General features: G+C 43.2%; 1 protein-coding gene across 5 annotated transcripts; it reads left to right on the forward strand.

Moving 5' to 3' along the window:
- Positions 1-12,252: 12,252 nt before the first annotated feature.
- KIT (KIT proto-oncogene, receptor tyrosine kinase) lies at positions 12,253-92,823 on the forward strand. Of its 5 annotated transcripts, none has more exons than XM_045881130.3 (21): positions 12,253-12,403; positions 46,891-47,160; positions 49,754-50,035; positions 51,357-51,493; positions 55,765-55,936; positions 60,004-60,193; positions 62,823-62,938; positions 76,861-76,975; positions 78,606-78,799; positions 79,996-80,102; positions 80,199-80,325; positions 80,615-80,719; positions 80,806-80,916; positions 82,131-82,281; positions 84,173-84,264; positions 84,733-84,860; positions 85,938-86,060; positions 89,757-89,868; positions 89,975-90,074; positions 90,438-90,543; positions 91,676-92,823. In XM_045881130.3, exons 1-21 carry the CDS (start codon positions 12,337-12,339, stop codon positions 91,802-91,804), a joined length of 2,934 nt encoding a protein of 977 aa, XP_045737086.1. In that variant the 5' UTR covers positions 12,253-12,336; the 3' UTR covers positions 91,805-92,823. The 5 variants fall into 5 exon arrangements, with proteins under 5 accessions (XP_045737086.1, XP_064440566.1, XP_045737088.1 ...); XM_064584496.1 differs by having other exon boundaries at positions 91,902-92,823; XM_045881132.3 differs by having other exon boundaries at positions 78,606-78,787.
- Positions 92,824-144,179: the final 51,356 nt, after the last annotated feature.

Below are 144,179 nucleotides of genomic sequence, written 5' to 3' on the forward strand. Positions count from 1 at the left end.
AGTGATTTTCTTTTTTTTCTGCCACTAAGGAGGAGGTGACCAAACCCTTGGATCCTCCCTGATATTTTCCAGATTTTACTGGATGCCTGAATAAAGAGAATGCTGTCACTTTCCCAAGGCCTGCCATATGAGACAAGGGAAAAAGATAATCCGGGTAAGTCACTTGCATGCTATTACAAGAGTTGGGCTCTGCTGTCCCCGAATGTAATTTCCATGTATTTCTTCACCTCTCGCCTTCCAGCATCGCTATTACTTAACCCACTGACCCAGCGAGCTGCTTATTAACATTTAATACGTGTTGAAGTGTTAGCGGGCTTCAAACAAAACATGAAGAAGTTTCTGACTTGCTTTTAGCTCTTTGCCCTTGTACCATTACAGGAGCAATTCTTTACAGCCCTGCTCTGTCATCGCTATAACCGTGGCGTGAATTTTCTTGGAGATGAAAATGCACAATTAATGAAAAGAGTGTATCCCCCTGATGCATGCAAGCTTTCATCCATTGAACAAATGTTTGTTTTTATTCTTAAGATTTTATTTATTTATTTGAAAGAGAGAGAGAGAGAGCACAAGCAGGTGGGAGGGGCAGAGGGAGAAGGAGAAGCAGACTCTCCGCTGAGCAGACACAGGGGTTTGATCCCAGGACCCTGGGATCACGACCTGAGCCAAAAGCAGATGCTTAACCGACTGAGCCACCCAGGCGCCCCTCATTGAAGGAATACTGATGAGCCCCTGTTGTGTGGGACGCTGTGCTAGGGAGGCTCAGGAGCAGATGTGGTGTTTGGGTCCTAGTTGCTGGCAGGTGGGGAAGGGAGGGAGGGGCACAGAGGGAGACACAGGCAGGTAAAGGGGGGAACACAATGGAGAATGAACTAGAAATGCAGAGACACAGATGTGCCACCAATTAAAGCACATGATGGACTGACTCAGTCTTCAGGGGTTAGAAATGTTGCCTCCATTTCGAAACAAAAGAAAAGAAAACTATCCCTACTACCCTCTCCTCCTCAATAAAGTCACACCGATGAGAAAAATCCAAAACTCAGTCAAGCGGGGGGCACTGGAAGTTTGTGCCATCGGACGTGTGTGGCCCTGGTCTATGCAAAAGGCAAAAATATTTGAAAATAAGAATGTTTAATTTGACATAAATATTTATTAATTCCTAAGTTCACTGCAGAAAATATTTGACGTAGCTAAATTTGGCCAAAGAAAGCCCAACTTATTCTTTCATTTTTAAATTATAAAAGTAATACATGAACAACCTTGAAGAAAAGTTCCAACAGCACAGAAAGAAAAGGGGGAAGGAGTGAACTCCCCTACTTAACCCTCCCTCTTTCCCAAATCTGCCTTCCTCGCCAAAGGCGGCCACTCGATGGTTTGGAGCATATCCTTGCAGAGATATGGTTAGATATTAGGTGGAACCATGGAAAATGGCTGGTTTTGTGTGTCAAAAATGGCCAAATCTCTTTCCACCTAATATTTAATGCATTTTGAGTCAAACTCCACATATTATTCTGCGACTTCCTCTTCTTCTCTAACAATAAATCCTTCAACTCAATGTGAACAAATAGAAATCGCTTTTATTTTTTTGGCGCATAACATTTCTAAAAGGGCTATTAAGAAAATAATCTTGAGAAGATAAATTAGGGCTACAGAGAGGCGGAGAGGCTGAGGAAGGCAGAACTGCTGAAAAAAGGACTCATAACATGCTACCATGTGGAAAATAAACTGGTCACCTCGGGTCAGCCTGCCCAGAAGGCCCAGTTCCTTCCAAGGGGTCCCTGGCCAATGGTGACGGTGAAGAGGGTTTTCAGGATGCAAACCAAAGCCTGCCCCCAGAGCCTTCGCTGTGCACCCCTGCTGCCTTGAGTAATTTACCTCCCAGCCACCCAGCTTCCCCTGCTCTGGGCCGGGCTCCAGGCTGTCTGGGAGAGAGGCTGGCTGGTTCCAAGACACAGAGGCCGTAGTCTGCAACTCAGACGAAGTTTTTGTGTTAACAATAACTGTTAACTTAGTTTCTGATGACTGCTGGAGTCAGAGGATAGTACCTGATAGTATCCTCCCAGATTGTTGTTTAGTGTAATTTTTCATAATTGCTATCTTTCATCATCATGCCCTTGGAGGGCAGTTTGGGAAGAAGCTGCATTGGATTTATAGTCAGAAAGCTTGCCTTTAAATGTCTGCTCTATTATTTATTAAAACTGATAGACTTTGACTGAATCACTTCTCCTCAGCGGACCACAATTCATTTTAATGGCTATACAATTAAAATAGTAAAAAAATATCTTGTCAGTTATTGGGTGGTTTCTCTATGCCGGGCACTGCTTTTTAGCACTTGACGTATGTTAACTCATGTCATTGTCATGGCAGCCCTATGAGGTGACCCTCTTCTTACCCCCTTTTACAGGTAAGGAAGCGGAGGTGCAGAGGTTAAATGAATTGCCCAAGGTCACACAGCTAGGGAGTAAGAGGAATGGAAGCAAGAGGTTCAATGTTCAAAGGTTAAAGAAGAATGAGTGCTTTGGGCATCTCTGCTTGGCACCAGGACAAGAATTTGGTGATTTTTTTTTCCCCTTGGACTATTGCCCCCAAATCAGAAAATCATGAAGATTTTGGAGCTGGATAGGATCTCAGAAACTGTCAAGGGCACACCTTTCCTTTCAAAAGAGGAAGACACAGGCCCAGGGCATTTAAGGGAGTCGGGCAAAGTTCGAGCTGATGAACGTGGGGGGCGGGCATAGATTTTGCCTACTGCCCTCAGTCATTCATGTGGTTTTCCGATTGGGTTAAATACTGCAGGCAATTTTTTAAAAAACTGTCCATTGTAGAGAAAGTTAAACTTCAACAATATTATAGGGGAACCCCATGTCCCACCACCCAGCTTCAACAGCCATCACCCCCTCGGCCAATCTAGCTTTATCTATATTCGTGCCCACTCCCCACCCTCCAACCCCCACTGGAGAATTGTGAAGGGAATCTCAGGCATCATACATTTCAGTATGAACCTAAACAATAAGGACTCTCTTTTTAATATCAGCACAATACTATTACCACACCTCAAAAATAACAATATTGCTTCATATCATCAAATAGTTTGGTAGTGGTCAAATTGCCCCCTTTACCATATGCTTTTTTTTTTTTTTTTTTTTTTACCTCATGCTTTTTTTTAATAGTTGGTTTGCAGCAAGCAAGTTTTGAACTTTGAGCAAATGCAAGACACTGTGGAGGACACAGGGTGGTTAAGAAAATCCCTACTCTTTGGTTCTGAATGGTCAAGAATGAATCTGAAACTCCACTATTAACGTAGATCAAACGTGCACTGTGGTGCAGGGGGAAGCAGTATGGGGTGGATGCTTGCTCACCGGCTCCCTGGGCCTAAGCCAACCTCCACCACCAACTCCCCAGGTGACCTTAAGTAGGACACATGGCCTCTCAGTGTCCTTCCTTCACTCCTTCCCTCTAAGATGGGGCTGATAATAGACCGACCTCAAAGCGTTGTAAATTCAATAATGCAGGTAAACCTTACATCAGCACATGAAACATCATAATTATGCACTAAGGGCTAGATATTATTATAATATCCCTACATAGTTATGACCCATTAATAAGTCTTAAAGGTACTTTGTAGTGGATGGTGAAACGTGGATAGCTCTGGTTATTATGCCACAAATAATAATACATAATAATAATTACTGTGGATGATGATGATGATGATTTTGGCCAGGATTTATTTTTTTAATGTGCAAGTCAATTAAAATTAATTGACTTTAGAGGGGCGCCTAGATGGCTCAGTCGTTAAGCATCTGCCTTCGGCTCAGGTCATGATCCCAGGGTCCTGGGATCGAGCCCCGCATCCGGCTCTCTGCTCAGCGGGAAGCCTGCTTCTCCCTTTCCCACTCCCCCGCTTGTGTTCCCTCTCTTGCTGTGTCTCTCTCTGTCAAATAAATAAAATCTTAAAAAAAAAATTAATTGACTTTAATTGTCAATTACAAGTAATGTAGGAGTGTTTTGGCACTCATACTCTGTCTCTTTCTCTCTTTTTCTCTCTCGGCTCACACCCTTCTCCAAGCTGAGGTCATAAGGACTTGATCCTTATGAAGCCACATCTCCAAGGCATTTCTTCCCTAAAGGGCCTAAGGGATACAAGAAATCTCATTCCTAACTGAAATGGGATAGCAGCAAAGAGGTTGCTACAATCCCTGTGCTCAGGATAACCATCCATCGTGGATTGCTTGATCTGTGCCTGTTGTCGTGTTCATTCCCCAAACCGTCCCATTTTGGATGATAAGTATATGGTCACCCTACCTATATACCTAAATCAGAACATCAGGCATGTTTTAAAAACCATATGGTTTGGAGTCAACCTTCCCCTATTTGCCTTGCTGCTTACCCCTCCCCCAGTGCACCTGCCACTCCCACCCTGCCCTGTGTATCCCTGGTTTCCACCGTCACCTTACTGACTGGGACCTATGGGAAAGCTATAACCAGAGCTGTCACTAGCAATGGTTTATGGATGATGTAACAAGGGCCATGCTCCTATTGCTATCCTTTCAATTATCAATCAAGCATGAGGGGTGGGTCCCTAATCTGAGATCATTTAGTTGCAAATTTTAGGAATTGCAAATAGATTTAAAAATTCTGTTTCCTCCCTCCCTTACCAATCAAGAGACCTGATTTATATGTACTGTGTGTCAAATACATTTCTTACTCCTTGTATGTACTAAACCATTTAATACTTTTCATCTTAAAGCAAGTTTTTCTTACTCCTGCAACATGACTTCTTTATCAGATAATTAGGAAAATGTAAAAAAGGTGGAAAGGTCATGGTGCTTAGTATGGGATTAAGACAGATTTGGATTATACAAATTTATGACAACAATAATAAGGTTTTTTTTTTAAGCTGGATTTCTTGGAGCCAAAACAAATCCTGATAAAATAAAAAATCATAGAAAAAGCACCCAGATGCATAATTTGTCAGTAATTCCATTTTGTAGACAGACAGTGCCTACTGTGTGCATCATGGCTTTGTACTGGACAAGCCCTTCAATAAGATCCACCATGGAATTATAGCACAGTTTCCTCAAAGAATGTATTATTTAGTGGAGAGGGCATGACAAGGTTACAAATAATCCTATTATAAAGCAATGAAAGATATATGACTTAAGGGCTGTCTGAACCATGTGCTGTGGGGATTTATAGAACACAAAAGTGACTGAAGTTTAGAAATACTCCTAATTGGGGGAAGTAGCATGGATTTAGATAAGAAGCCCTATCATGTTGTTTTTTATTTATTTATGTTTGTATAGTGGCCCAGACATATGAAGTTTTCAGCAATGGCTGTTGATAATTACAATAAAGCAATCTTGTGGTGTCATATTTTAAGTACTATATATATGTATATATATACATGTATATTATACACATACATGTAATACATGTACATATAATATATTATACATTTATGCATATATATACATATATACTTACACATATATAATATGTATATTATACATATATAATAAATATATAGTACTTAATATCTTATAGAGTATATATACCTAATATATATAGAGAGAGAGAGAGAAAGAGTGTGTCATATATGACTCTAGGGTTTTCCAATTGACTCCCACATTTTTCCCATTTCTCACTGGGCTTGTCCCTTCTGTTTTCTTATGTTCATTCCTCTGTCTTGGCTTTGTATTCTGTTTCCGCCTCCCTTTTCTGACCATTCTTCCCCAGCAACTGGATCTTCCAATTCTCTCCCTTCTGGTGCTTTCACCTCAGCCTACAAACTGTTCAAGGCCCTCCAGTCTCCCGTCAATCTCTCACTCCATCCCCTCCTTTCTTATACCATTACATTTCTTTCTTCCTTTCTTCCTTTCTTCCTTTCTTCCTTCTTTTCTTTCTTTCTTTCTTTCTTTCTTTCTTTCTTTCTTTCTTTCTTTCTTTCTTTCTTTCTTTCTTTCTCTTTCTTTCTTTCTTTCTTTCTTTCTTTCTTTCTTTCTTTCTTTCTTTCTTTCTTTCTTTCTTTTCCTTCCTTCCTTCCTTCCTTCCTTCCTTCCTTCCTTCCTTCCTTCCTTCCTTCCTTCCTTTCTTTCAGAGAGAGAAAGAAAGAGTGTGTGAGCAAGCAGGGGAAAGGGCAGAGGGAGAGAGAAGATCTCAAGCAGACACCCTGCTCTGCGCGGAGCTGAATGTGGGGCTCAATCCCAGGACCCTGAGATCATGACTTGAGCCAAAACCAAGAGTTGGCTGCTTAACCGACTGAGCCACCCAGGTGCCCTGATACCATTACATTTCTTGAAAACTTACCAAGCAATAAATCCTTGGGTCTACCTCTTCACTTCAAATGCATTGCTCAATCCACTGCAGCCTGGATTCTGGCCCCACAAACTCTTAAGTGTGTGTGTGTGTGTGTGTGTGTGTGTGTCTGAGTGTGAGAGTACATGTTTAATCACCAAAGACCTGTAGGTTAACTAGGAAAGTGAGTTATCACCGTAATTAAACACAGGCGCTATGGACTCAGCCTGCCACAGGTTCAAATCCTGATGCCAGTTATTTAACTTCCCTGTGCCTCAGTTTCCTGAACTGTAAAGTGGGAAGACAGAAAGAAATTACCTGGCAAAGTTATTGTGAAGATTAAATGATTTAGCATGTATAAAGAATTTGGAACTGGCTAGGAGTTGTCAGTTCCTATTATGATTACAAGCTGCATGGGAAGCTTTTCTGTCCTTATCTTATTTGACTTCCCTAAGAGATAGAATACAACTGAATGCTCCTAATTCCTTGAAAATCTCCTTTGCCACTGCCCTCTCTGTTTTTGCCTTTCTGGCCCTAGCTTCTCAGGTTCCTTTGTGAATCCCCTTTTTCTGTTTGTCCCTTCAATGTGGGTGGTTCCCTAGGTGCAGCCTCAGCCCTCTGCTTTCCGGCTGGTGTGCGCTGTCTGGGGTGACCTCACCTAATCCTTGGTGGCAGTGGTGTCCTACGGGCTAGCCCTATCTGAGCTCCAGGCCTGCATCTCGAGCTTTCGAGAAGTCCACGAGCACCTTGAGCTCAACATGCTCAACTACAAGTCCTTCACTGGCCACTTCAAACCCATTTCCATGGCTCACCCAAGGGAAGCGCATTGTAGCTTACCCCTGAAGCCCTGCACATCCTAGAGCTCCTCCTTGCACTCATTTTCCACAGTACTGTTGGTGATCAAGGCCTATTCAGAGTACTTAACCTTTTCTCTTCCCCGCCTCTCACATTCTCACCCGCACAAACTTGGTTCAGCTCATCATTTCTCCCAGGGATCACTGCATCAATCTCCCTGCCATTTTCTTCAGGCCTCAAGATTGGTCCCCTTTAAACTCATCCTCCACTGAGCTTCCCCACTAGCTTTCCAAAATGCAAATCTTATCACATCTGGCCCCAGCCTAAAGTCCTTTATTGACTCTTAGTAGTTCAGAGGACGAAGTTCATGTTTCTTGGCATGTATGGGTCTTGTTTATCTCTGTACTCTCAACTTCCCCTCCCTGAAGGCCCCATTTCCCTCGCTGTGCTGTGCCGCACGGACTTAGGGTTCTTGATCCACATCCCACACCCACCCCTGTGCTGTTTCATGCCTCTGGCCCTTCACACCTGTGATTTCTACCACTAAACATCCTCTCCTCTCTGCTGTGTCTTCCCCTCATCCTGATCCCTCAGAATCTAAGCTCCACCTCTTTGGGAGAGCCTCACTATACAACATGATTTAAGTGCTCATCTGTGTTCAAACATCACTCTGTGCACACCTCCATTAGAGGATATATAACAGTTCAATCTTTGATCCCTTATGTGTCCCTTCTTTCTCTCCAAGTCCCATGAGGGCAGCCCCTGTGTCTTACCTAAGTTTGCATTCCTACACCTAGCGTAATACATCTGGCACATGGAGGCTGTTCAATAAATACTGAATGAAAGCTTGAACCAAGAGCATACATTATTTTCTACCAACTTCATAAACTATGAGGTGGTTATTATTAGAATAGAGTCTACCAATCAGGACCATACATTCATTTCTTCCACTTTATGGACAAAAGACTTTCAAAGAGTTACTGGGAAAGCAAGGACCATGAAGGAGCAAACTGGAAAAGGATTATTATACCTTTTGGGTAGTAATCCCACCTCTAGGAATGCCTCCTAAATAATCAGAGGCAGAAAAGCTTTATTCACCAAGATGCTCATCACCGAGTAATTTGTGATAGAAAAAAAAAACAACTGGAAAAAATAGAGAAATAATTAAACACCCAGAATTATGGTACATAATACAACTAAACATTATACTGCCATTATCTGCTGCCTCAAAAGAATTTTTAATCATCCGGGACAATGCTTATGTTACACATAGTAAAAAAGATGGATAGAAAACGAACAAATATTATAAAATCTTAAATGACACAAAGGAAAAAAAAAAAAACAACCCTTACAATAAGCAGAGAAACAGGATTTAACAGAAACATACAAAAATAAACACTTTAGTAATTATATCTTGGGTGATTTTTGTTTTTTTATAATCTTTGGTATTTCCTAAATCTTCTACAATAGGCCCCTTGACTTTTACCACCAGAAACATAAAAATTTTCACATTAGAGGTTTTGACTGTGTGGCTATTATGAACATCTTCTGTTCTATTTGTGCGGCATCCTTCCTCCTTCCTCCAGTAAGAGTGCCTCAGTTTTTCCTTGGGGACACATCCTCCCTCATTCTTAGACCTCACAGTGTGGATGAAATGGACCCTCAACCCCCAGCTCCCAGGGTGGGCGTGGGATCCAGACCCAGTCAGTCATCATATCCTCCCCATCTGGCTTCAGTGACTGGTCCCAGATGGGCGTGTGACTTAAGCTGGGTCAGTATTTTTATAGGAGATGTTCACGGGGGCAGAAAAGCTCTGCTCACATTGGTACTAATAAGCTGTGAGCTTAGAGCTGCGTGAGTGCACATGAAGACCGGGGAGTCATACAGGAGCGCGCTGCTGAAGGATGGACATGGAGAGAGATGCATGTACACACACACGCACACACACACACACTCCACACCACACCACACCACACACACCACCTTCAAGTCCTGATGACTTTGAATTCTTGAATCTAGCAAAGTGTCGAATGCTAGCCTCACTGGACTTTCCAGTTCTAAGAACCATTACATTTTAGGTTTCTTTGTCTTTTTTTTTTTTTTTTTTTTTGAGTCTGTTTGAGCTGGGTTCTACAAGTTGCAGTAATACAGTTATGGAAACAATAAACTATGTAAAGTATAATTTATAAAAGGCTCCAGCGCTGTCATAAAAAAAGAGTACAGAATTGGCCCTGTACATCCTACCTGACAACGTAAAACATTTCCATCGTTGTGTTTCTATCGGACATATTCTAAAATGTAGTTCACTCCCATAGCAGGTCACTTAGAGTACTTTCTTATGCCTTCCTTTGCTGGCATGAGGTGTTACTAAAAATAGCTAGTTGGGCGCCTGGGTGGCTCAGTTGGTTAAGCGACTGCCTTCGGCTCGGGTCATGATCCTGGAGTCCCGGAATCGAGTCCCGCATCGGGCTCCCTGCTCGGCAGGGAGTCTGCTTCTCCCTCTGACCTTCCCCCCTCTCATGTGCTCTCTCTCTCTCATTCTCTCTCTGTCAAATAAATAAATAAAATCTTTAAAAAAAAATAGCTAGTAACCCTAAAGGCACAGGGGCTGGGGACTTTCTGCTATGCCTGGCATTAAACCTTTAATGGCTGCATCTGAGGAGATTTGGGGTATCTTAAGAAAGGGATTGGAGTGAAGGGGCACTTCAGTGTTTAGGGCAGTGACTTTTTTCCCAGTCAATACAGAAGGACTTCAGTATTCTACCAACCTATGTGACCAACTTGGTGTGTATTGGCTGAACAGAAACCCTGTTAGCCGATATTAGAGTTTCTTTTTGGGTATCTGCTTACCTTCCCAGACTGTGAATCCCCCTAGGCAAGGACTTTGTCTTACTGATTTTTGGAGGTCTTGTGCCTACCAAGGTGCTCAGTAGATATTTGTTGGATGGTAAACATGACTGACAATCCAGCATTGTATAATTCCCTATTCTGTTTTTTTTTTTTTTTCTGATAGAAGTTTCCTGCCTAGAATTAAATTGCAATATGGTCTCTTTTCACCCGCTCTTTTGAAGACTTGTTATCCTCTCCAATATCAGTTGATTGAAGAAGAAAATTGTAAATTTTCTCTCAGGCATAATGTTGATATTTTAACTCACAGTGATTTTTTTCTTACTACAAAATGGATTTTAGAAATAAATCAAGATCCCAGAAACTTATGATTGCTTTGAGTGGTAGCTTTTATCTCTGTCATCCTAAGAAAAAGATGTGGTCTGATGGCCCAGAGCACAAACAGAAAGACCTTTGAATTTCAGTTTTCCCACAGCTGTATGACTTGACACATTTGCTAAGACATTGGAGTGGGGGTTCCCAGTCTTGACTATAAGGATTGTGGCAGGGCCCACCTCTGTCCATTAACAATGGTACTCCCAGTACCTAGCTCTTCCTTGTTCAGAGTACACACTTACACGCTCGTTTCAATGAATACACGAGTTTAGGGAGAGGCAATCATGCATATTGATTGACCTAGAAATGATAATTTTTTAAAAATATTTTTTATTTACTTGAGAGAGGAGGAGGGGAGCATGAGTGCAGGGAGGGGCAGAGGGTGAGAGGACTGAGCGTGGAGCCCAGTGAGGAGGGGCTTAATCCCAGGACCCTGAGATCATGACCTGAGCCGAAGGCAGGCGCTTAACCAAGTGAGCCACCCAGACACCCCTAGAAGTGATAATTTTTAAGTGATTAGCTTTAAAAATCCTCTCTTAAAAAAACTAACTTAGGTCCTATCAATATCAAAGAAGAGAGCTTTCAATATTAAATAAAGTGCAGTGGGGGAGCTGGTTAACTATATCTTTTGGATGCTATTTTAGAGAAGAGTCTAGGTGTATCTCTATGATTCCCCCACTTTTTCTGATAGGCACCTCCTATTTATTTTCCATTTTGAAGCTCTCTGGTAAGGTGTTTTCCTGGTTTATTCGAACGCAATGGGAAAGGTCATCATATCCGGAGTCAGTCTTAAAATGACTAGCTCTCTACTCTATTTGCTGTGCGGTCTTGGGCCACTTTTAAAACTCAAATAATAAACATTCTGCTCTACCTATCTCACAAAGCTGCTGTTGTGAGCGTGGAATATTAGAGTAAGGAGAAACTATAAAACCCTGTACAGATACTGTTGTTACCTTGGATAAAGCAATTCCCAGGCAGTGGAACCTGGTTTAAGATAATTATTTTACTATTATTTTGCTCCTGGTACTGGCTAGGGCAGCTAAGAGGACCGCCGGGACCCCTGCCCCCAGTAACCGTCCTCTGGTACAGAGGCAGAGAAACCATAGCGTAGAGGGGGGTTGGTGAAGGAGGAGGCTCCCAAAGAGCTTAGCACAGCGACTCTGGCGCAAATGGGTTTAAAAACTCGGGCTCCCAGAGCAAACTTCGCAAGGCCCTCTTCCCCACTCGGAAAGCCAAGCTGGGTTCTTCAGGAAAGTCTCTGCAGGGGCTTCTTGGGCGGAGGCCACCCTGACCAATAGAAACCAATTGTGTTTTTACGGTTAAGAGCAGGTGGAGGAACTGAGCATGATTACCTACGCCCCGGCTCAGCATTTTACCACGGTGTCAGGCGCCTCTCTTGGTCCCCCTCCATTAACCGACATGGAACAGAATGTGGGGGCCTAATTCCTAATCCCCTGCGCTCCAATTCCTGTCGCTTCCCGCACCACCTCCGCCACCAGCGGCGTCTCTTCTCTTCCCACCGGAGCGTGCTCCAGGCCCGGGCGGCGGACCTTTATTGTCTGGGGAGCACCTGCCAGGTGGCGGGCCCGGGCCCTAATGTGCGCTGGGTGCCGGGCTTCACAAAGCGCGCGGGCAGCACCCCCCTCGTCTGGCAGCCGCCTCGGCCCCCCGACCACATCACAAGGGAGGAGGAGAGGTAGAGAGATGAAGGGGCTCCAGGGTCAGGAGCGGGCGGCGAGGGCCAGCACGCCCTCCTCCTCCCCGCCGTCTCAGCCCCCGGGGATTAGCACGTCGAAGGAGCGGAGGCCAGATGCCGCCGGGAGGGAGCGAGACCCGGGAGCGAGGGAGGGAGGGGACGCGAGGAGGGGCGCGGAGAAGGGGCGTGGCCGGCGCGCAGGGGGAGGGCGCTGGGAGGAGCGGCCGCTGCTCGGCGCTCGCGGCTCTGGGGGCCCGGCTTTGCCGCGCTCGGTGCACTTGGGCGAGAGCCGGAACGTGGAACGGAGCTCCGATCCCAGCGCAGCCACCGCGATGAGAGGCGCTCGCGGCGCCTGGGATTTTCTCTGCGTCCTGCTCATCCTGTTCCGCGTCCAGACAGGTGGGAGAGCGCCGCGGGCCCCCGGGCCGCGCCCCCCGCCCCGGTGCAGCCTGTGTCCCCCGAGGGCTCGAACCCGCTGGGGGGGTTCGTCGGCGGAGGTGGCTGACTGCCCTCCACTGCCCGTGCTTTTCAGGCTCCGGGAAGGTTCGAGGCGTTCCCGGGACTCTCCTGCACCCCGCCTCGCTCACCTGCGCGAGGAGCCGCTGCCGCTGGTGGCGAGGGCGCTGAGCTGGGGGTCTTGCGGGGAGGGCAGCGGGGGGGCTCAAGAGTGGGCGAGGTGCGGCTGCGGGCTGCAGGCTGCGTGCGAGTTCGGGGTTGCTTTTGTGCGGAGGGGACGCGGGGGCCGAGGCGGGCGGGTCCGGGGTCCGCACCCAGCGCGTTAGGTCTGCGGTGCGAGGCGCGGCCGCTGCTGCCTTTTGTTAAAAGTTGCGTGCGTGTGATCGGCGCACTGGACGAGCAGCCCGCAGGTTCTTAGCTGCGCCGAGGGCAAAGTTGGAGAGCCTTTTCTTTGCTCTGCGGCTGCCGCTTTCCAAACCGCGGGCGCTCTTTGTGGCCCCGAACTGGGGACAGACCCGCTGCCGCCTCTCCTCGCGGCATTCCCGCGCCCCCTGGTTAGGCATTTTGCCTGGGGAGCGCGCGGCGTGCGGCTCTGGGGCCGGACCCCGCGAACCTAGAGGTGGCGGCTACGGGGACAACTTGGCAGGGCGTGTGGAAAGCAGCCGCTAGGTTGCAGACTTTTTGCTGTTGTAAATCGCATGCCAGAGGCTCGCCCCTTTCCGCCGCGGTGCCGTTTCTTTCCTGCCACGCGCCTCCGAGCGGCTGGTGGCTGCGTTAGCCGCCTGCTCCGGGAGGAGGCAGGGACCGGGCGCTGGGACGCTCAGGTCCTCCACCCGGCCGCCTCCCGGGCCCCGCTAGTATGCCCGGACAGGCTGGCCGGGCTCTGCAAACCGCTCGAATCGGTATCTGCGACCTGTAATTCCGGGTCCCCGTTTTCTTTGGGAATTTGGAGATTTGCAACACCCTTTCGCACGTGATAGCCACACTACTTAAGGGCCGCCTGGGGCGGGGGTGGGAGATGGAGTGGAAGTTTCGGCAAATCTTACTTGGATCTTAAAGCTGTAGTGAAAATCCGGTTCTGTCTGCGCGGGAACTTGAGTCTGAAGGTGGAGGAGGAGGATTTGTAGGCTCCTGGAAGCCCTAGGTCAGATTCCTGCCCCTTCTTCCCTTTTTTTCTGGGTGTCGCTGGTGCGCGAGCGAGTGCAGGTTGCCCGGCGAATCCTTGAAACCCTGCTCTCTCCCAGGTCATTTTTAAAAAATCTTTAAGGCTACCACAGTGATGCAAGGAAAGAAAGAGAGTCTGAACTGGAATTTGAGGGCTAAAAAAGGAAGATCGCTATGAACTATCATGGTACTCAGTTGACCACTGGTCCGTTTTCCATAAAGTCTCAAGGTGCAGCCTCCCCACTCCAGGGGCTTGAAAGGCATTGTTGTGAGGGCTTTCCTGTGGAGGAAGGGAGGCCTTGCATCTGGACCCTGAGAGGTGGTGGGGGGGGGAGGGTAGGGATCGTGAGTGAGTGCCCGGATTCCGTGGCAGATTCGACCGCTTAAGCTTCAAATGACACGTTTGTTCTTACGTCTTTGTGCCTTGCATTTTTAATTTCAGTTAAGGTATGTGGACGGACCCGAATAGGGCACTAGAAAGACCACACAGAATAGTTCCCTTTTTAAAAATTAAATGAATCAGTTGCTTCCTTCTTCCTCATAATTATTCCTGCTCCATCCAATAGATTTTTGGCAGAGGGAATTTTAAGGTCTGGCTCCTGGGGGGCAGTATCGTATAGTGACAGAGCCTTGAGCTGCCCTTCAGGTTCTCCTTTTCCAGCATTTATTAGCTGTTTGCCCTTGGAAGGTCGTTTAAATTCTGGAGATCCCGATTTCCTCAAAAGGACAGTGAGGCATCTGCATCATGAAGGATCCTTTGGGTCCCAGATTCTCCTCTTCCAGTGTTCCGAGTGTAGACTACAATTTTTTGAATTTTTTTCCTGATTCCTTTCTGTGTCCCTGAAATTCCTCTGCCTCTCCGGGTCCCAGGGACCACAAGCTAAAGCAGGGAGGTGTGGTTTATCCTGTTCCCTCCTCCATCCACACACATTTGCCTAGCTTCTCTTTGAATTCAATCAAGGAGGTGCCAACTCCGTAGGACCCTCCATCACCACCCCCTTCAGTATTTATGACTCCTGTGCCCGGCAAGATGAGCCTGCAGGGAATAGTGAATCACACTTGCCCCTTGTTCCTGCAGGTGTGAGGCCACAGTCATACCCAGCAGCTGGCCCTGGAACATTTTGGATCTTTTCCTGTCGGGAATAATATGATGGTCTTGTAAAGTCCAGAAAAGTCATTTATCCCCATTCTGGTCTTTCCCACTCATCCACAGATTTTTTTCTTATGACTTGATAAATTATGTATGCTGTGTTATTGCAACACATTTTCTGATGTGCCTTAAATTTCACTTTGTGTGTTGTACATAGTTGTTCTTTATTCAAAACTGGGCCAGGCCCATGCTGGGGGGGGGGGGCTTTACATGGTATTTCTAGTCCTTCCAACAAGCCCTGGAGGTAGTAGTACTCTTGCCATCCCTATCATTTATAGCAAGAGAAACTGGCTGAGGGTAAGTCAGTTACCAAAATAATCAGTGGTGAAGCCTGACATTAGCCCAACATATATGCCCAACTGTATATCCATTCACATGCCTTAACAGAATCAGTTATGTGATTCATTGGAAACTATGCCATGAGCCCATATTATATGCCAGGGTATTGTTGGAGGTTTGGGGAATACAGGATGGTCAAGGTCATTACCTTCCAAATTTTGGTAAAAAAGACCTAGAATTGCCTGTCTTAGGATGTCTGAGTTCGTGTTCTCAGTGTGAAGCGAAGTATTCACTGGGGAGTCATTAAATATCGATTCCCTGGGGAGTATGTAGGCAATTGATCCTGGGCAAGAGGGCTGTAGGTGTTAGCTGTCCCATTCCAAAGGCCCTCAGAAATGAAGATAAGCTGTCTCTAAAATGATAGTGGAAGTCAGCTGAGAGTTTTTTTCCATCCCCCTCTCCAGAAAATAAAAACGCTTTCGGCATTATATACTTGTGGCATACTTGTGAAAGAGCAGACTCCCAGGAATGAGTTAATACCGCTGATCATTTGCCCTGAATGGGCACAGTGAGATACAGAAGGGCAGTTTCCCACTCCTAGCCCAAGATAAATTCTTAGAAACGTGCCAGGTGCTTTGTGGGCTTCCCTGGTAGCGTGTTTAGGGACAGATGTGGTGATGGATTTTGCTGCTTTGGGCGCTGCTGGAAGTTGCCCTTAGGATTTTGACTCATTTCCTCAAGTTTCCCCCCAGCTGATTAAAGAAGGACACCAGGAAATGAGCTGCAGTGTCCAAGTGGAATTCTTAAAGCTGGCCTTGCAGGACGGGAACCCCTGAAAGGCAGTGGTCAGGGCTGCAGCAGCCTTTGCTCCAGAATGGATTTAGTTTGAGGGTCGGTGGACAGGCTGGGATGGGGGGAAGTGCTTTATTTTGCTGCATTCATGTGTGGTTAACTTTCATAATAAGGGATTGAAAGACATGGGAAGGGATCTTAAATATGCAACATTTCATGGCGGTTTCTGTAACTTGAGTGGGTAGCTGCATGACTGCAAAATCCAGATCGAGGAGTGCCTACCAGGGAGTAAGCAGAGGTACGAGTGTGAATCTAGGGCAAAGCCAGTGTGAATCTTGGTTGAAAGGGAGGAGACTTTGAGGAAGCCTGGCCTAGTACCTCTGATTTGGGATGTTTGGGACCTGAGACAACCCATCTTTTGACTTCAGACTCTAAATAGGTAGAGAGAGGTTACGGCTGATAGCCCATCGACGTGTTTGTTGCCCCCCCCCCGCCCCCCCCAATGATTTTAAGAAAACATCAAGGCAATACTTACAAATCTGGAGAATTTATGTCAAGATCTCGATTTGTCTGTTCTTTTGAAGAACTGAAAACTCTGCCCCTTTTGATGGGACCTGTGCTCTTTAGGAGGCTCTAGGAAATACCGCTGTCTACAGCCAGCCTTACACATGTAGGCATTTAGCCTTAGGACCCGGTGAGCACGGATGGTGGGACTATGCAGGTACCTGGTGGACTGAGCACAGGCCTAAGGAGTGAAGCCAGCCTGGTATTGGCCTGCTGGTTTTATGGCTGACACCTTTGGCGCCTTGGAGCAAGTCGTTTACCCTGCTGAATTTACTTTTTCTTCTTAGTTTCAGCTGTGTGACTTTGGCAAATTACTTAACCATTCTGTGCCAGTAAACGTGTTTCTCCAGAGAGTTTTTAGAACGGTGCTGCCTGACGTGCTTTCTAGTACAAGCTCAGTACATGTCAGTCATAATTATTATCTGTAAAATAGGAATTCTTGTTATTCCTAACATGGAAATCATGCCTACTCTAATATGGTTGTCCTAAAAATCAGGAAGCGATTCTGGTACAGATGTCTGGCACAGGGTCTGGGATGGGTCAGGCACCTAATCAATGAGTGAGCTCTGTGAGTATGTAGAATCTGACTGTTTCTCTTTGTCATCTTCGCATGCAGGTATCAATAAGTACTAACATGATGGCTTTTAAAGTGAAATAAACTTTAATTTTTGTTTTGCATTTTATAGAGCTTTTGACCTAACAGTTGGGAATCACTACTCAAGAGACTGAACAGATCTTGGACTCCCCCCTCCCCCCCCAAGACAAATAAGCCAGAAGATTTCTCCAGTGAAAACATTCACATCTGCTGATTTTTCCATTCAACTTATGCTTTAGCTTTCATGCTTAACATTTTGGTTTTGACACACTTAGGTATCTTCCAGTGCGTCCTTTTCTGACAGCTAGGTTTTCAGCACTTGCAAACTTTAAGCTAAATTGTTATCCAGAGTTAAGACCTTGGGCTCTGAAATGGACAACCTGGGTTTTTATCCAGTTTGGCCCCTTGCGGGCTGTGTGCTCTGGGAAAAGACTCTTCCTCTTTGGAAGCTTCAGTTCTTCATGTGTGACCCAGGGATGGTGGCCTGGGCTTCCAAAAGGAGTGAGTGAGATCATCCACGTAACGTGCCTAGCATGGTGTCCCTCATGGGGACAGCACGGGGACTCCATATCAGGCTGACTTTATGTTCCTCTTTCAGCTTTGTCTCTTAGAAAAAAAATTGGAAATGGAATAAAACCAGATTATGTAGAATGGTGATTTTTTTTTTTAGTAGTAAGATGAAATGTACACATTTAATGTCTAGTTTTTGTGTGTGTGTGTTTTTTTTTTTTAATTCACCTGTTAGTGGCAATGCATGGTTCTCTCCCTGGTTCTTTGTTTCACCTTATTTTTAGCCCATTTTGGTGGATACAGATTTGTGGATGAAAGTTTAGGAGGGGAAAATGGCCATTTTCTCAAGGTGACTAAGTAAGGGTAGTTCACATAGGGTCCAGGAACCATATTACCTTGTAAGGTGACATTGAAAGCACCATAAGAGTGAGGGGCTTTTCTGTGACTGCCTTCCCTAGGAGTGAGGGACCAGGCTGAACTTGGCCATTGCCCCAGGCTAGACACAGCGGGGGCTCGGTAAATACGAGTTTAACATCTGTTCTCTAGCACACGTACAGCGCTTTGAATATAGTAAATGCTCAGTAAACATTTCAGAAAGAGTTTAAGGAAGATCTGTCAATCCCTAGGCCTTGGTCCTTGTAGGCCCTACAGGTGTGGGCTAGAGGTGGGGGAGGGATGGACTAAGAACACAGCCTCTGATTTAAAGTGAATTTGGTGTCAAAAGGAGCGCAAAGTGCTCAGGCAGGATTTCAAAGGAGAGGAGTTCATGTCCTGGTGGGCAGATGAGAGAGATCAGAGATCAGTAGAAGTGTCCATGTGGGAGATAATATTTGAGATTAACTTTTGTGTGTTAGAGGGTAGAGTGTCTGTAGTTGAGGCTTCAGTTGGAAGAAAGCTGTGGGAACCGGGGACAAGACTTAAGATCTAATTTGAGGATTGTCCAGTCTTTCAGGTGGTGTGATGGTTTGGGTGGCTAGGGAATTGGAGGGGAAGAGGCTGGAAAGGTGGGCTCTTTGATTAACCTCAAGGACCATTGGAAGGAGGGCATATCTAGTGTTGAGTTTGCTCCAGATTCTGAAAAGAGCTTTGAGGTCAGGGCTAAGGTGGACCTGACCCGGGAGTGGCTCTCTGGGATTTGCTGACTAAGCCAAGGCTGCTCGCTGCACCATTCCATCCAGTCCCCATCCTGCTCCGAAAACTTAGACACCCCCTTGCTGTGAGTAACCAAGGCTAAGGGAGGGGCACATGCACGCATGTGTGTGTTTACATTTTAGTAAAATATATATAACATTTACTATCTTAATCATCTTGAGGTGTACAGTTCGGTAGTGTTAAGAACATTCACATTGTTGTGCAACCCATCTCCAGAACATTATCCATCTTGCAAAACAAGCTCTGCGCCCATTAAACACTCACTCCCTTTACCCCTCCCCCAGGCCCTGGCAACCATCATTCTGTTTTCTGTATTTATGAACTTGACTACTCTAGGGACCTCATATAAGTGGAATCATTCAGTATTTGCCTTTGCGACTGGCTCATTTCACTTAGCATAATGTCTTCAGGGTGGTTCATCCATGTTGTAACATATGTTAGAATTTCCTTCCTTTTTAAGGAAGGAAATGTATGGATATATGTATGTGTGTATGCATATGCATATGCACATGTGTTAAGTTTATACCATATTTTGTTTATCTGTTCATCCATCAGTGGACAGTGACTGGGTTGCTTCCCCCTTTTGGCTGTTCTGAATAATGCTGCTATGAACATTTGTACACCAATATCTAAGGGAGAGTTTCTCAGGGGCTTCGTTTAGGATGGTCAGTCTCATGGCTGAGCTGTGTGTTGATGGGGACCTGGGTATAGAGACAGTCAGACTCTTTAGATGGCCTCTGGGTGAAGGGGTGAGGGCCTGGATGTGAGGGGTGTGTGCTCTGGAAAGAAGGGAAAACACTTAGGAGAGACATGAGGAAGCTATAGGTGGCCGACTTAGTTCACTTGGCAAATTCACAGGCGTCTTGGATGTGTCAGGGTGGATGGCATTGAGAGGAAGGGTGGAGCAGGAGTTCCCGGAGGCATGGGTTCCTGGGAGGACTGATGGTACTCTGGAATAAATGGAAAATAAAGCCAGAAGAGGAGCAGCCTGTTTGAGGGGAGGAATATGATGTTGGTCTCTGTTGTGTTTGCTTATTGTCTGTTTCCAGGCTGCGTGTATTTGAAACTCAATTTCACAGACATGATGGTAGATACAAATGAGATTCTTCTTAGGGTCAGGTCCATGTAAGGGCAAAACTACACCCCAGAAGTCACCAGAACATGGCTATGTAATATTAATGGTAGGATTTGGGGATTTTAAAGAGTTGTGTGTTGTGTATCAGTCATACAATGAAAAGTACATTTTCATGAACAGAAATAAAGAGCAGGAAGATAATTCTGCATTTATTCTCCGCATTAAGCCATTTTTAAAGGATGTTTATTGGCTTCCTCAGAGAACAGAATGGACATTGTGGGTGTGAGGGAGGATAGAGTTGATTAAAGCTTTGGCAAACAGGCCCTTTGAAGGCAACTGAAAGAAATTGGATTTATTAAGCTAGAGAAGATAAGGTGAAGTTTTAGGGAATGACAGTCTTCAAATATTTGTAATATGTGATTGAAGAATGGGGCAAAATGAGAATAGTTTAAATTGCCCCAGAAGGAAATTGAGTTTTTTTTTTTTAAGGGAAAATTCTTATCAGAGCTAGTTATAGGGTCTTTGCTGCAAGTATGAGGAAAGCATATAATTGTCATTTTGAAGTGGTTAGGTCCTGCTTACCTCAGCTGGTCTGATGACCCTTTAAGGGCCTGTCTGAAACCTTTTCTAAATAAAATAACCAGCTGTTTTCCCTTTTTTCCCTCCCTGGGCTTTGGGCAAAGTGTTTCTCTAAATTCTGGTTCAACTCTTAACATGATCCACCACTCTTCATGGTTTTTGGCTATACTGAAAATAGCCAATAAAGAACCCACAGCTTAAACATGGGTTATTGATCCGTTGGGGCCTGTGGGTTTCCAAGCTCAGAATGTATCGTGCAGTGTGATCACTTAAGCCTAGTGCCAAGGTAAGAGAAACAAAAGGAAATTCGACGTCTAGAGACATCTGTCATTGATCATAATTAACCCTAACCTAAGACGATCGTGCTCTGTGATCCCCCAACTGATTGATAATTTTGAGAGAAAGCCAGTCATGCTGTATGTGGGCCGAAGAGATCTGTAAGGATGAAGGAAGTCCTTTTCCCTTGATTGCTCAGGGATGGATTGTTCACTGTGGTTTACCCACCTTCCCTTCCCACCTGCCCTTTCCCTTTGGTCACTTCATGGTCATGGCTCAGTGGCAAATAACAGATCAGCCAGCCATCCAGTGGGGAAGGTGGTGGAATGAAATTGCAGTTCAACAGCTTCTAGTTGATTACGCCACTTGACTTGTCATGTTGAAATGTGTGATGATGTGATCCCTGCCTTTAAGGAGGCTGGGAGCTACGGGAAGATAAGGGCTGGGGTCCGTGCTAACGTAATAGGATTTGTAATAAGATTTAAATAACAGTCCTGGTCCAGAAGCCAAGATGCATATTCATTACCATTGGATTAGAGGAATAGGCATCATTTCTGGAGGAGAGGGGCTGATTGAGAGGAAGATCTGGGGCCTGAGTTAAATCTCGGTTCAGGAATTGGGTAAGGTGTGAATCTGAAAGGAAAGGGTTTCAGTCAGCCAGAAGACTCCCATGGAAAGAATCTCCTGGAAGATGAGATAGGGTAATTTCTTAGGATTTTTTTTTTTTTTTTAATTCGTCAGTAATTGCAGTATTTCCTGCGATGCCATATGTGAGGAGATTTTTGTTACGTGTAATCTGGTCAAGTAGTTACTTATTCAGAGAAATTAACTTTAAAAAATGGAAAAGTACAGATCTCACTTTTTTTGCATGTATTACACATAATGTATGTACAGTGCAAATCCAGAGTAGGTCCACGGATATGTACTTTGAGTTGCTTTTAAGTCCAGGGCTAATTACCCTCCCTCACCTTCCTACCTCCTCACCGCCAGCCAAGATTACAGATTTCGTAGGCTCAACATCCGATAGTGGCAATAGATGGTTTTTGGTTATTAGCAAATTTTAAATATTTAGTAAAATGATAATCCAGGCATGTAGCAGTCTGCATAAATCCATTCGCTAAAAAACAACAACAACCCCCCTCCCCCGCCAAAAAAAACCCCATACACACACTGAAAAAAACAGTAACAAGCCAAACCTCCCAACCTTGATAATAAGGGTCCTGTGTATGGCTTAGGACATTTTGAGATTCTGCCCTGGGTTCTCCAGCCCTGCATTAGAGGGTAATTGGAAGGGAATTAGGGGCCCTGGTTATGGCCCTCCCCAAAGCTGTGAGCGTTGGGTGGGGAGGTGGCTGTTTGTGGGAGGAAAACTCAGTGGCTCAAAGAAAAGGTGTGTGGTGGCCCTCGCCAGGGCCTTGTTCCTGACCAAGTGGAAAAAAATAATAGGGAAAATGAAAAGAGGAGAAATGCTTACTTACTCCTTTTCTTGTGTCTTTAAGTTCCTGAGGGAGGCAAAATACCTAGCTTCCTTTGGATTTACCCCAGGTGACTCAGGTTATTTCAAAGGGTGTTTATAAAATTCTTAAAACAATCCAGTAATTTACAAAGAATGACCTATGTAGGCAGTGGGATTGCTTAGCAGAGTTAGAACAAAGGAGGTATTATCACGAAGAACTTTGGAAATTATTTGGTGTGTCTTTGTATTGGAAGGAGGTATTTATAGACAGGAATCTAATATAGATTTGGCTTCTGGGGAAAACACTGGCGATTTTACAAGTGTGGTGGGGGGGGTGGGGACATTGGCTCTCTGTTACTCTACTTTGCTAGTGCATGTTTGAGAGAAAACAAGAGCGTGTTTAAAGAAAATGGAGAATTATTCTACTTGGAAAGATGATGGGTACTTTTAAAGTGACTCGGTTTGGGGGTTTGTAAAATGTCTTAAATGCACTTCCATTCTAATTTTCACAGATTTCTTTTTTAATGGGCGACGTTGAGCCCGTGTACCTTGGGAAGATCTTCATTTTAAGAAATGGCCTGGTAAAACCACAGGGATGGGTTATTAGGCTTTTTGTCATTGTTAAATTAAACCCAGATCGTTCATTCAAAATACATCATTCGAATAGCCACTTGAAAATGGTTAATTAGGATGTGGAAATGTTTTTTCCTATTTATCATAGGATCGTTGGGATATTTACTGCAGGCAAATAGTAGACACGTTTCTAGCTGAACCAAAATGCAGCACTTTCGTAAAAAAAGAACCCCCCCTTTTGCTTTTTAAAATAAACTAGCATATGTAGAAGGGTTTATGAATTTTTTAGTAGATCTGAATGTGTAGCCTAATTTACATTTCTGCATTTCCAAGGGATATTATTTAAAACGATCACCTTAGCTTCAGAATGACTGCCTTCTGAAGAGAGGCTGGCCAAGGGAGTGGATGCTGGCGGGCTCAGGGAGTGGCCTGCCGGCAGGTGAGGACCATCCATCACAGGGTGTAGCCGGCTTCTCCCTCCCTATGGGCAATCGGGCCATAAAACCCGAGTGCGTAAGCCTCACGGCTTCATTCTCTTGATTCCTCCTAGTAGCTTTTAAACTGACCTTACATAGCAGGAATTCACAGATTTGTTCATAAATAATTATTAAATCATTGGGGGAGGGACTATAGCAGTGAACACACCAAGCAAAAATCCTCGTCATCTTGGGGCTTCTGTTCCAGTGAATTTTTTTTTGTCTCATGACCCCAGGCCCACAAAGAGCCCAGAAAGAAAAAGAAGAAAGCCTAGGGTCTCTCATAGAAAGCAGCTTAATTTAGATTTATTTCAGTTCCGCATTATGGTCAATTAAGGAAGGAAGCTGAGAAAGGTAAGGTTTCTCAGAGGGTCAGCGGGGACTAGGTTCACCGGGAAGGAGGGGCCGGAGAAGGCAAACCAGAACAGGGCGAGAAGAGAAGCAGGGAAGGGGGAAGAGGGGCCGGGGCCGACTCAGTGGGAGCTTTTGAAGATGTTGGTCACTTGAGTGCTGTCTGCTGCAGGTCCTCACTGCCTTTCACCTTCCCAGTCTCTGTCACTCCAGAGTGGTGGGCCACTTGAGCAGGTGTTCCTGGAAGGACCCACCAAGGGGGTTGAATCAAGTGTGTGTAACATGGGGGAGCACAGACAGGTGTCCTCGCTTTCCGGACTTCATGGAGCCTTTCCTATGCCACAGTGCGTTGTCATTCTGGAGGCTTGGCATCCTTTTTCTCAGAACATACCAGAATGCTTTTTCACAGCTGAGAGAGATGCTTCAGGGGTCCAGACTGAGTGCTCTCCAGCATGTCTCCAAGGACTAGAGGCTCTTCACCTCCTTTTAAAATTCATCCTTTTCTTGTTAAAATCAGACCATCTTTGGGCCTAATAATAACTACGTTCCACTGATGGCCCTTTGTGTCTGACTCTGGGCCGTTCAGCTGCTGACAGTTATTCTGAGCGTCATGTCCCACTCTCCTGTTACTGTAGGTGGCCTGGGTGAGGGGACAGCAGCTTGGCTTCATCTGACTTGCTGCATTTTGGCCCGAGAGTGTCCCTTCAGCGGTCCATGAAATGATAAGCTCTCTGGTTTCAAATCATGGTCACCCCTAAATGAGAATTGACCCTGTTGAACTCCTGAGGACTGGAAAGTTCCTTCTCTGTCAGTTCTTGGGCATCGAGTAGGAATGTTGTTGCCTTTGGTATTGTTAGTGTTGATCCTCAGGAAGGAATCCAAGATACAGACTCTCTAGCGATGGAGGGTGGTACCTAGCCTTTGAGTTGTGGGCAAGAAGGTATGGCCCCAGTGACCGCAGCTTTGGTGGAAGGCCTTAAAGATTCCTCAAGTGCTTGGTAGAATGTCAGCTAACAATTTTGATGAAATGACCAGTTTTAGATATACAAGTATGGGGACCGAAGTAATTATGGGATCAGTTGCTGTAATATACTTGGTCCAGGTTTGACAAAAGACTACTGTTTATAAGTCAGGTCTTCTTGTCCATTGTGGTCATCATTGGTTAGTATGACTGTTTTGCGTGGGAATTTCAGGGCCTAGTTTAAATAGACCCTGTTTAAAACAGTTTGCTATCAGTTAACTAGAGAAGGGCTAAAAAAAAAAAAAAGTAGGGGGCCTAGATCTTTGAGACTATTCCTTGGGTTCTTTGAAAACCTAGTTGTAGCCATTTTATTTTAAGATGGAGCAGTTGAGGGGCGCCTGGGTGGCTCAGTTGGTTTAGCATCCAACTCTTGGTTTTGGCTCGGGTCACAATCTCAGAGCGTTGAGATCGAGCCCTGTGTCAGGTGCCATGCTCATCCGGTCATCAGGGAGTCTGCTTGAGAATTCTCTCTGTCTCTGCCCAAACCCCCTCCTTGCCCCCTGCTCGCGCATGCACGTTCTCTCCCTCTCTCTCCAAAATAAATAAATCTTAAAAAAAAATGGAGCGATTGAACCTCACATTAACTTTAAAATAAATCAATTATAGAGGTGCCTGGGTGGTTCAGTTGGTTAAGTGCCCAGCCCTTGATTTGGGCTCAGGTCGTGATCTCGGTAGTGAGATCGAGCCTCACTTTAGAGCCTGCTTAAGAGTCTCTCTCTCTCTCTCTCTCTCCCCCTCAAACCCCCTCCCATGCACTCGCTCATTCTCTCTCTCTCTCAAAAAAATAAACTATATATCTATCTAAATATATAAATAATGGGGCATTTCAGACATAGGGTAATAGTGTAATGAATCTTCCTGCACCTATCATCCAGTTTCAACAGTTGGATCAACCACCAGCCTTTCTGCTTTATCTCTGTCCACTTCATCCTCCCATTATTTTGAAGCGTATCTCATGCATCGTGGAATTTCATCTATGGATGTTTTCAGTATGTAGCTCTAAAATACAAAGATTCCTTTCCAAACAGAGTGATAATGCCAGTGTCACAAGCCTTCCAAATCAATATAATTCCACAATGTTGTTGATTTTCCAGTGTTCACATTTCCCCTACCAAAATACAATAAAAATATTTAAATATATGTATACAAACATGTACACATTTGTTAGAATCCAAACGAGATTCTCATATTGCAGTTGCTTGATGTGGTCTTCAAGTCATTTCTTATTTATTACAGGTCCTATTCCCCCATTTTTGTTGAAGAAACGGAGTACTTGTCCTGTGCCATTTTTCACAGTCTGGAGTCTGCTGATTGCATTCCTGTGGTGGTAGCCAGCATGCTCTCTGGTCCCTGTATTTCCTGTAAATTTGTGATTTAGAGGTTTGGTCATATTCAGGTTTGGGTTTTGTTTTTTTTTTCCTAAGAAGACTACTTAATAATTGGCATAATCTTCTGTTATTGTACTTTTTTGGTGTACTTTTGGGTGCAAAGATTTGTATTTTTTTTACATTTTTGCTTTTATGCTGATACCTTTTGATAATACCCTGGCTTTGCTCTTTGTCAGGGGGGGGGAGGAGGTGCTATTTTCTTTTGGTTTCCTACTGTGAGTAACATTTAAATTAGCTAGGAGCCTGTTCTTTCTTCTCCCTTTTTCCTCCCGTAGCTTGGCATTTGAAGCAATATCCTTTCACCCCAGTTACTGTCTATACAATCAGTGAGCAAAACGCCTTTTCAGATACTCCTCCCTCCCCTAATTTCACGGATAGCTATACTAAAATTGCTTTATCAGAATATATCGTCATCATATATTTTGCTGTCTCCTTTGTTACCACTCGTTGTCCTACCAGTAAATTCGTATTTGATGCTGGCTACTGGTCCTTAGGTCCTGTCTTTCCTGGCAGGTTGGTTTTTTGAAGCGCATCCTCTGCTCGATGCCTCAGGAAGCACTCACGGGAAGTATTCCCTGAATTATTGTTCATAACAGCTCGTCTGTCGCCTTTATACTTCAAAGTCAGGTTGGCTGATATAAAATCCTTGCTTATCTTTTCTTTGCTCAAGTATCTTTAATATTTTACGGTACTGTCTTTTTTTTTTTTTTTTTTAAAGATTTTATTTATTTGACAGAGAGGCACAGCGAGAGAGAGGGAACACAAGCAGGGGGAGTGGGAGAGGGAGAAGCAGGCTCCCCGCGGAGCAGGGAGCCCGATGCGGGGCTCGATCCCAGGACCCTGGTTGGGATCATGACCTGAGCCGAAGGCAGACGCTTAACGACTGAGCCACCCAGGCGCCTCTACGGTACTGTCTTTTGCCATAAAGTGTTGTCAACTGCTGACAATCTGATTTTCCTTTCCTCATGTTTAACTCGGTGTGTTTGCCTAGCTACCCAAAGGAATGTGTTTTACTTTTATCCTTTGAAGTCCAGGAGTATTTTACAGTGCTGGCTGCCCTGCGTTGATTTTTCTAGGGACATGATACACCACTTAAATATGTAATTACCCAGGAAAGTTTTCTTGGGGCATAGCTTTTGCTTTGTGTCCTATTCTATGTCTTCGGCTTCAGGAACTCCCATTATGTGTGTGTTAGATCCTCTTTGCCTGTCTTTGCCTGTCTTCTGTGTTGGTCCCTTTCTCCCAAGTCCTTTCAGTATCTTCATAATTTATGTGAATGAAAAAATTTCAATCTTCTCCATCTTCCAGTTCTTTTAAGGCACTGTTCATTTTATTTGCTCTTTAAGTTACCCTTCATTTCTGAAATGATTTTTTTCCTTTTATGTCTAATTCTTTTCTTAGTTCTTTACCTGAAATCTTCCATTTTCTCCAATCAACTGATTTCTGGGTTTAAAAAACTCTGGTTTATGTGGTTCTTTATAGCTTCTTTGATTTAATTTCTTTTAGCTTGTTTTGAAATGCTGGGTTGTAGTTTACATCTGTTTTCTTTCTTTCTGGCATGATTTTATTGTCTGTACTGGGGGTGTCATTCTGCTCCTTGTTTTTTCTTTAAATAACTTTGGAATTCAGCTGCAGTTCTTCTCTGTTGCTCACTATGAGTTTTCCTGTACTTTTTCGTAGGGCCTGTATAGCTTTTCTAGTTTCACAATTCTAGAGCACCACTTAGTTGTTTTCATGGAGTGGTGTGTAGACTCTACTTTTCGGCAGTCTAAGATCTTCCATTTTTGGTCCCCATTCCCACCTGCCTACCCTAACCTTTGCCCCTGTTTTGCTCATCTTAGATGCGTCCCCAGCAATTTCCCCTCCCTATGGGGCTTTCTCCTTTCTTGTTCGTTCATAAGAATCAGACCTCCCCCCGACCCAGAACATTCCAGCACTTAGACAGACATGGGTCACAATTCCCTCCGCACTTACTAGTGAAATTGGAACCTGCAAAGCCATCTGCCAGTTTGCATGGGTGTTCTCAGAATGGCTCTCTGAACTTTCCAGTGAGTATCTAATGGCAATTCTTGAAGCTGTTGTTTGTTCTCATCTTCTCATATATAGGGTTCATGGGAATAGCTTATCACCTGGTTCTGTTGTAGGTATTGCTCCTGGGTTTTTGCTTCTGCTCTATTTGTCTGTTTTTATGGTTGGGGTGGGTGCAGGTAGGGAAGATCCAATAATTAGGCTGCTACCACTGTCAGAATCTGCATAGACTTTTTTTTTAAGATTTTATTTATTTATTTGAGAGAGAGCATGAGTGGGGGGTGGAGGGAGGAGCAGACTCCCCGCTGAGCAGGGAGCCTGATATGGGGGGCTGGATCCCAGGACCCCGGGGTCATGACCTGAGCTAGCTGAAGGCAGACACTTAGCCAATTGAGCCACCCAGGCGCCCCTACATAGACTTTTTAGCATGAGATTTGGTAACCTTTCCATCTACCAAATTGGGGCCAAAGCAGCAGAGTCTTGAAACATCACTGGTAGCTGACTTAAAAAATAATTTTCTTCCAAGATAAGTTATTAAAAATGTGTTGTAGAGAGAAAAGTTAGTGGTTGTAACCATCTGAAAACTGGAATTAAACACTTTATGGTCTAAGCTTATTTATGACAAAATGTAATGGTTGAAATCATCAGAGCACCAGGAAGCTCCTATCTGACCTGTTGTTTCTGAGGAAAATGTATAAAAAGTGACACACTTTTGCCATTGTTTGGTGTAATATTCCTTTAGTTCTGAAGGAGAGAGTGCTATTTTATGGTTTTAAAAGCATTAACCACATTAATACTTTTAATACCATCTAATAAAGATAAAATCATTACGTGCATTTTTCACCTTCAGCTTTTTTTCTTCTATGAAAAACTTGCATATCTTTAATTATGGTCATTTGAAAAAAATGCTGCCAGGGCTTGACATAATATTAATTTAGATTTCCAAAAATGCTAAATTTCTTTCCTCCAACTTGAGTTTCCTTCAACTGGCCATTGATTTAAATTATCTACTAGAAGGTTACAATTTTAGAATTGGCCTCTTTATACCCCCTGCTTTTTAGGATAGCCATTATTGTGAAGTCATATAAGGAAGGAGTAAAACTTTCTCAATGGACATATTGGAAACTTGAAAAAGAATTCTGGAAAACAGAGTAAGATCATTTCAGACATTTCCTCTTATTTTCTATGAAGAGATGAGAAGAAATCATTTTGAAAACAGAGCTGGTCATTAAGAATTCTTTGCAAAAGGGTAGCAGGCTTAATGTGTTGCTCTAAGTGAATGTCACCCAAGAAAAATTAAGGGAAAAGTGAGCACTCATTAAGCAAATTGACCAGCAAGTGTACTGATGAATGTCGCAACAAATTTGAATAAACTAATTTTGTCCATTAGTGTGCTTTTAGACCAGTGTGATTGTTTTGGTCAAATTATCTTTTATTTTGTTTATTCAGATGTAGAATAACTAGAATTAACTATTGCAGCAATTTTCTGATGAGTAATTTAGAAAATTGGTGGATGGTATCTGACTCCTCACCAAGACACGCCTGTTATTTGATCGGGCCGTGTGCAAGAACACGGACCAACTTGGGAGAGTTGCTATTTGCTCTGATTCTGACCCACTGCAAATGGAAGCTCAGAGGCCTGCGCTGGATCAGCATGGGCTGTGGGCTTGGGCTCTGGGCCCTCAGACGGAGTACACCAGATTGAGGTCTGATGTGCTGCAGAAGTTGTATTTGCCACCCAGTGTCACTATTCTGGAGTCCTTTAGCTGTGACTGGTGAATTCTGCAACATTTCCCACTTCTAAAGCTTGGGGATTCGAGAAATCTGTGCCCGAGTGGCTGCCAAAGCTTGTCAGGGGGACCCAGTGCGAGGCCGATTTCTAGGTGTAAAAGCCAGGCAGATTTGCTCACTCAAGAAAATCTGTTTTTTGTAGGTTTGCTTTGACTTCCAAGATACAGATACTGATACAATTTCTCTTTTTTCTCTCTCTCTCTTTTTTTTTTGGTTTGTTTTTGTTGCACTAGTGCTATGATTTTCTTTTGGTAGCTGTTGGTGGTGTGGGGTTGGGGAGTAACTGCTTTTCCATGTGTGGTCCTGGACCGCAGCAGGGGCATCACCTGGGACTTCTCAGAAACGCAGACTCTAAATGGGAAGCTCGGAGCAGGGCCCAGCGGGCCATTTTAACAGCTATCCAGCTGAAGTTTGTGCACCAGTCGTCTGCAGTAACTGGGTGTTGTCACAGCATCAGGGCAGGGATCATTGAGAATTCAAAGCTCATGGGGCCTCTTGACTGGCCGACCAGGGTGCAATTCTCAGTTCTCTTTCTGTTGCACTAAAAAGATAGATATGACTTTCGGTTAGTCCAGACAGGAAGACAGACAATCGCAGTGTATGGGGACGGTGCCTCGGTAGGCTGCAAGGGGCCTTCAGAACACGTGCCTGTGGGGGAGGGGGGAGGACGGGAAGGCCCCTCTATAGAGGTGTATTGTATTGTCTTTCTTTTCTTTTTTGAAGATTTTCTTTTTTTAATTTTTTTTAAAAGAGTTTATGTATTTATTTGACAGAGACAGCGAGAGAGGGAACACAAGCAGGGGGAGGGGGAGAGGGAGAAGCAGGCTTCCCGTGGAGCAGGGAGCCTGATGTGGGGCTTGATCCCAGGACCCCAGGATCATGCCCTGAGCCGAAGGCAGACGCTTAACGACTGAGCCACCCAGGGGCCCTTATTTATTTATTTTAGAGAGAGAGAGAGAGAGTGCAAGCAGGGGAGGGGCAAAGGGGGAGGGCTGGGGAGAGGGAGAAAGAATCTGGAGCAGATGCCCCACTGAGCAGGGAGCCCCCACTTGGGCTCCACCCCAGGACTCTGAGGTCATGACCTGAGCCGAAACAGAGAGTCGGACGTGTAACCCACTGAGCCACCCAGGCTCCCTGAGGTGGTATTTTGAAAGGACAGGTATGATCGTGTCTTTCTGTGATTCAGTTGAGGTGGATCCCACTTCAGGCATCCAGGGTCCTTCGCATCCCTGTTTTGCACACAGTACCTGCAGATTCCTTGGCTGTCAGTGCTTTTGTCACTCCTTACAGGTGTCCTGCCCCTGTGCCCAGTGGCTTCTGCAGGAGCTGCCCCTCTGCCTGAGTCCTGTCCCGGGGACCATGGTGCTCCCTGGTCTGGTGCACTTGAGACCCCAACTGGCATGTTGCCTTTGCGATTCTTTTTGAACCCCCAGGGTGGGTCATGTCAGTTCTCACCGTACAGTGCACTTCATCGTCCTCATCGCATTGTAATTATGTAATTGTATCGTTATTAGTTTACTGCTCATCCCTGGAGCTAAATAGAAATTCCATGAGGGGGATAGACCGTGCTTATTCCCTTGTTGCCCAAGGGCCCAGCAAGGAGCGGGCATTTAGTAAATATTTTTAGATGAATGAATGGATGGATTGGGGGGGCAGTCCCCTTTTGATCCCTGGGTCAAAGGGCTGCTTAATGTATGCATTACATTAAGGAGAAGGGTGTCACCTAATAAGTTAATTATTTATAGGATCAGTTGCCACCACCATTGAATCCTACCACTAGAAGGGCCAGCCCCTTGCCCAGTGGCAGCGGAGTCTGAAACCTGATTCTAATTTGGGGTCTGGTTTTTGGGACACCCAAGAGAAGAAGTTCTTGAGTATTACTACCCCAGGATATGGAAAAGGAGAGAAATCCTCTGATCTTGGAGACGTTCATAATACCTGTGCCAGAAGCCAGAGCTGGAGTGGTAAACGTGGCACCTGAGCAATTTTCAGGGAAATGACCCTTGTCCCTCCCCTCTGCCCTCAGAGCTTCCAGGAAGGGCTGCCTGCTTTGCTCACAGAGTTTGATGCTGGGGCACTGTGTGTCTCCCCACCCACTTCCAGGTCCATCTACTAGAAGATCAGAGATGGCCTCCTTTGCCTTATTTTAGTCGGTTTGTCTTGACCTGGGTAGAGTCGGGTTTTTCATTTCTGTTCCAGAAGGAGAAAGCATGGCGTTTGCTTCCCCAAGGCAGCCGGTTCAAGGTGGGGGCGTTTGTCTCAGATAAGACACTAAGTAAGCTGTGCTGATATGTAATAGGATTGCCAATAGCCTGCATGTATGTAATTTATAAAAATACATATATTGAGAACAAGGGCTCAATTTTTTTTTTTTCTTTTAAAGGTAGGGTTTTCAAGACCCAGCAGGTAAAGATGCTGACATGCTTATGGGAATCTTTTCATAGAACTGATCTGTTGCCTCTTTGTAAGGTTGTTGATTGTTGTGTTTAGTTGTGTTTTTTTACATTCAAGGCACAACATACTCTCTCATACCTATTGTAAACTCCTTTTAGATTAAGCGAATGTAATAAATGCCATAGGTTTTGGAACAAAAGTCATAAACACAATTTCTCACTCCAGTAGCTATGATCAGAACAGCTCTCATTTGCTGAGCTGGCCAGGAGTGTGGAAAGCGCACATGGCTATCATTCTGTGTTTTGGTGTGTGTGTCCTTTGTCGAGCAGATGCCATTTCCCCTCCTAAGGGTGGTCATTCCACATCCCCCCCGCCTTCTGCTCTCCTGCCCATTCTGGGTCCCAGATCCCAGTGTTGCTCTAATGCTTTCCCCGCTACTCCCTTGTCCTCCTCTGTTGCTGTCAAGTCATCATAGCGAATAGTAGTAACAGGGCCGTTTACTGCTGCAAGGTACATGGCGGATTTGGAGAGGAAGTAGGAATCCTGGAATATTTGACCCCCAGTTAGAGAGGTGGAGACTGAGGCTTGGAAAGGCCAAAGAATTTCCCCCAAAGTCTCACGTAGCTTGGGCTGGAATCCATGCTTGTCTGGCTCCAAAGCCAACACCTCCTTTACATTCCATTCCTGTTGCTTCCCTTGCTCCCAGAAGGTCAGAGAAGCACCATGATCTCCAGGCTCTGAGCTGGCTTCTAGATTTTAAAATATTGCTGAATAAGTTCTAGAAATTGCAAGATTAGTACAAAGAACTCCAGGATACCCTTCACCTACACTCTCTGTTAACATTTTGACACATTTCCTTTGTGTATGTACATACTATTTTTTTCTGAACTATCTGAGAGTAAATTGCTAATAGGCTTCCCCAAAGAGCCATCCCAAGGAGACTCTGCCTTGTAATTTATGAGAGCATCGAGGCCACCCGGAATGAATGCCGCCTTCTGCCCCCCGATCCAAGTGTGGTTCTGCCCCCCCTTTTCTCTACCCTGGGACCTCCCTCCAAGGAGGGACACCTCTGAGCTTACTGCTTTCGCCCTCAACCTTAATCTGAGTTTTTCAAATTCAATGCAGACCCTAAAACTCAACTGCCTTCTTGGAAATTGGCTCTCTCTAGCACCTAAAAAAACCGGAACCTCTTCTTGGCCAGGTAACACAAAGGCAAATCAAAAGGGGCTTTCTGTAGGTTTCTACTTGTTCTGTGAAGAGGGGGACAGAGGGGATTCCCCCTCCCCGCCCCGTTACCCAGACCTGCTGCTAAACTGTTGTCCCCGCGAAGTCCAGTCTGTTTGCAAGACAGTTACCAATGCTGGTAACCTTTTCTCTGGCCACTGCCTCGGATAAAATTCCCTTTTTAAACAGTTAACACTTTTGTTCTTACTTCCTTTGGTATAAACCAGCTCTGTGGCTATAAAACGACATTTTGAAAGTGGAAACCAGAAGGAAAAAATGTACTGTCTGGTCTGTGTGGGATGAAGGGGAAGGTGCAATTTCCCTTATCTGACAGGTCCATTAAAAGCAGGATTTAGAATTTATTCACCAGTAAAATTTGTTGATTTACCCATTATGTGAAAATGAGCTTAAATATCTATTTGAGCCATGCATAATTCCTAGCCTTTTTTTTTTTTTTTTTAGAACTAGAAAATCAGGGAGGCCTTTCAAAAATGTAGATCGCATTTGAAGACAAGATACCTTGGGAAAACAACCCAAATGTCAGGATGAATGGATAAAGATGAATGTGGGATGTACATACAGTGGAATATTACTCAGCTTTAAAAAGGAGATTTTGACACCTGCTATGACACGAAAGAACCTTGGAGACCTTATGCTGATTTAAATAAGCAGGACACTAAAGGACAAATATTTTATGGATCCACTTATATGAGGTTTCTAGACCAGTAAATTCATAGAGACAGAAAGTAGAATGGTGGTTGCCAGGGGCTGGGGGCACGTGGTGGTGAATTGGGGAGTTTCTATTCCGTGGGTACAAAGTTTCAATTATAAAAACGTTCTGGATATGGATAGCCTAGGCTGTTAGTTGTACAACATTGTAAATGTATTTAGTGCCACTCAATTGCGTAATTAAAAATGGTTAAAATGGTAGATTTTGTGTTCTATTTTGCCACAACAAAAACAAAATTTAAATGCCCCACGGGCATATATTTGTGTGTGTAAATATGGACAAGTTGGCCCCTTACTTAGTATTGGCATTTTTTTGACATCGTTAGGATTAGATGCTATGGAATTAGAACTAGAGCTTCTGGTTGGCATGTATTATTATTTCTTCAAATTTTCATTTGCTGAAGCACAACCTCATTTCCCCACCTGACCCGGGGAGCTGAGCATTTTGAGGAATTCTTAGTTCCCGGTGGGAGGAAAGGGTATGGCTGTGAGTTAGTGTTGGAGCGCTCTGCCCACATACTGGCCCACACTGGCCCAGGTGCCCAGGACAATGCTAATGTGAAGGCAGTTTACGCCCAGTAGGTCCTTCCGCAAAATCTTGCAAGGATCAGCTGCAGCCTCTGTCTCTGAAGCATGCAGCCTTGAAGGGTCGGCTTGAGATGAGACACACACGGGGCTAGCTCTTCCTTGGTGCTTGGTAGGTCTTGGGTTTGTAAAGCTGACCTCTGACTAGTATGGTCGACCTTCCCCGTGCTCTTTTTGCCCTGTTCCTTTTCACTTTGTTGCCCCAGTCCTTCTTTTAAGTTAAGGAAGTTAAAGTGGAAAGAAGTCCAGAGCTTCCCCCCACCCCCACCCCAAACTACACAGGTGGCGAGGGTCTTGCGGTGTTTATTGTATTCAAATCCCTAATGCTTCTTATCTGGTTCTGATTTCAGTAAGTGCTTTCCAGAACTCAGAAACACGGAAATCTGCCTATTTACAGTAGGAGCTGTGCTGGGCTATTGGGAAAAACCCCCTGGAAATGAGAAAGTTCCTCTTTTCTGTTCAGGGATGGATCCTAATATATTGTGCTTGTCAAATCCAGACCTTATCTGATTCCCCAAAGACCGACTTCATAATGGCGGAGAAGGGTTTCCTCCCCCTGTGTGTCTTTGAGATCGAAAGAGGAAGTCCTGCTTCCTCCAGCATTGGCTTGTATTTTTCTTAGGATGAGTAGGAAGTGTAGTAAGTAGTCCTCTAAAAGCCTCCACTGCCGGCTCGCTACGCATAGCTAGCAGAACCGTGCAAAATAATCAGCTGAGAAGGGCGCTTCTCTCGGTGTTGAATGATACGTACGTCTCCACACTTCCTGTTCACTTTATAAGATGGAAGAGCCGGGGATCAGAGTCCACGTATAGGCCCGTATTCTAATTCTGTGTTCACCCAGTAGTTTTACAACAAAGTACGTGATTCGTTATGTTTATAAGAGAATCACTGCTCCTCATTCTTGCCACAGTTAGCTGAGTCCAGCCACTGGATCTTGACCCTCATGTAGCCTAGGTATTTGATTACAGATCCTAGAGTCCTGGAGCTTTTGATGGCCTCTTCATAATTTTTCAGAAGAGGAGACTGAGTCCTAGAGAACCTCGGCAACTTGCCCACAACTTGTGTATTTCCCCACCATTACATTTTTTCCCCCTTCACACCCTTCACTAACTGCTGAAGAGCAAAAGGAGGCTGTTACACATTTTATCTAAAGCATACAGATATTGCATATCTTAGCAGAAACCAAACAATTAATAATTTTGCTAGCCTCCTCCAACCTGAGAAAAGCTTTGACAGATGTCGTATCTTTAAAAGGCATTTACTGGAAGTTTGAATCTTGGCTGCCAGGTCCTCTTAGTAAGTTTCCTTAGAAGCAAGCAGAGTATTTAACGTCTCCTTGATCTTGGGGTGTGCTTTTCAAACAGCAAAAACAGGGGTGGGGGGGTTCTTATCTTGCCACCAGATGGCATCCTTGTGAATCAGGAACCGGTGGAAGGAAGGCATGGAGGGTCCAACTACAGGGAAGCTCCCGGTGGTCCAGTGCTGAGGGACCTGAGTAGGGAAGCGCCTTACAGCAGAGGACCAGGTGTGCATGCTTTAACCAGGGATCCCAATAACAGCCGGAAAAGCAGGAAACGCCAATATTCCAGGAAAGGGTGAGCAACACAGGTGACTTAGCAGTTCTGGGTTTCTCCAAGCACGCACCTTACTGATTCTGTGGTTAAGGCAGAAAATAGAGGAGCTGACTCGGCCCCCAGGAGGAAACCGCTCTCAGTAGCAGAGGCAGGAAGGGCCCAAACCACAGGTGAATCCACCCAGGCTGCAGAGCCCACAGAAAGGTGAGTGGGTGAGAAGGTAGGATGGGGGCGATGCGGCCTGACCCTGCCTGCCCAGAGGAGAGCACCCCTGTTTATGGCGGGCCATCTCTTTCCAGCGCTGGGGAGCCTGGTGAAGCACTATTCCTTGGCCATCCGTGGGGATGCAGGACCCACAGGTTATACCAATGGCCCCTTTGTGCCACAGATATTTTTCTGAAAAGAGGACCCTGGAACATACTGTTTCACCTTGGCTTTGGTGCCTTTAAACCCCAAATGGGCTCATGCAGGTACTTTATGGTCGCCTGTATCAGCTCCCAAGGTCAGGTATCAGCTGCACAGGAGCCTGCAGCGGGTTCTGCTTTCCGGCCTTCCCTGCTCATCACTCCTCTCGCTGTCCCTGCCTCCCATCCCTCTTTGTTGTTCCCCCGCCTCTGTGGCTACTCATGCCCCCATTCTAACTCGGAGCCCTCTGGGAGCCATGGCCGCCCATGCTCTCCAGCTCCGAGAGTCTTCTCCTCTCCCTCCTCCCCCTGCCCCCGGCTGGCCCCGAAGTTGCTCTCCCCTAACAGCCTGTGCAGTCAAAGCTCCTGTTCTCCCACATCCCGGGACTGCAGGACCACTGGGAGATCCTGGTGCCGTGGGCGTGGGGGTGGGGCTGGGATGTTGGTGATTCCCACGTAAGGCCAGGATTATAATGAGTGATGCAGGGTATGGCCTTGCTCTCTATCCCCCTTCATGTCTGTCAGTGACCAGTCCTGTGTCCTAAGGGTTGTGAGGCTGGTTCTCTGTCCACTTCTGCTCCCCTCCCTGCTGCCATGTCCTTGGATATTCTGGCGTTCATCTAGAAGGCCCTCTGCACCACCTTGTCTGGAATTCCTGGTTCTCCTTTACCAGAGGCATTGCCATCTCTGCCCTACTGCAGCCGCCTTGCACCTGTCATTTCCTTCTGGGCTCTCTATTTGTCCTCCCCACTCCCTCCCTGGATGATTTTATGAACACCACTGGTTATCCCCTCCCCCATATCACCTGCTGTGTGCTGGTGAGTATGTGGCCCTAACCCAGCCCCCCACTCCAGCCCAGTTTCCAGGATGTCCCAGTGCCACCCACTCATCCAAATATGCTTCTAAATCTGTTCTTCCTCCTCCATTCTGTTGGCACCCCAAGTTCCCATCACCTAAGCCAAAATCAGGTGTCCTTTCTTCCCCTTGCTTCTTCACTGCCCCAGGACCCTTACCCATCAGCGCTATTTTTCACTGCTCCCTGAGGGGTCCCCCCAAGCACGCATCAGTAGCTCCCTAGCAGGGTGGGCTCACCCCCTTACTATGACAAAGGGGACCCTCCAGTGATCCTGCCCCCCAGGACCTCTGGCCTCACACCTTGATGCTGTAGCGATTCTGAATGATACTGTGATACAAAGCACACACCTTAACTAGGTCTGTGATATTTGCTCTTGTGGTTCCCCTCACCTAACAGACCTTTCTCCTCCTCTACCCTTAGGCTTGAACAGGTCACACATACTCTCTGAGCTCTGAGAATCCGTTCCTGACCCTCTTCTCCCCCCTCCCATTTCCCCATTTGCTGTGCTGGCTTCATTCTAGGGCAGTTCTCTGTGTGAGTCCATCTTCCCCCATGCTCTGTATTCCTGGTCCCCAGCCCCACCCAGGACAAATAGTAGGAGCTCAGTTACCATTTCATCAATGAAGACAGTTTCAGAAGTGCTTGCTTTGTTACTGATCTGTCTCTGCCAGTAATGACTAATGCTCCAGCATTTATTTCCCTGTCCTTTGGTTCCCTTCTGTCAATTAGTTCAGAATCATTAGACCGACATTGACATATACTTAAGAAGCTGCTTTTTTAAAAAACTGCTTCAGTGACGTCTTCGCTGTTTTGTGATTTTAAACTGACTTTCAAACGCTGCTCATTTTACAATGGTATATTGCTACAGCTTGAGACCGTCCCTGTCTCATACTGTAATTTTGTATAATTACTACAAATCCTGTACCTAACATGATACCAAGCCCTGGCATGCAAAAAGAAAATTTATTTAGAACTAGGTACAAATTTGCACCGTGCCAAGGAAGTGGTTTCTGAGTCTGCAGACATAGGAATATTGCAGTGAAAGACTTAAGACAGTGAGGACATCATGTCAATTACTTACTATATACCTCTTGTCAAACCTGAGTAGATTTTAACAACGAGCTCTTTCCAGGTACATGCTTTAATCTCTGTATTACAAGGTTAAAGATCTATCTGAACTCTCTCTTACCCAGAAAATCCTTTGGAAATAGCAGAGTTGTGAATCGGGAATCCCGTGATGCAGTAGGACTGTTCTCAAACTTGTCCATGGAGGTGCTCTTAAAGGTTGGGGGTAGTAGGGATTTGGGTGGTATGTTTGGGAGTATATAGCTGTAAGGTAGTTTCTTTGAAAGCTCATGCTTTTCCACCTGAATTTATTTTACTTTCTATTTGATGATCTGTAATACAAAAGAGTGTTTAAAAATCAGTCACTGACAGAAATCAGCCTTCAAGAAGACTGGTTAAAAAGCATCCAAGATCAGAGAAATACTGCTCTGTAGGGTGATGTCCCAAATTACCTTCCCCTGTCCTGTACCTGTACAGCTAATAAATGTAGTAATTCCTTCATGTATTTATTGTCATCTTCTGTATTCCTGGCGCTCTGTGAGGCTTGGAGGATGGAGATAGAAAACAGACTTTGCTTTGGATTCTGAGAGCTTACCGTTTCGGGGGTGAGGTAGGAGTGGGGGGTTCCTCATAAGATGAGCTTTTCCTGACCGCCACACACCTTCATACTCAAAGCTTTGCCTTTGCCTTTCCCCTCCTTGAATACACATCTGAATGTGGACGCATGCAAATGGGCAAAGTCTTGCTGGCTCAGCTCACATGGCCCTTCCCTCTGGACCTTTTCATGGTGCTTCTGGGCAGAATAGTAGCTGCTCCCTTTGAGACCTGGGATGTGTTTATCAACTTTCAGTATTTTTATTTCATTTGTATTGGCTTTGTCTTTGAGACTTCAGTGGTTATGGTAGCATGAACTCAGTGTAGTAGAGTGGGCACCATTCTGGGATCCTCTATCCCATGGTTTCCTTCACTTTGTGTGGGTGATCCAGAGTGGATTTACAGGTTCCCCCCCCCGCCCCCCCCCGCTGCACCAAGAGCATTTCTTCAGATTTGTTTGGTTTTCACTGAGCTCACACTCCCCCCACCCCCACCCTAGCTTTATTCTCTTTCCAGTATCATCTACTTGTTTTTAACGCCTCATGGGTGTTGGGGGCAATTACTAGGATCCTTCCATCTTGGTTTTTATCCAGTTTTTTCCTGTGGGGATATAAAAGTATGTCAGAAACAGTAGGATATACAAATCATTAGCTTTTTTTTAAATCACGAATTGTGTTTAAATAGTACGTGAACTAAAGAGTCGCCCCACTACAGTGGAGCTTTGAGCTTTGTCTTACTTGCCACTCCTGCGGTACTTCCTCAAAACCAGAACAGGCCTCTCCACGTGGCTTTGCCTCCCCGCTGTTATTTTACCTGGTTCCTTATATTCATGTCCAAAGGAGAAAAGGTTTTGAAATGACTTCCTTACTTTTAGCCCCAACTATAAATCCAGTCTTGGCAGCTTAGACGTTTGCAAAGTGAACAAAGCCCTGAGGAGGATCTTTGAGAAAAGATTTGCAATAACGGTCGACGTGGTCCAGTCACTACTGAGGGGACTGGGGAGCACCTCCAAGCTCAAGCAGGTGTCTCTCACTTGTACTGGTCATTGAGAACCTTCTACAGGACAAGCCCAGCTTGGACTCTTCAATGAGTCTCTTGACTGACAGAGCACAGAGACTACTGGTGTATCTTAAATAGTTTATTCTCACTTAAGAAAGATGGACAGCTGCTTTCCTTTTGATGGAGAAGCAGAACCTTGTCTTTGAGCTTTGGTTGACCTTGAGTTTGGGATGACTGGTGGGCGTTCTCAGCCTACACCACACCCAGAATGCAAGCAAGGTCTGCAGTTTCTAACTGCAGTTTCCTTCAGTGTCCTGCTTGTGAAACAGCACTGGGGATGCAGAGCCCCCCACCCCTGGTGCGTGAGCCCCCCTCCCCCAGTCTTCTCATGTTTCACCCACATTTAATTGGACACTCGTTTTAGTTGAGCCACGATTAGAGTGTTTCTTTGTTATCGGAGAGTCAGCAGCTCTTTCTTAACACACACGCACTCCTATTTCATCAATTTTCATAACATGCACTTAATTTGTATATAAAATAGGCCACAAGTCTAACTTCAAGAAACAGGTTTGAGAATAAGACCACGTGACTCTGACGATGCGAGCAGGAGAGCAGAGGTGCCGGAGAGAAGAACCTAACAGTCACGAGCCCTCAGAGTCCCCTGGGCAGGAGTCCGTGTGGCTTGAAACTGAGGGCTTATTTAGCCCAGAAAGTTAAAAGTGCTTTTATGAATGTCTGCTCTGTGTACGGGAGCAGAGGGATGGGAACCAAGATGCCATTCGTGTCCTCAAGCACAACGGTGTGGAACAAATAAAAATAATGACAACAATTAATTTTTTTAAATGATGTGATTTAAAACAAAGTTAGGGGGCTCACAAAGGCTAATACCAGGGGTCAGAGTGGTCAGCTAAGAAAGAGCCAAGGTAGCTGAGAAGGGTTGAGGCTTCACTGGCCAGGGCCTTGAAGAATTGTTGTTTTGGGGGCGCCTGGGTGGCTCAGTCGTTAAGCGTCTGCCTTCGGCTCAGGTCATGATCCCAGGGTCCTGGGATCGAGTCCCACATCAGGCTCCCTGCTCAGCGGGAAGCCTGCTTCTCCCTCTCCCACTCCCCCTGCTTGTGTTCCCTCTCTTGCTGTGTCTCTCTCTGTCAAATAAATAAATAAAAATCTTTAAAAAAAATAAAATAAAAAAGAATTGTTGTTTTGTTTAGTATTAGAGTTTTTTTTTTTATTGTGGTAGGATGCACATAATATAAAATGTACCATTTCTCAGTGTCCAATTCAATGCTGTTAGGTACATTCACAGTGTTGTGCAACCATCACCACTGTCCATTTTCAGAACTTCTTATTTTTTTACTATCCCACATGGAAATTCTGTACCCATTAACCTCATTAACTCCCCATTCCCCCCTCCGCCTAGCTCTTGGTAATCTTATTCTACTCTCTGTCTCTATGGCTTGGCCTACTCTAGGTGCCCCATGTAAGTAGAACCAGACCACATTTGTCCTTTTGTTTCTGGCTTATTTCAGGTAGTATCATGTTTTTGAAGTTCATGGATGTGGTAGCCTAGGTCAGAATTTCCTTCCTTGTCATGGCTCAGTGATACTCCATTGCATGCACCTGCCTCATTTTGTCTGTTGATCTGTCGACCTGTCGACGGGCACTTGGGTTGTTTCCACTTCTGGCTATTGTAGACAGTGCTGCTATGAACATGGGTGTGCAAATATCTGCTTTTAGTTCTTTTGGGTATGGTTGAATTTTACACGAGCAGAAGAGGTTGTAGAGGGTATGTTGGCTTTTATCTTGATATTGTTAAAATCTTGAACCATTATGGACTGTTCATAAGTGCTCCTTTTCTCCCTTATTTATGTTCTTTGAGAGTAAGGACTGCCTTCTAGGTTTGGCACTTAGCCAGGTGCCTGGGATAAATATATAAAATATTTTTTTTTGTTTCTGGAGTTCCTAGTCCAGAGCCATCATACACTATGGTAGTTGGTCCCCAGAATGGTAGGTTTTGCCATCTTTTTTTCCTGGCTCATTAATTGACATGTGTTCAGAGAATAGAAAACAACTTTTAAATTAGCCTTAGCCAAACATAATTAGGGAAGTACATTTTCTAATGCAGAGTCCCAACGTAGATAAAACCCAATTCAGCAAACATTTGTTGAGAATTTGCTATGTACCAGATGCATTTTAAAATGGTAATTTCAAAAAATAAACAAATAAACAAAATGTGTAATTTCAGAGCAGTTTCAAAGCTCAGTTGGAATACCTTATTGGTATTGAATTTTAAATATAATAAAGGTAGGTACATACCTTTTAATATGAATCTCTAGTCTTTTTCATTGTGAGAGCATCGTAACAACATTCAAGATAGTTTAGAAAAAAGAATAATACCCAGAGTCCCGCTCTAATATAAGCTCTATTTTCATTTTATAGGGTGAGTTTGAGGGTTGAACTTACACATAATTTATTTTGAAAATAAAACCCTTAACGTTTCTGGTGGCAATTATTTTAAAATTTTATTTTTTAAAACCCTAGAAGTAAAGCAGAAACCAGTGATCTCAAATTTGGAGGCTGCTTTTGGGAGGTATCCATAGCAGCTTAATGGATGAATGGAACCACTCCCTTGGTGGTGCAGCAGAAATGACTTCTGTCCTCTTTTGTGGATAGCCCAGTGGACTGTTGAGACCCGTTAGAGGGCCTGGGTGTTGAGGAACCTAACCTGTCCCTCCTCCGATCTTCTCTGTGTTCAGGGATCGAAGGGAATGTTTTTATGACTTTGCCAGGGGAAAAGTACAATTTAAGATCCTGGGAGTAGATGGAGGAGGTAAGCCCTAGATTTAGACCACACGTATCAGTACAGAAGGATGGGTGATGGGGCTGGACGTGTTGGACGGAGTTAGTGAGGACAGGTGATCGTGGTTAGGGACCAATACCCATGAGAGGCAGGGCTTTCCACATGGCAAGAAGGTGAATTGGTGGGGTAGGTGTGTTCTGGGGACACGGGCAGAACGATGGGCCTAGGAAGGAATGGAGCTGCTTACAGGCTCCTTAGCCAGCCAGCCTAAGAATCTGTCTTACTGGCGAGGCAGGTAAGGGTCCAGAGGAAGCCGCTAGAAATTAGTCCCGTCCCAGTGCTTTGTAAGCTGTACACGATGTCAATGTTAGCTGCTGCCACCTCTGGTAGGGTTTTTGAGGCTGGGAGTGGGGTTGTTGAAAGATGGTTGTTTTTTAGGCTGGCGGATCTCAGGGCTATGAGGTCTGATGAGTTGGGAGTGGGGTGCCTGGAAGCACGGAGATCTTTTAGGAGAGGATGTTATCTGTAAGTGGCTAGTCTGGGGTGGGGCAGCAGGAGTGGAAAGGCAGACAAGGATGAGAGGCAGAGACTCCAAAGGAAAGACTGCTAGGATTTGCTGCCAAGGAGGCAGAAGTCAGGCGGGAACCCGTTTGGGAAATGAGGGAACCGTGTATATTCATAGGAAGTGAGTAAGTCAGGACTGACTGGAGGGGTGATAAGAGGTTCTGTTTTTAGAATAATTGTGTCTAACATTTATTATGTATTTTCTGTGTGCCCCCAGACAGTTCTGAGTGCTTTGTATAGTAGCCTTATGAAATAAGTTCTGCTACTGCCCCGACTTTGCAAATGAGGAGACCAAGGCACAGTTGATTGGTAACTTGCCTGAGGATCACACGCTTACTCCTTGGCAGAGCCAGGATGCAAATCTAGAGTCTTAACTCAAGAGCCAAGCTCTTCCCGAGTATGCTTCACTGCCTCATTGTAATAGCCAACATCTATTCAAAGTGCCCTGTCCTGTGTTAAGCTCCTTGTGTGTATTTGTCACATCTGATTCCCATAAGAACTCAGGAGATGAGGGTATTTTTATCATTTTCCGGATCTGGAAACTTGGGCACAGAAGTTGAGTGGCCTGCCTTCGTCACACTTCCATTGGCATGGTAGGTCTCCGGAAGTCAGCAATATTTATTCAGCTGGATTGTCCTGTCTACATATGCACTCCTGAGAAAGCCAGATTGATTGAAGTATATTGCGATATAAATTCTTGAAGAATTTTTGGATTAAATTTTCTGTCAACGTCCCTATTCGCTAGAACTACTCCTTTTTTAAAAAGGGGATTAATAATTGAAATAATAGTGTCTCCAGTTATTGCTGTGCCCGTTTCCATTATTTGACTTTAAAAACAATCCCAGGCACTTTGTTTCCATATTCTGGCCCCACCATTTAGATGCTGAGCCTCAGTGGGGACGGATGGTCTTGTCTATAGTACTTCTTACGTTGTTGGTGCTTAATAACATTTGATGATTGTCATCAACCTTGTTGTTACCCTCTGTGACTTGAGGTTTGGTGAGGGTCTTCAGTCTGGGTTGTACTTGGCATGACCTCGTGGAGCTGCGATTGAAGCCTTGGTCAGAAGGTGCCCAGATGCAGTATCTGTCTGGGTGACAAATTGAAATTGAGACCAGTCATCTCTGCACCTGCAGGGGAGAGTTTCTGTGCCTCTTTAGAGCATCTTTGGTCTGTCCCTCTCCACAGATTCTCCTCCCCCTATCTTCACATGTCAACAGGTCTCTTTTGTAACTTTTAACCTCGTTTGACTGCAGGTCTTTTTCTCTGCCCTCTGGTGTCATCGCTCCTCAGAGAGAGGTCTCTACATAGAGCCTTTAACCTCGGAGCATACAGAAATTCCCACTCACCTGAAATTGTACTCTTGGGTTTCCTGCCGTCTCTTTCTCACCAGATGTAGTCGGTTCATTCCCTTCACTTTTGTTGTTCATTCCCTTGATCTTGCTCAGCATCTGCCCTCGGACCCACCACCTTTTCTTTGAAACCTTCTTCCCTCTTGAGCTCCCCCCTCCCTCCCTTCCTTCGTGGTGGTGGTTTTTTGTTGCTGTTGGTGCTTGTTCATTTTTGTTTGATTTTTAAGTCTCAAATCTATACCCTCTGAGCTGGAAGAGCTCTCCAAGATTGGTACTCTGTGCATTCCTCTTTTTTCCACAAGCCCTCACCCTTGACTGTCTGATCCTTTCTTTTCACTTCACACATTTTTGCTCTTCCTCCACCATCTGCAATGCAGGCCATGAGGTGAGGAGAAGGGCGTCCACTGGCCAGGTATGCCCTGGGAGCAGGGCACTTGCCCCTCCTGTCCCCATCTGTTTCTGCTCATGTCTCCGCATCCCCAGTCCTGCCAGACTTGTGGAGAGCTTCCTGGCGTGGCTCACTTGCTGCTTTTGCCTTTTACTCCTCCTTCAGAACTCAGGTCACTTCTTGTCTCCGACCTTGTATAAGTGTGGAGGGGATGGATACCCATTTCGCCTGTGACCCTGCGGAAGTGGTAGAAAGCTACCTCCCACCCCCCACCCCCAGAGGGGGAGTTCTGTGACCCTGTTGCTCTAGCCCACCTTACCCAGGGACCCTTTCTTCCCACTCGCTCACCCAGGTCATATGGGAGTCAGGCTTTGTAGTTTTAATTACACTATAGCCTTTAATGTGTTTTTCCTCTGGTAGTTAGAATGCATCTTTCATCTCAGATCCTTTACTATAGATCTCATTGCTTCTGCTTACCTGAGGACCAGACCTCTTCACAGATTTCCTCAAATCTAGAAGATCTCTGGTATCTTACTGCACATGTTACTTTTTTACCGAAAAACATATAGTGTCTCTGCATGGTCTTTATTTTCCTATGGTGTATATATGTCCGTGGCACGTGTCTGTCTTCTCTTTCACCTTTTCTGATATGGTCAAGGTCCAGCCCACTTCTTCTTCTTCTTCTTCAACTTAAAGCTAAAACTTGTACCTATATTTCACTTAATTCTGACACATGAGCAGTGTGTTCTTTAAACTCTGGAGTGTGTAACAACCCAGAGCTGCAAAGCTCGAAGCTTTTGCAGATCATCATTAATGAACAGATACTTGCGTTCATGCAACAGATGGATGAACGAATGAATGAATTGGCTGCCGTGAATTTTCTGAGGTTCACGTTTCATGTTCAGAGTCTAAAGTTTGCATCTTAAACTAGGAAACCTGTCTAGGCATTAGTTTGATTAGGCAGCAACCCCACCTATGTCATGAAATATCTCATGGTCTGATCTTTAAAATGGGATTTTTGTGTTCTGCCTTATTGTTTGAAACTCTTAAATCGGTCTCCTTTTGATGAACATCACCATATTAAGGAGAATTGCATACACATAACTGAATTCACAGCCAAGCTATGTCACGGTCATGTACATTTTGCCAGAAGAGTAACTGGCCAGGGGGTGGTGGTGGTTGTTGTTGTTGTGTTTTGTTTTTTATAGCATGGGGTTTTGTTTTTGTTGTTTTACGCTGGGTGTCAGCATGTCACTACCATTGCCATGGCCCATATTCAGAGTAGAAACTTGACCCAGCTGTGTGTTTAACCCAGGGAAGGCCATGGCATCCCACAAGTATGGCTCGCATACCAAGTGTGACCCTCAGGATTAATTGAGAGTTGCAGAAGATGATTTTCTGGATGAACTTAAGAAACTTTATTTTATTTATTTATTTATTTTTTTGGGGGGGGGGTGCAAAATGGTGGTTTTATTAAAGCACAGGGACAGGACCCGTGGGCAGAAAGAGCTGCTGCCGAACTTAAGAAACTTTAAACAGAACTCTTTCTAACTATAAATAGCAGGGCAGCTTTGTCCTATTTTTATTGTAGAGCACACAGAAGATGGAAATCAATATTGGAAGAAATGCTTTATTTCGCCAAGGAAAAAGATCATACTCAACACGATTCTTATTTTTCTTGGCAGGCTCTTCTCAACCATCTGTGAGTCCAGGGGAACTGTCTCTACCATCCATCCACCCAGCAAAATCAGAGTTAATAGTCAGTGTTGGCGACGAGATTAGGCTGTTATGCACCGATCCAGGATTTGTCAAATGGACTTTTGAGACCCCGGGTCAATTGAGTGAGAACACACGCAATGAATGGATCACAGAGAAAGCCGAGGCCGCCAACACAGGCAATTACACGTGTACCAACAGAGATGGTTTAAGCAGGTCCATTTATGTGTTTGTTAGAGGTAAATGTGTGGCTTTCTTTCATGCTATGCTTTAGAGAACTTAATATCCTGTTCTTAATTATGGATGACATATAGATGGCTGAGCCAGAGAGAAAATATTACTGGCTGGGTCTCAGATGCCTAAAACAAATTTTTCTTTGTTAGTTTCCCCCCATCTTTTGATACATTGTGGCCATGGGTATGACTCCAGCTGAAGGTCTGCAAGGCTGCAATACTCTTCCTAATGAGATTACAATATGGTTAGCCCATTTGTCCTGGCACTGTGAGTAAACCCTGAGAATAAATTAGGCCCTTTGGGAAAGCTGCATTTTAATGCCTTGAGATCCTAGATACTCCCACTTAGTAAAAACACTTCAGGAAACTAAAGGCCTCTGAAGTCCTAAACAGACCAACACTTCAAAAGAACTGACCCACTTTTAGGGAGCAAATTCCAGAAAAATAACGCAGTCAGCTAATCACCCCATGTCCCCTCTTAGGTTCTTAATAGTTGTCAGTTGTTTCATTAAAAAAAAAAAAAGAAAACCAAAAAACAAAACTGTGACCTCTTAGAAACAGAAGAAAAATATGATCGTTGGATTTCCGTACCCCATTTCCTATGATAAACTCAGTGATTCATCTGTGTTTGTGCTTTTAACATCCTTGTCAAGAGGAGGTTTGCTGACAGTGGGAGGCAGGAAGAATCTTTCTGTTGATGTAAAAACAAGTACTTAAAGCTTTAAGAGACTGACCCAGGTTATAGGAGGAGAACTAGTGTTATTGGTCCTGAGTTTGTGCCTGGACTGGAGCTATCATTGAAACAGGCCAGCGTAGGAGTCCTCACCCATGATACTGTGGAAGAATAGTGAATAAATTTGTCCTAGATGGCAGATCTGAGCAAGCTCTAGAGTTTCATTTTCTCACTGAAACATTCGGATAAGATCATCAGCTCTGTTGTCCTCATGTAATTGTTGTTCAGGAGACAGAATTGTGCAAATTTGAGTTCTATCAAGGGTTAATAAAGTTGACTCCATAGTGTTCACTATAAAGAAGGTTGCTGGGAAATTGACTCTGCCTCCCCTTAGTTTATCTGTTATTCTTTCCTAGGTGGGTAGCTGAAAAATACACACGGATAAGGCACAGCTTAGCCTCGGGGTATGGTTCCATAATGGTTGGGATAACCTGGGTGCTGTTCTTTGATGTTCAAGAAGGTACTCTGGAATTTCCAGGTGGTCATGAAGTATCATTCTGCATATTAACACAGTGGGTAGACCACTGCTAAATGGGGAAAACGGCTCAATTAGCCAAGTCAGTCTCGCAGAGTTCATGGATTTTCTTTAGAAGGGAAGTCTTGCTCAGTAACTTAGCACTCCACTGAATTATTACTGATTTAAGATGTTTGGATACTTAAGTAAGTTATGTTACAGCCGTGAAGGAAATCGGGGCATTGTAGGAGCTAGCGTTAAGCAACTGAAAGAGTAGATGGGAAAATAACCAGCGATGGCCTTGGATCTTAGTTCTGCCATCATGAGGGACTTTACTCATAGAACAAATTAAGCTGGGAGGTGCATAATTCACTCTGGGAAAAAAAAATTTTTTTTTTTCCAAAATTAAATGGTAAGTATATTTCAATGATGTCAAATTGATTTTTGTGAGACACCTGAATTCCAGGTGGAAAGGACAATTAAAAAACATTTTAAACATGATCTGTTGGCCCAGCCATCTATCTGTATTATCTTTACACAGCAGAGTTGGCTGTATATTGTGTATATAGAATGAGGTTTGTCTTTGCTTATAGGAGGTCCCAGTCTGCCTGAGGCCTTTCCAGTCCACACCTGGTATCCTGGCATAATTCTTAATAGCACTCCCTTTCACTCACAGGTGTCCTGGTTTGGATGATACTTACTACAGTATTCCTGAAACTCATAAGCTCCCCTTGGGAATATGGCTTCATTTGATGTCCAGAAGTTTATATTTATACATATCTTTCAAGAAGTATGAAGGGTGAGGCCCACATGACGTTTGTACAGGGTGGCCCGCTAATAGTTTTGCAGATTTTATGCAGAAGCTGCAAGATCCTGGAGACTGGGGGCTCTGAAAAGGGGCCCCCACAGAGAGGGGTAGAGGAAGAACCCTAATAGGTATCATCACACTGGCTTAGTCTTGGCCCATCCTCCCTAGAGTATTCCCTGTTGTAGAAGAAGAGTAACTATTGTAATAAAATATCCTCAGAGTTTTAAGAGCTCAAGTTGCAGTATCCGTTGGACTGTGTCTGTATCCCCTGGACTGTGGTATGCTCAGCCTTTTCTGGGCCGTATCACTTTTTAGGAGAGTCACTTTTTTCAGACTTCGGTTTCTTCATCTCTGAAATGGTAACAATAGTGCCCATCACATGGGAGTGTTTTGAGGATTAAATGAGATAAAGCATAATGGTCTGAGCTTAGTGTCTGACACGTGAAAGGGGTTAACAAATGTTCACTGTTGCTTAATTAGTACTACTTGGATGAATTCAACTTTAGCTTGCAAAGAAAAGATCAGAGTCCTCTGAGATCTTTTAAAAATGTTTTCAGTACCTGTGAGCAGCCATTCGAACTACTGATTTTTTGATGTGCTTTAGATCCAGCGCAGCTTTTCCTCATTGACCTTCGCTTGTATGGGAAAGAAGACAATGATACGCTGGTCCGCTGTCCTCTGACAGACCCCGAGGTGACCAATTACTCCCTCAGGGGGTGTGAGGGGAAACCTCTTCCCAAGGACTTGACGTTTGTCACTGATCCCAAGGCTGGCATCACGATCAGACACGTGAAGCGCGAGTATCACCGACTCTGCTTGCACTGCTCTGCAGACCAGAAGGGCAAGTCCGTGCTGTCAACGAAATTCACCCTGAAAGTGAGGGCAGGTAGGGGCCCTTTCTCTCCTTCCGCTGGGAGGTGGCGCCTCCGTCGAGGGAGAGGCACCTTCTCTCTTCTCCCGGGTCCATTTTAGTATCGGCAGTCAGGCAGCTGGCCCTTCATCACTTGCCCCAGCTCCCAGCTCCCAGCTCCCAGCTCCCAGCTCCCATCAGCTGCTTGTGAATTCTTCGTTTCGTAGCCCCCAACCCCCACCACCAGTCCACCCCCACCACCAGTCCACGGCCACGTCTAGCGGAGACTGGCGTTCAGACCACACCAGGGACAGCTGTGAAAACCGACCTCAGGACACGCAGAGTCATAACTGCATGAGGTGTTCCTTCCAGGAGAACCTCACTGGGAGGCTTCCCTTCGGCTGTTTGAAAAGATTAGCATATACGTGGTTCACTCCTCGATTGACTATTGATAGAGGGATTGACTTTCTCCTCCATGATTTGATTTTAATGCATTCCCAAGCTATTCCCAATCTGAAGAGGAAAGTACCAGCTGAGTATGGACCTTGTTATTATGGGGGCATTATGTAGATTATTTTCATAGCTGGAAGATGTCTAGATTTTGTATCTCCGAGATCATCAGATTCAACACCAGTTGGCATACAGCTACCGAGTAGTTTTTTTTGAAGGCTTTTGAAAAAGTATGCTCATTGGGATTAAGGAAAGTTTGATTATTTAAAAAATGGAGATTATCAGGGGCGCCTGGGTGGCTCAGTTGGTTAAGCGACTGCCTTCGGCTCAGGTCATGATCCTGGAGTCCCAGGATCGAGTCCCGCATTGGGCTCCCTGCTCAGCGGGGAGTCTCCTTCTCCCTCTGGCCCTCCCCCCTCTCATGCGCTCTCTCTTTCTCAAATAAATAAATAAATAAATCTTTAAAAATAAAACAAAATGGAGATTTTTAGAAATGAGCAAGAGGTTATTATTATGGCACATGGGAAAGATGTCTGGTGAAAAGAATATGATTAGTCGTAGGTCACGTCCTCATGAGACCATCAAGGTTGTGTGAGGTAAAGATTAAAGCCGTTTCTCTATGCCAGGGTTTCTCCCTATTTCAAAATAGCATTGTCCAGCAGCATTATCAGATAATGCAGACATTCCTGTCATTTTCACTCGATGCTGACGAATTTGTTTGAAGGATGCCAGATTTAATTGCTGACGTCTTCAGATCTGCAAGTAATGCAGACCGGTTAGTGCCACACTTGATACCTTATTTGAAAGACCACCAGTAAGGTGTGTGCATTTGCGGAAATGTGGTAAGTGAAAATGGCCCAGGATCGTAGAGCACGTGATTTGAGGGCCCCGTTTCTGTTTCTTCCAGCCATCAGAGCTGTCCCGGTTGTGTCGGTGTCCAAAGCAAGCTCTCTTCTTAGGGAAGGGGAAGAATTCTCTGTGATGTGCTTGGTAAAGGATGTGTCTAGTTCTGTGGACTCCATGTGGATCAAGGAAAACAGCCAGGTGAGTTGAGTGGCTTGTTGCCTTTGTTCTTCTCGATACATCGTTCTTGCCACGTGGGGAGATTGGAAGGTTTTCCCTTAAACCAGTCTATTCATTGTCCTGGGGAGGCTCAGCTGGAGCGTCTGTGTAAGGTGGGGCTGTGTCTGGGCGTGTGTCGAGATGCACCCTTTCGTAACACCATATGTGGGTGTGTACATTCATTATTCGTGACAAACGCGTGTCATTTTGTCAGTTTATTTTGAGAAAATCGAAGAGAGAACTTGAGACTCCTGTTATTACCACGTGCTGTTTCTTTGACTTTCATAGGGAAATTTTTAAGAAAACTTCTGATTAACCGCGTTAAGTCCTTTGACTTTTAAGACTGTTAAAACTATCCAGGCCAGATTATTTAAAATAGTGGGAAAAGTTGTCGATTTTTTTTTCTCTTCCATATATAAAAGAGTAAACGGTCTCAGATAACCAACCAGGGAGCTCTTTCCTTTCCCACAAAGTGGCCTATTCATTTGAGAGATGGGTTTCTTTTTGTATTGATCTGACTTCCCCCCCGCCCCGAGGCTGGTTACCTGAGATCAAGTTGCTAATGGTTTTCTATTTGTTTTAGTCACTATTAATAAAATGGTTATCTTTAATCTGAAACATTTGGACATGTTTAAGTTCTCATTCATTTAACAAATGCATATTGAATGTCTACTATATTTTAACTGCTGTGTTAGGCATATCTTAAGTAAATTTTAGCCGGTTATATGACGTTTCTTTTTTTTTCTTTCTCTAAATACACATTAGTAGCAAGGTCTTTCAAATGTCTAATTTCCCAAATATTTCACTTTAAAATTTCCATCGACTGAATATTCAATAATCTTTATTTGCATAATCTTGGCCATCTAGTTAATTAGCTGTCACGGTGGTTTTTCTTCAGTACACAAATATTCATTACATTGGAGAAAAGAAATAATATATTTTCCTCCTCCTCCTCTTCCTCCTCTTCCTCCTCCTGCTCTGTATTTAACATTGGCAATTTCATGCCTGTTTAAAGAATTCTTTGCTAGATAAGTAACCATGGTGATTAGCGTAATGCAAAGTACTGCGATAGTATTCACGTAGACTTGTGATGGATGATACCTTGCTAATGAAACCTGCCGTTGACTAGGAGAATGGATTGTACTAGAGACTTGTTCTTTCAAACCAGTGGCTCAGAGAAACAAGTTTTAGTTTCCGTATCATATAATTTAATAAAAACAGTAGCTTATGTACGAATTTTTGACTAACCTTACAGAACACAGTCTTGTATTAATTGGCTTTCTATAATCCTTGATTTCAGATGAGAGAACAGTTTAGACCATGTGCGTATTTGAGCCTCTGCATAACTTGAAAATTAGCCTTTTTTTGATAAGAAATTAAATTGCCCCAGGCAGTTTTGTTCTGAACCATTTTTCCCAGGAGTCCCGCATGCCATTCCCAATTAATCCACTGGCGCTGGAAGATAAGCCTTCAGTGTTGGGAGCTCTTTGGGGAAATCCCAGTGTGCACCTCAAGGGTTAAGGAAAACCAAATCACATGCAAACAATATGTAATGTGTGACTTGCAGATGGGGCTCATGGCTCTATGCCAAGGTTCATCCATAAATCTTTTGTTGATACCCTTTGGCTTCATTTGGAATACTTAGCACTATCAAAATTATCTTAAAAATCCATGGTATTTTATACTGACCATTTAGAATAAGTTTAACTCACAGTGAAATTTAGGATAACTGTTCTAGAGTTTTTGCAGTCATTTGTTTTAAAATGTTAAGAGAGTCTTAGAGTCGATTCAACACTTGCGAATCTTGGTTAGCTTTTCTAATGCCTGCTACACCCTTGCATTTTTACTTTTTATTATGATATTTGACAGTATCCTGAATTATGGTCTTCAGGGTTAGGTGTTGGTATTGAGTCACTTAGGACCAAGCTAATCCTTCCCGCACTGATGTGTTCATTGTTCCTATTTAGCTCCCTATTGTAGACCCTTGGGCTCTTGCAAGAACTAGAAGGAAGACATACCAAAAATCTAGAATGTGTTTATGTTACCTGTCCATTGTCACTCTGCGTTTGCAGAGATGTCTGTGACCTGATGGACTAGGAGAGGACAAAACAGTGTCACCTCACCCTGCTATTGCATCTTCCTCATTGCTCTTGTGCAGTAAAATGGCAGATTTCTGCCAATTATTAGAAGAATCTCTTGGAAGAGAGTATCTTCATCTCTGCATTGTGCGTCAAACTGGAAAGGCCTTTAAAGACCTTTCTCATTCCCTTTTATTTATTTATGTAAAGATTTTATTTATTTATTTATTTGAGAGAGAGAGAGAGCAAGGGGGAGAGGCAGAGGGAGAAACAGACTCCCCGCTGAGCAGGGAGTCTGACATAGGGGTTCGATCCTAGGACCCCCACCCAGTTCATGACCTGAGCCAAAGGCAAACTCTTAACCAACCCAGCCACCCAGGCGCCCCTCTCATTCCCTTTTAGAAACAAAAGCTGAGATTAGTGGTGTCCTTGACTTGCTCAAAATCTCCGTTACTTAACAAAGCAGGTTTCTCTTCTTTTTATTTCAAAACATTCAGTTCTGGCAGTCTGCTCTTATGTATGCTCATTTTAATGTAAAAAAAAAAAAATTTCCAAAAATATAATAGCATGAGGGAAAAAAAAGAGAAACAGATATAATTCCACCATTGCATGTAGCAGTGCTGTGCAATGGAAATAAAATGTGAGCCTATGTAACTTAACATTTTCTAGTAGGCACATGACAGAGTAAAAGTAAAATTGATTGTAATACATTTTATTTAACCTAATATAGCTAAAATATTATCATGTAATAATATAAAAAGTATCAATGGGTTATTTTACATTACTTTTTTCATACTATGTTTTCAAAATCTGGGACATATTTTATATTTACAACACAGTTTGGACCTCAAGCATTCCAGGAGCTCAGTAGTCTTCATGTGACTGGTCTTTATAAATGCTATATTGCCCACTTTTTTTTTTCATATTTCTTTTCTCTCTGCCCCCATGCATATGTATTATCACATGTTTGCAGTTTTAAGGTACATTCAATTTATGCCTTTTAAGTAATATAAACATTTTTCTTATTTTCACATTTATAATTTTGATACTTGGTATACCTTTAGGTCATCCCTGAGATTTCTCTGCAATAAATATTTTGGAGCTTTTTTTAAAAAAAGGAGTTATTTCCTTGAGATAAATTTGCTGGAATTGATCAGGGGTATGAACAAACTGCTAAGTTGCTTTCCATAAGGATTGTTCTGATTTACAATAATGTCAGAGTGATCCTAGTGCTGATAGTTCACCAAAGCCTGGCCAGCAAATTACCCTTGATCTATTCCATGTCAATATCAGGTCCTGTTTACTTTTTTTAGTTGTTATTTTTTTCAATAGGAATGTGTTCATATTACAGAAAATTTGGAAGATGCAGAAAGCTATGTGGTACTCCCTTTAATATTTTCAGAGTGGCTATAGTTTGTTTTATTCCCATGATGTTTTCCATACAAAAAAATCTCTCCATGTCTTGTCTGCAGACAAATCATACGAGTAGAATGTAGAATGGTGGTATCACAAGAGCAAATTTGCAACTTTTTCTCTTTCACTCATGCTTAAATAATTTGGGGCTTGATCTTAACATGGCTCACATACTTTGGAACCCCTCTTAATAGTTGCCAAAATTCCGCTGGGTGAGAGCTGTAGGATGAATTTCCAAGTGAGTTTTAGACATTGTGACTCAATTTTTCTTCATGAAAATAATATAAATGTTAATAAAATAGAGTATTATTATTAGTGAGGTGTTTTCTTTCGATTGTGGGGATATAGAATTAAAAAAAAGTGTAACAGGAGATACCGACATGACCTCACTATGCTGACTCAATGTAAAATATCAGTATTCTGTAATATTTCTTATATAGTAACTTTTAAAAATTTGGCACTGCTAAAAAAAAAAATAGTGCCGCAGAGAATTTGGAATTATGCATGCTGCGGTTATTATGAAATGAATTTTCATGTTTTTTCCAATCATTAATAATGATTATCTTTCAATATAATCCCGTACTATGAAGTGTTCCAATGACAGGCTTGTCATGATGCTTTATTATTCTTACTTAAGGAGCGTATAATGAATGTTAATATGGAGAAGTTAATTGCTGCTATTTTTAATTTAGGAAAGATCCTGAATCTAAATTTTATGGTAATCTTTGATTTTTTTTTTTTTTTCCTCTCTCCTGAAACCAGCAGACTAATGCACAGACTCAGAGTAATAGTTGGCATCAGGGTGACTTCAATTTTGTACGTCAGGAAAGATTGACTATCAGCTCAGCAAGAGTTAATGATTCTGGAGTGTTCATGTGTTACGCCAATAATACTTTCGGATCAGCGAATGTCACAACCACCTTGGAAGTTGTCGGTAAATCTCTCTATGGGAATGTATAAATTACTGACAGTAGTGAAAGAAGAAATTGCTAGATAGTTGCCTTTTTATGTTAATAGAATGTTGAAGCGATGACTAGAAATTTGTCACCACACGAATGAATGAATGAATGAAAATGATCATTGTCGCCTTTTCCAACTAGAGCCCAACAGCAAATTCTACCAGTTTTAATAAAGGGGAAGTGGTAGGCTGTAACCGAAGTTGTTTAAATGGGTCATTTTCTGCTGTCCACCCCGCCCTCCCTACCAAACAAAATGTTAAGTGGAACTTTTTCAAAAATTCTAGGCCTTGCTGAATGACTTGAGCTTGGAAATGGATCGTAGCTTGCTGCATGGAGGAGTGCAGATGCTGAGAGCCTAAAGTATTTCTCTGAATCTTTTAGGGAGGCCCCTGAGCCTTTGGTTTATCTTTTTACCATTCATGGGGCTAGTTCATTTGTTGCAGGAAGGGCTGAATTGGGCTGCTTCTTCCTAGTACAGCCCCCACTTTACCCCATCCTCCAACTTTATAGGCCGTAGCATAAACCTTCAGGAAGATCCACTGGGACCTGACTCATTGGTTCTACACAGCATAAACCGGATCATGGTTCCCTAGAATCCTAACCCCATCATACCTGGTATGCACAATCCATTTAGCCTTTTCTTCCCTACTCTGGAAATCTCACTAAATACTTACTTTCCAAGGTCTACTTAATGAGAGCAGAACCTAGTGAATGTACTGGATGTTTTTGATTTACTGGAAATAATAATAATTTTTAAATTACGCATTTTTTGTCTTTTGAGTATTGTTTGAATTTCATCTGTTTTCTTGCCTTTCAAATGCAATTATAGTCTTAGTGCTTGACTTTGATTCTGTACTTGTAGGGTGGCAAATTTCTTCATCATGAGCAATAATAAAATGATGTGTGATACTTGTTTTCATTTCTCCTCTTTCCCCCATGTTTCTTCAATAATTTATGAAGCAATGTTAGAGGTCTGTGATTTATCCCGCAATAATCTCATAGAATTTTGGCATTTCTGCCCATGTTGTAATGGAAAGCATCTCACCAGGCTAAACGTGGAAAACACCCTTTCCTTGCAATTACAGAGTCAGCATGCAGAAAGAGTCTTACTTCTTTCCTAAATGTGATTGTGAACCATTTATTAATTTGAATAGAAAGCTATGCTTTTAAAATATTAAACTCCATAAGTGCTAATTTGCTAAGTTGATTAGGGAGCATGTTGATATATCAGCTTCAGCTCCAGAAAGCAATTAGTAAGGATGTTTTGAGCATATTATTGTATGTAATCAGATTTTTAAAACCCATTCATCAATTTCCAAGAATATAACTGTGTAACTGGAAGGACTTGTGGCTGGGAAACCTGAATCTGGTTTTGTATTGTTTCGGGATGGGTTGGGGTAGGACAAGAATAGGAGGAGACAAAGAGAAAAGTAATTTCTTTGGGGGCTGGGGGTGGGAGGCTTGGGGATGGTCCCCACCTGGTTTTCAGTCGGGGTTGTGCCACCTACCTTTCGAAGGCACTCTCCTTTACCTCTGCCTGCATTTCCTCTTCTGAGAAACAGCCTCTAACTCCAGAGGCTGCAGAGAGGAGAAAAGGCAATAGATTTTCTAGAAGTGCCTGGCATAGTGTTTGTACTTGATTAAATGTTAATGCATCACCAATTTCTTAATGCAGAAGAACCTGAAAAAGATCATACCTTATGTTAAAACAACTCTGATGGGGTTCTTTGATCCTAATAATTCTTACACTTCATGAATTTGAAGCTCTATTCCACTAGAGGACATAAAAATATATTGAGCCAAAGGACTCTAGAAAACTCAGGAGGAACCTAAGTATTTTATATATGGTGATGATGAGAGAATTCATTTCAATGCAAATATTGTTGTCTATAATATTAGAGTATTTTGCATTGTGTGGTATCTTGGAATTTAGGACCTTAAGAACCTGAAAGTGTAATGTAGCATTCAGATGAAACATTTATTCCCTCAAAATTAACCTAAATTTGCTTAAAAATGGCAGGAGGAGTTTCATTTATGATGCAGGTATTAGAACCAGGGTGGTGGTTTCCATCTCTAACTTTTATCTGGATGATTTTTTATTCTCACCTGTCTCAGATCCTTTTCCATTGGTGTAGTTGGACTCCTTTTATTCTGAATCTATAGGAAACTAAAGGGCATTAAATACTAGAATGACAACTCATGTGGGACCTTAATATACTCAACCAAGTGGTGCCAAAAATATAACAATTTTAAATTTTATAATTCTTTAATTTTGAAAAAGAAATGGAAGAATAAAATGAAAAGTCTTCCATAATCTCACTAATGTGATACAACTTTTTAAGATTTGGTATATTGCTTATATTTTTGTACGCAGCAGGCTTTCAGTTATACATAGGATTTTTTTTTTTTTAAGATTCTACTTATTTGAGAGAGAGACAGAGCATGAGCAGAGGGGAGGGGCAGAAGCAGGATCCCCTCTGAGCAAGGAACCGGATGCGGGACTCGATCCCAGGACCCTGGGAACATGACCTGAGCCGAAGACAGATGCTTAACCCACTGAGCCACCCGGGCACCCCTATACAGATGATTTTATTCTTTCTCTCTTACTGAAAGTATATAGAGAATCTAGGGTATATGAAGAGGCCAGCCTTGCTTCTCACAAACCTGTGTTCAGATCTGGGCTCTGCCTTTGGGTAGCTAGCTATTTAGCTTTTCAGGACTGGAAATTTTTCATCTATAAATTAGTTACAAGCTTTCTCTTTCAGTATTGTTAATAAAATTAAATATCTGTCATTATTACTAATTTAAGTGTATGCTAAAGTACTTAGGGCAGTTCTTGGCCCCTAGTAAACATTCCATAAATGGTGGCTATAAAAATTATATTGGCAGTTATTTTATTACTTTTTTTTTTTCAGGCTCTTCCTTATATTATTATTATATAACCATTTCTGAGGGCTGCTTTATTAAGCAGTTCTCTGATTTAAAAAATTAGTATGTGGAGGGTAGATAGCCATTCTTTTTGTATGTAGCTATCCACTGAGAAGAGTTCTCAAAGGGGAATTACAGGGTTAAATGGGAGAATAGATAATTATAGAAAATCTATATTGCTAAATGCTTTCTGAAAGAGTTGTGCCAATTTACAGTGTGTAATTCAGCATTCCACTTTTACCACACTTGCAAAATTATTGAGTTTCTTTCAAATTAGTTTTGCTGTTTTTCCATAGGATGGATATACTTTATTTTTTAGCAGCTTTATTGAAGTTTTGCTATTTTTAATAAGTGAAAAGTGAAGCCTTATTTTAATTACTAGTTTAAATACTTTTCCATCTATATTTTCATGTTCTTTTTCCTACTAAATTTTAGTGTATAGACATTTAAAAATGCTTATGTATTCAGATTCTTAGGATTTTTATGATTTTCTGATTTTTTTTTCTCTTCTGTTGTTCCTAAAAAGCCTAGAAAACTGCTGCCCCCTCTATAGAAGTTTGCTAGGAATTAAATGTGTTGTTTAGTTAAAAATATGGTGTGGTTATTAAAGTGCTGTCCTTGATTTCATCTGTGATATGTGATGAGAAGATGTAAGTTTATTTTTCTTTAAATACTAAATGGTGTTCTTTCAGCATCTTTATTGACCATTAGGGCTCTCTCCCCTTCTTGATTTATGACACCTTCCTATCACATATACATTTATATTGGGTCTGAGTAGGGGCTAACTATTTAGTCCAAATGCTTTTTAACCTAGGAAACATCAGGACTAATCATTCTAGAAGATTTAGGACATGGTGCTAGACTTTAAGAGAGTTGCTTGACAGACAAAGATGGGAGAATAAACATTTCAAGTGTGCCCTTTCTCACTTTATGACCGTGATTCTACAAGAGCAAAAAGAAAAAAATAGGTACAGTGGCAACTGAAAATATTCTTACTTGTTATTGCCAGTTAATACCTGAAACCAGTAATCTTTGTAATCCAAAGATGCAGTTGTGTTTTCTGTTGCGTAGTTGTAGGTAATAGTTTCTTCCTGTTTTGTCCTGTTATAATTAGATAGAGGATTCATTAATATCTTCCCCATGATGAATACTACAATATTTGTAAATGATGGAGAGAATGTGGATTTGATTGTTGAGTATGAGGCATATCCCAAACCCGAGCACCAGCAGTGGATCTATATGAACAGAACCTTCACTGATAAATGGGAAGATTATCCCAAGTCTGACAATGAAAGTAATATCAGGTAAGAAAAGAAAGAGCCTTGACCTGGGGATTAGACATCTTCCCCCTCTTCCCTGGGCTTACCAGATCCTGTTTCCGGGACCCATAAATGTGGGAGAGGACACCTGATAGAAGGAAGTTTGGGGCTCTTTCTTGAGTCTTCAGACCAGTATTTCCTTTTGCTTTGTGTTTAAAGCACACACAGAAGTCTGTGCATCAGTTTTTGCGTTTCTGACATAGGGGATATTTCAAAGCAGGGACTGGCATATACTAGGGACACATTAAATAATTTTTCAGAGAAAGAGGAAAGTTAGTGCTTTGAATCCTTTTTTAAAAACTAAGAAAAATAGGGGCACCTGGGTGGCTCAGTCAGTTAAGCATCCGACTCTTGATTTCAGTTCAGGTCATGATCTCGGGGTCCTGGGATCGAGCCCCGTGTTGGGCTCCCCACTCAGCAGGGGGTCTGCTTCTCTCCTTCTGTCTCTGCCTCTGCCCCTCCTCCCCTCCCCCAAATTTTGCATGTTCTTACTCTCAAATAAATAAATAAATCTTAAATTAAAAAAAAAAACAAAGAAACCTAAAAGAAAACTAAGTCTCATTCAGTAGCTTTGGGCCAGGCAGTGGGCCCAAGTTCTGTCACAGCACACCTGTCTTTTTTTTTTTTTTAAGATTTATTTATTTTTGAGAGAGCGCGCGTGCGCACACAGGGAGGGGCAGAGAGAACCTTTAGCAGACTCCCCAATGAGCTCAGAGCCAATGCGGAGCTGGATCTCAAGACCCTGAGATCATGACCTGAGTGGAAATCAAGAGTCGGAAGCCTAACTGACTGTGCCTCCCAGGGGCCCCAACACCTCTCATTTGATCCTCAAGACATTTATAATGAAAATAGTAGTAATCTTAAAATAGTAAAAAGTAAAATAAAAATAGTAAATAAAAATAATAAAAAAATAGAAAAATAAAATCGTAAAGGTAGCTTACTCTGTGTGGGCTATAGGTGCTGTTGCCTGGGTGGCCCTGTTCTAAGGACCTTCCATATATTAAGTCAGTAATTTTAGTCCTCACAAACCCCATGGACAGGCACTCTTTTTCTGTCATTTCTATGGAAGAGGAAACTGAGACACAGATGAGTTAGGTAACTTGACCCAGATCAAATGGCTAACAGAGGTAGATGCCCAGATAGACTTCGTATTTTTTTCCAGTCAGGAGCTATGGGCTGTTGTAGGGATGTGGGTGAGAGAAGACACTGGAGGGAGGAGGATGGATTTGGGAGGCGTCCAGGCTACCTCTTGAGTAAGACTCAGTGATTGGGGGGGTGGGAGAAAGAGGTAGGAGCTGAAGATGCCCCTTCGGATTCTGTGTCTGTCAGCCACGTTGGATGGTGAGAGGTGAGGCCATTCAAGGAGGAGGGAAGGTCGTTGAGGGCAAAGACAGTGAGTTCGGCTGGGGTTTGTTAAATTGGAGGTTGACCATGGGCTCTCGAGTGGAGACGTTCAGGTAAGAAGTATCCTAGGTCAGGTTCCCTAGAAGCAGAGCAGAGGGATTCTGGGTCAAGGGCTTCATTAAGGGAGAGAGAGACCTGCCAGGGAGTAGGAGAGCAGAGCAGGGTAAAGGGGAAAAGAAAGGATGGGTGGGTGAGCAGCAGGCTGACCGCAGGGGCCCTCTGGAGCTGGGCTTTTGTCCCTCCCCATGGGCAGTCACTCTTTGGCTGTAGACCTGGATAGGCAGTCAACTTCCAAATGGGGTCAGGTGTCCCAGGGCAAGACTTGGGAGGAGGACGTTGCAGGTGTGAGTCATTATTAGCTGTACCCACAAGGCAGGGAGATGGGGCATGAAAATAACTCTGTAGATGAGGCGTAGGTCCAAGAAGTCTGAACTAGAGGTAAAGATTTGAAAGTTGTGAGCAAACAGCAAGTAGTCCAGTGGGAGAGAGAGTAGGTTGCTCAGGGGTGGGTGCAGTATGAGAGGAGAGGCTGAATAGGCCGCTATGTATGTCAAGACAGTGGTACAGCTCAGGCGGGTCAAGGGCTGTCCAGGGCGCTCCATTCCCACCAGCGCCCATGTCAGAACTCCCCTGGCAGGCCTACGTGCTCAGTCCACACGGCCATATCTGCTGTCCTTGCAGTAAAAGAGAAGCCCGAAGAGCAAATACTGCAAAGGATGCTAGGAAGAAGTAGTGGGGGGTGAAGGGAGAACCAGGAGACTGTGGTCCTTGCAAGAAGGAAGCTGAGGGCCACAGTGTTGGCCTGGCCGCGAGGGTCCTACACCTCCATGTGGACACCTGCCAGTGTGGCTAGGTGCTTGGTGTTAAAGCGCAGCAGGGTACGTGAGTTTGGGACCCTGGTGAAGGACCTTGGGCAGAAAGGGACATGGGCATGAGGACAGCTGGGGAGGGGGAAGAGGCTGAAGTCTCCACGAGGTTGCCTTTATGCTGAGAGAGCCTCTCCCCACTCAGCCATTTGTCCCAAATTAAATACATGTGTGTATGTTTGGATTCGTTAACATGGGTCTTGTTAATAATACTGAGTAAAGTGAGTCTTGTTCTTCCTCGAACAGGCATGTATTTCCAGAGAGAAACTGTGGAAAAGACTCTCTCGAGGCACACCGTTCCCGGGTGATTGATTCCTTTCTTTTCTTTCTTTCTCTTTTTGTAGATATGTGAGTGAGCTTCATCTAACCAGATTAAAAGGGAACGAAGGAGGCACTTACACATTTCAGGTGTCCAATTCCGATGTCAATTCTTCCGTGACATTTAATGTTTATGTGAACAGTGAGTAAAGCGAATGATTCCTTATTTTTTTAGTTTTAATAATTTTAAGTTGTGGCTCGTGTTTGTAACAGCTGCACAACTGAGCTCATTGTGTACTATGTAAATAATGTCTCGGGATAATTTTGACCTTAACAAAGACCCCGCGGTTTGGTGGTTGGAAGAACGTGTACGGAAACCAGTTCCTTGGCCTATATTTCATTGACCACACGACCTTGTAGAGGTCACTCAGATTCTGGGTGCTACCTTTGAAGTAGAGGAGCCATAGAAGTGAAAAATAACAGTTGTTTGAGGGAAAATGTATTATTATTGATTGTTGAAATGGGGAGCCAGAGGTTGAATAGAACCTGGAGTGTTGTGTTAGTTGGGAAAGAGAGGCTATCAAGCTCTGACATGATTTCTTTGTCACAGTGCTTTCTCTTTCGGGGTTGTGATATTATTTGTGTTTAGATTGTTCTCCCACTAAGACAAGTGCAATATCGATCCAGCTCGACGGGACCCTACTGCATGGCATGTGGGTGCTGTGGGAGAGGAGGCAGGTGCTTTAGGGGGGAGGAGAGCTTGGGGCCTGGGAACTTGAACACCTGAGTCCTGCCCTGCGGTGGCCCCCACAACATCTTAGAGAAATGTTTTTGCACAGAGATTGAGGCCAAGGGAGCACCTTCACTAGCTGGGGCTTCTGCCCTGTGCAAAGCTCCTTCCTGGCTCTACTCTAGGGCCTATCTGCATGTCCAGGAAAGGACAACAGGTGTCTGCCACACCATACCAGTCGGGGCCGGGGGACAGGAGGCCTCCAAAGACACAGAATTCCAGGGGAGTGGTCGACAAGATGACCATTGGAATTAGCTATCCTGGGTGTGTGTTGAGGGGTGGGAGATGAGGAGACAGCCTTGCTGAGTGCTTTGTGTGTGTTGGGCTGCAGGAGGGCTGTGGGAACAAAGGATGGGTGCCAATTTCTTGTCCTCAAGGAGCTTATTTGCTGTGAAGTTGTTGTACAAGTTACTTAATGCTGCAGCTCGGTGGTGTGATCCAACTAAAATGAAGACAGGAAGGTAATACTCAAGGCAGGTTTTTGATTGCTAATCTGGAGTCTTTTAACTACACCCTCATTTCCAAGAACAGGGTGTTCTTAAGTGTTGAGATAAAGAGGGTCACATCTATGGAGCTAAACAAGTTTCTTCACTCCAGGCCTTGTCAGGATCCTTAATGTGCTGGTGTGTATTATGCCTCCCCAGGAAGGGGGTGTGGGATGAGGTATAGAGCTCAAACTGCTTTGACCACAGAACTTACCTTTTTTGAGGAAACCGTGTTAATTAACATCGCAGTTCCTCAGAGCAGTGTTGATTATATGGTATCTCATTGGCCTGCATTTCAAATAGCTCTAGATTAATTCAGATGTTAATCAGAGATGCTTAGCATATTATACATGGGCAAAATTATCTGCTTCTGAAAAATCTCAATATTCAAGTAACTTAAGAGACAATTACAGGGTAAATCAATACCCTTACAAGCATCATATGCATACTGGCCACACAAAACTGGATTTTTGGGTGCTCTAGTGCAGTGCTTCTCAAACTATCTATGGTAAAGGACCTTTTTTTTTTTTAATTTCCAATTTATTCTAGATCAATACTTGCTACAAAATATAGTAAGAACCAATCCCTAGGAAGGTGAAATGAGTAAAAACAGACACATGCAAAAATCTAAGTTTAAATTTTTTTTATCATGAGATTCAATAGCTAGAAAAATAACTCTGTCAAATTGCTCCTTGTAAATGCTTATTGTCAATTGGTTGCACTTACCTCTCGCGGACCAGTAACAGCAGATCATGGCCCTTGCCGACTCCACAGACCTCACTTCGAGAAGCTCAGTAGTTGGGAATTTTATAAAATTCAGTGCCATTTGCATCTCTCTTTCCTTGGCTTCAAGGTCAAGGAGGCATGAAGATCTGTCTCTTTTCCCCCTTCTCCTGCTTCCATTTGCTATGTGGTCTGCCGGTTGGCTGTGAGTCACTGACCTTAGAAAGATGTCTCTAAAGTCCCTGTTCCTTTTCTCTGGTGACAGAATTTGCTGCCATTTTCCTTAGCAGGCCAATTTGCCATCCAGCAGGATCAGCATTAGTCACCTGCTGGTGAACTCATGCCTATTTGAAACTAGATAGGAAACAGCATTAAGCTTCCCAAATGATGTTCTTGTTTTTGTTTTTCCTTCGGATTCCCTGTTGGGGCGGGGCAGAAGGCCTTTTGTTTATTCTGGGGCTTGGGTCTCAGACACCCACCCAGCATTTACTGAGGTCCTGCTTCATGGCACCAGGCACACAGATAAGGGTGGTGTAGTGTCTCCCCACTTAGGTTTTTTTTTTTTTAAGATTTTATTTATTTACTTGAGAGAGAGAGCATGAGCGAGAGAGCACAGCAGGGGGAGCAGCAGAGGGTGAAGGAGAAGCAGGTTCCCCACTGAGCAGGGAGCCCGATGTGGGGCTCAATCTCATGACCCTTAGATCATGACCTGAGCCCAAGGCAGAAGCTTAACTGAGCTACCCAGGCGCCCCTCTCCCCACTTAGGTTATAAGTCTTTCAGGAAGTCTTTCGTTGATGTCAGTTTGTTACAAACACTTAAACGACAAAAGGCATTTCTTTCACTTACCTAACACGTTGGATTTCTCGAGCTCCAAATGCTTTGACAGAGGTGGTATTTTTGTGCGAAACTTAAAAACATCTACCTCTTGTGAAGTGTGTCCAATCACTCTTTACAGATAAAGGTAGCTAATTACTTTGTTGATTTTTTTTTAATTGAAGATTTTATAATGTTAAATTTTAAAATCAAAAGCTGAAAATAGTCTTGAAATTTAAAATTGGAGCAGTTGTGTCTGTCCATTTTGACATAACGTTTTAGCTGAGCCAAATAGGTACGTAGATCTACTGTGTGATTTATTCTGTAAATAAGCTTAGCCCCAAGGATGAAAGGAATTTGGCTGTGCAAAAATTAGAATTGAAAAAAATCAGAATAATAAATGCATAATATTAGTGCAGAAATTCAGTGACTTTTACTCAGTGACATTGATGCATAATTGCTTAATAGATTCAGCGCTGAGAAATGCTTAATGAAAATCCACGATTTTGAATGGTTAAATGTTTGATGGCTGAAAAATTCATTTGTTTAAAGAACTCCACATGTAGATTAGAGTACATTGGGTGTGTGCCTGTTGTGTGTGTGTGTGTGTGTTTTAATTGCTTATGTGGGAGGCTTTAAAAAATACCGTATTCTGTCAGTTTGTGTTAGTGAAAAATATGTAGCATATTAAACTTGAAAATGTTTTAAGTCTGTTTTTAACTTCTCTAACCAAACCATGATTTCCATGGGTCTGTTCAGTTGGCTCCATGGCATTAAAGGTGATTTATAAAGGCCATCAGCTATATAACATGTTTGCTGTTTTTGAGCAGAACTTCCAGTGGAAGTTTTTTGGGGTTTTTTGGTTTTGTTTAGAGAGAATGAGAGAGAGAATGGGGTGGGAGTGGGGAGGGGCAGAGTGAGAGGGAGATGAAGACAATCTAAAGCAGACTCCACATCCAGCATGGGGCCTGATGCGGGGTTCGATCTCACGACCCTGAGATCATGACCTGAGCTCAAATCGAGAGTCGGACGCTTAACCCACTGAGCCACCCAGATGCCCTTTTTTTTTTTGGAAGGGGACGTCCCGGGGAGAGTTTTCATTAAAAAACAAACAACAAAGCCAATGATTCTTCACACTGAATTTGCATTACTGTAATCACCCTTGCCAGGCTTATTGAAGATGTATACAGAAATCAGATTCTTAGTTCTAAAAAGAAGTTTGAGGTCTTTGGTGAAAAGGTCCATTTCTTTCCTTTGCAGATCAAAATTTGGAGGAAAGTAGAGTTCTAAAAGCTACACAACCACCCAGAAGTGCTTTCCTTTTTCTTTTTCTTAAATATATTTAGCTACAATGACATAATACAATAAAAGTGCTTTCCTGATAGGACCTACTCTTTTCAAGATTCTTGGAGGTATTAGAAAAAGCGACACCACCGAGATTCTATTATAGGGAGCCTGTGATACTCGGTTAGAAATCTATGGACTCCTTGCTTACAATAACTGTCCTACAATAAAGGTGTTGTTGTTTTTTTTTTTTACCAGATCCAGGACAAATAAAAGGCCAAGTGTACATTTAACTCCAAATGATACACTTGCTCTTTTCCCTCTCCACCCAATATTTCTTGAATACATTTTAAACGTTAGAGCGGATTTAAGTGTTAATCAGTAATGTACATATTTTACAAGTTTATTTTGGCATATAATTTCAAATAATCCCATGTGAATCCTGAAGTAATATACATAATTGTGGAAAGAAAGTATGATTAATATGATAAAAGCAGTTGTTTTTCAAATATGGGGAATGATTGTAAGATCCAATAAGCTTTTTTTTTTCAGCTTTATTGGGGTACACTTGACAAAATTGTAAGATATTTGAAGTGTATACATGATGACTTTGATATATGTAAACATTTTGAAAGGACTCCCCTGCCCCCCCCATTGAATTAATTAACACATTTGTCACCTTACATGTTTACCCTTTTTGGTTTTCTGGATTTTTGGGGGTGAACAGGGTGTTTGGGTTTTTTTTGGTGGGAACACTTAAGTTCTACTTTCTTAGCAAATTTTGGTTATATCATACAGTGTTATCAGCTATAGTCACCATGTAATTCATTAGATCCTCAGACCTTACCCATCTTACACCTGTTTGTATTCCTTTAATGCCTCTCCCTATTTCCCCCATCCCTTAGGCCCTGAAAACCACTTTTCTGCTCTTTTTTTTTTGATGAACTTGATTTTTTTTTTCCCCCAATACTCCATTTGGTGATACCATGTGGTATTTGTCTTTCTGTCTGGCTTATTTCATGTCACATATTGCCTTCGAGGTTTATTCATGTTGTCACAAATGGCAGGATTTCCTTCTTTTTAAAGCTGAATAATATTCCTGTGTGTGTGTGTGTGTGTGTGTGTGTGTCACATTTTCTTTCTCTGTTCATCCATCGAAGGAAATTTAGGTTGTTTCCATACCTTGGTTATTGTAAATAATACCGCAGTGAACATAGGAGTGCAGATCTCTCTTCAAGGTAATAGTTTTGTTTCCTTAGGATATATATCAAGAAGTGGGACTGCTGGATCATAGGGTAGTTCTATTTTTAATTTCTTGGGGAACCACCATGCTCTTTTCCACAGCAGCTGTACCATTTTGCATTCCCACCAACGATGTAGGAGGGTTCCTCCTCCTCCATACCCTTGTCAACATTTGTTCTTTCTTTTTGGTAATAGACACACACACAGTGTGAGTGATAGCTCATTTTGGTTTTGATTTGCCATGAACCTTAAAATGCCTTTTTAAAATGTTATCTGATAACATTTCCTGATCAGCATTATAAATCTAAAATTTGTGGTAAATGGTCTCTAGGGGCTAGAAATAGGCCTCTCTCCAGTCTTAAAGGTCTACCCTTTAATGGCAAACCTAGCCAGTTGAGTCAGAGGACTGTGGTACTCAGGAAGGCAGGCAGCACAAGCAAGATATAGAGAATCCGGGGGCTTGCCTTCACCATTGGGCTTACATGGAACGCAGGTAATGTTAAGCTAGATTGGCTATCCAAAATGACCGCTGAACTGCACCAAATTAACTCTCAAAGTCACCGACTCTACTTCATTTACAGCAGAGTGTTAAAAGGGGGTTGAAACGATTTGAGGAAATGCTAAATAATGCATTATTTCTAAATCACCATATCATGTAATTAACATCCTGTCTGGTATGAGCAATTATTTATAGATCATACAGTGTACCTGTATCAGTCAAAGTAATAAATCATCCAGAATGAGGCCTCCTGATGAGAAAGTTTCTCTTTGACCACATTTGCAATATCTGGGCTGCCTTTTATGCATTTTTGGTCATAGTTAAATCTAGTTATGGGTGGCTAAACTCTCCTTCTAGGGAGAAGCCACTCTGAAGGGTAACATCCTGCAAACAAAGCAGCACATTTGCTGAAGGTGAGGGCAGACCTCAAGTCGGCCACGTCTATAAATAGCTTAGACTGCCTATTAGCCAGCCCTGTAGGTCACCCACCTGGCTGGAGTTCTCAGGGACCTTCACCCAGGTTTAAATGGTAATGTGGGGTGGTCATCAAGGATTGCTTAGCTTGGGGGCTTCAGGTCTGTGCCTTTCACGATCCCTATTACGTGAGAGCAGAGTTACTAGAACTTTGGAAAGTAGAAATGTTTTCTACCTTCTGTCTCCCTTTTTTCAGGGCTGAAGGACCTTCCAAATATTTGGGTGTCCAAGCCGTACTTGCATTAGAGGCTAAACATTTTAAGGTTTACGACTAACACACTTGACTGTTGAGTTTTGCTTGAGAGGCTTTGCTTTTTAGTGGGTTTTTTTTCCTACTAGATGGATTCTATTAGATCTACTCTAAAATTACTAGAATTTTTTTTTTTTTTTTAGAGAGAGCGCGCGCGCAAGCAGTGGAGAGCACAAGCAGTGGGCAGAGGGAGAGAGAGAGCCCAGTCTCCGTGCTCGATCCCTCGACCCCAAGATCATGACCAGAGCTGAAATCAAGAGTCGGATGCTCAACTGACTGAGCCACCCAGGCGCCCCCAAATTACTGGAATTCTTAAACATTAAATAAAATCAGTGCTGAATAGAACTCCTTTCTGATTTATTTACTTGCTTTTGAGAATTTGCTCTAAGGCTATCACAGTAACCAGAAATGTAGCTTGGTGGGGTGCCTGGGTGGCTCAGTCATTAAGCTTATTGTATATGTTCTTTCTGAGCCTTAAACTTTTTTTTTTTCCCCAAAAATGAGGTCCTATCGCTTCATAAGCTCGTGTTTTGGTGCTGAACAATGAATGCATTGTGCACACCTTTCCGTGACTCTTCTGCAACCTCATTTGGGTATCTCATTGCATGAATAGTGCATCATTTTTTTCACCCATGTCTGGTGCAGTTTTGAAACACTGGAGTACGGATTAGGTCGCAAGTGATGTGACTGGGGTTTTAAAGAAACCCATCAGATGCTTATTTAAGGTTTATAATTATCTTGTTTAATCTCAACTGAGCGACCTTGCCTAAGTGCCTGGCAGTAAATAAGGTTATCATCTGTCATTATCTTCCATGCTCCTGTGTCTTAAACATATGTCACAGAAGATACACTGTGCTGGCTTTTGGGACAGTTCTAAATTAAGGAATAATTTTCAGATCTTCTTACTGGGGTTGCTAATCTGTGTAAAAATAGGCACTTGTCTTTTTACATTAATCTTTTTATAGGTAGCGTGTGTTCATTTGTGATACCTGACAGTGTCTGAGCTCTGTTTTTATTCTCTATTACTGAATTTGAAATGAGTTTTTGTTGTTCAGTTGTTTGGGAGTTATGAGTGTTGTTTTGATGTGACACTTTAATATCTCCTTCTCCTAATAAAGATCTCTGGCTGCAAGAATTGCCGGAGACATGTGAGTTGAAAGAAAAAAGGGATATCATGGCAACCTACTTTTAAAGTAGGATTGGATTCTCTTAATTCTGAAAAAACATTAAGGAAATGTGTCGGTATTCTTTCCCCCGCACGTCTCATGAGAAAAGTTGGTTTGGTGTTGCTAATTTGGGGGATCTAGTAAAACGCTGAACCTTTTTGAGAACAGGTAACCTGTCTAGGTCATGAGCCCTTTTTGTTGATGTGGTCTGGTCAACGTTTCATGTTTATGGTAGCAAAGCAGGAGAAATAGGTTTAAGTTCTATAACCATGTCAACTTCTGCCAGAAATTGACCCTGAACTGGGGGGCATCATTTTCTAAAAACAGTACGAGTACTCTCTATTAGTGGAATTTGGACTCTATGGAAATTTCCTTTCCAGTGGAGCCAGATCTGTTTTTACATCAAATTAGCCCCTTCATGGATACATGAACACAGGTTCGCCTATCATTTAGTGTAAATTTAAATTAACCCAAGAATAGATGCATAATTTTTCCGTGGGTATTATGTCAATAACTCTTATCCTCCACTTTTGAATTATGTAACAAAATGAATTCACTGCTTTTCCTGAGTAGAAAACTAGCATTGGACCCATGGCTGCACTCCACTTGTGGGTCCATACCCGCCCTCTGCGTGTCTGGGTCACATGCATGCATTCCGTGGTGCCCCTGGACATTGAGCATGGTGATTCTGACTGAGGAAGGCTTTCTGCAGGTAGTTGTATCCCTAATCTCAGGACTGGGAGATCTTTAACGGCTCTAGAGACAGAGGAGCCCTAGGGCCAGATTGTGCCTGCAGCCGATTCTTGCAGGGCACATAAACAAAGACCTTTTTTTGAATGGTTGAAAAAAAGAAATCAGAAGATTTTGTGAAACATGAAAATAAAATTCAAATGTCAGTGTCCATAAGTAAAGTTTATCGGAACACAGCTGTGCACGTTGGTTTGCATGTCTGGCTACATTTGTGGTTCACAGTGACACAAACAAGTATCTGCAAGACAGACCCTAAGGCCCACAAAGCCTAAATTATTTACTGCCTCACCCTTTACAATAAAAGTTAGCTTACCCCTAGTTTAGAATATCACTTCACTAGGAGGCTGTTTTTTTTGTTTTTAATGGTAAACACTCCTGTTAAAGACACCTGGATACAGGCGACTATAGTTGAAGTTTTGTTTCGTTTGTTAAACAAACTTCTATCAAAGTGCCCATATGCCAATTTCTGTCGACTTTTATTTATTTATTTATTTATTTTTAGGGAGGGAGAGGGGGGGTCGGGGAGAGGGAGAAGGAGAGAATCTTAGGTAGGCTCCACGCCCAGCATGGAGCCTGACGTGGGGCTGAATTTTACGACCCTGAGCTCATGACCTGAGCCGAAACCAAGAGTCGGATGCTTAACCGACTGAGCCACCCAGGCACTCCTCTGGCTATCTTTAAGAATGTGTAAAAACAAAATATATTTTCAAAATATCTATTCCAGGGATTTTTTTGGAAGTATACTTTTATATAAGTAAAAGTTAACCTGAACAATGAATCATGGAACACTACATCAAAAACTAATGACGTACTGTATAGTGACTACCATAATATAATTATAAATAAATAAATAGTTTAAAAAAATGAAAAAAAAAGAACAGAATTAATGCTGAACTCTGCATCATTATGGTAATAAGTGATTTCCTCCTTTTGAACTGCCTTTTTAAAAAGCCCTATTCATCTTATTAAGAGATGCAGTCCAATAAAATGTTACTTTTTATGCTCAATAATAAAACGTTAACCTGAATATTTTTATACTCCTGTTTTAGCTGATTTAAGTTCCTTTATCACAGCAGTGTTGTGGCAGGAATGTAGATTTGACCCAGGCCCAAATAGTGCCAAATTGCTACAGAGTATTGCTGTGTGGCCATTAAATACCAGCAGACCTACAGTCATAAAAACAAAATGTATCCTTATGATCCTCTTCATTTAGCCTTTTGTTGTTTGGAGACTTCAGTCTGTGTTCTTTGCTGATTATAGCTGTGGGAAAATGTGCGTTTATAGCAGGAGCTGGTCGAGGTGGTCAGGGACGAGAGGAGCTCAACTCAAAAATGCTTCCCCATCCATTACTTGTGCATCTCCTCCCACCCCCACACCAGCTCTTATTATCTGTGCTGTGTTCTTAAAAATTTGTTTTGTTCTTGCCTTCCGTATGGACCTGATGGTGGCAAAAAGGAATATTTTTCAAGATCACATACCTTTGGGGTAAATCTGCAAATGGTTAGGATTTTTAATTGCATGAGCCATAAATTCTCAATAGAGTCATAAGCACTCTGAAATCAGCCTACGAGTTGATCATTGTTGTTGGGAGACACTGGAATGACTCAGGTCCACAATGCTTTGAAAGGAGAAAAGGCTATTTTCTTAATCTCCACAGGAAATACGTAACTCATGCACCTCTTAGGCTTATCTAAACCTCCAACTTGGGAGGAATTAGGGAATGTGTCATTTGGTATAGTGCTGATTGCAGAATATCTCTGAAACTACAGCTCAGATTTAACCTGGAGAATTGCAGAGTTATGTATCTTTAAAAGCAAAATGCATATTTAATGCCTTACACAGTGCATTGAGGCACTTACAAAATGCAGATGAGCCCAGATTTTCATTTTTAGGAATCAGATTTATACCTAGCTCATTCTTTATGCATTAAACATTTTCGTAGTGCAACTTGCCATGTAGAGCTGAAACTGTACTCGTGTAATTTAGCCTTTTCAAAATGAGGTCTGTCATCACCAATGTTAGGGACACGTCTGGGATTAGGGTGAGGCGCCTGGAGTGTAAAATTTAAGGAGGTGCTCACTCATGGTGCCAGCCCTGTATTGTGAGACCTTGAGGAAGGTGGTTGCCTTCTTAAATTCCACACCCTACGTGCTTCTCTTGCCTCACCCTTGTCCCGGCCCTGATCAGGGTTTTTTGTAGGTACGTTAAAAAGGCACATTGCTGGGCGCCTGGGTGGCTCAGTTGGTTAAGCGACTGCTTTCGGCTCAGGTCATGATCCTGGAGTCCCGGGATCGAGTCCCGCATCGGGCTCCCTGCTTGGCAGGGAGTCTGCTTCTCCCTCTGACCCTCCTCCCTCTGTCTCTCATTCTCTCTCTCGCAAATAAATACAATCTTAAAAAAACAAAAAAACAAAAAGGCACATTGCTGGGGCAGATCCTCAGCATACGGCGGACAGGAATGTCCGTTCTAATTTTTTTCTTAGTGCTTTGAATGCACATTAAAGTTTAGAGACCTTCTGAGCTTGGTTGGCCAGGCTAAGGACCAACAGGACAAAAGCTGCTATGCTAGCCTCGGGTTACAACCAGCCTGAGACAGTAGCTTAAAAATCTGCCCAATTAACAAGCACATAGGAACAAGTAGGCCAGCCGGACTGCGCCACTTGCCAGCCCTGGCCGTTGTGTAACTGCCACCAGGTGTCACGCTGGAAGGCTTGGATCTTGAGAACTTGTATAGCCAGAGCAAAATGTAACTGATTATGTAATTTTGAGCTGTTCCAACTTTTTTAATTAAAAAATTTTTATTGGTTCATTATTAGCTAGGTACATATTCATTGTAAAAACAAAAAAATTAGAAAATAAGGCAAAAGAATAAAATAGAAACTATCCATAACCCGACTACCCAGAGATAACCATTGTTAACCTCTTAAGGTACCCTTTCAGCTTTTTTTTTTTTTTTTCTATTGAGTTAGTTAATTCCACTCTGAAAAATCTGTCCTGTGGCATTAGGAAGGAATGTCGATATGAGAGAATGTGTCTTAGGACCTTGATTCCCGTCTAAGTCCTGTCCAATTATCTTTGCCATCTCTGTGTGGACCCTCTCCCCTTTAATCTCGGTGTTAAAGCAAAAGTTGTAAGACCAGGTAGACATGTGGCTATCTGATTGGCCCACTATGATAAAAGAGTGAAAATCGTGTTCCTACCCAGCAAAATCAACCAGCAGGTCCCTTCTTGTGATTCTAATCAAATTCCTTTGACTCTGAGGAACTTGGTTCTTTGGAGGGGACTTCATCGTTCAGACAGCTCTTACAGTGTGTCTGCCACAGGTCAGACTCTGCTCCGAGTCAGTGGGACCACTGGTAAAATGTGATTCTGCCCTTGAGAACATAGAGTCTGATGGAGGAGGCAGACCAGGATGTTGTATAAGAGGGTCAGGTGCTCTAACATGCTGCGGGAATAGGGAGGAGAGACCGACCAACTTGGCTTTGGAGAGTTGAGGATGGCTTGGAAAAGGAGATGACACTTGAAAAGAGTCCAGAGAGACCTGCCTTATGGCGCCTGCCGTCTTCAGCAAATAGCATTCTCCTAAAGTTCTACTGTTTTTTTGTGTTCTGTCCTACTTTTCCTCCCAATCACACAGTTGCCCATGATAATTAAATGAGACTTGCCAGATGGATGCTTTCACAAGACGATGGCTCGTCTTCTTGCTCTATTTGTGAAAGCTGGCATTGGACCCAAACTCTCAAGGATGCTCCTACCTTGAGATTGCTTTGGAGTGCCGCTCTTTTGTGTGTATGAGCCAAATGGCCTGCCCATCCGCGGGACCAGGCTGACTGACAGGTGGGTGTGCCATGCATGTGGGCTCTGCTCCCTGCCAAGCCATTTTGCCTGCAAGGAGGTGAGGTGCTGAGAAGTTGTTCTACAGTGTTCCCTTGCTTTGAAGAAATAAGCTCCTAAGCTTCTGATCTGTTGGTCCTGCCGCCTTCTCACCACGTACGTTTTTCTTATCAGTTGCAAAATAATCGAGGTCAGATTCCCAATGCATTGGGTTAAAACACAGGCACATTAGTTATCACACTATCTTAAGCAATTTCTCGATCACTGAAGAGGCTGTTCAGAGTGGCAAATACAGTTAATTTAATCGGTAGCAGACTTGATTAACTAAGGGTAGGTACTCTGAATTGAAAATAATAGCTGAAGCATTAATAAATTAATAATTAATCTGTTTCCTATCTGAATCCTTTTTCCTTCTTTGTGTACTCCATCTCATTTAATTGTCATAGCATCGTTATGGGATGGGTACTGTTGTTATTCCCACGTGACACCCGAGGAGACTTGGTGGAGGGCAGAGGATTGATGAGCGTGGGAGCCGGTGTGCAGGTCCGCCCACCCTGCGTGTGGCTCCCAGAGTTCTGTCCTGATGCCATACTGAGGTTTCGGGGTGAGCGCATCCCCCACCCATGCCATCAGATCCTTACGGCTTAGCTTACTCATTCTCAAAGGGTTAGAATCCTTCAAATATATTTCCAATAGAACAACTGAACGTAATAGGGACACCTGGGTGACTCAGTCAGTTAAGCATCTGCCTTCGGCTCAGGTCATGATGCCAGGGTCCTGGGATCAAGCCCCTCATCGGGCTCCTTGCTCAGCAGGGAGTCTGCTTCTCCCTCTGCCTCTGCCCCTGCCCCTGTTTGTGCTTTCTCTATCAAATAAATAAATAAATAAAATCTTAAAAAAAAGAACAACTGAACATATCAAGTTCATTTTCCTTTCACATTAGAAAATAATCTCAAGAATTTGCAGTGCTTTAGGGCACTCTTGATTGAATAGCAGTTGATTATTGTCGTTACCCAGAAATGTCAAATTAGAGCATTCCTGCTGATACAACTTACTTTTTCAGTTGATTGTACGCAGGTTTAGATATACGTATGAATAAAACTCTTGGGCTGGTTTCCTGTTATAATTTTTCTGTCCATATTTTGCATTTGAAATACAAATTTGGAGTTAAAAGCCCATATTGTATTTTACTCTTATGTTTTGGCTTCTCTGTAAATAGGGTGATTCACTTCTTTTATTTCCACCCACTCCCTTCTGCCCCCCCCCAAAAAAAGACATTCCTGTGGGGGGGGGGTGCAGGGAGAGCTTCTCTTTTCCTGTAAGTGCTCTTAATTTTATCCCCTCAAGTCTGCGCCATAACTTGAAATTCCTATGGCAGATTCAGTAATTTGAAATTCTGATGGCAGGAATCTTAAATAGGATTTCCACCTTCACAACAGTTTGGAATCGTAAAGTTTGGATTAGAAGCAGTCTTTCACATTCCCCCTCACTGGAAACAGAAACCTGGCCAGTGGTCCTGTGAACCCTGCTTCAGTCGTCCCTGAACAGGAAGTTCTCAGGGACCCCCACATCTGCAGTGTGGACAGTCTACACTGGGGCCAGGCAGCTCTAACTGTGAAAGTCTTTCCTGGTCTGACCCTCACCTCTGTCTCCCTGTGCCTGCCACTCACTGCTTCCAGTTCTCCCCTTTGAACGTGTTCCTTCAGGGTCCTCTTCAACCTCAAGGAAAGTTCTAAGGATTCGAAAACAGTGGAGGCGGGGAGTCTTGAGGTTTTCCAGCAGTCTGACGTATGGCCGTTTCTCTTTTCCTTCAGCAAAACCAGAAATCCTGACTCATGAAAGTCTCGTGAATGGCATGCTCCAGTGTGTGGTAGCAGGATTCCCAGAGCCCACAGTAGATTGGTATTTTTGTCCAGGAACCGAGCAGAGGTGAGAGGATTATTTGGGGTACTACCTGACACGAATGAGGGAAGGACTGCAATGTAGTTGCATGTCAGATAGGCTGTCAGATTTTTTTTTTAAAGCTTTGTTTAATTATATATTTTTTCTGTGTAGCTTTTTATGGGGGCATAATTGCTGTATTTTTCGTGGTAGACATTAATTTTGTTTGCTGAAAAATGATTATTGAGTGACTTCTCTATTTTGGTGGTTATCTTTTGGATTTATCATGCAATTTCTAGCCTGCAGGTAGATAAAGCAATTTTCCAGGACAGGGTAATTAGATTTCCATCCTATATACAGGAGGCAATGTGTGTGGGAAATGTGGCTGTAGTTATCATGAAAAAAAAAATTACCTCAGAAGTTAATTGCCAAGTTACCAAAAAGTAATGATCGTGCAGTTACAACATACATACGGCATTTGTAAGCTCCGTGTTTTTAAAAGGTTTTCTCCTTGATTAGGCGCCCGGCCCCTGAGCAGAACGCATCTGGCATTGTGCTTCTTCTCCCTCCCAATTTGCACTTAAGCCTTAAATTGTCCTTTCACATTACCTGAAGATGAAAATGGGGTCACCATGGCTGTTTTTATCCATCAGATGCTATTTTGTGCTCAGGCTTTAAAAGCCCAGTGTAACATCACAATTGAATAGGATAATAATAGAAATCTTATTTTTCACAGAATAGTCCTTTTTATCACAACAAGTTGGAAGAGGTTATGTAGGATTGTTGTTTTCAGCGGGGTTTTATTGGAATGTTTTCTTTGGGGAACGGTAAGAAGGACTCGAGACCCCTGGAAAAGCCCCTACCGTGGAAGCAGCCCTAGCAGTTACCGTTGTTCATACAGCAAATACTTACGGAGCACCAGCTGTATACCAGACGCTGGTCTAGTGAGCAAAATGCACCTGAGTCCCTGCTTTGTGAGTTTATATCTCATGGGTAGAGGTGAACTAAAGATGAAATGAACAGTTAAGTGCTAATGAGGAAAATAAAGCGAGGTAAGGGAATAGGAAAGTATTAGGTATATGGGGGACGTAATTTAAAATGGGATCCTCTGGGTTCAGCCCGTGATGGGCTCTGCCATCAGGAGTACAAGCCAGTGGTCCAGCCTGTCTCCATCGGTAAAACCTGGAGCTGCTGGGGTGTTGGGGGCCGCCCTGTCTTCATCCTTGTAGACCTGATCTCTTTCCTCCTCCAGGCTCTTTTCTTCAGCCCTCATGTACCCTTTCACAGTTACTTTTATCAAGGGCTACTGTGTGCCAGCCATCCTTTCTTTCATTCATTTCCAGCCCTTTCAGTTACCCTCTAACGTGGGTCTTACCATCCCCATTCTCTAGCTGCAGGAACTGAGTTCCGGAGAGTTTTAAGTATCTGGTCCACAGAAAAGGTGTTTGAATCAGGAGTCAAACTCCTATCTCACTCCCTCTTTCTTCTTTGCCACCATGCCCTTCTTGCTTGCGGAACACCAGGGAAGTGCCCATCCGTCCTCACGCTCTTGGTTGTAAAAGGAAATTGCTGATAATGACCCGCTAGCTTTGTTGTAGAAGTATGCCAAATCCAATGTGTTTGATTGAGTGATTGGTTTTCTTAGAGTAAATCTGGGTTGTTCTTTTCTTCCCTCTAGATGTTCCATTCCTGTTGGGCCAATGGATGTGCAGATGCAAAACTCATCTGTCTCACCGTCTGGAAAACTCGTGGTTCAGAGCTCCATTGATTACAGTGCGTTCAAGCACAACGGCACGGTCGAGTGTAGGGCTTACAACAATGTGGGCAGGAGTTCTGCCTTTTTTAACTTTGCATTTAAAGGTAACAGCAAAGGTATATTTCTTTTTAATCCAATTTTAAGGGGATGTTTAGGCTCTGCCTGCCATATCAGTCATGATTTTAAGTCCATTCCATCAATGGCCATGTCATTTCTGGTAATTTCTTCATTGTCCCATGCTGTCATCGAACTCACTACGTTTCATTCTGTACTGGTTCGTTAATAACATGTATGCAGTGATTTTAACCACATACGTATGTATTTACGTGTGTGTGCACGTATGTATGTATGCATGCACGTGTATGTGTATGTGTATATAGTGAATTGTGTATTTCCAGTCGTTCTCATTAAAAAGGGGGTAGAAAGAGAAAATAGGGAAGTGTATTTGCCTCGTAGCCAAATATAACCAGAGTTAGGGCAATTTAAAAACTTAAATTCAATTTAAAATTTTAGTTATTGAAAATCATGTATTTTAACACATTGCCAGACACTGTATCAGAAAGTTAACGCTGCTTTTTACGAAGTTATGTCAGTGAGCTATTTCTTTAATATCTGTAAAATTTGATTCATGAGGGACTACCTCTCCTAACATAAGTTAAATGATCCTTGTGGATAAATTGATGAATTGGTATGAAGTTAGAAGACAAAGAAACTGGGCACCTACCTGCGTAGGGCTTAGTTTTTGTTTTCTCGAGTTGGCAAAGACGTGTGCCAATAAGTGGTATACTTTCAGTTTTTGAGTAATGAGGGGAAGAATCCTACACTGTTCTTTGTCACAGTTTTTTTTTCTCAGACAGGCAATGAAAAGAACACTTTAAAAATGTTTTCTTGGTTGTAGAAGAAATTCTTGCTCAGTGTAGAAAATTTGGAAAATATAGGAAAACATAAAGAAGAAACTATAAACCATCCATAAATTTAGGAAACTTCTTAAAGTTGTCCAAGGCAGGAATTTAGTTGAAGTAGGAAGTTCATTCATATGTCGCTTTTTATGGACAAAACAGCATAAAATTATTCTTGTGCTACAGAAGTCTCTGCTTCCTCAGTAGTCTAGTTTAAAGTTGTAATTCAAAGGATTCCTTTGAATAACCAGAGTAAGGTAATATTAGCAAGGCAAGGAGCTGATGAGATGCCCTTGGCTTTGAATCCTGCTTGGGCTGTAAGATGGGGGATGGGTGAGTTTGGGGTTAGGTGGTTGTGGTGAAGATCCATCCCTGCTGATAGCTTATGATTCCACATTCTCCTTTCATTTTAGAACAAATCCATCCCCACACCCTGTTCACACCTTTGCTGATTGGTTTTGTGATCGCGGCTGGTATGATGTGCATTATTGTGATGATTCTTACCTACAAATATTTACAGGTAATCATTCATTCGTTCTCAACCCTAAGGGCTGTAATGATTGAAACATTAATCATTAAAAGATGATGTATATCTCTCCCTCTCTCCCCTGACCAGAAACCCATGTATGAAGTACAGTGGAAGGTTGTTGAGGAGATAAATGGAAACAATTATGTTTACATAGACCCAACACAACTTCCTTATGATCATAAATGGGAGTTTCCCAGAAACAGGCTGAGTTTTGGTCAGTATGAAAACGGGCTTTCCATGTAACCTTTTTGTGTACACGTATTAACAGTGACTTTAGGGAACCCCATTAGCTTCCTTTGTTCTGTTCCACCTGAGACAGTAAGTATTTTCTGTGACATTTCACCACCTTTGGTAGATTTCGCATGAAGCACATTATAGAGAGACGTCTCTAGACAGACTTGGCCTTAATTCTTTAACAATTCCTTAATTGTTGACTTTGAAATTACCCAGGTGGTTCGTCGGTCCCACCGCCATCACTGACTGTCTCCTCCTCCTTTCTGCAGGGAAAACTCTGGGGGCCGGTGCCTTCGGGAAAGTCGTTGAGGCCACTGCATATGGCCTCATTAAGTCAGATGCGGCCATGACTGTGGCCGTTAAGATGCTCAAACGTAAGTTTCTGCAGGCTCCTGCATGCCCTCAACATTGACTTGCCAAATTGGCTCTTCGCTAAGATGAAACATTTTTCTAATTTTAGCAAGTGCCCATTTAACCGAACGAGAGGCCCTGATGTCTGAGCTCAAAGTCTTGAGTTACCTCGGTAATCACATGAATATTGTGAATCTTCTTGGAGCATGCACCGTTGGAGGTAAAGCCATGACCCAATTAACTTTTATTATCTTTCAAATCTATCAGAAGCGGGGAGATTTTAATACATTTTCGACAATGCTTGATTATATCCTCTTGCCAGATTTTTACGGGTTGTTAACCTCTTGCTAGATTTCACACCCCTGCCCCAAAAAGCTGTTGTTCTTAAGAATGTATATTTCAGTTTTATCATCATGGGGTGGGACAGCCCAGGACATACCCTAGTTACTGTCATGGACGTTGAATTGACACTGACCTCTTGAGTATCTTGAGAACGTCCCCTCTCATCCAGAAAGCTTTTCTTTTATCTTGCAAGCTTGATGTTTTGCCGGATTATAGTCAGTCACTAAAGGGTTACTATTCATTTGCATACCGTAATTAAAGATAGACTTTGAAGCCTACCAGTTCTCAAATACACACCATATGAGGCAAACACTTCACTTCTGTAAAAAAACTAAATAACCAGTTTAAAGCAGTTCTGAAGTAGAGCCTTCCATCAAAGATGTCTGTGATGTTTCCAGAAAGCATTTGGTCTAAAGGAACAAAGATGTGTAACACGAGCTCTTCCTCAAGATGTACAGGGATTCACGGTCAAGTTGACAGCTTAGAGAATTTCTTAAAACAGCCTCCCTACACGTGGCTTCCACATCATGACTTGTTCATGAAAGTTTCTGCCCAAGTCAGTTCGTTGCCTGTGAACTTCAGAGCGGTGGCATGAGGCGTATTCACCGTACGGAGAAACCCTGGCGACCAGTAGCACTCAGGAGGCAGGTGATGCCCTGCCACTCAGGTGTTCACCCGCTCTCCGGGCTCATCTCAGCTGGCCGTTCCGTGCCATTGGTTTTCCTATTATGCCCGCACTTTGTGCCCTTCGTCATTTCCATAATAACATTGAGAGGGCGTGAAGCCCCGCTACAAACAGAAGTGACTCAAAGGATTCATGCAGGAAATTTGATATGAGTATAACGTCGAAAGCAGTAACTCTTGTGTGTGAGACGGGCAGTCGTGCGGGGCCCCGGGCTCAGACGTCACTTAGAATGAACGTCAGGTGCAAGGGGGCTTACTTGGGGACTTGTACTCTACAAAATGCTGGCTTTTAGTTGGCTTAGCAATGAACCAGAATGAAAATGGTCATGATCACCCCTGACAGGTGTATTTATGGCAGTATTGTTTATATAGCTCACCTCTTTTTAACCTTCTCTTATATGCCTGTAGGGCCCACCCTGGTCATTACTGAATACTGCTGTTATGGTGATCTTTTGAATTTTTTGCGAAGAAAACGTGATTCATTTATTTGCTCAAAGCAGGAAGATCACGCCGAAGTGGCACTTTATAAGAACCTTCTGCATTCAAAGGAGTCTTCCTGGTAAGACTGATTTACATAAATAGCTGTTGACAGGCAGTTTGTGGGGTCATAAGGGTTTGCAATCAAGGCTGATTCTTTAAACAAATGAACAGAGGTACTTTGAGGCGCCAAATCAGAATTATTAAATCATTTAGATGTCATCAACAATTTAGAAAGTTTGAATAGTGTTTGTAAAGATTTGAGTAGTGTTAAACTTAGATTTTTATTGATTTTTTTTTTAATGCATCTTTAGTTTTTTTTCAAAGCATTAGTTCTGTTCAGTGGAATGAATTCTATACCTGTTTCTCTTATCATGGTTCTATTCTTGTGTGTCATTTCATTTATTCTGTTGGGCTTGGTACTATATGCATCTCTACAGCAAGACGCTGCTTATAGAGAAAATGCTAAAGCCTGTCAAGTTGTAAATTTCTTGAAAACCTTTAACAGAATGACAAAAGAGCTCTGAACTTTATCTCTGCACGTAGGTTTCTCACCATCTACCTCTGAATTATTCCTGTATACCTTGCCCCCCTTTTTATTTTGTTTTAAACTCATCACGCTATTAAAAGGCACAACGACTCTAGCACATTTTTAAAAATTCTGTACCTTATTTTCATCGCTTTCGTCTTTAATACCATTCTGAATTTGAATGGTGTACAAAGAGCTTCAGATTCCTTTAAGAACAGTTAGTGTGGCTTATAGCCAGAAGCATTCTTCTCTGCCATGCCTGGCCTGTTCTTTCCAAAGGTTGAGATCTACCATTGATGAAGATTTCCTAGATTCACCCAGCCCAACAGAAATCATATTCATCATGCCCAGTCCCTTATCCTTTATATTTCTGAAGTTGTGTGCTGGATTTCTTCTCTCCTTCTTATTCATTCTGTCCCCTGCATTTTGAGATGGCAGGACTTTGTTTCTTAAACTCAGCTCCAGGCCCTCAGGAAGACCTCAGCAACTATTACTGATGGGCAGTTACCTCTTAAAGCCCTTTTTTGTACCCCTGGCTAAAGTTTTCAACCCCAGGTGAAGCCTTTTTATCTTACCTTTTTCTAGTCCTGTAGACGTGGGTGGTGTCAAGTGGTAGTAAAATACAGAACAAACCACCTTTTGTTAGTTTCTCCAGAGCATATGCTCTTTGTATGAGTAAATGAGCCACTTTGCCTTATTTCTAAAACCTTGGCCCCATATCTCTTTCTCAACTTTCTGAAATAATGTCCCAAATTGTTCAATCCGATGTGGTGTTCTTTGTGCTTTGGGATCCCATATGGGACTGGAACCACCAGCATACTCCGAAGGAGATTGTTGTCATAGTGTTTCTATGCTAATCAGAAGCAGGAAGTACTAGAAATCTTGAAGACTTTCCAGCCAAATGTTGCAGATTCAAGAGGTCCAGATGGTTCAGAAAATCATCCAAATTATTGGTGTTTATCTGAACTAAACTTGGTTTTTTCAAACCTTCTTCCATCAGTCGCTATATGTTAACGATCCCTGCCTTCCCCCCATCACACATCTCAGAAGCTCTTGTTCTTTGTGTCTTTCTTGTGTCTTTCATCTTGTCTCTTGGGGCTAATTTAGAGAGTTTGAGGGAATGGGGGATAATGTTTTTGGCTCTCTGTTTCTCATTAAATCCCTGGTGTCAAGAAATGGGAAATTTCTAACCTGAGTCCCATCTATGATTGAACACAAAAAAGATGGTCTCATTCCTGGGCATTGGACCCTAATGTTGAATATTAAAAACGCCTATCTTATGAACAAGATTGTCTTCATTCAAACTTGGCAATACTTTCTTTGAACAAAATCAGCCTCTTGTGTAAAAAAGGCAGTGGGGAGATAGAGCCTGCCCCATGGGTACTCCCCTGTTTCCCATTTTATTCAGTCCTGATTTGATGGATGGATATTTCATCTCTCACAGCAATGATAGTACTGATGAATACATGGACATGAAACCCGGAGTTTCTTATGTTGTGCCAACCAAGGCAGACAAAAGGAGATCTGCGAGAATAGGTGGGTACCTATGAAACTATAAAAACAACTTCATTTACAGAGGATTTCTCATACCGCTGTGAAATATACTAGTGTTCCCCAGAGTGACTGTTACTTCTTTCCAGTAGGGACCAATGGCAATGCCCACTGGTCAATGGCAGTTAAGGGTTCCAAGTGGGTATCAGAGCATTTGTTTATTGTATAGGAGCATCTCACTGCATAGATGAAAAATGTATGTGTATCAGATACATATTTTGCATATTAAAAAATAGGAGATTTTCTTATTTATCCACCATCCTTCTCCCCAGAAGCCCCAGATGGTGAATATTAGCTTTGTGCTGGGGCATTTACCTTTCCTCAGTGCTGGGCAGGTGACTTGCCTGCATAGTCACATCAGTTCCTTCCCTACCAACCTTTGGTATCCTTGTCACTGTCTTCTCTTTTCCGCGCTTTGAGGTTTAATTGCTAAGAAAGTCCTTCTCCTAACAGGCTCATACATAGAAAGAGATGTGACTCCCGCCATCATGGAAGATGACGAGTTGGCTCTGGACCTGGAGGACTTGCTGAGCTTTTCTTACCAGGTGGCCAAGGGCATGGCATTCCTCGCCTCAAAGAATGTGAGTGGGTGTGGTTCTCAGAGCAGAATGCCCCAACCCCCAACCCCAACCCCAATGGAGCATTTTAAAGCCCTAGTTAGAATACACAGTCTCATTTGGAAGTGTGGTAACCCAAAACAGAGGAAATTGAGTTTCTTCATGTTCCAACTGCTGTCTCTTTGGAATTCCTATTCTCATTTATAAGCTTTAAAGTGCAAGCCTGTCTAAATGAGCTTTCTATGAATATTTTTTTTTTATGCAGTGAATTCATTTAAAAATTTTGGCTTTCAGGGTACAGGAGCTGCTCTTAGAAAATAGAGAATGATTTCATCAGCAAAAGGAGGGGGTGCCTCATGCAGTTGCAGTGCTTGGCGAAGCACGTATTTGGGTTTTGTTGGAAGTTAGACCTCAAGTTATTGTACGGGTTCATGAAGTATGGAGGAATAAGGAATCAGAGAAAATAATAAGCATTTGGGAAAAAAGATAGGGATGGGAAGAGAATGATGGAACCAAAGCAAGGAACATAGTCTCTGGAAGGGTGAGAGGAAGTCCCTAGCATACGGGACTAGCAGACTAGCAGGAGATAACAGACCCTACCCTTAAGTGTCATTGGTGACATTTCCAAACAATTACCAAACCGAGAGAGTATGGTATGGGATGGCTGAAATAAAGAGCCTCTTCCCTGTGTCCTTGGGAGACATCAAATTGGAGTTGCACAGACATTCTAAAAACTCTATAAAAGGACATTCAAAGAGAAGCATGCAAAATGGGTGTTCGGTTTAAAAGATACGATATGACTATTTATAATGTATTTTCCTATGAATGAAAGCAGTCCTGAGGAGGGAAAAAAATTTATTCGAGTTGGTTTGGAAAATGCTTATCGTAATTAAGGTCCTAACGATGTGAAACACAAATTTTGAACATCATTCAAAGCATAATTTAGATCTTTATTTTTGGCGCACCAAATAGTTACAAAGCAAAGCCAAGGTACTGGATTTGTGTGACAGAGAGGCACTCTAGTGTGGAACGTAGTTTTCATTCTTGAAGAGTTTAAAATAAATGTAAATGGTTTTCTTTTCTCTCCCACTCTCCTAATAGTGTATTCACAGAGACTTGGCTGCTAGAAATATCCTCCTCACTCATGGTCGAATCACAAAGATTTGTGATTTTGGTCTAGCCAGAGACATCAAGAATGATTCTAATTATGTGGTCAAAGGAAATGTGAGTACCCACTCTCTGCTTGACAGTCCAGTGAAGGATTTTAGTTTCAAGTTTTCCTAACAATTGCTTCTTATGAGTTTCCTAATGCAAATCCTACCTTTGAGATAGCATGCATTTTAGCAGTCAAATTAAGGGTACTTCAGCAAAATTTGCATGGTATGCTGAACATTACTACAACTAACATTCCGATAATAGAATTCCTAATTCTAATTGTGTAATTATGGGGCATGTGAAAGAAACAGAAATAGCCTTAATTTTCATTATAGCCTGAGAATAGCAATGAACTCTATTTTGTTCAAGTGAAACAAATGTGGGCCTGAAGGTCACAGCAGGGGAATTTTATTTGGAGATTGACATGCCATGTGAAAAAGATTAAAATCTAAGCTAATGTTCAGAATTCGGTATGTAGAATGTTGGATCTTACAATCAATGGAGAGCATATGAAATAGGTTCATAAGTAATAATTGGGTTAGAGAACATAGTGATTTTATTTCAGAGTGCTTTATTTCCTTGCCAGTTCTCACTGTATCATCAGAACAACCCCCTGCCATGTCTTCACATTTTCAGAGTTGGAGAAACTAAAGCTTAGTATATTTTATGTATTTTAGTAATAAACATCACTCATTCAGAGATGACGCAGGTCAGTAAAGGCTGAAACCAGAGCCCATGATCTCCAAAGCAGAATCCCATTATTATGGGAAGCCATATAGTCCTGTGTATATCCTCTTGCCCAGGCCCATTTCCCCAGGCTGGATTTATTCCTGGAGGTGGCTATTTATGTGCCTTATGATAATGTAATATTTTCTCTTTCACCATGGCATCTCTATGGGAAGGCTGTACTTGACTTGGTTTTGTAGAAATGTTGCTGGCTTTCCTTCCTGATCAAACCATGTATTTTTTTTTTTTTTTGAAGATTATTTGTTCATTTATTTATTTGAGAGAGAGAGCAGGGGCAATGGGGAGGGACAGAGGGAGAGGGAGAAGCAGACTCCCCGCTGAGCAGGGAGCCCGATGCGGGGGCTTGATCCCAGGACCCTGGGATCATGACCTGAGCAGAAGGCAGACACTTAATGGGCTGAGCCACCCAGGCGTCCCCTCAAAGCATGTATTTCTAATAAATCTCTTCTAAGACTAGATTTCATCATTATGAGGGTTAATAGAACCAAGTTCTTTCTATCCCGGTGCATGCACTATTGGAAGAAAGAACGAGGGGTGATTCCTTATCGAGGCCTTTGAATATTGACAGAAGGGCATGAGGAGGAAGACAGCAGGTTCTGCACCCAGTCTTGCCGAGTTCGAATCTGGTCCCATCATTTGGTGGAGGTACAATATTTGGCAAGAATTACCCAATGCCTCTCAACCTTGCTTTCTTTCCTCCTCTTGGGAATGATCCTATCACCTGCCTCATAAAGTTGTGTGGATTAAATGAGTTCATCTATGTGACGTGCTTAGGACAGTGCCAGCCACATTGCGGCTAATACAGCACTTGTTCCTACTGTTACAGATGTCTTGATTTGGACTATAAATAATCATGACAGCGGTTATGCTGCAGCTTCTTAACAGCTTGTTACTGGTTAGGGACCTTAGTTGGAATGAACAAGGATGGGTTAGGTCCCACCAGGCTTCTAGACTGGGGGCTCCAGCTCAGGCCCATTGAGCTAACCAATGACAGATCTCTCTTCACCAGGCTCACACAACATGTTACCGCCCCAAATTTACTCGTCATGTGCCATCTCCCTGTGTCAGCTTCTCAGAAAGTTCTTCCACTCCACATGGGTTCTTAGTCATTTTTCTGCCGTGGCCCCTTCCAATGTCTGGTGAGGCCATTGGAGCCCTTGTCAGAATGTTGTCTTAAATGCATAAAATAAAATCTATAGGATTACCAAGAAATGCAGTTCAATTGGAATATAGTTCTCACATTATTAAAAAGTCAATATTTGACGTTGATACCCCTGCTTTTTTGTTACACACAGTAACCTATTCTAGCCGTGGGTCTAAAAACTGCTGTAATTTCGAAGTGATGGTGATGTAAACACTAATAATGGTGAAGGTGTCTGTCACAAAGTCACAGGAACTGCTAAGATTGCTGGGCTTTATTGCCTTTATTCACAATTTAAGGAAATGCTAAACTTTACTTAGAAGTTGGTGAAAACAAGAATGTCATGTTTTTCCCTTCCAAGTTCACAGGCCCCTGAATCCAGGACACATGTAGTAGAGCTCAGGTTAGGAGCCCCTGTTGGAGCTTTAGCATAAATTCTGGGAGGAGATACTAGAAGGCTGGCTTGCTTGCTTGCCTTTTTTCTGCTGGCTAAAGTAACTTTAACACTAGAAAAAAAATTGTCTTCCCAGTTTTCAATCCTAAATGGATTAAGAGAAGGATTGATCTAGTTTTTTATGGTAGACTAAGATCCAGGAATCCAGAATGTCTGTAAAAGGAATAGTCACAGCAAGTTTAACTTGATTTTAGCAGAAAGGGTTCAGGATGTGAAGTTCAGCTGTTGAATTTAAAGCCCGGTCTGCTGCTCGCCACCTTGGAATCATCATGGTCACCATAAGCCGCTACTGTCCATTGGGTGCTTGCTTAGGCAAGGCAGCTGTTCAGAGATTAGTGAGTCAGCAGTACTGTGCTAAGTACTTCTGCCCACATGATCTCATTTAACCCACAAAACAGCTCATGAAATTTGAAACATTATTTTTGCTTTACGGAAGAACATATTGAGGCTTAATTACAGATACTTAAGTGACATTTCCAGTGTATTTGTGAAAGGTAGTTTGGGTGTGATTATGACAGAAAACCCCAAAGAAAAGTAAAGGAAGTATAGTAACAGTAGGCCAGGGCTGGTGTAGAGCACCAGGATCAGATCCTTCTACTCTTCCATTTGCTCAACTGCTGCTGGTGTAGCCCTCGTTCTTGGCTCGAGATGGCCTCTAGATAGCCAGGCACCACAGTCAGAAGGCAGGATGGAGGAGGGACGAGAAGGAAAAGATCAAAGGGCGCCTGCCAGCCATGTTTTTAACAAGGCTTTCCTACAGCTACAATGTTATACTTATTACTTAGTGGCCAAACCTGAGTCACATGGCGACGCTAAGCTACAAAGGAGCTGGGAAATGTAGTTTTTACTGTGGGAGGCCGTGTTTCTCTTGTTGGGGAAAACGTATTCGGTGGTAACTAACAAATCTCTGTGTTACTCAAGGCCAGTGATGGAGCTAGATTAGACCCCATGTGTCTGTCCCTGACATCTGTGCTCTTAACCACCACGCTGTATTGACTCAATGTCGCCATCTTTTTTTTTTTTTTTAAAGATTTTATTTATTTATGTGAGAGAGAAATAGAGAACATGGGGGGCAGCAGACGGAGAAGCAGACTCCCTACCAAGCAGGGAGCCCCATGCAGGGCTCGATCCCAGGACCCCGAGATCATGACCTAAGCCGAAGGCAGACGCTTAACCGCCTGAGCCACCTAGGCGCCCCTCAGTGTCCCCATCTTGAAAATGGGGATAGTACCGTGTGAGCCACCTATTTCAGAGGTAGGGAGAGTCACCTGAGTCATAGGGTAAAAGGCCTTTGTGAGATGGCAGTCACCTTCTCACCCTCACCCCCACAGCGGGAGCGATACCTGTAGGAATATTTTCTATTCAAATTTTTTTTTTGAGCTTCTTAATTAACATCACCGAATATGTTGTGCTTGTGTTACAGGCTCGGCTGCCTGTGAAGTGGATGGCACCTGAAAGCATTTTCAACTGTGTGTACACATTTGAAAGTGATGTCTGGTCCTATGGGATTTTTCTGTGGGAGCTGTTCTCTTTAGGTAAAACGCCTTGCAAAGGCACCTTGGTTAGACTCTGAGCATCTTCTTTAAGGTTTTATCAGTGTCCTGCTTATTAACACTGATTTGCGAACTATTTGTGCCTCAGGAAGCAGCCCCTACCCCGGGATGCCAGTTGATTCTAAGTTCTACAAGATGATCAAGGAAGGGTTCCGAATGCTCAGCCCTGAGCATGCACCTGCCGAAATGTAAGGGCCGAGATGTTTTCCTTCAGATCATGCTTCCCCTTTTATTTTCCTTTTCAAAGACAGAAACCCAGGTGTGGGGGGGTTTCACTAGTACAGTCTGAAATATCAACGTCTCCTGTTCCTTTTTATGACATCCCGGTCAGATGCCATTTTTGTAGCTTATTTTCATAATCTTTTGTCACCAAATGCGCAGAAAGTTTCAGCAGCCTTTCATAGGCACAGTGTTTTATTTCATGCCCGTGCCTTTCCGTATGCCCAGTTGCACGGCCCTGGAATGATTTTTGAGATGGTCACATGAAGTACACTCTGAGAAGCCAGGACAAGGGCGTTGAGGGGTGATTGGAAATGGCCCTTGCTTTGCAGGTATGACATCATGAAGACTTGCTGGGATGCTGATCCCCTAAAAAGGCCAACGTTCAAGCAGATCGTGCAGCTCATTGAGAAGCAGATTTCAGATAGCACCAATCATGTGAGTACACTCCAGCCCCCTCTCTCGGACCAGGTGCTTCCTTCTCAGGCTCTGGGGGCCCTGGGACCCTCCCTTCTGTCCTTGCCTTAGGCAGCTTGGTCTTTGGGTAGGCAGGAAAAGCAATGGAAACAGGTTCTTTCTGCCCGACCCCGGTTCTGCTGTAAAGACGTCAGATGAGGAGGAAAAAGAGTGGAGGGCTTTGCAGGCAAAGTGTGGAGGCAGAAGCTTCCATACGGATTTGCTGTGTTTCCTCCCCCACCCCAGATGCTGGTCATGGGATCGGCGTGTTCTCTGTCTCATGTGTCTGGCCCATTCAGCCTCTGGATGGCTGGGGTAATGTGAACTAGAATAAAAGCATAGAAGAGACAACTTGTTACGGCAGGGAAATAAGCCTTCTGCTCAAACAGGCATAACCAGAAAATGGCATCTAGCTGTCATGCCCACAAGCCATATAGAATGAAGAGCTTTTTGAGGTTGGGAGATCCCTGCCAGTGATTCGAGGAGGTGGGGGGTGCTGGGGATTCAAAACTCAAATCCATTATTTCTTCTGCTCTTAAGGAAGAATTGGTGATCCTTTAACTCAGATTTTTTTTTTTTTTTTAAAGCTGCTTTTTTGATGGATTGTGTGCTTGGAACTATCGTTTCTAAGAGTATATCACTGATATTTTTGAGTTAAAGCTTGCTCTTCTGGGTGTCAGACCATGTTTCAGATTAAATAGCACTTCCCACCCATGTGTTTAATTCTCAATGGAAGACCCCTGGAAGGGCCACCAATTTCCCAGCAAATGACATCAGCCATTGGGTTATAGTTGTCCATAGCAGTTGATAAACGCTTTTAATAGTTTATTTAGATAGTACTTGATCCCAGATATATCTCAGCAGAAAAGCACTCCCCCCCCCCCCCAATCACTTCTTATGTATCAGAGTTTGGGGGAAATGAGGGATAAAACAAAGCTTATGTTTTCTTTTGTCCATATGATTGGGGTTTTGGCCGTGAAAGTCTTGCCAATCTCCTCTTTCAAAGAGGCTTTGTAAGTTACTTGTGATCCCGAAGCTGCAAACACGCGCCCGTGCTCTGTCTCTGTGTTCATTGCGGGGACCGGCGTATTAACCGCGGACTTGTTTTCCTCAGATTTATTCCAACCTAGCGAACTGCAGCCCCCACCAGGAGCGTCCTGTGGTGGACCATTCTGTGCGGATCAACTCTGTGGGCAGCAGTGCGTCTTCTACCCAGCCTCTGCTGGTTCACGAAGATGTCTGAAGCAGGAGGCGTGCCGGGGGGGAGGGGGGGTTTCTCCCCCAACAGGAACGATCCCTGTTCTTTTGGTTTCTATACTGGTTGTTTTGTTCTCCTTCAGCTTGCATCCTATTCCAGAGTAGTGGACACGCCGCTGTAATCCTATCTTGATGCGCACACTTTAGTGACCAGTGATTTTTGTCACCAGCCACCATCCTGTTGTAAGAGTTCAAACTGCATCTTCTACTCCCCAGAGCCAGGCAGCCCTCATTAATGAAAAAAAAATAATAATACAGACTTGGGAGCAAGGGAGGGTGGGATGGCCTGGACACCCTGAGTCCTTTCCAAGGCTTCTCCGATTTCTGTTTGAAAAGCATCGCTGATAGTTTATTTGAATAAATGGCAGTAGTCGCCTTCGGGCCTCCTGACCATCCGTAATGATACGATGATGCCGCAAGATTAGAAGCTGAAACCTAATCTCTTGATGTGGAACATGGAATGTTACTAGAACAAAGGGCAGAAGTCTGTGAATATCTGGGCTTAAGAAACCTACTATTTCATGCTGGGAATGAGACACAGGCCATGGAAAAATGCTCCCCGAGCATGAATAAAGACACGCTGCTGTGCATGAGCCTTTGTGCTACTGACCGGGTTTGTAAATAGCGTTTGCTGTTAGGACGCTGAATTGGAGAGAAGGCCTCCCCAGCCAGCATTTGTATATACTCATCTATACATCATACATGTTCATACATTTGAGGGGGGAAAACCCACACGGTGTCGTTTCTGGATATGACCCTGGCTCAAGTCTGCTGTGTGTAGAAATAGATGAAGAGCCAGACAAGTTTGAAGGAAACAGTGTTTTTTGTTTTGTTTTTAAAGAAGAAAACCGTAATTGCCAAGCACAATCTTAACAAAAATCTCCTTTTGTAGCCTATGAACTTGCTCCCCAGATTCTCCAGAACAAGCCTACCAGCTTCAGAATGGCATTGTGCTCAATGGATTTGAGGCCATTGGAAAAAGTGACTGATTCACTTCATGACTCCCGCGGGAGGGACAAAACAGTGCTGTTTTAGTTTGGATTCTTTGGTAGCCAGAAATTAAATTTAGATTCAGCCTCCTCTGCAGGCATGTCCTGGACGCCGGGCCAGTACCTATATGAGTGTGTGTGCGTGTGTGTGTGCGTGCGTGTGCTTATAGACAAATATTTGGGGGGTATTCTTGCCTTGATCCCAAGAGGGCCCTTCAGTGCTCAAGAAGTAGTTTGGCCTTCATCATCAGTACTGCTCTTGTTTCTCTTCACCTAGCTGTCTAGAGGAACTTGCCAGAAGCTTGCATAGCATCCCCATAGGAAGCAGAGTACTTAAATATTTATTTGCAATCCACCTACACCTCAAGCACTCTGTTGTTTATACTCAACATACTACACCCACTCCTTAGACCTAAGGCTACTCTCCTGCTAAAGCATATTTAAATTTTACCCTTTAGGCTGTAGCCTGGATATTATTCTTAAGAGTTCACTTTTTTTTTTTCCCCCAACTCACTGCCTAACTGTCAAGAGGTCCATGTGTGTGCCACAAGGTTCGTGTGTTTGGCGAGATTCAGGTATGCTGCCTTCATGGTTCCCCCTCCTGGGTCCCTTAGACTACATTTAGAGAACTGTGGTCATTTATCTGGAAGTAACCATTTGCACTGGAGTTCTATACTCTTGCACCTTTCCAAAGGTAACAGGTTTTGGGGTTTTGTTGTCACGTGAGAGATCGTCGCTGTTTGCCATCCTTTGTCGGAATATTTCCTTTGTGTTTCTATTGCCTTTGATTATAGTCAGAAAAGTGGTTGTTAATTATAGTTGTCTAGGTACTTCAGGGGCACTTCACTGAGAGTTTGTCTTTGATATTCTTGAAAGTTTATATTTTTATAATTTTTTTTTTTTACATCGGATGTTTCTTTTCAGTGGCTTAATGTTTGAAATTATTTTATGGCTTTTTTTGTAAATATTGAAATGTAGCAATAATGTCTTTTGAATATTCCCAGGCCCATGAGTCCTTGAAAATATTTTTTATATATACAGTAACTTTATGTGTAAATATGTAAGCGGTGCAAGTTTAAAGGATGTTGGTGTTCCATGTGTTTTTTCCTGTAATGTTGTCCAACTGTTGACAGTTCTGAAGAATTCTAATAAAAATGTATATATAAATCAAGTGGAATTTTTTGATTATTTCTTCAAGCTTTAGTGAAACTCAACTTCGAAGTGTTAAAGTGCATTCACTCTGACATTAGAAAGTTTGCTCCTGGTATGCCTAAGATAGAAACAAGACCATCAGATCATTAGGATTTATATACTTGAAGATTCAACAGATATTCATTAAGAATTTAATGTGTGCTGTATTTCCTCGTTTTATTTTTACAACCCAAGGTCTCCATTTAAACTGAAAAAGAAATATAGGAAACATTTTGAGAAGACTACACATTGCTGTCATTATTACTAGGTTGATTTGTGTGAAATGACCGTTTTTGTGGGCAAAATGATAGCTAAATAGCCATTTCATGTGGTTTAGTCTAATATAACTGGCATGTTTCCTCCTAAAAGAGATTGTCTAAAAATGAACATGAACTGTAAAGTAATCCACGGGGTTGACATGAGGACTCCCAGGAAAGTGGTTTGTGTTCTTGTTCGCTTGGATTTCGAAGAGCTACAGATTAGTCCATCGTGAGATGTTCATGCTCTACCCTTCAACCGTTATTCTCGCTTGCTTCTGGAACAGTTGAGCTCTATCACTTGCTTGGAGGAAGGTGATTTGTGCCCATTAGTTGGGTCCTTTCTTGTGGCTGGAGCATCATTCATGATTTGGAATAATTTTGGTTCCAGACCAGCGGAACCTGCCCAGGGCCTGAGAGACCTCCCAGCTTGAAAGAGCAACCCTGAACCACGGAATCCTATTACAAATGAGTTAGGTGCATAAAACGCCGTCAGTTTTGATTGTCTTTATTGATGTGGCATCTACACCTGCTGAAGTAGTATCTCCAGAAAGGAAAGGGGAAGGAGGGGTGAAAGGTGTGACCTACAAGGACGAGGAATCCTTTTGCAATCAGGAGGGAATCTTGTGGCCAGGAACACTTCAAGAGTCAGTGAAAAACAGCCATATTTTGGCCAAGCGTTTTCCATTATTATATTACAGGAATGAATGCCAATTGACCACAAAACAAAGAAGTCCTTTCTTGCTGAAGGGTTTCAATGCCACTGAGACTTTTTTCATGTGGTGAAATCTTGAGTTAAAAGCAGTCAATGGCCCCTGTATTATTAGCCTGTAGTTAGTTCCCTTGCTGGCCCAGCTTTTAGTCACAAAGTAGCATCAGGTGCTTGGTGTCCTGGCTCAAACGGGATTCAAATCCTAGTTCCAGCCTTGTCTCGAGACCACTTACTGCTTTGTGATACTGGGCAACTGGCTCTTGAAATCTTAGTTTCCATAATAGCATAATCTGCCTCAACGTACTAATATGAAGCTGTCAAGACCACATTCTTATGCCTAATACCTAAGTAGTGCTCACAAACAGTAACTTTTACGTGGCTATTAGGCTTACTAGGAACAAAGAAGATGCTCCCGTACCAGCATAACCCAGTTGGTATCCCATGTGGAACTGTACAGTCAAAATTTGCTTCTAGTTGTTTCTCTCCTGAATGCAAATAATATCGCACTAGTTTGCTGTGAAACTTGACTTTGCTATGGAGATTTCTGTCGTTTTATTAAAATCCCAACTTTTTAGCCAGGAATTCAGGGCTCCCTGTTGACCAAGCCCTCCTTCCTGGCTTCTCTTACATTACCATAGACACATGAATATGCCCCCACTCTTTCTGCTCCCTCCTTTCAAGACCAGGGAAATGATCTCAATTGGAAGTTTCCTTTCAATTCCCATGGCATTCTGTACCCATACTTCTTACTGGTCTTAAAACCTCTTCTGCCTTGTACTTTAATAATTTTGGTTCTTGTATCTCCTCCCCACCCCCACTCTGTCCTATCTTAAAATCAGGTAACCTAAAATACCTATATGTGCTAGGATTGCTAGTTTTATTGGTTATCATATACTTGTTAAAATATTTATCCAAACGCTTAGAGGTTAAATTGCTCAAGAGGCTGTGAGAGGTTAAGACTTGCCTAAGTTCACTTAGTAGACATGGAGCCAGAAGTTGGATGCAGATCAGAGTCTATACTTCGTTGGTGGCAAGTATCATGGGTTTTCCCATGCTGGCATCCCCCACTGCATGTCCGTGTAGACATCACTCATCTATCACTCTTTCTTATGGAGCCAAGATGATGCCTTAGAAATCCCAGTTTTCTCCAGGAAGTCCATACAAATCTATTGGACTTAGCCTAAGGAGAGACTTACCTGTCCCCCTTAGATGATTACCACATTTTGGCTTTCTTGAGACACAGGTGGTCTCTGTCTCAGACATTCCTGAAGCTTCTAGCATAGTGCTTCATGAGTGATTAGTTAATGCTTTTGAATGAATAATTAAACATCGCATCAGCATAGGTAAGGGAGAGCCATCTGGGAGGACAGGTCCAGGAAAAACAGGAAATCGCAGAAAACACAACTTTTACCCAGAGTGGGACCTGGGAGGGTGGCTTCATTTTACACACACTAGGGGTGAGGCTTTGGGGAGAAGGGGAAAGGGGAACTAGCAAAGTTCTTTAGTGCAGGCTTGTCGAGGCGTGCACAGCTGGTTTGTGGGAACGAGATGAGAAGTAGACGGGGGACTTGGGTGGATGGGGAAGGGTGGGGAGGAAGGGAAAGTGGCAGAAGTTCTCTTTCCTTCGGTGGAATGGGGAAAGGCACTGAAGCTGCCAACAAGTCCCTGGACTGGAAGGACAGAGACTGCAGGTGGGAGACCTCCCCCATTCCAGGCTTGCTCTTGGGAGAGGGTCAGTGGGGGCAGCGGGGCTGTAGCAGGAAGTACCAGCTGGTCTGCATTCGAGAGAGTTTTTGTGAAGGGAAGTATTAGTCTTCAGGGCTGCTGTAACAAAGCACTGCATGCTGGGGGGTGTAAACAACAGAGATGTACTGTTTCAGTTCTGGAGGCCAATGTCCAAGAACAAGGTGTTGGCAGAGATGGTTCCTTCTGAGCGCTGTGAGAGAATCTGTCCCATGCCTCTCTCCTAGCTTCTGGTGATTTGCTGGCCATCTTAGGCATTCCTTGGCTTGTAGACTCTGCCTTCTTCATATGGTGTTCTCCCTCCATGTGTATGTCTGTGTCCAAATTTCCTCTTTTTATAAGGATAGCAGCCATGTTGGATTAAAGGCCCACCCTACTCCGTAAGACCTCATCTTAACTAATTGCATCTGCAATGACTTGATTTCCAAGCAAGGTCACATTCTGAGGTACTGGGCTTAGTTACCATTGTGACTTCAACATAAGAATTTGGTGAGACATAATTCAAGCCATAACAGAAGGGCCTCAGAACCCCTCCATGTTGTAGCAGGTGACCTGGTCCTCACTAGAGTAGTAAAATTGGCTCTCTCAAAACTTTTTTTTTATTATGTTACGTTAATCACCATCATTAGTTTTTGATGTAGTGTTCCATAATTCATTGTTTGCATATAACACCCAGTGCTCCATGCAGAACGTGCCCTCTTTAATACCCATCACCAGGCTAACCCATCCTCCCACCCCCCTCCCCTCTAGAACCCTCAGTTTGTTTTTCAGAGTCCATCGTCTCTCATGGTTCGTCTCCCCCTCCAATTTCCCCCCACTTCATTCTTCCCCTCCTGCTATCTTCTTTTTTTTTCTTTTAACATATAATGTATTATTTGTTTCAGAGGTACAGATCTGTGATTCAGCAGTCTTGCACAATTCACAGTGCTCACCATAGCACATACCTTCCCAATGTCTATCACCCAGCCACCCCATCCCTCCGACCCCCCACCACTCCAGCAACCCTCAGTTTGTTTCCTGAGATTAAGACTTCCTCATATCAGTGAGATCACATGATACATGTCTTTCTCTGATTGACTTATTTCACTCAGCATAATACCCTCTAGTTCCATCCACGTCGTTGCAAATGGCAAGATTTCATTCTTTTTGATGGCTGCATAATATTCCATTGTATATATATATATATATATATATATATATATATATATGTATATATGTATATATGTATGTATGTATATGTATATATACACACCACATCTTTATCCATTCATCTGTCGATGGACATCTTGGCTCTTTCCACAGTTTGGCTATTGTGGACATCGCTGCTATAAACATTGGGGTGCACGTACCCCTTCGGATCCCTACATTTGTATCTTTGGGGTAAATACCCAGTAGTGCAATTGCTGGATCGTATGGTAGCTCTATTTTCAACTTTTTGAAGAACCTCCATACTGTTTTCCAGAGTGGCTGCACCAGCTTGCATTCCTACCAACAGTGTAGGAGGGTTCCCCTTTCTCCGCATCCTCACCAACATCTGTCATTTCCTGACTTGTTAATTTTAGCCATTCTGACTGGTGTGAGGTGGTATCTCATTGAGGTTTTGATTTGGATTTCCCTGATGTCAAGCGATGTTGTGGCTCTCTAAAAACTTTAAGAATATGATCTCCAAAGTGCAAATTTCAGGGCATCCTTTTCAATTTTTCTATTATTTAGGATAGTGTCTAGAACATTACCTGGTCTGTAGCAGACAGTCAGTACTTGAGTGAATGCAGCCTCATGCGACAGGAAACCCCTCCTCACTGGAACTTTTCTTCTGGCCTGCCCTCCCTGGTCCTCCTCTTCTCTGTTTTTGGTCATCACCCTTTGAAGGTTGGAATGCTGGGGCTGGTTCTTTACTGTCTTCTTTTCACCTGACATGGTCTCACCAAGCTCTGGTCTATCTCATCCAGTCCCCACCCTGGGATGTGGGTGTCACCTACAAGCTGACAATTTCCAGTGCTATCTCTGACATCCCTCCCCTCAGATAGACTGTGGTTGCCAGGTAAAACATACGACTCCCAGTTAAATGTCCTGTGTGCTATTTGGGACACACAGATACTAAATATCATTTATCTGAAATGCAAACTAAACAAGGTATCCTGTATTTTGTTTGTTAAATCCAATAACTCTTGTCTAGATTTGGGACATCTTGAAGTTGGGGACTGCACCTAATTACTTGTTGACTATTTAAGGCCCAACCCATGGAAAGAATGTAGAATTTCAGTGATAGGGGGGAAAAAAAAACCAGGAGGAATTCGATTTTCATGAAGGTCTGTAGGTGGCAAATCTCCTTAGTTTTTGGAGTCTAAAGATGTTATCTCACCTTCATTCTTTTTTTAAAAGATCTTATTTATTTATTTTAGAGAGAATGTGTGAGAGCAGGGGGAGGGCAGAGGGAGAGAAAGAGAGAAGCAGACTTCCTGATGAATGCAGAGCCCAGTGTGGAGCTCCATCTCAGGACCCTGAGATATGACCTGAGCCGAAACCAATTCAGGAGCTCAAGCGACTGAGTCACCTAGGTGTTGCTCATTCTTGAACAGTATTTTCACTGGAAATAGAATTCAAGAACAGCAGTTATATTCAGTGCATTCATCTCAGCACGGTTACTTCCACTCTTTTCTCATTTCCATCGTCACTGTTGAGAAGTCAGATCAGTTTTATTCTTTTGAAGAAGTTATCTTTCTTTCTTTGTTGATTCTAACATTGTCTCTTTGTCTTTGATCTTCGTAGTGTCACTATAGTGTGTCTAAACTCGAATTTCTTTCCATTTATCTTATTAGGGATTCTAGAATCTGTGGACTGGTGTCTTTCATTAATATTGGGACGTCCTTACCCTTTTTAAGTTACCTCTACCTGTCGTGTCATGTTTCTCTTCTTCTGGAATTCCAGTTCAGTGCACCACAGAGACTCTTAACTTTGTTCTCAGTGTCTCTTAATCCAACTTTCATATTTTCCTTCTTTTTGTCTTTTTTATGCTGCACTGCGTGCAAGGTGGTTTCTGTTCTTTCTGTCATCTGAATTCCCCTTCAGCTCCTGTCCATGGAGAATTTTTTTTAGCATTTTTATTGAGGTATAATTAACATACCATAAAACCCACTCATTGTAATTCAGTGATTTTATTAAATTTATAGAGTTGTTCATCCATCCCTATGATGCAGTTTTAGAACATTGCCATCATCCCCCACAATATTCTCATACCTGTTTGTAGTTAATAGATATTAAAATGATTTCAATGAATTAATTTTCAACTATTCTTGCCTTGTAAGATGACACCACACACCTGACTATTACAGCACACACACGCTCATCGAGTCTCACTTATTGTCTCTGGGATCTTTCTAGATGTTTTGGTCATATAACTAACAGTGATAATTGATAGGTTACCTTGTTTGGATCATTACCAGTGATGATGATGATGGTGATAATGATGATGATAGCTATTGAATGTCTACCATGTACCTGGATCTATATTGGCTGTTTTACACATATTTCTTTATTTAAGCCTCACATTACCACCAGGAGGTAGCTACTACTTATCTCCATTTAAAGATGAAAAAACTGGGGTGCCTGGGTGGCTCAGTTCAGTGTCTGCCTTTGGCTCAGGTCATGATCCCAGGGTCCTGTGATGGAGTCCCACGTCAGGCTCCCTGCTCAGGGAGGAATCTGCTTGTCTGCTTCTCCCTCTGTCCCTCCTCCCCCTGCTCATGCTCTCTCTCTCTCTCTTTCTCAAATAAATAAATAAATAAATCTTAAAAAAAAAAAAAGTTGAAAAACCTTAGCCTCTGGAAGGCTCACTGTCTTGCCACAAACCTCATATTTAAGAGCACTGGAGCTGAGAGGCAAGCACTAGTCTGTTTGACCCCTGAATCCTAGGATTTTAAACGGTAATGTCACCAATCTAATTGGCATACGGGCGAGCCCTTTCTTGTCCTTTTCTGGGTTTTGGATGATCTTTTAGGCATTTCATTCGCCTTCAAAAATGTAAGAAAAGATAAATCAACCACTTTGCTACTCATACCAACTCTTCTAAATGTTGGTGAGAATGGTGGTTGAAGTAAAACTTAATGTGAGGTTCCAGAATTATCTGTTGATCTCACAGGTTCATGATCTGTCCATTCCCTTATGTACCATGCGAACGTCCCCATATCCTCCAGGAACATTTTCCCCTTTATGTTTCAAAGAACAGTCTTGTTCATTTGAGCCTCTTGAGAAAAACAAAATGTTGGGTTTGCAGAGGGCGTGGGGTCTGTAGTGCAGAGAAGAGCCTTAGAGAGGGCAAATCAAGAATTTTGGTTCAGTGAGAGTGGGGGGTGAAAATACCACTTTGCCTTTGTTTCAAACAGTTGTTATTGTTGGTTATAAATTAACAAGCTGTTATGTCTCCTTCGCTGTTGATTCCACTTTTGTTGGTTAAATGCAGCTTTTATGATGTGGGTTCTTCTATGAGGGGTTTAACCTCACAAGGGCTGGGTCCTCGGGGGTAAATGTTCCTAGTTGAAATAAATGTTCTCGAGTGGTTCGCCCATGTGTCTCCGTCCATGGTTGGCTTTGAAGTGTGCGTGCTTTTTCAAGCACATCAGCAGGACTGTGGTGTATTTCATGAAACTGACCTTTTTCTTTGTGGTCTGTGGCTTAGCAGCCGCTCTTATTCTATAGCAAATGAAGAATGAGGACAGGCAAAAGGGACGTTTTCATGGCTGCTTGTCTCAGGATGTGAATAAGTATTCTAGGGCAGCTGAACACATTTGTGTCCACACAACAGGCTGACTGGCCTGCCTGCCAAATCTCCCTTGTATGGCATCATTTGCCTCTAATAAGAATACATTTTCACTTTCGTGCAATGTTTGGTATAGAAAACTGGAATGGGTGAACTGACTTTCTCTACTGCTTACCTCTAACTATTCCAGTTGGCTTTATAATATGATGTGAAAATAGTTTTCATTTGGTGATCTACCCAGTTAACAACTGCATGGAGTGGCTTTGTTCAGAAGGATACAGAGACCTCAAAGAGATTCAGTGAAAAAGAAGGCTGTCATTGATTTATGTCTGTGTGGACACGGGTATGAGAAATGTAGCATACGTGCTAACTCAGCGCACACGTACATGGCTCTTACTATGCCCTAAGTGCCCATACACGAACTGATCGGATCCTCGCAACAAACGAAGGCACAGAGAGATCAGGTAACTTAACCAAGGCCACATTGCTGGGAAGTGGCTGGGGCAGGATTTGAATCCAGGGCATCTAGTTTCAGAGTTTGCGTTCTGAACACTATGTCGAACTGCCTCTCTGTGGCAGACTACCTGGGTCAGTAAAGGACTTGCATTTTGTCCTGGCCTATGATCCAAGAAGGGGTCTCACCACCATGGTCGCCACATAGGAGCTTCCTGTCCTATTGGCCTTCTTTCCTCCCAGGCTGATGAGCATTTTAGGTAGGAACCTTGCAAAATGAGATGACTTTTTCAGACAGGAAAAGAGGAAGTCCCCAGGATGAACAGGTGCTCAGAACACATGTTGGTGACCATTTCACCCAGGTCTCTGAAATGCATAATGTCTAAAGGTGACAGGGAGAGGTGAAGACAGTGGTACAGTGTAGGGCATTCCAAGCCCACCACTTGCCCTGCCTGTGCCTCTATCTACCATGGAGGTGACCCCTTGTTTTTCTCTTTTACGTGACCAGATATTAAATGCTAACGGCATCGCTTCACCTTATGCTCATAACGGTTCTAGAAAGTGTGAATTTATCTGCATTACACAGATGAGGAAGATTAAGAGGGAGTGTAAGAAGGAGACTGAGTAAATTTTATTTGACTCCAAAGTCCCTCTCAACAGAATTAGAAATTTCCAACTTCTTTTGTTGCTGCCTCTGCTACAGCCCAAGGTGCGTGAAAATCCCAGAACAGTGGCAATGGGGTCCCGGAAGTCCGCCTGCCAGGCTCTTCTTCCCCGTCCCCCAGCTACCCCCGGGCCCTCTCCTCTTACACAGACCACATTTGGGAAACCACTGAAAGTCCCCCCCAGTTCGGCAGCTTAAAATCCCATCCCACCTGCCGTGGTTGACTGTAGCTCATGCCTCCTCTTGCTGGAAGACTTGCAGGCCTGCAGTGCTTTGGGGGGCGGGCCCCAGCCACTTAACCACGGGCTCCCCTTTTGACTTAACATGGAGATAGGGAAGGAAATACATCTTCCTTGTCTGCAATTTTCCCAAACTTCTCCAGCACCAATTTGTTTTCAAATTTTGTTTTAATTTGTATGTCATATACTATTATTTTGAAAAGACTTGTTTAACTGTTACTCCCCCTTAGATAATCCATGATAACTTTGGTATGGTTCCTTCCATACCTTTATACACACAGACACACACACACACACATATATATATATTCCTGTTATTTAAAGAAATGGGAATAGAGGCACCTGGGTTGCTCTCTTGGTTGAGCATCCAATTCTTGGTTTCAGCTCAGGTCATGATCTCAGGGTCAGGGGATTGAGCCCCGTGGGGGGCTCCATGCTTAGTGGGGAGTCTGCTCGGGATCCTCTCTCTCACTCCCTCTGCCCCTCCCCCCCTCAAATAAATCTTTAAAAAATTTTAAAAAGAAATGGGAATTTTATTAGTACTACGACTTACATTTTTAACTTCCAATATATTGTGATTATCACTCCAGATCATCACATATAAATTAAACTTATGATTTCCCATAGGACGGACATGCCAAAAACCTGATATTTTCAGATAAGAACTTGTCACACTGGCTACTGGAAGTCTAAGACCTAATATTTTTGGTCCACCTCTAACAAAATGTAGAGGATGCCATGCATTTGTTTGTTTGGGTTAAAAGCTAAATCAAGGGGAAGTGTGTGATAATAGATTTTAGTCCGTTTATTAAATAAAGATGATCCATATGAGGGGGTGCAGAGCAGTGCTGGGCAGGTGCATGCATTCATTACCAAAGTCTGAAAGTATAATATCCTTTAGGTAAGTACAAAAAGACAAAGAAAGTAGAAGGAATATTAGCTTGCTTGGATTGGTTTTTATTCAGTGTATTTTAAAAGTAAGATGATTAGCTTTTCTTAGATGTCTAAGGGAAGTTGAAAGAAAGGAGTAATTTCTCAATCACACACATGCTTCTATAACTCAGTTGCCTATGAGTAAAATAAAGCCAAACCACACCAGGGTTACGTTAGATATGAACTGTTCAGACTACAGTAGGCTATCACCTGGTCTTTGACCTGCTGTCCAATGATCGCAACTCCCCTACCCCCAAGAATGTCAATCCTTGCCCCACTTTGGGCTGATTAGTAAAGCATTAGCCCGCTCTTACCCAACAGTGAAAATAGCTGCACTCCAGGTATTTGTCAGGCAGAGTAACCTCCAACCCCCTGACATTTGGGATCCTTTGAAAACTTCATTAATAGAAACGATGCTTATGTACAATTGTCTCAAGAATAATTAGTTCACCTCCCCTCTCATTTGAAAGTCAAGTTCTATCCATGAACAGAAGAAAGCTATGTGCACAGACTAGGTTTATATTGCACCGTAACCCCCAGAAATGCTTTTGCTGAATTGGACTTTGGGGTATTCCATCAGCTTTCACCTTACATTAAGGATATTGTAAAAAGAACATTATTGTGGTTAATGTTTGGAGTTGAGAAGACCTGAGGGTTTTTTGGTTTTTTTTTTTTTAAGATTTATTTATTTGAGAGAGGGAGAGAGAGCAGGGGTAGGAGCAAAAGGAGAGGGAGAGAGAAACTCAAGCAGACTCCCCGCTGAGTGTAGAGCCCATCTCGGGGCTCGATCTCACCACCCTGAGATCACGACCTGAGCCGAAACCAAGAGTTGAATGCTTAACCGACTGCACGACCCAGGTGCCCCGAGAAGACCTGAGTTTTAATCCCAGCCCTGCCATCTGTTAACTATAAGACTTTAGGCCAGTCCTATCATTTTTCTGAGTCTCAGTTGCCTCATTTGTTAAATCGAAATAGAATAGCTCCTAGCTCATAGGCTGTTTGTCGAATTAAATGAGATCATCTGTGTTAAGTGCTGGCAATACAGTACTCAATTCACGGTCTTACTTGAGCATGATTTTCATCCGAGCCCTCTGGACCCTCTGTGAATCATAAACACTGATGTCCAGACCCACTGGACACTCTGGGCCAATAGGGTTATTCCCCAGTCTGCCCACCCACTTGTGCTCACACCAGCCCAAGTTGTTTTGTTCCAAACATATTTATGTCAGTTGAACTTATCATAATAATATATTTTGATATTTATATTAAAATACTCCAAAAAGTATGACTGCCATTTATTTCAATAAAAATCAAGGAAAATATTTGGAAAAATTTCATAAAGCTGTGACCAAGAAAAATCGCTCTCAAAGTAGATACGGGTATAACAACTCTTTTAAAAATGGGAAAAAAACTATAAAAAAACCCAGAAGAAATACACTCTCAAAATGCTTCACAATTTGTTTAATGTCACACTCCAATTTAACTTCAAATCCTACATGATGTATTGTGGATTTGGCTTACAGAAGAAAGATGACACCATAACTCAAATCAGAGGATTCAGGATCAAAGAAAGGGCATTGCCCTACGAAAAGATTGGGAAACAAATGTATATTCATAGGATTGATTTAAATAAAAGGTGTAAGGTGTGCTTGTAGCACAATGTTTTTGTAAATAATTGCCCCCACTTTAAACAGTGTTGGGTTTTTTTGTTTTGTTTTTAAATCACTTAGTGAATTACTGTGCCCAGATCACTTCTACTATATTATTATCATTAACGGCATTTTTAAGACCCATGAGAGAAATCTCTTTCTGGTCCTGGAACAAATGGTGCTTTTCCATGAAATGGAATGTTTTGGCTTAATGAATTTTGTAAATCAAATACTTCTTTTTTCTCTAGAACCAAATTAGTGATCTACCACTTAATCACATGGCTTGCTTCCCCCTTATTTCATTTTCCAGGATATTTTTCTAAGGTTTATGTTATTTTATGGAATTTATGTATCATTCAAGGTACTTATACAAAACCCATCACTGTTCTATTTCAGGCAGAGAGGGATTTAATACAGGGGATTCGGTGCTTATGCAGGGTTTAAGGAGCTAGAAGGTGGGCTCTAGACTAGTCCTACAAGTATGCCTCCTGCAAACACTGCCGAACTGACCCACCAAAGGAGCTGCTGTCTCCAGCACAGCCAGGAAATGAAGATCAGGAATTGTTGACTTCCAAAGCCCCCCTCAGAGCTGCAGTGCAGGGATGAGGACCTGGCTGTTGCTGAGTTGCGGCTACTGCCTTTCACACCTGGGAAGCTGGGGGCCAGGCAAGGACACCACTGCAGGAAAACATGTCCCCGTGCCCATGTTGGCCCATGTTGGCCAACGGCAGCAGCTGGGGCTGGAGGGAAAAGATGGCCCTGCCTCACTGTCACCTGCTCCACCTCCCATAAGCACTTTGAACAGGTGGAATCTGATTCACAGCCAGAACACTCACGTCAAGAGGGCTTAGGAAATCCTTTTAGCCAAGTACTCCGCAGGGCTGCAAATCACAGAAGAAGGTTGCAATGAATGCTGAGGGCCAATTCCCTACACTACACTCTAAGTATTTTTGCGAGTCATCATGCAACCCTTCTGGTACAAGCTTGGGGGAATCTAATTAGAAAAATACTCCCATCCCTTTACTCTTTTTTTTTTTTTAAGATTGTGTTTATTTATTTGAGAGAGCAAGAGAGAGAGTGAACATGAGTAGTGGGAGGGGCAGAGGGAGAGGGAGGAGCAGATTCCCCACTGAGTAGGGAGCCCAACATGGGGCTCGATCCCAGGACCCCGAGATCACAACCTGAGCTGAAGGCAGGCTCCCAGCTGACTGAGCCACCCAGGCGCCCCTCCCTTTACTTTCTTAAGAGTAGCAAGTTCTCCCATGACATCATATCCAGTATACCTTCTCTTTCCGAGACAAATCTTGGAAGTGATATTTGAAGGAAAAAGGAGAAGACTCTAAGTTCCACCTCTTAGTAGCTGTGGGACACTAAACCACTTGAGGACCCAGTTTGCCCATTGAGAAAATGAGCAGAACAATATCGCCTGCCCTCACGTGATAGTGTGGAGATCAAAAAAGATAATGCGTGAAGCATATTTGGCTTCCTCAACCTTGTCTATGCCGAGGATCTCAGCATTTTTGTCTCTAAAAGACAAGTCACATTTCTTCTTCCAAATAAAATTTTATCTGCTCCACACCCTGCATCCTACTAAGCTGGCAAGAGATTAATCTCAAGTGTTCGCACAAAAAAAAAAAAAAAAGGAAAGGAAAAGGAACAATGTTCAGTGATGGATGTGTGAATTCACTCAATAGTGAGAATCCTTCCACAACATACGCATATATCAATTCATCGCGTTGTACACTTTAAATATATCACAGTTTTATTTGTAAATTATACCTCAATAAAGCTAGGGAAAGAAAAGTCACGCACGCTCCCCTGGAAGCCAGGCACGCTTGCGGCTTTGGTGCCGTCTAGGGGACCTGACCTTCGCCTTGGGTCTGGCTCTCTATGTCGGTTGAGGACTTGCCTCCCGCGGGCATGTGTGGTGGTGTGGAGCACAAGTCCTAGCTACTTGCTGTCCCACACAGCTCCTAGGCCCTGGGAGTCTCAGCAGCCTCCCCGGATACCCCGCTAGCGTCCCCTACAGGTGCCAGTTGCCGTCTTCCCCACACCGGGCAAACCCGCATAACGCCTTCCGTGAACAGCCCTTAGAAAGTGAAGGCGACAGAAGGGAGAGGGTGTTGTCTTCTGGCAACATCTGCCTGTCACGCAAATTAATCTTTCCACAAATTACACCACCACATCCGAAAAAGAGTTTTTTCTGCCTGTCGAGTGTCACATAAGCGCACAGAGTACATACAACTCAGGGCTCCACCGTTTGTCCAGTCTGGCTGTAGGCAGGTTCTGACAAGAAGCAGTACGCCAGGCTTCGGGGAGCGCCCTGAAAACGACACCCTAGCAAATACAGAGCACCATTTTCATCTCTGTGTTTAGTGGATTTGCATTTATTCTAAAAGAAGTAGAGGGACATACCGGGGGAGACTTCTTCAGATCTGGTAAATCCCACCTAACTGCTACTTAGCACCTAGGTCACTTCCTATGGGTCATCTAAGCTCTGTGGGGGTTGAATTCACCACCTTTGAAACATCAGTGGTTTTCAAAATACTCAGGGAGCGTGAAGATGGCGGAGGGTGGGACTTTGAGTCTTCACCCTTGCTTTACCCAGAGCGGTCTGACATTTATCTGCCGGGTATATCTGGTCAGAAGAGAGGGTCCTGCTACTCAGAGCAAGAGAGAGGTTTTACAAACCACTGAACTGGTCGATCGCTGGGGTCTGTGATTCTGTGAATGCAGCAGAATCTGCTGAGAACGGCTGATGACCTTTCCCTCGTATGCTGTCCTACCTAGGCCCTCTCTTAGACGCGAGCGATGACAGCTTCGGCCCCCGCCATCGGCTCGCATCCCAGAGATGCCACGTCAGCCCCGAACCCTCCTGGGGTGTGCACAGCTCCTTGGGGGACTTGAGTTGCTGATGCAATGCCTCCTAGCCTAGTGCTGCTGATTGCTCTCCCTTGCTTCCCCCCACCCCGCCCTAGTCTTGCCTTGGGCGGCACAAGTTTGAGGTGAATGAAACAGGACACAGATAAGCAATTGCACATTGCCTTTCGGCTGCCTCAGCTGCAGCTTTGGCATTTCCCATACTAGCCCAGTGAAGCCGACAGCGCTAGAATCTGAGGCACTAGCTCCAAATTCACAGCAGATAATAGTAATAAATCAATCATTCGCTCTCTATTACCCAGCAAACGTTTTCTGGGGACCTGCTCTGTATGAGGCGCAGGACTGGGTGCCGGGCATACAGTGATAATGAAGGCAGAGCTAGGGCCTCAGGCAATGTAAGGGCTCTGGGGGAAGCAGATCCTACAAGCACAATTTATTACGCTGGGACCACGGGAATACACAGCACCTTGGGAACACAGAGAAGGCAGTGATCGGCTTTGCCTGGGGAGGTAGAAAAGACGTTAGGGGGCCTGGAATGGAGCAGCTCCTCACTATTTACCAAATGAGGGGATGTTTGAGAAAGACGGACTCTGGAGCTCGACTGCTTGGAATCGAACCCCAGTTCCCCACTTCATCAGATGTGTGACTTCGGGCAAGTTAACTCAGCTCTCTGGGTCTCAGTTTTCCCATCTGAATAATGGGGCCACAAGCACTAGCCTTCCATCATAGGGTCGTTGCAAGGATTAAGGGCCAATACAGGGAAGGTCTTTTGAGCTGTGTTGGGCACTCTGTAAATGCACTGTCCGGGCTTGCTCATCACTGTGGATGTCGGACTGGAGTCTGTTGGGTAGAGAGAGGAGGGAAAGATAGTGCACAGGATCCAAATTAACCACACAGGAGTTCCTTCCGGTAACTCACTGAGGGAAATCACTCTTACTGGAATTAAAAAAAAAAAAAAAGTGGCATGGTATCCATAGTTTTCTGTGCCTGTCCCACCCCTTGGTCTCACGCTCTCTTCTTCCTCTATCCCTTCCTTCCCTTTCCCTTCTGCCCTTCTCCTTCCTTCCTTCTCCTTTCCCTCCCTCCATCCTTCATCTTTCTGCTGCATTCACCCCTTCCTTACAGCTCGCTTCTGCTCTCTGAGATCAGCTCTTTTCCTCCCCTCCGACTCCCTTCCTGATTTCCCTGTATCTGGGTCCTCCTCCCCATGCCCACCCCAAACAGCCTGGCTCTCTAAATATTCCTCCAAAAGCCTGAAAACCCAGATCCTTTTCCTCCCTGGGCCCCCCTTCTCCAGCAAGAAGCATGCTAATAGGATTAGGACAGACCAGAACAAAGAAAGAAATTTTTTTTCGTTACTATTGCTTCTCAGTGAAAAGTCCCAGTGGGCGCCCTTTATTGCCAGCCCAGCCAGGCCTCTCTTGATGACATTTGTAGCTTGCGGTGGTCGGGGCTTTTGGCCTTCTAACTTTTTCCTGTCAAACACTCTAGCAGTTTTCAGAGTTTAAACGGCAATAATCGACATGGACAGCACCACCCCTGCTGGCGCCCCGAGGGGAATAAAGCCTAGATCCTCAGAAAGAACAAATTTGAGAGTTTACTACAGTCAGAAATTAATGCTCGGGCATGAAGAGTGAGCCCTGGAGCAGGGCACGGGACCCCGAGAAGTCTGGCCTGGGCCAGACACCATTCGAGGTCCTGGGGATGCAGCAGTGACAAGGCAGAAAAGGTCTCTGCTCTCCTGGGATCACTTCTTTTTTTTTTTTTTAAGATTTTATTTATTTTTTGAGAGAGAGAGACACAGCGAGAGAGGGAACACAAGCAGGGGGAGTGGGAGAGGGAGAAGCAGGCTTCCCGCGGAGCAGGGAGCCCGATGCGGGGCTCGATCCCAGGACCCTGGGTTCATGACCTGAGCCGAAGGCAGCCGCTTAACTGACTGAGCCACCCAGGCGCCCCTCCTGGGATCACTTCTAATGGGAGAGGTAGACCATAAACATGTAAAACCATGGACAAGACACGTCTAGGTATTTGCAAGGGCTATAAAGAAAATAAAATCATTCATGAGGCTATCTTGGTGGGGAAGGGATTGCTTTCAGTCACACAGTCAGAAAAGTCATCCCTGAGAGGAGCTCTTTGAGCTGAATCCTCAATGACAAGAAGGAGCCACCATGTAAAGCCCTGGGGAAGGCCGAGTGCCAAAGACCCAGGCAGCAAGAGTTTGGAGGAAAAGGGTCCAGAGAGAGGGAGCATAGGGACCCCATGGGAAGGGTGGGATATGATGACACTGGGCAAGGAGGTAGGACTTGTAAGGCTTATGAGCCACATTTACAAGTCCCTTTGCAAGTCACAGAGACCGACTGGGAGATTATATCAGAAAAGGAATTTATTGAAATGCGTTTAGGTAGGATTGCCAGGGACAGATATGGAAGCGTGACAAGAGAAGGGGGGTGGCAGCTGGACACGGACAATGCTACCTCCCCTGCCAGCCCTGGTCACTGGACCCTTCACTGGATGGCGACCAAGCTGCTACAACCCACCATCAGGACAATTCCTCAAGGTCACCGAAGCTTGCGTGTGGCGGGTCTATTAGGGTCCTTCACAGAACCAGAACCGATAGGATGGAGGACGTGTACGCATATGTGTGTATAGATAGATAAAGAGATTTATTATAAGGAATTGGCTTACATGATTATGGAGATTGAGAAGTGCCAAGATCTGCAGTTGGCATCCTAGAGACCCAGGAGAGCCAATGGTGTAAGTTCCAGTCCCCGAGTCCCAGTTTGAAGGCAGGGGAAAAAAAAACCCTACATCCCAGCTCAAAGACACTCAGGCAGAGAGAGCTAATTCTGCCTCACTCCGCCTTTTGTTCTATTCAGGCCTTCAGTGATCGAATGGGGACATAAAAAGCCTGGAAAATGAGTATCTGAAGTATTCTGGAGTGGGAAGTAGACTCTACCACCTATCAAAACTCAAAAATCAGGGAATTTCCCAAATGTAGCAAGCAGGTTAGGATCCCGAATAACCAAAGAAATGACAGATGTCCACTCTATCATGACAAGGGTTAGCTTTTTATTGGAGTGCCGTCAGAAGTCCTTGGAGATCCTTAACCAGGAAAGTGGTGGGATCTGATTTATATTTGTCAAAGTTCACCCTGGCTGCCAGGTGGAGATGGATCGTAAGGGGCAAGAGGGAAAATGGGAGGGCTACTGCAGGGTTCATGTAGCCCTGATCAGCGTGGTCGCAGTGAAGGCCCCAAGACATGGCTAGATTGAGGATTCAGTTTGGAGATGAAATGAGCAGCACTTGCTGACAGATTAGACATAAGGGATTGGGAAATGGGGATAAGCTGGGGTGACTCTAGTTTTTCAATGAAAAAATTGGGTGAATGGTGATATAAGTTATTGGGATGGGGAGTCTGGAAGGAGAAGAGGGGGATCGAGAGTTCATTTCTGCCATGTTAATTTTGACATGGAAAAGATGCCTATGCATCATCCAGTCACACTATAAGGTAGAGAGAAGTTGGCAAGACGGGCTTTGGAGCCATTCAGCTTTGCCTTGACTTTTGGTTCTGCTAATAACTAGCTGTGTGAACTCCAGCAAGTTGTGTAATGTCTTTGAGCTCCAGCGTCCTCAATTATAAAAACGGGCTACGTGAGTTTCTAAGGGCTGCTATCACGAAGTACCACAAACTGGGTGGTTGGAAACTCCTGGAGCCTAGAAGTTAAAAATCAAGATGTAGGCAAGGCTCCCTCTGAAGGCTCTAGGGAAGAATTCTTCCTTGCCTCTTCCCAGTTTCTTGTGGTTGCAGGCAATCCTTGGGTATTCTCAGTCCTGCAGCTGCATCACTCCAGGCTCTGCCTCTAACGTCAAGTGTATTGTCTTCCCTGCTTTCTGTATGTCTTCACGTCTCTGTGTCCCTGTGTTCCACCTCCCTCTCCTTTCTCTTATAAAGACACCAGTCACTGGGTCAGAGGCCACCCTCATTCAGTATGACTTCATTTTAATTTGATTACATCTGCAAAGATCCTATGTTCCAAATAAGGCCACAATCACAGGTACCAGGGGCTAGTAATTCCACGTATCTTTTGGGGGGCATAACTTAACTTACCACAAAGCATACCATTTTCATTGTCTGGTATGCAATAATCTCTCCATAGATGATTGCTTTTATTCTTTTTCTTCTCTTTGGTATGGACCCCATGGGAAGTTGTTGTGTGGGTGGCTCTGAATACATTGGTGGGAGGCAATGACAACACTCATGCTTCCTTAGCATGGTAATTCTGGGTCCTTGAGCATTAAGTAGACAGACTTTCTATAGCTCTATTGTTTTTGTATTTAATTGGCATATGAAAACGTTTGCATTGTATTGCAATCCAGTCAATAAGCATTTATAAGATAAATATTGCTTAATTTATGTGTGTGTGTGTATGTGTATTTTTAAGATTTTATTTATTTATTTGAGGGAGAGCGTGTGCACGCAGAAGCAGGGGGAGCAGCAGAGGGAGAGAGAGAAGCAGACTTCTCCTTGCTGAGCAGGGAGCCTGATGCGGGGCTCGATCCCAGGACCCTGGGATCATGACCTGAGCTAATGGCAGTGGCTTAATCGACTGAGCCACCCAGGCGCCCTGAATTATATTGTTCTTATATTGCTACCTTCTTATGTTCCCTTTTGGGGTTCAGGTAGTATATATGTTCTCTACTTTTTAGCCCTACTCTCAGTGCCTAAAACAGGGCCTGGCCCAGAGTAGGTGCTCAATGACTGAATTGATAAATGACAAGAAAAGTTACACAAGGGTCACAGACCTTATATTTTCCCACATTTGAGGGATATTAAAAATGACTTGTAAGTCATTGCAAATTCCACTTAGAGGAATCTGATTGCTAATTCCACTTGTAGGGTTACTGGGGACACCCTTTTCATTAAACCTAGCTGGGCAGCTGGGACTGGAGTACTTCTCAGTAACCACTCAGAATGGGCTGTGGCAGGCTATTTGACCATTTATTCACTTATTTGTAACACTTAATAACCTCAGAAACCATGTCAACTGGTGTAAGCTCAGTGGAGGTATCCAATAAGCCAGTGCAATTTTAAAATCTTTTTATTTTGAAATAACTGCAAACTTGGAGAAATTATTCCAGAATCAAAATAGCACATAAAACACAGCGACTCTCATTCACCCAGATTTACCTGTTGTGTGTATATATTTATGTATATATGTAAAATATTTTTTCTGAACCATCTCAGAGTAATTTTCATTCATCATGGCCCTTTATGCCTAAATATTGGATTTCATAAAAATACTACCATCTTCCAGTTAGACGTCTTGGTCTATTCTACTTCTTTTGCACAGAATTAGGCATTGTGTTTCGCTACTGTGTCTCCTTAATTTCCTTTGATCTGGAATGTTTCCACAGCCCTTTTTTGTCTTGCATGACATAGACACTTTTAAAATAGATTGTTCCTCATCTGGGGTTTGAGTGATGTTCCCCACAGGTAGATTCAGATTGCTTTCCAGGCTGGACCCTTACACCAGCAATGTGCTCTTTTCAAGACTCACCTGTCTCTGAAGGCCAAGGAGGACCATCTGTCTCACGTTGGCAAAGTAATTATTTAATAAACATTTTTACTGAATGTAATATACATACAGATAAGTGCACAAGTAAATGACCCCATTTGCTGAAAAGAGCATACCTTCTTCTCGGCTTTCCTTTGCCACTTTTATTGTCAATAAAAGTGTCCATCTGTGCGTAGGTCTATTCCACGCTCTCTGTTATGTTCCTTTGGTTTATTTGTATATCCTTGCACAAACATCACACTGTCTTTATTACCAGGGCTTTATAAAAAAGACTGGATGTCTAGTAATCTAAATTCTCTAAATTAGAACTTCTTCACAATTTGGGAGGTGGAGAGGCTATTTTTGGCCCTTTGTACTTCCATATAAAATTTAGAATTTCCTTGTCAATTTTTAATAAAATTACCTGTTGGAATTTTGATTAGCATTGCATTAAATCTGTAGATTAATTTGAGGAGATTGCCATCTTTATGCTATTGCTCTCTGGGTCATGAAAATTGGCATATTCTTCAATTTATTTAGGATTTCCTTTTCCTTTTTCTTTCTTCCTTCCTTTCCCTCTTTTCTTCCTTCCTTTCCATCTTTTCTTTCTTTCTTTCTTTTTTCTTTTCTTTTCTTTTCTTTTTTTCTTCTTCTTCTCCTTCTCCTTCTCCTTCTCCTTCTTCTTCTTCTTCTTCTTCTTCTTCTTCTTCTTCTTCTTCTTCTTCTTCTTCTTCTTCTTCTTCTTCTCCTCCTCCTCCTCCTCCTCTTCCTCCTCCTCCTTCTCCTCCTCCTCCTCTTCCTTCTTCTTTGATCTAATTGGCTCTATTAAGAGGTTTCTGAATCAGGCAGCATCCACTTTAGCAAGTAGTTCCTATCTAGGATTTCTTTAATTTCTCTCAGTAACATTTTATAATTTTCAGTGCGTAGATCTTAACAACTTTTGTTATATTTAGTCCTAGATATTTGATTGTTTTGATGCATAAATGAAATTTGAAAAAATGTTATTTATTAATTGTGCCTGGTATATAAAAATACAAATAATCTTTTATGTTGATGCTTAAGAAATCACTACATGCTTTAGAAAGTTAAAGCAACAACAATGTATTATTTCCTATGATTCTGTGGACTAACTTGGCAATGAGTTTTCTGCTTCACATACTGTGTCAGCTGTGCCTATAGTCACGGTGGGGGTGGATGGGCTAAAATCTCCAAATGTGGTTCACTCACATTTCTGGGACCTTAGTGGGGATGTCAGGGAGATTGGGCTCCACTGAGATGTTGGAATCACTGGGCTATTCTCTCATGCTCCATGTAATCCCAGGACTTCTCCCTCTGCACATGGTCTTTCCAGCAGGGTAGCTGGACTTCTTAACATTTGGCTCAAGTGCAAAGGGCACTTTCTTTCCCATGGCCCACAGATGCCCTCTGACGGCTTTATTGGGTCCCAAGTCTTTTGGCCATCAGTGAAGAAGGCAACAGGAGAGAAAAATACAGTCAGCTTTTCTAACCTCTGGGGATTAATTCTGGAGTTATTAGAAGATTACCAGGGATGTTCCTGGTCCTTCTCAACTGAAACATTTTCTATAAATATTTCCATTTTCTAAAAGAGTGAGCAAAGGATGAGAAGGAGGAAAAACGAGAATCTGTTCAAATGAATTTTTTTTCCTTCTAAGAAAAGGTTTGGTAAAGTGGACTATTAACTAAATGATGTTTGGATATTTTCTCTGTGTTTAGAAATACCCTTATGTACTTATATAGGTCTTAGCTTTAAACTAACAAAGCACTTTATCTTTAGCCTTTTAATATCCCCCAAAGGATAAAGAAGATGTTTTCACTTTAATTGTATACATCTAGTAGAAGATGAAGGAAAGCTAAATAACTTCCCTGACATCATTCATGTAATAAAACCATCCATCTACCTATCTAGTCATCAATTTTTAAAATTCAATAAGAAAATCTTAAAATTTTAAAAATTTATTCATTCTTTCAACAGATATTGACATGTATTTATAGATTACCACTATATATCAATTGCCAATTTCAGTGTATATTTCCTGATTACCCAGGTCCTGGATATGTAAGAGACCATTCATGAAGCTTCTCTTCTACGAGATGAGCAGAAGTTAATCAGATAATCACACATTCAAATTTGATTATGACATGTAATGCATAAAAGGAACTGTGAATGCATATTGCAGAGATACACACGATCTATCTCAGGGGGTCAGAAAAAGCCTTTCTGAGAAATGACTTTGTGCTGGATGCTAAGCAGACTGAAAACTAGAAAAACGTCCAGGCAAAAGGCAGATGGGGCATAAGGCCCCGGGCAGGAAGGAGCTCTGCACCTTTGAGAAATAGAGTGAAAGGCAGTGTGGCTGGAGATTCAGCAAGCAAGGGAGTCACGGACGCAGCTGAGGGGCAGAAAGAGTCCATCATGGGGGTCTGTGAGGTTATGCGCATGAGCTCAGTGACCTTAATCAAAAATGACCCCTTTGCTTAAGTCTCAGTTTTCCTGACATGAGGATACTTCTCATGTTGAAGCTCCAACCCTGACCTCTCCTCTGAACTCTAAGTATTCAGTGTCAATTTGACACATTCATTTAGATACCCAACAGGCAGACACAACTCATTTTCAACACAGAAATACTGATTCCTGCAACTCTGTCTCCCAAAACTTCTTCCTCATCTATCTTCCCCTATTTCAGTGACCACCTCCATCATCCACCCAATAGCTCAGGTCAGAATCTCAGGAGTTGCCTCCATTTATCACTTTCCCTCATTCTCCATATGCAGTAAGTCTTGTTGGCTCTGCTGCCAAAATAGATTCCAAAGCCAGACACTTCTCACCATCTCCATTGTTACCACCGTAATCCAAGCCTATGGTTTTGTTTCTCATGTGGATTATTACAATAGCCTCTGACCTGTCTCCCTATCTACTCATGCTTTCCAATGATCTATTACCCGCTCAGCAGCCAGAATATTCTTTTTTTTAATGTATATGTCCATGTCATCCCTCTACTTGAACACTCGTATAGTTTTTCCACTGCGCTTAAAATGAAACAGAATACTTACCATGACAACCCCCCAGATGAGCTGGTCCCTTGCCTACCTCTTTGATAACTGTTTTGTAACCACTTTGCTCACGGTGCTCCAGCCGTGTTGGCCTTCTCTTTGTTTCTCACACATGGCATGCTCACTGCTGATCTTTTTTTCCCTGGATCCTTCTCAGCAGTCTTCAGCCGAAGAACCTTATTCCCCAAGAGGCCTTCTATTCAATCTAGATCAGCCCCTCTCCAGCCTCCCACTGGATCATCACTATCCCCTCATCTCTTTTTAGTTTCTCAATAGCAACCCATTCTCTGAAATTATCTTATCCATTTCCTTATTTCTTGCTGACATCCAAATACAAGCTCAGTGGGAGCAGGACCTTGTCAATCTAATCCTCCTTGTGTAGCAAATTGTCTGGCATAGAGTAGGAGTGCAGTATGAGTATTTGCTGGCTGAATGAATATATACGTGGATGAAACCACCTCACAAGGGTCTCATTCAGCCCAAGAGCCAGGATGCTCTAGTTTCATGGCTCAGACACACGAAAAGCTGCTAGTTCTTAAATTAAGGCCAGCATTTTATTCATGTAGACTCCATTTCAAGTTTCTTCAAGGCCCAAATTCATTGCCTTCAGTACAATTCAGGAACGGTTCTCAACATCATAGTCTGCATCTGTAAACTCATCAGAGTTCAGATATTCCATCTTGATGTGAGAGTTCCCTTAACAGTAGGTAGCTTATACCAAGGACCAAATTTTTATGTATATTTCAGTTTAAAAGTGAACATAAAAGGTTTCAGGAAAACCATCTCCCACGGAAGTGCATAAACTTTCAAGTAATTGCTTAAAACATCTATTGATTGCCCAATGGATGATTTATAATGAACAGATTGTACATTTGGTTAATAGGTCTTTGTGGGCCTTTTGAAATTTTTTTACTGGGTTAACAGATAAGGGGCTTTTATGTAGACACACCATAACCGTTCCTTTGGAGCAATTAAAGTTTGCTGAATGGATCCCCAGCTCTGCTGTTTCTTTGATGCATCCCTCCAGCTCCTGTAATGGCTAGTCAGAGTAGTAGGGAGAGGCCCAACCTGGTGTTTAAGGAGGGAAGTGTTTTGCATTCACGGTAGATCCCAAAGCAGCAGCCTGGGTGGCGGGAGCATGAGGAAGTCGGTGCTACCCTTCCTGGAGCTCCCACTGCCAGCCTAGGGTGCAGTGTGAACTGGTGCTGTTTTCTCACCAGGTGTGCACCACCCACCAGAGCTGGATCCGCTCAGCACTTTCTTCCCCAGGCAGGACGCACCAGTTTTCAGAGCTCTGTTCCAGTATCTATTCCTGAGCTGATGCCATGTCAACCCTACCCTTTATTTGTTCTTTATGACTCTTACTTTGAGAAGTACTTTCAAATACTCATCCCAGTGTTCTACTCATTGTTCAGACTCAGGAGGAACATCCTAGATTCGAGGCTAGGCTCTGGAGTCTGACATTTCTGGGTTTGAATCTGGGCGAACAACCGACACACAACCATTCTGTACCTATACAACCATTTTGTTTTTCAGTTTCAGTACAGTATTCAATAAATCGCATGAAATACTCAACCTTTTATTATAAAATAGGATTTGTGTTAAATGATTTCGCGAGTGGTTCTGAGCATGTTGAAAGCAGGCTTGGCTAGGTTAACGATGTTCAGGAGGTGAAGTGTATTAAATGCCCTTTCTACTTATGGTATTTCCAGCTCACACTGGATTTATCAGAATGTAAGCCTTTGTAAGTCAAGGAAGATCTACAGTCTGCTCTGAGCTTCCCTGTTTACCTCAAGATACTAGAGAGGATTAGAGAACTTCTAAGGATGGTTCCACGGATGCTGATACTCATGTCACTAGTCTGCCCACTAGTGAGAAGAAATAAGTCAAAGGAAAACATATAGCTCAGACCTTGGTGTCCACAGGTAACCTCATCCCCTAAAAAATGACCTCTAGTCATCCTGACCTTTCCCCTAATATAGTTACTGACACTCCTGCTTTTTTAGGCCCGGATCAACAAGAAACAAGAGGGCTTTCATCAAACCCCCTGGGGAAAGTCTTAGTCTAGAAGCAGTTAAGCGAGTGATGTCTACTTTGAGTATAGATAAGAGCCCCATGTTTTAGGTGCCTGCTGAACCTTTCCATCTTTTTGTCACTTAAAATAATCACAAGTCACCCTGCCTTTCCAAGGACATGTGCCACATGCCCTTGTGGGTTCCCTTTGGCTTTGTGCTTTGGGAGAGAAGTCAGTTAGGAAAGAGGACGAAAGGCCAACAGGAGGTGGCTGAGTCAGTGAAGCCTAAATAAGCAATCTGAGCATCGAGCTCAGTTGAGGGGCTGGTGCACTCCTCAGGGGACAAGCTGGGCATGTTTCACTCCTTTCTGAGCCTCTGAGTGCCCTGAAGTCCAGTTAAAAGCCTTGTGAAAACTGCCCACGCATTGTCCAAAGTCTGCTCCTTCTGCAAGCATAGCCTAGTAGACAGGAGGAAGTGCCCTTTGCTTCCAAGGCATGAAGCTGAATCTGAAATTTAAAACTTTATAATACAAGGTTTAATAATTTATGAAGCATTGTATACACATTATCATATGTCTTCTTCATATAGATTCTGTGACATAGTTATTGTGAGCTCATTTACCAGATGAAAAGACAGAGACTTAGAGAAATTGAATATATTTCCAAAGCAATTGGCAATTAGGTGGTTAATAAGGAATTACATTTAGAGTCACTCAACTTATCAATATTTCATTGGTACCTAGCACACCAGGCAATGTCTCACGCACTGGGAGTCCAATGGTGATGAAAAAGTTAAGGAGTTTTTCCTCATGGCCTTCATTAGACAAGTACTCAAAAAAAAAAAAAAGAAGGAAAGAAAGAAAAAATATGGATAAGAGTTATGAAAGAAAAACAGAGGGCATTAGGAGAAAATGTGGGGGAATTTAGGGGTGTGTATGCGAGTGTGTGCATGTCACTGAAGGCCGAGTATGACATTTGAGACCTGAGACTAGGGGGAAGGAATTGGGAGGAGACTAGGAGTAAGAGGTTTGAGCAGGAGGTGACAGCATTTATAAAGACCCTTGGGCAGCACAAACTGTGTGTTTGGAGATCTGAGTGAGTCAGGCTGGTAAGGAGTGGGCCAGGAAGAGTGGCATAAGATGGGAGCAGGTTATTGGTAGACTTGGTTAGATCATGTAGAGCATTCAACTGTGGGCTTTATTCTAAATATGATGAGAAAGCACTGAGAGATGGTAAGCAGGGAACTAACTTGGTTTTACATATTGGGATGATTATTCTAAATCAATATGAGATTGTAGGGGACAAGAGTAGGAGCAGGGGGACCATTTAAGAGGAGGATATCGCAACAATCCAGGGGAAAGATGATGGCCCTGTATCTTCAAATACTGGAATTTTTGGCTATGGTACATTCTATAGTTGTAATTCTAGAGAACTGGCTGACAGTTGAGAAGGGCTGTCATTTGCTATACTTTCAAAATCACCCTTGAGTTTTCTCCGCTTACTGAGGTGTCAAGGGACAATGGAGCCACTCCTTAGCACATTGAAGAATTGGCAAAGATTTCAGCCACACAGTTCCAGGATTAAGCAGTGCATCTCCTCATGATCTAAGAGGTTGCATAAAATGCCATGCAGATGACATTTGGATAAGTAACTGACCACTAGAACTTTTACTGACTGGTCCTCACCCAAAAAGGGACACAGTCACTTTCAGTAGATCTGTGACAAGGGACAAGTTACTCAATCTCTCTGAGTTTAATATACATCCTCTGTGAAGGAAAGATAAAAAGAGTACTTTTCGCAAAGAATCATACTAGGATGACATGAGATTTAGAATTAGATTCACAGGAAGATTAAATGAGCTAATACAAGTAAAGCACTTAATACAATGCCTAACGGAAGAAGCATTCTGCTTCCAATACAGAATAGCTATTGTAATTATTAACAGTGCTACTTTTATTTTATTTATTTATTTTAAAGATTTTTTAAATTTATTTGACAGAGAGAGAGACAGTGAGAGAGGGAACACAAGCAGGGGGAGTGGGAGAGGGAGCAGCAGGCTTCCCGCGGAGCAGGGAGCCTGATGCGGGACTCGATCCCAGGACCGTGGGATCATGACCTGAGCTGAAGGCAGTCGCTCAACCAACTGAGCCACCCAGGCGCCCCTAACAGTTACACTTTTACAGTGTAAGTAGAATAAAATTAGATACCCACATCACTGCCGTAGCATAAGTCATTTCTGGCGCCAAAGTATTGACATATGTAACATAACTTATGAAACATTACATTTCCCATCACCCCAAACTATTTCAAAATGCTTTGAAATTCTTGGATAAAAGAAATTATAAAAATGTTAAATATTACTATTCCAAAGAGAAAGTTTATCCTACAGGCCCAGACTTCCCTATTGACTATAAGTCATCTTTAGAGTAGCCTATTTTATTATCAAACTGAACAGTTGACAAGTATTGGACACACTTACAGATTCTGCTTTAAAAACCAAACATTAATTGGATTTCCGAATGCCATTTGAACTGCGGAGAGAGAGAATTCTTCTAGCCTTAAAACCTACTTACTTTCAGCCTAGCACAGGAGTTTTGCATCTTCGGTAGTCTCCTAATGGCTTCAGGTAAGGCTGGAATTAAAGCATTCGCTTCTCAGTAGAGGAAGGCTGTATCAAATACAAAATGCGCAGGGATGCCATTTATCTCCAATTCTGCTAAAATGACTACCCTTTGAAAAAAAAAATGTGTCTGATGAGAGAGTACTGTAGGGGAAATTCCAGCGATTGTCACCCTTTCTAAACTTCAGTGGTTAGAGCTTACTCTGAAGACAACCCAGAAGTTCCTATATTTACCTAAACTCCAGTGTGTAACCGTCTGCCTCCTTGACTCCCAGGGCTCAGTTTCTAGAGAGACTTACATTTAAAGATTGATAGATCAAACAGCCAAAAGTAATCAAGAAGGAATCCAGCCTCTAAATTGTATCTCTTTTTTATTTATTTATTTATTATTATTTTTTTTAAGATTTTATTTATTTATTTGAGAGAGAGAGTGAGAGACAGAGAGCACAAGAGGGAGGAGGGTGAGAGGGAGAAGCAGACTCCCTGCTGAGCAGGGAGCCCGATATGGGACTCGATCCCGGGACTCCAGGATCATGACCTGAGCCGAAGGCAGTCGCTTAACCAACTGAGCCACCCAGGCGCCCTGTATCTCTTTTTTAAAAACGGCTATGAGGAAACAACAGAGACCCTTTTCCTGTCTCCTGTTTGTCTCCCCAACTCTTGCACCCTATGTTACTCTGCAGTTCCCATTCACTAACACTGGCCCCCTCCCCACGAAATGCTTCTCCATCTCATTCAGCTTTTTGTCTCTCACTTGGTATTTATCCCATTAGTTTGAGTTGTCTCTTTGCCTTTTTTTCCATAACCTCCAAACTGTGATTTTTTTTTTTTCTTTCTTTGCCCATTATCCAGTTCTGTATTGTGGATGTCAAGGGATTCAACTGACAGAGGCTAAGTGTCCATACGGAACAAAAATGTCCCATCCTAATAAGGGCTTGACGTTTGGTCCTCTGATGTGCTGACTATCATGCTGGGGTTTAGAGTACTGTGGGCGTGGGGCATCACTAAGTTCCTTGTTGATTGTATTCGGTCCCAGTTTGCACACAGTCCCCTTGTCCTCAGAGGGGAAGAATCGTAATGGGCTAGGCAAGGAAGAGGGGAAGGGAAATGGAAGTGAAGCTGGCTGTGTGGATTCTGACAGAAGTTTAGAAATATGGAAAATACTATCTGCCATCAGCTGAGGTGCTGAGGAAGGAGAAAATGGAGGGGAGAGAAAGGATTAGGAGAGAAAAGGGATGATAGAGAAGAAGGTAGAGGGACCCAGTGGGTGGGGCAAGAAAGGGAGAAGAAATAAAGTACAGAGATTGGTGAGGGACCCTTCCAGAAAATCCAGTCAGCAACCTGACTGCTTCTGGCAGTGGTTTCTTGACTCATGGTCTGGGGAATGAAAAAAATGACCGTGGGATAGGTGATGTGCCAGAAGCAGGTTTCTGACTTGGGACCGTGACCAAGAATGGTTCTTGGCAGTGAATGAGCCTCCTGGAAGTGTGGTCCCAGATAATGCGCAGGTATGACACACTTCTCCCGTATCCACGCCCACTTTAATATTGCCTTAGACACATGCCAAGGTCTCTGCCTCAGCTCCTGAGCCATCCAAGCCCAGAACATCTGCTTCTGTGGCTGAGCTAATAGAGATTAAGCTGAGGTTTCCTGAGAAGTTGCTTCTCATTCCAAAGTAGGTCAAGACTCCATGACTGACATTCTTGAATAGACTGCCTGCCTTTCTTTTTCTTTTTTTAAAGGTTGGAAGAAACCTTGGAGATTTTATAGGAAAACTTCCTCCCTTTACAAATGAGAAAATCAGGGGGAGAGTAACCACTTAAAAAAAAAAAACCTACTTCTGAGCTTTGATCGATAGTTTCCTGTCTTGGAAGAGGTAGAAATGAACTCTGGTGCCTCAAGAACAGCACTAACAATGAATGTTAGAGCCCAGAGTACTTCCATTTCCATGACGCTTTTCAATCCTCAGAACAATACAGTGACAAGTGGGCAGGCCCATTTCACAGATGAGGAAACTGAGGCCAGACCATTTCAAATGCACAGGTAACAGGGAGAAAGACTTCCTGCTTCAGACACTATATTCCAGGCGAAATGCTGTGCCATGCAAACAGGGTCCTCCTTCTTACTTGTGTGAATGGTTTTCTTTACCTTCCTTCCAACCTCTGTGGTGCTTCTAAAGTGGAACCGTTCCAAGTGGAGCCACTTTGACTCGCTGATTCTTAGTTTTATTTATTTTTATTTTTTAAATTTATTTGAGAGAGAGAGAGAGAAGGAGCAAGGGGAGGGGCAGAGGGAGACGGAGAACAGACTCCCCGCTGAGCAGGGAGCCCAACATGGGGCTCAATCCTGGAACTTCGGGATCATGACCCGAGCCAAAGGCAGACGCTTAACTGAGCCACCCAGGTGGCCCGATGCTTAGTTTTAATACTGACAACAATGGGCCTTTGTAGTACCCACCATCAGTAGAATCACTTAAAAAGGCAAACCGCACGGCAAGGGGACCATTCAAGAGTCCAGAGAGGGGGTGTAGAAAGTAATGGGGAGTAGACAAAGAAGCTTTCTTCCCCCTGGGCTTCCCCCCTGCCTCTTCCTTTGCTTGCTTCCCCCCCAGGGTGGCCCTTCGGTGCCCACTTTAGGGGGAACATCAGGAGGACGCCGATGCAGGACCAAGTACCCCCACATTGTCATGCCGCTGGAGGAGGGGTAGCCAAACAGGGCGGGCCGAGAACTTCTTCCTCCCGCGTCAGCTGCCACTAAAGAGCCCTCTTTAGCACGGACTGCCTCAGGACCCCAAACACCATCCCGTCCAAGAAACCTCCAGAGCCGTCCGTTTCTATCTCCTCTGGTAACAGTCTCTGCGCACGTGATAGAGTAAAAGCCTTGATAAGACATAAATATTCCCAGTATCTCCCTTGGCAGCACCCTCCCCTGATCAGGAGGATGCTGCCTTTGGAGGCTCCGCGGTTTCCCCGTCCTGTGGCCCACCTCCAGGGGACCAGCTCGGGCTTTCACTTCACCACGGACTGTTTCGAAGGTCCACAGACGACCCAACACGACATTTAATTTTTATTTATTTATTTGCGAGAGAGAGAATGAGAGACAGAGAGCAGGAGAGGGAGGAGGGTCAGAGGGAGAAGCAGACTCCCCGCCGAGCAGGGAGCCCGATGCGGGACTCGATCCCGGAACTCCAGGATCATGACCTGAGCCGAAGGCAGTTGCTTAACCAACTGAGCCACCCAGGCGCCCCCTTTTTTTTTTTTTTTTAAAGATTTTATTTATTTACTTGACAGAGAGAGACACAGCGAGAGAGGGAACACAAGCAGGGGGAGTGGGAGAGGGAGAAGCAGGCTTCCCGCGGAGCAGGGAGCCCGATGCGGGGCTCGATCCCAGGACCCTGGGATCATGACCTGAGCCGAAGGCAGACGCTTAATGACTGAGCCACCCAGGTGCCCCCAACACGACATTTAAATACGTCCTTCCTCCACTCCCTCAATGGCTGGCTTCTCCTAAACGCCCGACTTTCTCATCCATTTACCCCCCCCCCCCCCCCCATTTTTAAATCATGAGAGCACCGTTCGCTTTCTTTACCGGACAAGCACACATGGGGAAAAGTTGGAGCTTTTTTTCTTCTTACTCACAGCCGAGCATAGTTACAAGACAGCTCCTTGCTGCTGGTGGGAAGCGCCTCAGAGAACGGAAACCTCATCCAATAAAACTGGGCTGTTGTTTTTGGATCCCATGCTGTGAATTAATTTATTGTTTGGAGTGATGAGAAAAGGTGTTCAGAGACTTGGAGGGGAGTTTCACTCCGCAGCGATGCCCCCGCAGTCAGCTAGCGAACAAGCTTCGGAGCGATTGGGAGCTAGGAAATGCAGGGTTATTTTGGTAGCTGTCAGCAGGAATTGGCTAGAGTCTATATGTTAAATAAATACAAACTGCCTATTTAATTATTTAACAACAAGAACAAACGTCCTACTGTTGGCAAGTGGGAAACAGTCAACACTCAAACTATGTAATATCCCATCTTGTTCCCATGATGTGATTTGATCCCGCTCGCCCCCGGCAGGCTTGCCGTCGACCCTCCGGGGCATCTTATTGCTGTTTTATTGGAGCTGGGATGAGACAGGAATTGGAGTACAAATCCCCTTAAGCTAGGAAATGCTGGAGAAACAAGAGCAAGTTAACCTCCAAATGGGTTCCAAGGCAACCGCTGTGTTGAAACTTCACTTGGGTCCGCTGGCTGGTTTTTTGTTTTTGTTTTTCCTGCTTCTGCCAAATTGTTGATGTCCTTGCCTCTTGGAAACTGCTGATTTGAGCAACCAAAGGCAGGAAGTCTCCCCTTTACTTAGGAAAGACTACAGTAAGAATTCCAACTCTGTTTTTGAGAATATAATGCTACGTTGGTTTTACCACTTGCTTGCAAAGACCCTCCAGGCTAAATCAACCCTAAAGAAGCAGGCTGAGCTTTCTTGAACGTGTATGACCTCAAGGGTTGAACACCAGAAAACGATTTGATGCCAGCCTAAACCAACAACCCTTGATATTGATCATGTGTGTGGAAACACAAATAAAAGCTTAGTTTTGTGATACAGTAAAAGTTTTGCTGTGTCGTATAGAGTTTTAAATCTTGGACCCTAGAAGACAACTGGTCAGCATTTAACGTGAAGAAAATGGGTGTTTATAATCAAGATTAATAGAGTAGCTGACACTAATCTGTAAGTAGAGGAAAGAGGAGAGAAGTAGAGACAGAAAAGAAAGAAATGAAGGGAAGGAGAGAAGAGAGAAAAGAAACATCAAAACTAGGAAGCTCTGAGAGCCAGAACCCAGTCTTGGGCTTCTTGCTATTTTTTTGCAAGCTTAAAGGGCAGAAAAAGCAGTTGGAGAGCTCATCTGTGCTTAGATTTCCATTTCTATAGCGTGCCACGTCCTTTGTGTTTCCGTAATTGATTGGACTTTAACCTCAGCTACTGTGAAGTCCTACCTTTTGATTTGGGCTGAGAATTAAGATTTCGCTTTGTGAAATTGGTCTCTTTTCAGGAACCTCCTGCATCATCCACAGCGTGATGAACTCCTGTACCGGTGGTTTCATTTCCAGATTCTCAGCAGACACTGCACACAAACTAGAGTCCACAGCTGCTCATCTCCATACCTCAGGTCCCAAGGCCCTATCCTATACATTCTTGGGACCTCTCGTACTTTTCCTTGGTAGTACATTCTCCAGACTAATTATATATTTATGTGTGATTATTTGTTTAATGGTTTCTTCCTACCTAGACTGTAAGTTTGGTGAGAGCTGGGGCCATATCGTATCCCTTCCCCTTCTTGAGGCAGCTGCATATGCTGTCTAGTACCTAGTATTTGCTTCGTAAATATTCGTGGGATGAATGATTATACTACCATATATATAGAGAGAGAGAGATATACATCCATATGTGTATATGGGCTTAAAATATAGGCTATATAAAGTATGTAACATCATGAATATATTTCTAGAGTGTATACATAAATAGGGTACACACACTCACATGCAATGTTTACCTAATTTCTCGGAGGCTCATCTCCTCATCTGTGAAGTGAAAGTTAATGTAAGGCTCATTGCACACCCAAAGTGTTAGACCACTAGAAGAGGTCAGAATAATCTTTCCTTTAAGACACTATGATAGAGATCCCAACAAATGCCTTACATGTTTACAGAATACATTTAAGCGACTCTCAGCCAAGCTCTCTCTCTCTGCTCAAGCCAGTCCATCCTTCAATAGGTCTAAATTTAGGGTCATTTCCAAATATAGTGCATATCCTGGGCAGTTCCTTCGCTGAAAGGCAGCCATGTCCAGCCAGGAGGGAGGCTAATGCTTCTTATTAGCCCAGTTGCAGATCTGTCTCCCTCTTGGCTGCAGTGTGAGCTGATTGGGGGCCCATGTGACCGTGTTCACGTCCAAGCTCAGTAGAATGAATTTTTCAAGCATGATTTGCAAGTCACGCTATCACATGCCTCCCGAGTCCGGCTGTGTGGCAGCTGCTGGCCCCCCTGCCTCCGTCCATCTTGCTCTGGGGTAAAAGCACGAGCACATTTGCCTGCACTAACTTGCTCTCAGCCCAGCTGTTTGTTCCCCATTGTCATCAGGATGTTTACAGACCTGCTGTTCTTGCCGTTCTTGTTCCATTATCACACTTGGGTCTGAAGAGTGTTTGGCCACATGGGCCTGGCCGAAGCAGGCAATTTGGCTGGCTTTTCTCTGAGACCGGAACTTGTCAGAGGCACGGGTTTCCGAGCGTCCTTTCTAAGTATTCACCTGCATATTTCTGCAGTGATAACAGGCAGAGGAACTAGGGCATATATTTTGTTAAAGCCAGGTCCCAAGTGTCATTTTGGGCCTACGAATCTTATCCCATGGTTAGTTTCTAACGGGACAAGAGAACAATTTCAACAAAGGCAGATTAGAGAAAGAAACTCATTCTTCCTCCTCTTATTTGTGTTAATGGTTAAAATATGTTACCTTCCCAGAAAGTTATTTGGACTGTCCCTAAATGGGTCCCTCACAAACTGGTGTTTTATTGGCAGGAACTGTGCTGGAAGACCAACTGGCAGTGAGTGTGGTGGTGTGGAAATGAGCTTCCGGGTCAAACCAGGGTTCTTGCTGGCTGACCCCTGACTATGAGAACACGAGTAAGTCCCTTAACTCTCTATGGGACTCAGTTTCCTCCTGTGAATAACAGACCCCATATATTATTGCATTAAAACCTGTAATGAGGGCGCCTGGGTGGCTCAGTTGGTTAAGCGACTGCCTTCAGCTCAGGTCATGATCCTGGAGTCCCTGGATCGAGTCCCGCATCGGGCTCCCTGTTTGGCAGGGAGTCTGCTTCTCCCTCTGACCCTCCTCCCTTTCATGCTCTCTGTCTCTCATTCTCTCTCTCTTAAATAAATAAATAAAATCTTTAAAAAAAAATAAATAAAATAAAACCTGTAATGAAAAATCTGTTTTAGAAGTACAGATTTCTGGACTCCCCCCCACCACAACTAAGATCCTATTTCAGTGTGTCTGAGTGGGGCCTAAGAATCTATGTATTTTGATGGATGGCAGCACAAGGCCAGGATTTCCCGGTGTCTCCCCTACGCCCACAGTGAGCCATATAACCCAGGGTATTTTATATTTTTAATAAAATGTTCTTTTCTGATAAAGAACATGGTTTTGATTTCCCAGGAGCTCAAAGAATTAAAAGGTAGATCCCATCCACCTTTGATGCACTGAGACCACAGAACTGCACTGTCCAGTACAGGACCCATGCAGCTAAGTGAGCATTTAAAAGGCAGCTAGTTGGGTGGCGCCTAGTCAGTTAAGCGTCTGCCTTTGGCTCCAGTCATGATCCTAGGGACCAGGAATCGAGCCCCGCATAAGGGCTCCTTGCTCAGCGGGGAGCCTGCTTCTCCCTCTGCTGCTGCCCCTCCCCCTGCTTGTGCTCTGTCTATCTCTCTCTCTCTGACAAATAAATAAAATCTTTAAAAAAAAAAATGGGGCTAATTGGAATTGCGATGTGTTGTAAGTGTAAGACATGCACCAGATTTCAAGGATTTGGTATAAAAAATGTAAAATATCTAATTAATAATTTTTGTATGGATTACATGTTGAAATGATAGTATTTTGGGTACGATGGGTTAAAGAAAATAATTAAAGCTAATTTCACCTATTTCTTTCTTTCTTTTTTTTTTTTTTTGATGTGGCTACATTGAAAATTACACGTATGGCCTGCATCGTGCTTCTATTGAGTGGCATTGCTATCCGGCGCAAGGCAGTTGCTTGAGAGATCAGTACGCCCAAAGGGATAGACCAACAGCATGGATTATAAAATAGTAGCCTTACAAAGTGACTGAGGGTAACCCTACTGGTCCTGACTGAACCCCAGCTTCCAGTTTCCATTTTGACTGGTGGAATTTACAAGTGAAGGCTCAAACGGTACTCTCCTTAATGCACATCTCCTGCCTGGTCCTATTTAAAAGTAGAGAAGAGAGATCCATTCCCATTATAGACTCAGACTCTCCCACTCTCCCAACACACCTCTCATTCTCCACTTCACTCCCTGGTAACCCAACATCAGGCGTCCCCTTGATCCTATGACAACTATTAAATTAGGAAAAAAATTTTCTTTCAGTGATTATATCCCATTCCAGGGAAAAGTATAGTGAAATTGGGATACATCTATATTGTTGGCAGTAGCAAAAACTATAACCCCTTTGGAAACCCATATGACATCATGTCACGAGGGCCATTACAAATGTTCTTATTCTTTGATTCAGTAAAACCGCTCCTGGGAATTTGTTTGAAAGAAACATGAAACAGAAGCAAGATAAATGTATAAAGATATTCAATGCAGCATTATCTATACTACAGAATTAGATGCCATTTGAGCACGAATCATTGAGGAACAGTTAGGAAAATTACACTGCAACAATTCAATATAATATTATGCATTCATTCAAATTTATAATTATGAAGACTATATAGCAACACGGAAAAATGTTTACAAGATAATGTCAGATTTTACAAAGTAGAACACATAAATGGTATGTAGATTATGATTGCACGATAACAATTTTGCATGCATATGGAAGACGTAGAAAGAATGCACAAAAACAAAATCTGTTTTAGTTTATTAAAAAATAAATCAGAGCATTTATACCCGGAGGCCATGCTTCTTATGGGATCTGAAGATGGGCTCCCATGGTGTCCATAAATCAAATGAAAATATATTTTGTGTGGTTGTGCATAAAATGCATTTTTTTTTTAGAAGAAGCATAGTTTTCATCAGATTCTCAGAAGATTTTGATGATCATCTCTCTCCCAAGTTAAGAACCAATGCTTAATGAGTATTTTATTGTTTTAATAATTAAAAGGAAGCTACATGTCTCCTCTCCAGACACTTACTCCAAGGTGAATTCCCCAGTGGGCTTGAGGAAGAATAAGAGTCTTCAGGTCTGACCCTGGTGGAACTTGTCAGGGAGAAATAGTGAACATTCAGGAGCCCCCACACCTTCCCATTTGTCACTCTAGTCCCATCCTCACCCAGTCCCCTCATCAAGAGTACCCAGTGCTTCTCCCTTCTACCTCTTCCCTCCCCCTCCTCTTTTCCCACTTCTCTCTAATGTTCCAGTGAGGCCAACTCACCCAACTCTGGGCCTCTCTGGCCCTTGACTCTAAGAAACAACATGTGTGAAGGCCCTGCAGGGAGAATGGGTTATCTGAGGAGGATGTCTTTGCCTTTCAACCTCTACTTTGAAAGAACCACCCCTTGCCCCAATGGAAGGCTAGCACAAAACAAAAATCTGGCAAAGATCCTAGCTTTCAGGTAAGATTTAGGTCATTCTTCCTTGTCCAGCTACCTTGATAGTGTCTGAATTCAGTCACCCCACCCCACATCCTCCCTTAGTCCAACACAGTGCTTGGGAAGTGGTTGGGAAGACTTTCTTTTTCTGAGACTCTTGCTCCCAACACCCCACGCAGTCTCCTGGGCTTTCTTGAGCGGCAGACTCGGCCTAATACATCAGAGTGAGACATCTTTAATGTTCTATTTAGTCTATTTGCCTGTAAGAGGTTAGATGTTCTGTAATGGACAGTTATAAATGAGCTGAATAAAAAGAGAAAAAAAACGAGCATTTTTTTTAAAAAAGTAGCCCAGTAGCTCCCCGCCGTTTCTGAACTGCCACCAGTTTTATCCAGTGCTCACTTATTAATGGACTCACTTCCCAGCACTTCTTTTTCCCCTGACATTTTGGTGAAAGTTTTTTGTTTTTTTTTTCTATTCCAGTCTAACATTCACTCTTTGAACTTTTCTGTCAGACTTCTTTCTTCTCTGGAAAGCTTTAACCTAACCAGATACAGCTATCATAATTTTTTCTTCATGTATATAAGCCCCTTTCTTTCTAATCACAGATTCACTGCTGGGTAACTTCCAGGGGGAGGAGCCAGCCAAGCATCCCGGGCAGTGCTCTCTTGCCTGTCCCTAAACACCTCCCAGCAGTGGCAAGATGACGTCACACTTTTCTTCATGACCCATTGCCGTGCGTCGTTGTGGTAAGACATTCTTCTTCATGTCTCGAGTGACTGCACTCCAACTTATGGTTTTCCATCTGATGGCAGTGGGGCTTTGGGGAGCTTGTCCTCCTCACCTCAAGGATCCTTGGTTATGTGCAGCTGATCTTACTTGTGAAGAAGCAGATTGTAGGATCAGAGAGAGAGACTGGGGGTCAGATCACACCCTGGCCACTTTCTAGCTCTATGGCCCTTGAAGAAGAAACCAAGGCTCAGTTTTCCCGTCTGAAAAAAAATAACCTAACAGTGGTGCCTCTTTCATAAGGACACACATAGTACATGTGACGGATCAATTGTTGTTACCTAATATCTCTTCTCCCTTTTTTTCCTCAATAATAAATCTTGGAATTTTAGCCGGGTTCTTGACTGTCTGGAATAAAGAGTATATTTCCCAGACTCCCTGTCAGCTAGGTGTGGTGATAGGACTAAGTTCTAGGCAAAGAAATGCCAGTGGAAGAGGTGTACATAATTTCCTGGAGGTATCTTTAAAATGAAGGTTTGCACTTCTTTATTCTTTTGTCCTCCACCCTGGATAGAATTGGGGTACAATGGTGGGAGCTTCTGCAGCCATCTTGGGCAATAAGGAGACTTAGGGAATGAAATCCACCCATGACAATTTAACAGGTGCACTTTCTATAATTCTAACATTTATTGAGTGTTAACTATGGCTCAGGGAAGACAACAAGTGCCTTACAAGGAATATCTCATTTAACCTTCATAACAACCCTGGAAGGCACATACTATTTGTAATCTTCATGTTATAGACAGGTGTATTAATTTGCCAGGATTGCCATAAGATAATATCACAGACCGGGTGGCCTACACAACAGAAATTAATTTTCTTGCAATTCTGGAGGCTGGAAGTCCAAGATCAAGGTGTCAGGGTTTCCTGTGAGGCCTCTGTCCTTGGCTTGCAGATGGCTGTCTGTCCTTCACACGTTCTTTCCCCTATCTTGGCACATACCTGGTGTCTCTTTTTGTGTCAAAATTTCCTCTTCTTGTAAGGTCACCAGTCAGATTGGATTAGGGCCTATTCTAATGACCTCATTTTTTTAAAAAGATTTTATTTATTTATCTGAGAGAGAGAGAGAAAATGAGTGGGGGTGGAGGGGCAGAGGGAGAAGCAGACTCCCCGCTGGGCAGGGAACCCAACTCGGAACTCGATCCCAGGACCCTGAGATCATGACCTAAGCCGAAGGCAGCCGCTTAATGGACTGAGCCACCCAGGTGCCCCTCTAATGACCTCATTTTAACTGAATCATCTCTTTAAAGGCCCTATCTCCAGATACAGTCATATACTGGGGTACCAGGGGTTAGAGCTTCAATAGATGAGTTTAGAGGGAACAAAATTCAGCGCATAACAATGAGGAAGTTGAGTCAAAGAGAAGTTAAGTGACTGTCCCTAAACTACACTGTTAGGGTAGTTGAAGTGGGTTTCATACCCAGGAAGTCTGGTTCCCAAGTATGCTGTTCTCCATTCCACGTTATCACCTGTAATATATTTAGCCTGACAAAAAGCCTCCAGCTCCCAGAACTCAGCATATTTAGTGGCTTGAGTTACATTAAATCTATAAGCACAGATTATGTAATTACCCTTCTCTTTTGTTGTAACTGTAATCGTCACCTGCTAAGTATCCAGGAGGCCTTTGCCCTGTGTCACCACAATGGGCCCTGGTTGTGTTGTTCTTCCAGCTCCCGGGGAAACATGCCCACTCGAACCCTCTGCTCTCCCCACAAGCTGGCACCCTCAACGTGGCGCTATGGGACGAGGCCTGACCATTTCAGCAGATGCCAAACAAGCTGCAGGCTTCTTCCACGCTGCCTAACCCGCATCTCCACATGAGGTGACCCAGAAAGCCTGCAATATTCCCAAATCCCAAGTCACAAATCCTACTTTCAACATAAGTCATCGACAGGAGGCAGAGAACGTCCCTGTGTTCCTAGACCACTGGGCCCTGGGTTCTGCCCTATACCATTTTCCCCTTCCACCCATCTTGTTGGACTCCTCTAGTCCTCTAGACTCCTCTAGGCTCTTGGTTTCTATCCCATCACAGATCATTGCCCTGGCGCCTTCTTGAGCACCAACCTCCCTACAATCTCTGTCACCTTCACTGCCACAGTTTTGTCCTCTGTCATTTCCTGCTACTCCTAGAAATGGAGACAGCAAGGAGTTAAACCAATGCAATTTGTCTACAGAACTCATGTTCCTAACCATTACGTAGGTGGTCTCCACATATCACAATTTAATCTTTTTCTTCCCAGAGAGCATGTAAATGCAAACACACCTACAGATACATACAACACAAAGACTGGGCTTGGATGAGTCCAACAGGAATCTGCACCTAATTTGTCAAAAAGTTTGACAAATACAAGGTCGAGTTGTCCATGTGCCATTACTTTCTATCCCATAACTGGCAAAGCAAGGGGTACTCTTATGGCCTCAGGCTCCTTCACATATATTATTTTATTTATTCTTGAAAAAAAAAATGTTCTAGAGTAGGCACTATTATCCCCACTTTACAGTAAGGAAAACTGAGGCTCGAGGGGCTTAAGCAACTTGCCCTGGGTCACCCAGCTAATAAGAGGTGGAGCCAAGGTTCGCACACACACTTTCCATACAAAAAGGTGTGCCCAGGTCATAGACTAGGTGACCGCAGCTCTCACCATGCCGCTTACCACGCTGATGCTGCAGGACTTCTGAACAAGGGGTGCCGAGGAGAAATAACAGGAAAAGTCTAGAGTTGGCTTAAAGATTATATGACATTTATATTAGATTTAAAGTCCACATGATTGTATTAACACAAGCATTCCAAAAAAAAAAAATCTGAATCCCAAAATAAACTAAAGCAAATCTCAAATCCCACCTATCACTTCACCTCCCACTTGCCAAAACATATCCAATGAGGAAATTCTACCTGAAACATTTCTAAAGTATTTGTGCTTGAAGTGAGATCCATAAAACCTGCATTTACGAAAACCCTTTCTCTGAAAATGTATTAATAATATATAGCCAGAACTTGCAGATAGTGTGATCATTGTTATAGGGATTTGTAGCCAAAATATTTCAGTTTGTGGAGGCCTGCTTTTGGCCCAGTGATTTTTTTTTTGTACATTTTGTACATTTTTTTGTACAATTTTTAAGGAAGGCAGCTGCTCATCTATTTGTTGATAACACCCTGGACCACAAAGCCAACAATGATTTAAACCCAAATTGCTTTCAATCTTCCCAAGGACTTCATTTTTCTTATAAAGGGACTTGCTACACAAACGATCTGTCATTCAAGTAGGAATACCCATATGTCAGATCTAGTCAGTATAGTTCTGGTGCTAAACCCCTGCCAGCAATTAAAGGAGCGGAGTTGTGGAGATGGAGAGCTGCGAAGGAATTGCGGGAGCCTCTCTTTAAGAAAGCCCAACACCCAAGAATTCTAACCAACAAATCAGGTAAAGTAGAGGTGATTTCCTGCTGTGTTCTAGTGGTGTTGTGCAAGATACATGGAATTTACATATAGGAGTTAAGGATTCTAATGCAGATCCTGCTACATATCAGCTGTGAGACTGGACAAGCTACTTAACCACCCTGAACCTCAGGCTTGTCCTCTGGGCATACTTAATACTTATGCTTTAGGTTGTTGTGAAGTAACAAATTTCAAAATGCCTAGCATAGTGTCTGGCACAAAATAGATATCGAAAATATTTTTCAGTCTTTTAATCTGAAAGATTTGATCTTTCAGAGTTAATTCTGAATTTGAATTTTAAATAATTTTCTATCTAAAAGGGCAAAATCTTGATTAATATGCATTTCTCTGGGAGCATATCTGTTAATCAAAATAAAGGGAAATCCTAAAAGTCAGTAACAGATACCAACAACATCTAGAATTCTGTTGTCAACTTCCAAGTAGTTGCCACTGAAACACCTCGGGGTTAGCTGGCCATTTGCTACTCCCTGCCAAAGACTTTTGGGGTTATGAAGTCTGCTCACTATGAGGTGAATAGATCATCTCTTCCACCCCTTCACTGCATATCAGAAAGTAAATGTGGGTTGCTCAAGGCCATTGTTTAGTTCAACTCCGTTGAATGATTATGGGCAAGGCAATACTCAAGGCAGTGAGGATATGAACATAAATGAAACAAAATTCCTGCCCTTGAGGGGCTCATAGGCTGGTGGAGAGACAGATGGATAAACAGAATTTTTTTGAGCTGGTCAACTCTGTGACTGGCACATGAACAGGGAGCATTATGGACCTGAAGAAGTTAGCAATAGCTTTCTGGAGGAGGTGATGCCTGAACCATCCTAGAAGAACTTAGCCACCCACCCATCCATCCACTCACTCATCCACCCATCCATCCATCCATCCATCCATCCATCCATCCATCCATCCATTCACCCATCCATCCATCCATCCATGCATCTACCCATCCATCCATTCTTTATTTAACAAATATATGTTAAGTGTTTACTATGCCCAAACATTGCTCTAAGCATTGTGGTTAGAGTGTTAAACAAGCAGATAAAGTCTCTGCTCTCATGGAAATTATATCCTGCTGAAGGAGGATAGAAAATAAATAAGCAAACAAATATATAAAGAGTCGAGGCAGCAATGCAAATGCTAAGAAGAAAAATGGGGAGTGATGGGGGATGAGGGGCATGGAGCTGGAGGAGACTATTTTAGGTCAGAGTCCCAGAGGAGGAAACATTGAGTCAAGACCAGACTAATGGGATGGAGACAAACCATGCAAAGATCCAGAGTTATGCCTGAGGCAGAGGAAATGGTAAAGGTTCTAAGGTAAGAACTACCTGGGTCTAATCATAAACAAAATAAAACAAAACTTAAGGAAACTGCTAAACCCAGCGTGGCTGGAGAGCAGTGAGAAAGAGAGAGGATGGTTTGAGATGAGGTCAGAGAGAACTGTCTCTTTGCCTTATGGGCCATGGCGAACAGTATCTTCAGTATAATGGGAAACCACTGGGGGCTATAAGCCAGGAGAGGGTTGTGACCTGATTTCTGGCTTTAAAAGGTAATTGCAGGAGGAGTTCGCCAGCAGAGGTCCAGAAGAAGGCAATTCCAGGCAGGAGTGGAGAATTCCCCTTCCACATATATGCCTCCTCTGATTGGTGTTGCCCTCCTTCTGCCTCCCCCTCCTCTCTTTCCCGTCACAGCATTGCTCTTGAAATGGCCATGAGGTCAGGGTCAATGTACACAGTCAGGATCCTAACAGATGCCACTCCTTGGTAGCAGCGCTCCGCTCAGTGGAGAATCCCTCCTAATTTTAGAAATGTTGACCCAAGTGCTATGCTTCTCATGAAACAGCAATGAGGCCTCATGTGTATGGCCCTCCTACATTATTCGCAGGGTGTTCACCATGATTATTTGATTTTACCATGGAAGATAAAAACATCGAGCAATTATCTCTATCTCCATGTGACCAATGAGGACGTTGATGCACGAAGAGGTGAATCAGTATGCTCATGGGCACACAGCTAGTTGGTGGCAGACTAGAATCCCAGTCCCCTGACTCACAGCCTGTATTCAATCCACAGTGGTTCTCAGTGGAGCACTATTGCTCTTTCATGGGGATGGGGCTGGTGGCGAGCAATTCTTCATTGTGCTAGACTGTCTTCCATATTGCAGAGCATACTGAATCTCTGGTCCCCACCAGTAGTACCCAGTTGAAAAACCTCGTGACAGCCAAAGAGGCCCCCACATGTTTCTGTATCCCCCTAAGAGGCTTGGTCCTGCCCCTGGTGGCGACGGTGGAGTCCAATGCTTTCTTGCAAAGGTGAGAAAACAGGCTCCAGAAGCAGGAGGCACTTAGCAACTGCTCACACATTTGTGAGCCGTTTAAACTCACTATTTAAACTATTAAATTTAAATATTTAATTTAATTTAATATTTTAAAAAATATTTAAAAAATTTTTAAATATTTAAAATATTAAATATCTTTACCATTTATTTAAATAGCTGTCATTAATACTCTCCTCCAGCCTTACCTGGTGAGCGCAAGGATGCTGACTTGTGCATGCTATTCATTTCTTTTTTTTTTTTTTTTAAGATTTTTACTTATTTATTTGACAGAGAGACACAGCGAGAGAGGTGACACAAGCAGGGGGAGTGGGAGAGGGAGAAGCAGGCTTCCCGCTGAGCAGGGAGCCCGATGTGGGACTCGATCCCAGGACCCTGGGATCATGACCCAAGCCGAAGGCAGACGCTTAACGGCTGAGCCACCCAGGCGCCCCATGCTATTCATTTCTTAAGTCGTTCAGCAGATAGTCCCTGATTGCCTAGTAAGCGTGCTGTGCTATATGCTGAGGACACGATGTGGAAGAGAAACACGTCCTCAGGGAGTCTGCAGCGTGGAGAGGCGGGGTGGAGCCCAGGAAGCTAATGATTACAAGGCAAGTGTAGTAATGTCAGGATGCAGTCAGACAGGTGACATACGTACCTAACCCAGATGCGGAGACGCGGGGAAGGAGGGATTTTCAAGCACCCACAGCTGCCCAGAACCGGATCATACAGGAATATAACAAGCTTGCCGTTAATAGAGATGTTTAAATAGAGGCTGGATCATCAGATGGTTGGGAAAATGTTAAAGGGGTTTAAGCAGCTTAGGGGAGGGCCAACCAGCTAATGTTTAAAGTCCTTTTCAGTCCTGCAACTTGGGATTTCTGTCATATCCACAGAAGACCATAAACAGAATATACTCACAACTCATTTCTATGTTGATATGTGGCAATGAGGTAACCCCATATTAGACTAGGTTATGAAAAGAAAATAATAATAAGAATGGTTTAGTTTTCCCCCAAAATGCATTCTACAAAGTACCGAGTTAAAAAAAAAAATCTTTTTTCCATCTGTCTGTTTATACAGGGAGTTGTTAGGATAGGATTGGGCGTTGAAAGGGAACTGGTAACCCACAGCTCTGAGTGAAACGGTAGGCTTTGGGGGAGGTGGGGCAGGGGAAGGGTCTCCTATGGAGGGATTTTTAATTGGGCACTAAGCAATTTTTTTTTTCTCTGAGGTAGCCAGAAAAGCCAACAAGAGCTCCTTACCTCCAATTGACTCTGGTCTGTGCTGATCCCGAGGTTGGCAGCTCACACGTCAGCAGGGAACAGTTCCTGACAACTCTGTGACAAGGGAGAGAGTCTCAAGGGACAAGGGTGCCCAAGAGCCGCAAACGTTGTTCTGCCTTCCGGGAGGTGAAGTGTCAGCTTTCAGCAAATGTTCCCTCTGTGCAAGGACAGAAAATGCCATCGAGAGAGCCGCTCTAACTGGGTTAAAAGTCATGTTTGTGCCACTTGAGTCAAAAGGCCAAGGCTTGGAAAAAGGAACCAGCCATTGGACAGGGTGATGATTGTGGATTGTTGACGGCTTAGATTTAAACTTCAAAGGATAAAGCTGTCAGCGGTAGCTTTTCTTGCTGCTTCTGTATTTTAGATTGGAAAATTTTTACTCAAGCCAGTCATATGCCTGATACCATGGGATAATTAAAGAGTAAAATAATGGCCATCAGATTTTTTTTTTTTAATTCCCTTCTCTGCCCATCATTCATGCTCTATTTACCCCCTAAACACCTCTCCTAATGTTGAATATTCTCTCCAGTTTGGCTTTAATAAATCTTCTCACCAATGCTGAACTCTATTTTTCATCAGCTTGGATTTGATTGAGGGGAGCATTGAAATAAATGGGCTATTCTTTTTGAGGATTTAGATTAATTCACTTTCCGTCTTCAGTGTTCAGTTTAGGATTCCAAACATATCAGTACCATCCACTGACGTCTGGTTCAAAAACCATCACACTTAAGAGAAGTTTTTGTCCTTGAGAGCCCCCATATTTTCAAGAGTCGGTCTTTAAAACTCTCATCTTCCTCTTTTGCCATCCCCCTCACCTCCTGTTCTGGACTGTTTGGGTTTTCTGTTATCACTTCCTTTTTTTCAGTTTTGTCCCTCTGTTCTCTTTTATTTCCTTCTTTGTTTTTCCCCATTTCAGCCAAAACTCCACCTGATTTGGTCCCAAGAATTTCTTTCTAGCAAAGGGTTCTCCTTAGAATATAACTAGATTCTGGGACTCCCTGAACATCGTCAAAAATTATTCCTGGATTTTTTTTTCCAAAACACAGACAGTTCCCGACTTACAATGGTTCAATTTGCAATTTTTCCACTTCACACAGGTGTGAAAACGATACACAGAGAAACCATACTTGGAATCTTGAACTGTGGCCTTTTCCCAGGCTAGCCATAAAGTAGTATACTCTTGTGACACTGGGCGGGGGCAGCCACTCGATCATGAGGGTAAACAACCACATGCCTACAACCAGTGTGTACCCGTGCCACCATTCTGTTTTTCACTTCCAGTATGGTAGTCAATACATTACCTGAGATACTCAACACTTCATTACAAAATAGGCTCTGTGTTAGATGATTTTGCCCCACTGTAGGCTAAGGTAGTGTTCTGAGTACTTTCAAGCTATGATGTTCGGTAGGCTAGGTGTGTTAAATGCATTTTTGACTTACACTGTTTTCAACTTACGATGGGTTTATTGGAATGCACCCCACTATAAATGGAGGGATATCTGTAATATTAAATATTTACTTAATTAACTTTTGCGTAGAAATACATAGTCCCTATAGAAAATGTAACATGCAGTAAAACATTCCTATAGAAAATGTAACATACAAACGAAGCGATAAAAATGACCTATTAGTACCCCAAAATGAATACTCTTAACATTTTGGTGTATTTTTCCCCAAATACATAGATGTATATGTATTCTGTGCAAAATTACTTATTTTCCTTAACTTAACAAAAGTAGAAACGAGAGCACACTCCAAGATCACTGAAATCCAGAGGTACGTTGAGTTACCTCATAGAGAATGGGCAGGACTCACTCCACGTCTCCAACCAACTAGTGTGGTGGCAGACTAGAATCAATTGATTGTCATTCAGCACAGGTGAGGAGTTTAGCTTGGTTTGGTCCCCCTGGGTGTGCGACAGAATCACCTGGGATGACTGGAAAAATCCAGATGTCTGGGACCCACTTACAGAAGTTCTGTTTCGATTAGTCTGGGGTGGGGAACGAGTGTTTTCTCCCAAGATTCTTCTATGATTACCACGTGCAGCCCAAGTTGAGGATGGCTGGCAGTCAAAAGATGACTGTAGGTTCTCGAACCATGATTAAGGTCACCTGAAGACACCTTCTCAATTGGAAGTTTCAGGGCTGATAAGTGACCTCTCTGGTTGATGTGGGAAGGCGTTGTGGGATGCAGGGGCACAGGGACTCAGCCTAAGGGCTAATTGGCCAGAAGACTCTGGATTATCTCATGTTGTCACTTCATGTCTTCTTCATTCTCTTTGTTTTCTAAAATATGCCAAAACACAAACTGAGCTCACCTCACAGTCTCACCTCCTTACCAGGTGCTGCTTTGTCCTCTACTCAATCGACCCTCATTCCCATTGGTGATGACTGGAGATATTCTAGATTGTTGGCTATTTGTGGCCTCTTTTGCATCATCTTCCTGAGAAATGACTGGCTCTGTTCCATGGGCTACTCTTTGTGCACCTCCTAGATATAGCTATAGAGAAATATATAAATAAGAGGTAGCAAAGTCTTGGTTAACCAGAAACTTCAATTTCCAGAACACCATAGGCTCTGTTCAAATTGTAGGACAGGTAATCATTAAAAAAATAATCTGATGGCAAGGATTTCACTAAAAACAAAACCAAGCAGTGAATTTCTAGGGTTTCTTTCTTTTTTTTCTTTTTGCTTCGGAAAGACTCTATAACTATCTTTAAGAAAACAGTTGTCAGATTAGGTGTGGTTAGGGTTTCTTAACCTGAGATCCAGAGATGGACTTTAGTTGGGTTGGGGGTGGTCTATGAACCACTTGAAATTGAAGGCAAAATGCACATGCATGTGTGTGTGTGTGTGTGTGTGTCTGTTTACCCAAATGGCTCGGTGTTTTCATCTTACAGGGAAATTATGTGAATGGAATTCAGTTTAAAGCCTGTGAATTATCCACATCCTCACAAATCATGGACCACAGTTGGCTGCCACCCTGGCTGGGCTCTTGTCCTTGAAGCCTCAATAGCTCAGGATGGTGTTTCTTTCATAGACTTTAAACTAGTCTTTAGTCTCAACAGGTGGTGATGGAGACTTGGCACTCAGATGACCTACAGGCACTTTTTGGTCTCAAATACTCCAGCTTCTCCCACAGACACTTCAAAGACTTCAAAGACAACTGGACTTTGGGAGTGCCAGGCTTTTGAGGTGGGGCATAGAGCATGTGGGAATGCTCTTCAGAGACAGGAAGGGTGGACGATTTTAACATAAGTGGACTGGGGATAAACTAAAAACATGGACTGTAAAAGTATTCCATATCTGTCTGCCTATTACCTGATCCATGTAATCATGGAAAATACAAGTTTTCTGCTATGGTCAGGGAATGGCAATGAACTAATTAATTAATATTCAGTTTTATTAAAAAGTTGCCACCATACCTGCTGTGTAAGAATAGCAAAATTTTAAAGGATAATAGTGTCATAAAATAATATATTATATTTAGATATTATGATATAAACATATAATATATAATAATATAAATAATATTTATTAAAATTAATATAAATGATATATAAAATATTATATATGTAAATAATAAAATTATATTATATATTATGTTCTATTTTATTATATATTTATTATATGTTAGAATGTATTATAAATATTCAGTATATTATAGAAATATTATATATTTATTATATATTATTGTAATTGTATATTTATAGGATTATAGTATATAATTAGCATATACTATATTATGTATAATTATATAATATATATATATGTATTATTATAGGGAACATAACTAAACCATTGGTGATTCAAATGCACTTCTTCAAGCCCCTCTGGGCTACTGCTGAGAACAACAACTATCTGGCTTCTATTCCCCTCATTCTTCTCCACTCTGCTGCCTCCAGATAATAATTATCTCCTTTTGCCAAATCACAGGCCTTCCTTAGTTCTCTTCCTCTTTAACTCAGCAGCTGCACTTGACAGTTAACCTCCTGCTTGAAACTTACTATAACCCAGGCTTCTGTAAAAGTTCACTTTGCGGATTCTCCTCTGAACTCCTAGCAAAGTTTTTTGGCTCACTTTGTCAGCTCACTTCCCTCCCCATGTCTAAGTGGGGATGCTCCTCGAAGCTCCTTGGATCCTGTTTTCCTTCCGTTATGCCCTCTGCTTTAAGAGACTCATCCATCACTCCAGCATCATTTTGAGGCGACACCTCCAGCCCTGACTGACTCTTTGCCCCCAGAATTTGTGACTAGCACCTACTCAGAGGACACAGCCACTTGGATATCCTCCCATCACTTCAAGCTCAATGTGTATGAAAGCACAGCCATTTTCAGTCTCATATACTGTTCACTGCATTCCCATTTTCCTTGGCATCACTTTCATACATCCCTCATTTTCAGGAGCTCTGTCCAATCTACCTCCAAGTGAGTTCTTTCTTAAAATTATTTCTTAGATATTTTTATTATTTTCTTCTAACTTCTACTTCCAACATCCTAGTCCAGACTCTAGCACCTCACATCAGCATCCTGCCATCACATAGGTAAGGTGCCCGGTGTGACCAATGCTGCCGGTTGACTACTAAGTACCTATTCTCCCTTCCTTCCTTACTTAAAAAGATTTCCAATTTGGGGGATTGCCATATGCTCAGGTAAAAATATCTGCTCAGCGTCTGCAGGTGGATAACCTAGTTCTACCGATGAGCACTTCTACAGGTGAGGATTCTGGGAGAGCTATTGCCTTCCTGATGAAAGGGAAGAAGACCCAGCTGGTGAAGTTTTTCCCCTCTTCCTTCTTTCCTTTTCTCCTGCATGGAATGTAGATGCAGGACTGTGATGAAGATGCCGTACTTTAAGTCTGTTAAGTAGGTTTTAAATATCACCTCAAATGCTTTCTTGTGTTGAAACCTTGGGAAACGGACCTAAACTCTTTAAGCCTCAATTTCATATCTGTAAAATGGGCGCAACAATATTACTAGGCTGTTCGGAAGAGTAAAAGTACTAATACATAATATAAAGCATTGAGCATGGTGCATGTGCAGGACCTCGTTCCATCAATGTGGTAGATGGTACGCTAGCTGTTCCCATTCTCTAAACTCCTATTATATTTGGAATAATTATGTCACGTATTTGTACCGCCTTAGTTTGTCTCTCCCAGATTCCTGGTCTCCTACGAAGCAAGAAGACTAATCAACTCGAGGCCATCAACTATCTTCTCTGCTTGTTTTAGAGTCTCCAAAGGGCCTTGTCCAATTCTAGGTGTGTAGTAGGCTCTCCAAAACACTTGGGGACTTAATGATAGATTATATCATATATGTGCTGGAAATCAGGTCTCGAGACAAATTCAGTGTTTGCTAAAGTTGGGAAACGAAGAGGAGATGTTATAGAAATGCTCATTTTGCACTGGAAACTCACGTAACAAGCTTCAGGGGGACACCTGGCTAGGAAGAGACTTTTCACCAGGCCCCACGCTGAGCCC

Source organism: Mirounga angustirostris, unplaced genomic scaffold (genome assembly GCF_029215605.1).
Source record: "Mirounga angustirostris isolate CCGP_5_RB_7025 unplaced genomic scaffold, mMirAng1.0.hap1 SCAF_2, whole genome shotgun sequence".
In the NCBI taxonomy this organism is placed as follows: Eukaryota; Metazoa; Chordata; class Mammalia; order Carnivora; family Phocidae; genus Mirounga; species Mirounga angustirostris.

What these genes read in the sequence shown, in the direction of transcription:
- KIT (XM_045881130.3), top strand. Translation starts at nt 12,337, where the DNA reads ATGAGAGGCGCTCGCGGCGCCTGGGATTTTCTCTGCGTCCTGCTCATC. An exon ending in CCTGTTCCGCGTCCAGACAG is followed by an intron (nt 12,404 to 46,890) that starts GTGGGAGAGCGC and finishes TTTTCTTGGCAG; the next exon opens with GCTCTTCTCAACCATCTGTG. An exon ending in GAGCATGCACCTGCCGAAAT is followed by an intron (nt 90,075 to 90,437) that starts GTAAGGGCCGAG and finishes CTTGCTTTGCAG; the next exon opens with GTATGACATCATGAAGACTT.